We start from the raw sequence: 144,179 nt of genomic DNA on the forward strand, positions 1-144,179 counted from the left end.
AGGAAACCGGTGTAGAGATGCTGGGTACTTCAACAAGAGTGTTGGAAGAATGTTTTGGGTGGCCCCGAGCCACAAGGAGAGAGGAGTTTGTTTCATCTGGGGAAAGGTTCAGCAGTTCAAAGTCAACTGCTTGTAATGTCTTTTTTAAAATATTTATTTTTTGAGACAGGCTCTCACTATGTAGCCCTGGTTAGACTGAAACTTGTTATGGAGAGCAAGCTGTCCTTGAAATCACAGAATTAAACGGAATTAAAGGCCTGCCTGCAATGTATTTCATAAAAGTGGTCACTTCCTGTAAGTTGCCCTAGGGACACACACACACACAGAGAGGAGAGAGAGAGAGAGAGAAAATGAAGGTGGGGACTACAATACGGAGGGCCATCCAGTTGAACACTGGGTCCTCACTATGGGCAATGTTACTTACAGTATAACATGAATACAAGAAAAAAAGGTTTTATTTTTTAAAATTTTGTGTGTGTGCACATGCACGTGAGCATGCACGGATGCACACGTATGTGTGTATGGGTCAGTGCCTGTGGAAATCAGACTAGGGTGCTGCATCTTGTGGAGCTGGAGTTACAGGTCACTGCGAGCTACCTGATGCTGATGTGGGCTCTGGGAACCGAACTCGAGTCCTGAGCAAGCGCAGTAGGTGCTCTTCACCCCCAGCCATCTCCCCAGCCCCAGGAACTGAATCTTTAAACTGTGCTTTATTCGGAGAGTGGGGGAGCTGACAAGGTAGCAAATTTAGCATCTTTAAAAGCCCTCCTTATGTTCATTTCCAGGCAGGAGGAATAAAGACAGCTTCTGCAGCAGCTCCGCCCCACCGGTAAGGTGCCAGCCACATTCCTGAGGTTTCTGTCTGTACCTTTTTGTTATCATCCCTTGTTCTCTTCCCTCACTCTCTGGCTATCTGGGGCTTAGGTGACGCCTTGCAACGCAAGTCGTTAGCACTTTCCGCTACCAGCCTTGCAATTCCCCCACCCCGGGTGGGGCACCTGGACTGGGAGTACGTGGTTGATGCAGAACAAGCAATTAAGAGTTTGTGTTAAGCTATTAATAACACACACGTGTGGACTCCTTTCTACAATATAGAATACAAATGTGCCCTTATATTACAGGACATACAAATGCCACCGTCTGTCCTTCCTGCCTCCTCTCAATAAAACCATGTCTGAAGAGCCTGTTTATGAAAGGTATAATAAAAATATATCCATTCTGTTGGAGTAAGAAACAGCACTAAGCACAAATGCCAGCAGGTTGCCCAGGTGTGGTAAATGACGTGCTGTTGGCACTGACTCTCCCAACATCCTGGACCTGAAATCATTCCCATTTTAATGTTTTTGCTATTCTACATGTATGCGTATTTTGCTTGAAGGTATGTCTGTGTATGCAGTGCACATACTAAGGCTAAGAGGGAGTATCAGATCCCCTGGGACTGGAGTTAAAAATGGTAGCTGCCATGCGAGTGCTGGGCATTGAACTTGGGTCCTGTGGAAGAGCAATCAGTGCTGGGGATCTGAACTCAGGTCCTCACGCCTGTGCGGCAAGCACTTTATCCAGAGCCACGCCTTCATGCCCAGACGCACCCCTTGCATGTAGAAAACCCTCTCTAGACAAAGCACACACACGCTCTCTGCACTTTTTACGCTTTATTTTAAGTAAAGAAATTCCATTGAATCAAAGATAACAAAATTACAGTTTTTGTTTGTAATGATCTTTGTTGTTCACCACCACACGGAATCAAGGTAGAATCAAAAGTAACGCGAGAACATAAAACAATCAAGGACGCCGTCGCTTAGTATAATTTCTTAATAAAGGTAAATATCCTCGTATTTAGAAAAAGTTGCATTGCTAAGTGCAAGTCCGAAACGCCTGGTGCTGGGGGAGTCGAAAGATGCAGCAGCACAGGCAGGGGCTTTCAGAGCACAGACTCCAAAATACGGTATTTCCAGGGCAGCATCTGGAGTTCCGCAAAACCCAGAGAACAAAACGAAATGAGTGAGAATCAGGAATGTGAAAGTGACGGTTCTCAAAAATCAATCTGGAAGCAGTTCTGCCAACGCAAGACTGTGGTTGGTTGGAATTGGGGGAGAGGGGGAATGGAGGGAGGCGAACTGGCCTCCCCCTCCCCCCCCCCGCCCCAGCCCTGGGTCACTAAGGCCACGGCAGTGGGGGGAAAGTAACTCAGGTACAGTGAAGGTCTGCCTGAGGCTGTGGGAGAGACCCAGGTCACCTGGAACGGGCGTGGGGATGGGGAGGTGACAGGATTCTACACCGACTTGTGCTTTAGGGAAACTAAAGAGGCCAAAATGGAGATCAAAGTGAGCCTAGCTCCTATAGCCAGGAACTGGGTTCCCGCATGGGAGCAGCCTGAGAGAGCAGTGATTGGCCTTGAGGACCAAGGAGGTTGGCAATTGTTTTAGGTGACGTTGACTGCTCTGTGGGTGTGCTCTGGGGGCAGAATGCCCACTTAGACTGAGGGTACTTCTGCAGGTGTCAGAAGTAGCCCGTCCCCAGTTTATGGCAAGAGAAGATTACTTGGCTAAAGGGGACCAGAACGGGGAGACGGAAGGTTATGGATTTTGCTGACAGGAGTCTAGTTAAGAGGCTGAGAACTTTCACGAGACTCGGGGTGTCAGACTTAATCTACCAATTAGAAATTAATTTCAACTTCTGTATTAGGCATCGGTGAAAGCTCTACCTACACACAAGCTAGGAACACAGTTGGAAAACATGGAGGACGGACTCTTCCAAAAGGGACAGCGGTCTAGGTTCTGGGTGTCTGGGGACTGTTGGCAAGCCGGACTGCGTGGCCTGCTTCTAAGGACCACGACCAGAGGATGCCGGGCTGTCGCAAAGCACCTGGGGGCAGCAGAGACAGGCCGGCGGGGCAGCCTTTGCTCTGGGTGCCGTTCTGGTTCCTTAGCCAGCAGAGGCCTGCTTCCTGTGTCCTTAGCTGTAGCTACAGTGCAGGACAAACAGTCCTGGTTTATGAGGAGGGGACACTGTCCTTTGCTTAGATACCAGGTGGAAGAATCCTGGCCCCTAACCGCTTGCCATCTCAATGCCGAGCATCCGAGTGATCCAAAGTGGCTTTGAGAAGAGTAAGGCAAAGAAGACAGGTGGAGGGGCGGTTCCAGACCGCTCGTGTTGGTGGGGGTGAGAGGTGGGGGGGGACGTTACAGGAGCCTCCGGGCCACCTGAGGAAATTCTCTGGTTGACTGTGGCTTGGCTTCAAACTTCCAAAGCAAAAGAGTTTGAATTCTTCCGCCACAGTGTTGTCATACCAGGGGATTTTCTAGAGGCAAGTTAAGGCTTTCTGGGTAAGGAAAACAATTCCAGGTGAGACCGTGACAGGACGCCGAAGTGACATGCTCCCTAACAACTTTCCTGTATGTCTACAGAGAAACGCAGGCCCTTCCAACTCCACTTTGTTTGTTTGTTTTTCCAATTTCTTCTTCTGTCCAAACTGTCACTCAAAGTCAAAATCAAGGCCATGGGAAAAGAGAAGCCTCCCCCATCTCCAGCACCTGCTTCCGGGGCAAACACAAACAAGAACACATGTGCTTGTGTCCCCAGAGCTGGCAAACTCTACCTCAAGTCAGCCACTTACAAAGAGAGTTCTCATCCGGATGCCAGCCTTCTTTGCTCAGCTACCCAGAAGGCTCCGCTGAGGGCAGTCTGGGTTCAGAACCAGCCTGCACAGTAAGGACACTTCTGGCAACCGTCCACGCTTTGCCTGGTCACACTGAAGGCCGGAGGTGCTTTCCTTATGACTGGTGGCCCTCGCCTGTCACGGTCACAGGACCACCCTCAGAATGGCGAGGAAAATGCCTTAGTGGTAAAGACAGGAAGAGAGGCTAAGACGGCTTTGGACTCTGTCCAGGGTCCTGACTAGGACAAGCTGAATGGGCACGCCCCTTCTCTCCAAGTCCTCTCAAGAAGAGCCTAGGGGTCGCGAGTCACCTGTTTCTACCCGCAGCTTCAGACAATGGTTAGCAGCGACTGAGCAAATGATCCGGAAGTGGATGAAGCAGTTTTAGAGATGATGCAACATGAGTCAGAGCCACTGGGGACGAGAAGACAGGGCTCCTGACCCTGGTAATGCAATGCCATGCGAACGAAGGAAGACCTCCCTTCGGGAACATCCCAGGAGCTCCTAGGGTCCCCGTAACTGTGAGATGCCACAGAAATGAAAAGAATACGGACGGTATGGCAAACTTCCCGCCGCCCTTCTGCTCAGGGGTGGACGATGCGAAGTCATCGCAGTAAAAACAGGTTCTCAAGCCTGGGAACCTCCCTGTTAACTACACGGTCTTGATCATTTATTTTTTTTCCAAGCTAATTTGACTGAAGACAATGTCTTCCAATTATTTGGGAGGGAGGGATCACAACTAGGGTAATGCGGTACCTTCCGCACTTGGGTTTTAATGCGATTTCTGCCATAGACTTGTCTAGTTCTCTATAACTTACGTTCCTGATTTTTAAGACAGAATATTCAAATGTTCCCCACAACTTCAGTCTTTGGTTCAAGCCAGTCCTTGAGAGCCAGCGGGCAACACATCATCATTAGCAGTGGATGACTCTGGAAAGAAAGCAAGGGAGCGCAGAGGAAGGAGAGGGGCTGACCTACATAAAGGGCTGTCCCCTCATTCATTAGGCAAGCTGCCACCTCCACATTCATGCTTCTGTGCTCTCATTCAGGAGCCAACAAGAACTCTCCTGTCAGACTGCCATGGCCACGGTCTCATTTCCATGCCCGACGAGGGCCCGGAGCTGGAATAAAGAGCTCCAGTTGATTTCACGAGAAGCAAAATGGAATGCCAGTGCCATTCAGAGCCGCACACTGCGGAGGCTGCAGCTGGCACAAGTCCCCTCCCCCAGTCCTAGGGGCTGGACTTCCAGTGGTGTGGCAACAAAGGCTGCGCCCCAGCTCTGTCTCTCTTTGGTGGGCCTCCAGGCCTGCTGCAAAGATCAGGCTCCCAGGACAGTCCCCCACATCCTCCTAGGTGTGACAACAGGGCGACTTTTCTCTGAAGCAGGTGGTACCCAAGCTACTGCTTAGTCAGGACTTGGAAAGAGATGACCTCAGGCAAATGGAGGGAGCCCCTTACTAGGGATGGTGACAACTCTATTCCCTTATGGCTTTCTTTCCAAGTCTTAAGGGATCAAGGCAGCAGCAGGAACTCCGTGAGTCCCCTAACAGCTGCAGTTGGGCGGAGGGAAAACTGACAGAGAAGAGTTAGCTTCCAAATTGAGGGATGAATGATAAAGTGCCAATCTGTGCCAAGGGAACATAAAAAAAAAAAGCAACAGAAAAATGACAACCATTGGTGGGACACGGTGACAGAATTTGTTGAGCGTGAAGAGATTATAGCAAAGGAAACTGGGGACCTCCGACAGCTCAGTGTTCCGGGAGAATGTCCGTTCAGGACGTTACGGGGTGACCTAGTGATTTTCAGGGAGCAGCTCTGCAGTTTACAGACATTCCTGTCACAGTCTCTATTGCACCTGCAGCCCTGAGGACTGGCGTTCGGGGGTACAGGTGGCTCCATAAATATCCACACAGACCCACTACTGTATTTCATTCAGTCCTGGAGCCAAAGAAGATTAAGCAGAGAAAAAAAAATATATGTTTTTTTTTTTTTTTTAAACAGTATCCAGGCAATTCATTCACAGGTCCATTTAATTCCAGAGAGCAGCTGCGGATTTTTCAAAGTGAAGGTTCTCAGGGATTCAAGCGCCCCAAGGATAGGAGAAGAGGACTTAAGCCCCAGAGTGACGCACCCACTCGAGCAGACAGCTTGGGAAGCCTTACCCAACAGACAACACACAGAGGCTATTGAACCACACGCTGACTTCAAAAGAATACCCTGCCCTCTCAGCTGGAAATCCATGTCTCCAAACTCAGATCCGACTTTTGAGTTGTTTGGTATCAAAACTCAGAGTGACATGGACCTGGGGTGAAAACCTAAAATTACAAGTGAGTGATTAAGACTCTAAATCTCTTTATGTGAAGTGGGGAAAGGAGAAAGATTGCAAGCCCTGTCATTTGCTCCCAGGCTCCCCCAGAGGGAGGTTCACTCAAACCTCAGTATACCGAGTTTGTCGCTGGACTTTAGAAAGGGTGGTCATCTCAGCAATCTATCTGGTCCAAGTTCCCCATTTAATAGGGGAAGAGAGTCAAGTCCAAAGGGATTATCCAGGGTCACACATCTGGGAAGAAGCAGAGCTAAGGCTCAACCCAAATGTCCTCTCCCTTTTAGGGACACAGCATTGAGATCACACAAAGGGAGTCATACAACAGACAGTGCTGCTTCGGAGCTCTCTGGGAGCAAAGAGACACTGTGGCTTATTAATGTCAATTAAATGAGCCACCAAGATGTTCCTAATTTAAAGGGGCTGTATTACAGTATGGGGTTTCCCTCAGTTTGCTGGGTGATGAGAATTCCCTGGGACACTTGTCAAAAATTAAAATCCCCAGACCCCTCCCCAAACCCACTGAGTCAGCCTCTCCGAGGGGAGGGATCCGAGAGGCTGAATTTTTAGACAAGTGCCCCACGCAACCCTCAGCAGCAGCAGCAGCAAGGTGGGAGGAAGGTGTCTCAGGAAGACGGTGAGAAGGAACTGGCTTTAGACTCAAGAAATTTCCTTTGTTTCAGTGGCAAAACTCAGGCCCAGGAGGCACCAGGCTCTCAGACTTCCAAAGCTAAGTCCTTTCTTCAGCATTGGTCAGAGATGCTGACTTCTTGTTGGGGACTCTATGAGGGCACATACAACCATCACCAAGTGACTTACATCCTTCACGGTTCTCAGAGAGAGGCCTTTTGATTGGCAAAGCAAAACCACAGCTCAGATGCGGTCCTTAATAGGAAAACTAGATACAACTGGCGTGAAAGCAATCAGATACTGAAGCTGGACAGAAGGGGGAGAATCTTGTAGCTTGCCACCATGGCTAACAACGCAACGGAGAAAACCCGTAACTAAGCACAAAAATAGCCTGGAGCTCCCAGGAAGAGCCGCCTACTTAAGACAGGTTGCATGATGGGGGGGGGCCCCCACTGATGGTATGAGGTCAGATCCAGGTCACTGAGGGAGATGGGAGACCTGAAACAGCCGCGGGTTCCAGAGGAGGGCTGCAGGAGCACGCCAGAGTCCGGAGGCCTCATTCGAACTCGGCCTCCATCTGTTCCGTGTCTGAGCACTGGGACTTATTCCTTTCCCACTGGCAAATGGCGTTGGCATACTCCACCACCAGCTTATCCATCCACGTCAGTGGCTCAGGGAACAGCACGGAGCCCTCGAAGAAGCCCAGGTGGCCCCCGTGCAGAGGCAACACAAACATGACGTTCTCCCGTTTCTCTGTAGGGGGAAAAGGCAGCAGAATTACAGCATCCCATTAACTCCAGAGCGAGAGGGCAAAGGCGAGGAAGCTGGGGGGGCCTCGGCATTCCTCAGAGGGTACCTAAGTGGGTATCTAACCACGCACACCGTGTTGTCTTTCTCAAGGGGACAGGCAAGCCAGCAGGACCTCATGAGTTTGGTGTAAAATGGGCACCAAAAGGGCCGGGCACATAGCTCAATGGTAAACACTACCCTGGCGTAGGGAAATCCCAGAGTTCAATCTCCAGCACTGCCAAAATAAAGAAATAACACCAGTTCATAGAATGGGTACCAGAATTCCTTTGAACCCATACTTAAAGCTCCACAAGCCCAAGCTACACCCTTCCCCTCACATAACTAAGTTATAACCTTAGGGATAAAAGAGAGTGAACGAGGGAGTCCGTGCTTTCTCATACCAGACGTCAATCTTCAGGACTGCGAGGCATGTGAAGAGATGCCCAGGTTCCCAGTGCCATGATCTAAATGGCTATCCTGAGAGCTGAGGGCCTGAAAATGGACTTTGGGTCCATGTTTAAGTTGGTCTCCATGGCTACTGGAGAGGTGCAGAGAAGAGGCAGCCAAGTTCACCAGGAAATATGTTTTCCGGGGGGGAGGGGACAGAGTGGACGAGGCCCTATCTCACTTCCTCCACTATTCCTTTCTGGTTGCTATTCTGTGGGATAGCTAACGCCATCCCGTGAATGTTAGTTTTGGTCCAGGAGATAGGTGCTGTTGCGCGTGGCTGAGTGGGCTGTGGTGTGGTCTGCTGGGGGTCTTGAGGGTGGCTGGGGGTTGACAGGAGACAGTTTTTGTCATGAAATAGGCACCCCCCCCACACACACACATGCGGTCTTTTTCCTGAGCAGGAAGAAGCTCTGCGAGGCAGCTTCTTCTGCTACCTTATCTGCTCTTGTAGCTGTAGTGGGAGGCGGTGGCCGGGGCCACAGGGTTAGCTCTTCCTTTAGGCCACTGTATTTACAAGAGGAAACATAATCACAGAGGTCTGTGGAGATGATACCCCAGGGACCCGACAATGCACCGCGAAGTAAGTGGAGCCCCAGCCTTTCCTCACGTTTCCTCCCTCTGCCTCCCCTGTAGCGCCGACCCTGGGATAGACTGAGCCTGCACAGCGTTTCTATGAGCAACGTTCTCTGTCATTTCAGCTGCTTATAACCTCCAGGCAGATGGAGGGGCAGAATGGGCTTTGTTTTCTGTTGCCTTTTAGGGCAAATTTTAGTTCTAAATCTCTCTTTAAGTCAGGCTCTCCCATTTAACAGAACGATAGCTCTGAGACAACATCCCTACAGAACACTCTTGGTGATGGATATCAAGAATGGTCCTGTCTCCTGCACCAGGATGGAAGTCTAGAAGGTTCTACCCAGGGGCCTTTGCCAGTCAATGGGCTGCCCCTCTCCCCTGAGGCTTGTCTCCATCTGCTGCCAGAACAGCGAAAGGGACAAGATGGACAGCGGTAATCTGCTGTGTGGCTGGGAAAACAGCAGGAAGAGACTCACCTGAGAGAGACTTTGGAATGGTCAGAAGGCTTTCGTGCACCAAGGGGTCATCAGCGGCATTAACCAGCATCAGAGGCACGTATATCTGCAGCAAGAAGGTACACTGATGTTACACGACCCGCTCCCTCCCAGACAGGCCTTTGAAGCAAAGGGGAATGTTCAGGGCTCAGTTTGTCGGGCTGGAGCCTTAAGGATGCCTCACCGTCACTGGCAGCGAGAGGAAGGACAAGTCTGCTGTGATCGCCACCTGGCAGCAGGTATATATGGGAGCAAAGCGGTCAGGGCCTAGATCTGTGTGCTCATGGGAGACGGGGCTTAATGTGTTCTTACTCACAAGTGTTTCTGATTATCTTCAGTGTTTCACATTAGCCTCCGTGCTCAGAAAAATGGCAGCATCAAGATGTCTGTCTGTCTGTCTGTCTGTCTGTCTATCTATCTATCTATCTATCTTTCCTTTGGCTTATAGTATAAAAAAAATAAAGTGATGTGCACCCCACTAGAGGGAAAGGAGACCTTTTAGAAGAATCTGAAAGATGCAAAGAGGAGTGAGAGCCAGGTGTGTACCCTCATAATCCCAGAACTTGGATGGCAGAGGCAAAAGAATTCTGAGTTCAAGGTCAGCCTGGGACATATATATATCTGTATATTTATCTCAATACCCTATTTCAGAAAATCAAGCTTTAGAGATGACTCCAGTGGTAGAGCACTTAAATGGCAATGTAAGGCCCTAGGTTCAATACCTATTTCAACAAAACCGCACAAATAGGAGCGGGTTGGTGGGTGGCAGGGAGCTCTTAGCAGGACCGTGCTCAATATGCATATAAGTAAGACAGATAATAAGAGCCTCCTTTTGGTTTAGAGTAGAGAGGGTGCTGATGGGGGCACTCAGACTATGCTGAACTGCCACCCTGACATACTGAATGGTTGTGCTCTCCTGACACTCTTGGCCATAGCTGAGACAGTCACAGAACTATAACTCACGGCCACCCCTATGGACACAGACACATGGGAAGTTGTGTGCTGGCATAAGAGCAACGGTGCATGGCAGAAGGGAGGAGTCTGGCTCAGTGCTGGTTCAGGAAATACGGGAATTGTGTTGGCCACCAACTTAGTAAACACAAGGTTTGCTGTAGGTGCTAAAAGAACAGATCAAAACCAGACTACCTTTAATTTTTTTATGATATCAATTTGTGCATCTATGTGCGCATGTGTGCTCATGCATGCGAGGTCAGAGGACAACTGGGGAATGACTCCTTTCCTTCCACGGTGTGGGCCCTGGGTTTTGAACTCAAAGCACCAGCCTTGGTGGTAAGCACATTCACCTGCTGAGCTATCTTGCTGGCCTTCTTTTTGCTTTTGAGTTGTGGTCTTTCAATGCAGCTCCTGCTGGCTGGATATATATACACATACACATACATACATCAAGTTGGCATCAAACTTACAGCAATCCTCCTGCCTCAGCTTCTTTTTTTTTTTTTTGATTTTTCGAGACAGGGTTTCTCCGTAGCTTTTGGTTCCTGTCCTGGAACTAGCTCTTGTAGACCACGCTGGCCTCGAACTCACAGAGATCCGCCTGCCTCTGCCTCCCGAGTGCTGGGATTAAAGGCGTGCGCCACCACCGCCCGGCTCTGCCTCAGCTTCTTGAGTACTGGTTATTATAGGTGCATGTTACTATGCCTCGTACATGTTTCTTGTCACTTTGATACAGAACTCCCCCCAATTTATTCTGTGTTTACCAGATATCTGAGAGTTCAGTACTAGACAGCATGTTACTAAGATACAAATGACCACAAGAAGGGGTCAAGGGCTGCAAGAAAGTCGGATGGATCTCCCACGAGACCCCACGGTAGAACACGGGTGTTTTTATTACTATATAGTCAAAGGATGTCTGAGGATAACCTGGCTGCCTCAGGCAATTTCACAGACTTGAGAGAAGCCTGGCCTGAGCACAGCTCTGGGACTTAAGACTATGGCAGTCACAGCGAGGGCGACCGGCTCAATAGAAGGTCTGAGTGACAAACTAGCGTGGCGTGATGGTGTTCAGATTCCGGCTCCGCTTCCCCAGGGAACTTAGGAAGGGTATTTGTTGTACCACGGGCAAAGCTGGCTGCGGTGACACTGATTCTGAGGCGGGGCCGCCACTCACCCTGTGCAGGTATCTCATGCAGCTTTCTTCCTCATAGTATTCCTTCAGGGAATTATAGCCGTGGAACTTTCTGGAAAATGAGCACACACACACACACACAAAGGCAAAATGACATCTGTTATAGAGCTGAGCCGATGACTCTCCACTTTCCACACTAACTCACTGCAATGGCAGAAGCCACACAGGCAGCGGCTTCTCTATGGTTCTAGCTATTGCACCAAAACGAACGTAGGTGGCAGAGTTTGGAGTCAAGAGCACGGGCTTAGGATCTGGATTCAAATCTGGTTGGGCAATCTCAGGCAAATGCTCAAGATTCCTGGGCCTTAGCTATGTCACTGTAAATTGGATCAAAGACAAGACCTTCCGTGATGGTGTTGTGAGAATTACTATATGGAAGGGCTTCCGTGTGCCCTGCCTGGAGAAATCTCAATCTCAGCTGTAATACTCAACATTGTCTACTGCATCTTTTTGAGGCAGCATCAAATCATTTATCATCTTTGACGAGATACTCAGGGTCACAGGCATGTATGAGCTAGAACTCCGTTTTCAGCAGAGTTACCCTGGAGCCGCTGGAATAAAGTGTGCTTGAGACTCCTCCACTCAAGGAGCAGTACCTGTCACTGGCCACCTGAAGTCTCACAACACCGGAGAGGCTTGCAGCTCTGCTCAGCTCTGGGCTGAGAGACCTGGAGAGTTCAGTTGGGGCTCTGATGCCCTGAGACCCCAAATTCTATTGTGGGCCAGAAGACCTCTGAACCCCCCCTTTCTTTCCTACCCAGGGAGGAGCCTCCAGGCTCTTGACATCCTGCCTCCTCCCCCAGAGCTTCCACCTCCAGCCTTCTTAGGTACCCCAGTCTGGAAATGACCCAGAAGGGTCCCCTAGTGGGAGGCGGCTGTGTGCAGAGATCACATCCAGGATGTGTGACTCTGTTCTCTGTGGTCTCCAAAGCATTCTGTTCCTCCAGCATTGCTGGTGACCACTCTGGGAGGAGGCTGCCAGAGCGGTTTGATTACAGAACCGCCACCACCCAACACTACAGATGATGAAGGCCTTCGCAAGGACTGAGGGGCTTTTCCTTTTGAGCTTAAATTAAGATGATGGATAGGAAATTTATATTACATTAAAATTAAATTACTTTTCTATTCTTATGAGGGACCACAGCAAGTTATAGACTGTACCCCAAGAGAGCTAGGCATTGTTTATTTCTGTGGTGGTGTGGATGCAATTGGCCCCCATAATCTCATAGGGAGTGGCACTATTAGGAGGTGTGGTTTTGTTGGAGTGGGTATGACTTTGTTGGAGAAAGTGTGCCACTGTGGGGGAGGGTTTTGAGGTTTCCTACGCTCAGGATACTGTGCAGTGTCTCAGTCGACTTCCTGTTGCCTGGAAGATGTAGGACTCTCAGCTACCTCTCCAGCACCATGTTTGCCTGAACACTACCATGTTCCCACACCATGACGATAATGAACAGAACCTCTGAAACTGTAAGTGAACCACCCCAATGAAATGCTTTCCTTATAAGAGTTGCCATGGTCATGGTGTCTCTTTGCAGCAATGAAAACCCTAAGATAATTTCCATCTTTTAAATAGACTAGCAATTCCATAGTTTTTATTTGCTCTGAGAAAACAGTAACTGGACCCTTTGAATTTACCTGGTGTGAAAGGATAGTAAGAAAAAAAAATAGAGCTCTCACAGCCTCAGGCCAACGGCCCGCTATCTAGGAGGACCTATGTCTAAAGGTATTAAAGGATTGTGAAGTGTGAAAGACAGGGACAAGGTGTGAGGCCAACTCTACAAGTCAAGTTTCTGACTTCAATTAGAAGGTGCTGGTGCCAGCAAAGGTGAGATCATAGAAACGCAAGCCGAATGAGAGAACCGGGTGGGGATTACATCTTCTGCCCAGAAGCATCTTCACTTCCTCCCCATGCCCAGAAAGTGGTTCCATGTGTTGTTGGAAACCTACAGGTCTCTTGGTCTACCTTTGGCCATCTGCTTTTGATAGATTCACTCACCAAAGTCTGGATAAACATCCAGAGGATGTACAAAAACTACCCTGCCCACTGCAAAGGCAGACCTGGGGGGGTGGGGGGTGGGGGGGGTGCTGATCTTGTCCTGTGTTGAGGCAGGACATAACAGTTGCCGAGGTGGACCACTAGGTGGAGACACTTCACCCACCAGTTCAAGCTGCCAGTGCCACATGGTCAGAGGCTTTACCCATTTCCAAGAGATGAGAACTTTCCTACGATCGCTTCTCCTAAGCATTAGACTCTGACTGGAATGAGAAGAAGCCGCTGAAGCAAGGGGAGCAAGGCAGTGGCGTGGCAGAGCAGCCTCTGGCCCGGCCTTGGGGACCCACCTCATCACATTGTCATCAATCTGCATCAGGGATGTTGCTGTGTAGAGCCGGCTCAAGTCCGTGTCCTCCAGGCTCTGGGGTTTCTTAACATGGTCTCCAAAAAGAGCTTGTCTAGAACAAGACACAAAAGTGAACAAAGCGATGCCAAAGAGAAGCCACCACGGTGGAGCTGGCTTTCCTGGCCACAGGCAGACCAAGAGCGCCAGTCACCACGGGACCAGAGTTACAGTAAATTAGACATACAGCCCTCCAGCCTTTTATTTATTTTTGGTTTTTATTTCCCTGTGTTACTGGGGATTGAACCTAGAGTCGTAGGCATGCGAGGCAAACACTCTATTGTAGGCTGCAGCCCCAGTTCTTTTTTTTTTTTACTTGTATTGTTTATTTATTTGCTTTTTTTTCCTTAAACACAGGGTCCCCTGTAGTCCAGGCTAATTTTAAATCCCCCAGGTAACCACTTTTACCTCCCACATTCGGAGATTACAAGAATGTGCTATCATGCCTGGTTTCTTTGAGCCTTTAGAACATAATATCCAAGATGAGCATGCATAGGAAAATAAACATTAAAGCCCTCCTTTCCTTCCAGGGTACCAAGATAAACTGAGGACTGGGTTTCAAGTTGGCCAGATATTACATAGCCTTTAGCACAGGGGAGGAAGCCCACGAAAGCCTTTTGGAGGAGTGATAGGAGGCGAGCCAAACACGGAGATTCAGGTTTCACTGATGTGGATGTTGCCAACTGTTGGCAGGCCCTTGCTCCCTTACAAGCTGCTTGTGTTGCTCAACAAGGAAGCTAACCAGAAACCCCTTTGGCATCTGGCTAAGTCAGCAGCTCTCCACAGTGTCAGCTGAAAAGCTGTCCCTTGGTAGCCACAGGCAATTAGTTTTAGGATATTCCTCAGATGCCGGGCGGTGGTGGCTGCAAGCCTTTAATCCTAGCACTCTGGAGGCAGAGACAGGTGGATGTCTGTGAGTCTGAGGCCAATCTGGTCTATAGAGTGAGTTCCAGGACAGCCAGAGCTACACACAGAGAAACCCGGTCTTGAAAAACAAAGCAAAGCAAAGCAAAACAAACAACAACAACAAGAGGATATTCCTCGGAGATCCAAATCTATAGATGCTCCAGGATTGGAGGGTGGGAGTGCTGGAATGGGGTAGGGCAGGGTCTCTTTGTGTTCCCCAGTCTGTTCCCAAACTCCTAGGCTCAAGCGATCTTTCTGTCTCTTCTTTTTTGAGTAGCTTGGACAACATGTGCCAGCATACCTGGCTTCGGGATGTGCATGTAACCCTGCCATCTCCTGCATGCTTAGTCACCTCTCAATGACATTAGGGATGGAATGAAAACAGTTGCTAGACTTGACTATACAATTTAGGAGATGGGTGAAAAACTTGCGGGCGTGAGGGTGATCAGGCTGGCTAGGCTGGTGACCCCCTCATCCCTCACAGCTCCCTCTGTGTGTCTCTATGGAAGCTGCATGCTTGGTCAAAGAGGATGGCCTTCCCTAAAGAAGAAATGGTCTTTGGTCAAGGACACACAAGTAGCTATGACCCCCTGCTAGGACCTCCAAACAAACTCTCAGGAGGTAAACTTGCACACATTCGGCACAGATAAAGCCAGGGTTAACCGTGATCTCCACCTGCTGTTGTTTGGACCTGTGCATCTGTGGAGATGGAGGAGTGGGATCCATACAGAGGTCGTTTCTATGAAGAGGAATGTCCGTCCGTCCATTTAGGACAAGACAATGAAGGTAGGGATGACAACGGGCAGGGGGGACTTCCCTTCCAAGCTGGTGTTCTCAGTCACACAGCTAAGGGAGGACTGCGTCTGCTTTGAGGGTTGGCGCGACAGTAGGAAACAGTCATGCCAGAAACGCAGGGCTCTGTATCCATTTATAACCTCCAAAAGGAGATCAGCATCCTTTCTTAGGACTTACTTTTTCCCAAATAAGGCGGCAAAGGATTGGATTCAGAGCCTAAATTTTCCCTCGGATTTCAGTCAGTTGGCTTTCTGTGGTAAACACACCAACATGCCTTCCCAATTTGCTAGCAATTGCATAATGAACCTCCAGGACTTTTTAGCAACACTCGCACTTTCTGCAAAACACATCTTCCCTCGGAGGACTCACTCTCCATTCTAGAAGTGCAGACATAAGGTCTTAAACACTCTAACTTCACCCGACGGCTAGAGAGCCTCAGTAAATCCTCAGACCCACCGGAACTTCAGCTGGGCTGCCTCCAACTCAGTGGCCAGCATGTGATCGCTGTTCAAATCACATAGTTGAGTAGGATTGTTGACTTTGCCTCAGCACAGGGGGCAGAATCTCTCCTCAACCAACTTGACACAAGGACCTGAGGACATGCTTTGTAGCTTTGTAGTCTGAGGGTTTTGTGAGCACCCCCCTTGCTCAGGTACCATGTGAGTCCACCCACTGGAAGCTCAGCGTGGCCTGGGGTGTGCGGCTAAGCTGGGCTAGACAATGCTGTGTTAATCACTAGGGTGGAGGGAGGAAATTAAGAGGTGAGCACTGGGGCGCATACCTGGGGACCCCATATGCAGAAGACCGCAGCAGGAAGATTGCTTGAGTTCAAGAGTTTAGGGTCAACTTAGGCAACACAGTGAGACCAGAACTAAAACAAGCAATTCCAACCTCCCCTCACCCCCAAAACACCCATCCAAAACAACCAACCAACCAAAAGGACCAAGAGACAGATCACTTAGAATGCGTTTTGTTTTCCCTCAGAGCATTGCCAAGAGTCCCTGCCAAGTGCATTTCTTGAGCGTTCCTTGGGTGCCAGGCTCTAGGGCAGTGTTGGGACCCTTTAATACAGTTCCTCAGGCTGTGGTGACCCCCACCATGAAATTATTTTTCTTGCTACTTCATAACTGTAATTTTGCTACTGTTATGAACTGTAATATAAAAATATCCATTTTTTTGATGGTCTTTTGATGGCAACCCCTATAAAAGGGTCGTCCCCAAGGGGGTCGAGACCCACAAGTTAAGAACCCAGAGGAAGCCTCAGACTTCCTTGATGTGAGAAGGGTGACCAAGATGGGCCTCAAGGGACAGTGTGGGCCCCGTGGGCAGATGCTGGCAAGGACAGAGGTGTGGAGAGGCCAAGGGAGCAGGGGTCTCCACAGGCTCCAGTCTAGTTAGAGGGAAGGGAAGTGCCATGGAGAAGGGAGAGAAACCAACAACGGGAGTAACCAGAACAAAGCCATCACTTACACCCCCTGGCTAACTCCTGCTCCCTCCCCATGGCTCGAAGGGCCTGAGCCAAAGCAGGCACTGACACGCTGCTCTGAGCCTCCTGCCACGCTGCTGAAGCTGAGGACTGGCCAAGACTCAGGGCTGAAGCCCTTCCCAGCAGCCTCCTGAGGAGGAAAGCACTTAAACAGTGACAGGCCCCATCACGGCTGCTCTCACTGGGTACTGAAGCCCCCTCGTCGCGTCTTAGCAGGAGTTACGGAGGCATCTTCTGAGGCAGAAGGGAAGGGGGCATACCTGTGAGACAGGATGATCTTCTTCATGTTGTCGGCCATGAGGAAGTTGTAGAATCGGCGGCACTGGTCCCATTGCATGAAGGTCTCCTGGGCCCTGGAAGAACCACAGCAGATGAGAGGCGCCATTACTGCGGCGCATGCTGGCTCTTGCCCGTGTTGGGTACCAGCTTTGACGCGCTGCATCCAGACAGTTGGGGAGAGGCCACAAAGCTCTCTAAAGATGACCCTGCAGGAAGCCTCCAGGGCCATAATGGCACAGCTGGCTGCTGGTAGCAGGACCGACACCTCCTGGCCTGCCAAGAATCTGCTGCTACTGCTTAAATAAATAACTGGGGAGCATAAAGGTGCGTGTGATGTGCGCACCAAACAAAGGCTGAAGCTTCACGTGGAGAAGAACAAGCTTTCCGAGAAGCCCCTAGCATGTACGGGACCTCCCTGAACCTCGTGGGTAGAAATGCAAGCCACATCATCACAAGCAAGCCACACCGTCACAGGCGGGACACTATGAACACGTGCCTAACGTTCTTTCGTTCTTTCTCTCAACCACCGAGCCACAGCCCGCTGTGCCTCTACTTGGTTCCTCCTGTCTTGACCTTCAACCCCTGTGGCTGTTTACTCTGAGAGTCCTGTCCTGGTCCCTCAGAGGCCCTGTTTTCTCTTGATCTCATTCATTTCTCCCCCTGCTTAGATCCTGACTGGGGAGCATCCTTGCTGTTGTTAGGACCTACCTAAGAGAAGAGGGGCTGCAGAGGTAAGGAGGGGAGGGTTGTCCTGGCCATACAGTTAGGTGCCAGCAGTGCAGAGGGTTTTAGGTGCAATATCACAGGTGCTCATTGCAGAAAAGTCCCTGAGTTCACAGGGATCCAGAGTCCAAGGAGGGTGAGGACATAGATGCTGGGCCAATGAGCCGCATGCCACTGAAGGGAGGCAGTGTCTGCTTGGGATTTAGGAGATCCAATGAACAGAGGGGTGGAGCGTGCCACAGGAAACTGTGGCGACACAGGGTACCAAGATGGACTGTAAGTATCCCTCACAGAGGGATGAGGAGCGGTGGGGTCATGAGAGCACACAGGAAACTCTGAAGGGGGGCAAGAGAGGATGCTATAGTCTCAGATAGCCTTTTGAGATGAGTGGTGCACACACAAGGAGAACCTAACTCAGGAGAGTAGAGAGAATCCCAGGGGAGGGGCTGCTGAGGTGGCTCAGTGGGCAAAGGCGCTTCCTGCTAAGTGACCAGCTGAGTTCAGTCGGTAGATCCGACATGGTAGGACAGGACTGAGCTTCAAAAACTGTCCCTCGCCCAGGCACCATGGCCCACACCTTTAATTCCAGCACCCAGAGGAGGCAGAGGCAAGCAGAGCTATGTGAGTTTGAGGCTAGCCTGGTCTACATAGCACGTTTTAAGCCAGTCAGGCTATCCACAGAGACCATTTAAACAATAAAATTGTTCTCTTGACCTCCACATGTGTGCTGTGGCATGAATACACACTCATTCCCCACAAACAAACAGAGAGACAGACAAACAAGCAAAGGTAATTACAGAGAAGACCCCAGAGATACTGCTAATATCATGTGAGGCAGGCAGGACCCTGTGATGGAGACTGTGTGGCTACTCAAAACCCTAGAGGAAAAACTTGCAAATTATGTTTGTGGGAGCTGCCTGTCAGGTGTAAAAAATGAGTTTTATATTTGGGATGCCAGTCAGAATGCAATGCACTTTCCTGTCCCACCTGCCCAGCTGCCATGCAGGGACAAAATGCCTCCTGCCTCTAGCATCTGCAGGAAGAGGTTACACTGGTCTCATGTATGGAATGTTCCTTCCTTCCTTCCTTTCTTCCTCCAGCCATGGCTATGAGCCCCAGACAGTGCCAGCACACAGGGGACAACAGTGCTTCTCTGTCCTGCCTCAAGATTCCATGTGGAGGACGGCAGGGTCTCAGCCAAATGTCAATCACAGTCTAGAGACTCAACCGACCTCTTTCTCTCCTATTGCACGAGGCTCATGTGACAATAGGCACTCACGTGTCTGAGCTCTTGGAGGTCTCAGGGAAGGGCGGCTCCTCCTTTACTCACTCAACTGCCTTATTTGAACACCTTACCTTGCTAACTGTGCTGCTCATCTGCCAACAGCAGATGGCGCTATTGCTACAAATCGCAAGGAAACTTGTTTATTGTAAGATTGAGAGGCCAGGAGGGAGGAGAAAGGAGGGAGAAGGGGAAGAAGAAAAGCTTCCTATTTATAAGACCCAGTGCTCTCTAAAGACTAGGTTAGCATTCACGGCAAGTTCCCAGCACCGGGGTTGGGAAGGGAATCTAATGCTTTCTAACACAAAAGATGTCAGGGTGCTGAACCTGACCAGCAGTCATTGGGCTGGCCTTTGTGACCCCTGATCTAAGCCACCCTCTTCATTTCCCAGTGACCAGTAGCGATGCTGCTGACGATTATGTTCTGTAGCCAGCATTGTTCTGAGTCCTTCACACACACGAATTCATCCTGGAGAGTTTGCTGGCAGGAGAGCTAAGGGCTGAGGTACACATTTGCTCCCTAGGCCAGCTTCCCAGGATGCTGAGAGGTAAATCCTTCAGGTGAGGGCACTGCTTAGAAGAGTTCCAAATGTCCCTTCAGACCCATCTGACACACACCCATCCTGCTGGACGGGGGGATCTGGGGTCACAAGACCCAGGGGTCAGATACTGTTGTTTCCCATGTTCTCTTGTTAACACGTAGTTCTGCCATAGTACTGAAATTCAGACATAATCTGAGACTCCCTAGGGAAGCAGCAGCTATTACAGCGGCTTTGGTGATCCAATTACAGATCTGATCCTAAAATACTGTGATGCACCTCAAACTTAACAGGCCTGCTAGGGTAACTCTGGTGTACGACACGGAAGCAGATCCAGCTGAGTGAGTGCTGGGTCTGCGAGGGGCTCCCTGGAACCTGTGCTAGTGTCTCGGGTTAGCTCAACAAATGAGTTCCGTCAACTGGAGGACCCAACAGAATGTGTGCGCGTGTGCGTGTGTGTGTGTGTGCGCGCGCGCGAGTGTGTGTATGTGTGTGTGTGTGTGTGTGTGCGCGCGCGCGAGTGTGTGTGTGTGTGTGTGTGCGCGCGCGCGCGAGTGTGTGTGTGTGTGTGTGCGCGCGCGCGAGTGTGTGTATGTGTGTGTGTGTGGGGGGGGAGACGACTCACCTCAGCGCGCTGTACCCCTGGCACACGCTGACGCAGCACAGGACCTTCTCCTGGTTTGCCTGCGTCTCCCCCAGGTATTTGCACACGATGTTACCGCCCAGGCTGAAGCCCACAACGACCAGCTGGGTCTGGGGATATGTCTTCTTGATGTAGTTCACCATGGCTCCAAACTCCCACGTGCAGCCTGAGGGCAAAGGCGAGGTCACCCAGTCATTTCAAATGTGGCAAATATTGAAGAACATGCAAGCTAGAGACTTTCCTAACTGGGAGCCGCCACACTGAAAGAATGAGACATACATACGTGCATATATGTTAAGAAACATATATGGACATTAGTAGAGTTTGTGAGCAGATGCACACATATCCACAGATTTACGATGCTCCTTTAAAGGTGGACTGTGATTTACCAGTTTAGGTGCCCATGGGCCCCCAAACAGATCTTTAGGGTAAGTATAAGCATAGATATATACACAAGCTAGAGTTAAACCCTGTGGGGGATTGACTGGCTTCTTAGCTACAAATCGGGGAGGCATACCCATGTGTACAATGATTCATGGTGTTAAGAACCCAAAGGACATTATTTACAGGATCTTCTTGCTAACTCCAGGGAGGGGAAGATGATGAACTCCAGTCCAGAGGGACACCTGGGATGCTCTGTAGGGTTCAGCCAAATGTTCTTGGTGACAGGGATAGCGTGCCAAGGGAGGCCGACTCATTCAGAAACACTCAGAGGGGCCGTGTGAATGCAGAGGATGTTTGGGCCTGATCTGCCCAGGAGGAATGATCTCAGTTGGTGTCCTCTGGGAAACTGGCGGAGTCAAGCCACACCTATGAGAAAGAGGCTGGAGGGCAAAGGATTTAGCAAGTCCTGCTGAGGGGCCAAGGCTGGACTCCAGGGAGCCAACTTAAGCTTAAACCTAGCTGAGAAACTTTTGGAGACCAGCGTGGAAGAGTAGATTTGCAATGGTAATGGGAACTGCTGCCCTGCCAGTGGCACAGTGGTTGGAGAGCCCTAATGGCCCAACAGTAGCTTCCAGAACTGGTAAGCTACGGGGAACAACACTTTTAGAGACTATGATAACCGCCTTCTGTCTGTGCTGTTTGAAACAAATCAGAGGCATTTGGGAAGCGGGAAACTTAACTGAGATGGTGCCTCCACCAGACTGGGTTGCAGGCAAGTCTGATGGGCATTTGTGGGGGGAGGATTAACGATTGATGGGGATGGCCCAACCCACTATGGGGGGTGCCAGGCAGCTAACCTTGGGTTGTACGAAAAGCAAGCTGAGCGAGCTAGGAAAAGCACGCAATAAGCGGCAGCCGTCCATGGTCTCTGCTTCAGTTCCTGCGTCGAGGTTCCTATTTGAGTTCCTGCCTTGATTTCCCCCCAGTGATGGACTGTGACCTGGCAGTCAGAAGATGAAATGAACCCTTTCCTTCCCCACGTTGCTTTTGGTCATGGAATTTAATAACAGTAACAGAACCCAAACTAGGTATATCTACTGTCTTCATCTTTTTCCTGGGGGGGGGTCTCATGTACCCTAGCCTAGCCTAGAATATTTGGGGGTGGGACCTAAAGGGCATGGGTACTCTTTGGAGGGTCCCCTAGGTGGTCTACGTGTACCACTAGGCCCAATAACCATTTCTGTAGCGAGGAAGGATTTTGTCTGGGCATTATGGCTCACTCCTGTCATCTTAGCAAGGAGGCTGAGGCATGTTTGTGGTCTAGCTAGGGCAACTTAGCAAGGCCTTGTCTCAAAAGAGAAAAAGATAAAACAAAGCAGGCCTGATGGTACACCTTTGTAACCCAGAACCCTAGGAGCACGCGTGGGTGTGTGTATGTTGAGGCAAGATTGCTTGAAGTAGATTTCCAGGTTAGCCTGGACTAGTGATTTCCAGGCTAGTCCAGACCACATAGCAAGACATTATATCACAAAACATACAACAGAGTGACCAGCCCTGAACTATATGAGAAAGGATTTTTTGTTTGTTTTTCAAGACAGGGTTTCTCTGTGTAGCCCTAGCTGTCCTGGAACTCACTCTGTAGACCAGGCTGGCCTCGAACTCAGAGATCCACCTGCCTCTGTCTCCCAAGTGCTGGGATTAAAGGCATGCATCAAACTGCCCAACAAGAAAGTATTTTTTGAGGTTCTTCCCTGTCTGTTTTTGGGTGATCTCTATCCAGATTTCCTTCCCTTTCTACATGCAGTAAGCAACCTGCACAGATGGGGGCGCTGCGCAGCGTTTTAGAAGCTCTAAAGTCAAGCAACTTTCCACATTTCCCTAGTGCAAGGCCAGTTCCGGGTCACCACAGCCAGGCACTCCCTGAAGATCCTTACCGCCTGACAAAAACAAGCAGTTTCCCCTTTCCTTTTTCAAGCCCACTCTCTTTCTTCCTAGCCCAGGTTGGCCTGGGATTCACTAGGTAGCCCACGCTAAGCTGTCTCCAACTTGTGACAATCCTCCTGCCTCAGTCTCCCAAAGTGCTGCTACTATGGGTATGAGCCACGATACCCAGATTCAGCTTTGCGCAGTCGCTTTGCAGTGATGTTCCTCTGCAAAGAGGGAACTTGAAGACCTGCCTGGAAGTGAATCTCACAGCAAAGGGCTGGGGGTGGGCTCAGGTAGACATGCTTGTTTGGCAATATATGGCTCTAGGTTGATTCTCCGGCACTGAATAAAGAAATAAGTGTCACCGCGAGAATGAGGCGCTGACTCAGTGCATGGCACCGTGTGGCCCACCGTGTGGGAACTTGTTCCAGTAACTTCTTCTTGGGTCCTTGCCCCAAACCTTCTGACCCAGGAGCTCCAGAGGCAGGATTACACAGAGAGCTGTAAGGTTCTAACCGAGTTCCTCCTGCAGAAGGTCTGGGTGGGCTGAGTCTACATTTCAATGTGACGTCATATGATGCCGACATTGTGGGCCCAGGGGTCCAATGGAGAATCACCATCCTAGTGGACAGGGAAGGTGAATGAAGGTGAATGAAGGAAGGTGAATGGTGGCAAACACCTGAAATCCTAGCACTTGGGAGGTGGATGTGGCAGGTGGCAGGGGGTCTGTAGTTTAAAGTTGTCCTTGGCCACACAGCGTGCTCCAGGCCAGCCTGGGCTACATGAGACCATATCTTGAAAACCAGAAAAGGTCTAACTCTTTGAATCACTGACATTATGGGCAGAAGGACTGTTGAGTTCAGGCCCAGCCTGGGTTACATAGTTAGACCCCATCTCAAATAAGAACAACAACAACAACAAAAAACCATGGCATTTTAGTCTAGCAATTCCATTTCTGGAAACCTTATGCTGCAGATACGATTGTATATGTGTGCAAAGATGTATGTACATGGATGTTCTTGGCAACTGCTATTTGCAGCAGTGAAGACCTGGGAACAAGCCCCACTCCCCTCAGTAACAGAGCAGCGGGTGGGGTACACGGAGCACTGTCCCGCTGTGATAGACAAGAATGAAGAAGAATCTGACCTGCTGGGTGAATGACAGACAATTCATCCTCGGAAACAAGGGAGGGAGCAGGAGAGGGTGCCGTTCCACGTGCGTGCTTAGGTTTAAAAGGGAGATGTATGTGTGTACAAATCTAATCGAGTATTCGTGAGAAACTGTGGCAGATACCAACAAAAGAACTGTGGGTCTCTTGCAACCTAGCTAGTTTAAATCTCCAGCCAAATAAAGATTCCCCAAGGCCAGTTTCAACTATGCTAAGGAGACAGGACACATCAGTAAATGCAGACAGCAGTCTAAGCTGGGGACATTATTTGCATAAGGAATGGTTCTAAGGGGATTTTTTTTTACACTGTTAAATGTAAAAATCCTTACTTCTCTACCACTTCCTTGGATTTCTGCCTAATATCAGCCTTGGCTCATCACTCATATCTTTCTTCTGTGTTCTAACATCGAGAGAGCTGCTATTAGATTATAAACTCCATAAAGATGTCCTTGATCTTGCTTCCTGCTGCATCTTGGAGCCAGATGCCTAAAGGATGGATGCTTAGTTGGCATGGCCTAAGCCGAGAGACGGCAGGGGGAGGCACACTCTGTGCAGGCTTTCTGTTTGCACCACACTGATGAAGAAACAGAACTGTCGACTGAGGCCTCTTGTCTTCCCCCACAAGGTGAGTAAGCGGGGATGCTGTCTTGAGCAGGGATGCTGTCCTGAGGGGGCGGGGGGGATGCTGGCCTGAGCAGAGGGGGAGGATGCTGTCCTGAGCAGGGATGCTGTCCTGAGCAGGATGCTGGCCTGAGCAAGGATGCTGTCCTGAGCAGGAATGCTGTCCTGAGCAGGGGGGGAAGATGCTGTCCTGAGCATGGATGCTGTCCTGAGCGGGGATGCTGTCCTGAGCGGGGATGCTGGCCTGAGCGGGGATGCTGTCCTGAGCAGGAATGCTGTCCTGAGCAGGAATGCTAGCCTTTGGTACTCGCGTCTGAACTCCAAGCCCAAGTCTTCCGCCCTGTATCACAAACCTACAGAGGCAGCCGTACTGCAGGAGAGTACTGTTCAATTATTAAAGACTTACTGTCTTCCTACCTGACCCCTCTTTGCAGTGCTTCGATCGGAACCTAATTATTTGAGACCTGGAGCAGTCACAAAACTTGGATTTGCTACACAACCAAGGAGCAATTACAGCTAACGGTGTAGGTTCTTCGGGAACCTTCATCTCATTAAATCGAAACACACCTGATCTGGGTTAAGGGTCAGCTCTGCCCAGCGCTAGATAGGCTGTTGTCTATGTAGAGCAGCCACCTGTCCTAGGCAAGGGGAGGGTAGGCACGATGCCAGCACTGCCCACCTCATGGCACTAGGAACTCCCGATGCTCCTAGGCCTACCCTGGCTTTCTCTGCTAAGCACTACAGTAATCTTTATGTCCACAGTGGGGGTTTAGTGAGGTTCTATGTATTTGATCCTTCTGGGATTAGCACCAATAACAAGATTAGACAGCTAATCTCACTGTAGCTCTCAAAGACAAGATGAAATATGAGCCACTAGGTTGGCTTTAGAGAGACAAGTCCCACAAAACGACAGGACAATATTGGGAAGAAAACGGGCAAAAAGTTGCTGTCTCTTCTTCAAGCCTCCTCCCCTACAGAAAGACAAGGACTTTTTGAAATCTACTATTTCAAAAGCTATTCCTGGGCTGGGGACATAGCTCCATTGGTAGAGCGCTTGTCTAGTATGCAGGAAGCCCCGGGCTCCATCAGCAGTACCACAAACCTGGGTGAGCTGGTACAAGACTAATCCTAACACTTGGGAGGGGGAGGTGCAAGGGTCAGAAGTTCAAGGTTATCCTTGGCAGCACAGTGAGTTGCAGGCCAGCCCAAGCTACATGAGCCCCTCTCTCAAAAAATAAACCAAAGGCCAAAATCAAATCCCCAAAGGGCATGAAGATGACTAAGCAGGCTAAAATACACGGAGCCAGCATCACGGTGTTCCTGGCCATGCAGCAGCTGAGTCATTGTGTATGCTCCGCACCAGGCATGGGCCTGGAATTTGGTGGGTATGTCACAGGATGTGAGGTGACTAAGAAAGTTTGAATCATGCTCCACAAAAGCACACACTGGGCACACACCCTGGCCGGCCCCAGGCCCGTGGGCGGGTAATAAGCACATGAGTACCTGTCCCACTAAGTTTAACAATGTGGCTCACTGACAGCAGGTGGTTGGGGTCCAGCAACTCCTGTCACTTTCGTAGAAAGGGTACATGAATCATTTCTTAAAGCCAAGGGGAAGCTACCCAAGATGAGTCACCCAGGAAGAAAATAGCTATAGAAAAGAAGTTAGCTTGCCTTGTTCTTATCTCAGAAAGAAATTGAGTACTTCCAGCTTCGCCTGGCCTAGAAATGCCTTCTTAATGGCTGCCGGCTTACACACCAGGATCTTACACATTAGGATCTTACACACTGGGATCTCACACACCGGGATCTCACACACCGGGATCTCACACACTGGGATCTTACATACCAGAATCTCACACACTGGGATCTTACATACCGGAATCTTACACACTGAGATCTTACACACCGGGATCTCAGACACCAGGATCTCACACACCAGGATCTCACACACTGGGATCGCACACACTTGGATCTCACACACCGGAATCTTACACACTGAGATCTCACACAACAGGATCTTACACACCTGGGTCTTACCAGGCCTCACGGTCCTGTGCCGCCTGTCCTAAAGCACATGGCCCTACTCCTAGCAACTGTCCTCCCCTAAGATGCTTGAGCTTCGGCCACATCACTGCCTTCACTTCTGCCTTCCTTCTCCTCCTCTCCCTTGTCCCTAGTCAGTCTCCCTTCCCTTGGTGTCCACTGCCATTATAAGAAGGCTTGACACTTCTTTTTGGTTTTGAGACAGGGTTTCCCTGTGTGTAGCCCAGCTGTCCTGAAACTCGCTCAATAGATCAGGCTGGAATCAAAGAGGGTTCCCAGCATCTATATGGTGACTCTAAACAGTCTAGTAACTCCAGTTGCAAGGGACCTGACCCCTTCTGGGCACCAGACATCCATGTGGTGCACTTACATACACGTAGTTAAGACTCATACACATAAAATAAAAAGAAAATAAACCTTTTCTTTAAAAAAAACTAAAGTATTTAAATATAGCATATACTGAAATAAAGCATTATGCCTGCACTAATTTTAAAAATTGATCACAGGCTGGGGCTGGAGAGATGGCTCAGCTGTAAAGAGCACTGACTGCTCTTCCAGAGGTCCTGAGTTCAATTCCCAGCAACCACATGGTGGCTCACAACCACCTGTAATGAGATCTGGTACCATTGTATGGCCTGCAGGGATGCATGCAGGCAGAACACTCTAAATCACCAGGCCCACTCTCTGTGCCTGAGAAGCACCCTTTGGTCTTCAGGCTAAAATGCGTCTGACGAGAAGCCCTTGCTACTTAGTGGTCGCTCATGCACACGAGAGGCAGGAGCCCGCTCTTCAGGGACAGGGACTCCGACAGATGGCTAGATTGCCTTGGTGTGAGACCTAGGTCACCTGCTCGTCAGCTTTGTGATCTTTAGCTTGTTATTCAGCCTTGCTTGGGCCTCCGTACCTGTCACAGAGGACAACTGACCTAACAGGGCATAAAAAGTACTCAGGACAGCCCATGGCATATGCCATCAAGGTTATAGTTCCTAATAAAATGCCCGCCATCACCAAGGTGAGATACTTTTAAACGTTCAAATACCCTTGTTTCTCTATACACTACTATTCTGAGCCACACACACAAACACACGCACACTGTTTTACATACGCGTTCTACTATAACGAATGGTACCCTCCCACACACACACGCACACATGTACGTGCACACACACACACACACACACTATGTTTTACATACACATTCTACTATACCGAATGGTACCCCAAACAGGAAATGAGTCATAGAACACAAGTGGGTTAAGCTGGGGTTAAGAATCAGACACTAAGAATGCTGTTTCTGCCCCTCTGGTCATATGATCCAGGGCAAGGCACTTAAGCTTCTAAGCGGTAAAGTGGGGGCACTAATTAATAGCAATCTCCAGCGCAGGAAGAAGCAAATGAAAAAATACGCAGAGTTCAGTGCAGTCTGCCCCTCGTTAGCATGAGATCAATGGGAGCTGCTAAGCAAGGCTTTCCTTAACAAATTATCTCTCCCAGGCAGCACCAAAGGGCCTAAGAGCGTGTAATCACCCACTTAGGAAATTCTTCGTTAATGATGGCCGCCGACAAGGGGTTAGTACTTCTGTGCTTCGGAACTGATTTCCAGACTGAAAAGTAGGGGAAGGTCGTGAATGATTTTCTGGGGTACTGCAGAATGGGCTCCTGCCAATGCCCTCTTCCGTTTTCTCCTCAGTCTTGAAAAAGACAAAAGGGTTTTCTCAGTGAGGGGAAAGCCAGGCTTCTGTTCTAGAGCGGTGAGCGTTACACCAGGGAGAAGTCGCCTAGCTACCAGGTACACCTGCCCAAGGTTGTTGTCACCTCCAGTGCCACTTCAGGGCCACACACTGTCTTCCATGTCTGCCTGCAGAGCCCTGAGCCAGCATCTGAGAGAGAGTGCTTCCTAAGGCCAAGCAGGACTCTGGGCACTGGGAGTCAGAGCAGGGGGCACAAAACTTGTTCTAGTGGAGTGGATAGAGAGACAAGAGCTAAACATGCTGATAAGTCCATTTTAAAAATCGCGAAAACCAGCCAGGTGTGGTAGGTTCAGACCTTTAATCCCAGCTCTTGGGGGGCAGAGGCAGACAGATCTCTGAGTTCAATGCTAACCCATTGTATAGAGCGAATTCCAGGACAGTCAGATATACACAGAGAAACCCTGTCTCACAAAACCAAACACACACACACACACACACACACACACACACACCAATTAGCAACCTCAAGTCTTAAGTCTCATGGAGAATGCTTCGGAGCACTGGGGAGAAGACTGGGTGGTGTGCACGGGGTCACATTACTTGCAGGGAGAAGAGTCCATGAAGGGTTCTCATAGAAAGTGACATCTTTGTAGAGACTCCAACGACAGGAGAAGCTAAGTGAGGGCCATGGAAGGGATTTCCTATGAACTTGGGCATCCGGAGATGAGCAGACCCAAGTCCCTCTGGGACAGAGACGGCTGGGGTCAGGGCATGGTGCTAACATACACTCAGGGTGGGGACCAAGAAGTCTGCCTCATATCCTGGGGATCCAGAGAGCTCCCCACCCTAGTATCACATCCAATCACTCCTACAACGACAGCTCACTTAGGAATCTGATAAAAGTGAGGGAAGGAGATTCAAAAGGTCTAAGAAACACACCAGCCAATTGCAACATATGGACCTGATGTGGGTTCTAAACTGACCAACCCGCAGTAAAAGGGGAGCGGAGGGAAGACAGTAGGGGAAGTGAACTGCTCTTCTGGGAACTCAAGCGGTGCTGTTTTAGCTGAGATGCTGTATCGTGCTCGTGTTTAGGCTATGAGATCAATGCTGTCTCCCCACATCCGTACACGGAAGCTCTAACCTCTGGTCCCTCAGCATGCCACCGTATTCAGAAGTATTACGTTGAAAAGAGGTGGTTAGGACAGGCTCTGATACATACAGGCAGTATCCTTTAAGACGACGTTAGGACACTGAGAAGCACCCGACAGAAGCACAGAGAGAAGACCACGAAGACACACAGCAGGATGGGAGCATCTCCAGGCCACACAGAGAGCTCGGAGGTCCAGACTCTTGCGTCTGTCATTGTGGGCAAATACATTTCTGCTGGGTGAGCCACCAGACGGTACACCGCTGTAGTCCAAACAAGTTAAAACAGTTCCCAGCGTGTCATAGCACAACACACTGAAGCCGTGACAGACGACAGGCCCAGCTGATTGGGACTTGTTTCCAAATAACCTTTGGGAGAGGATGTGGGAAGGGGTGGCTGACAGAAGGAACAAGGCTGGTTAAGACTGGTTATGTATGAGCTGCGAGAGTCTTGAAGCAGGCGCTGGGATCCTGGGGTTTATCCTGCATTCACTCTACTGTCCTCTCTCCCTGCTCTGGAAATTTCTACAATGAACACAACAAGATCTTTGAAATTTTCCCAGGGGGAAGTCTACTGATGAATAGTTGTATGACCACTGACCTCTCCAAGGGGCTAGAAGTTCTCTATGAAGATTAATAACCACCCAGTTCCTGGAAGAAGAAAGCATGAACTGTTGTCCATACAAAGTTTTCTAAGTTAATCTATAAATCACAATTCTGATGAAAAACTGTGGTAGGGCTAAGAGTTGGGCAGTATCTGCTTTCCATTCCTTCACCCCACTGAAGTTAAGCTTGTGAGTGTTCTTTACTTTGGCCAAGAAATTATGGCCAGGAGTGATCTCTATCGTTTCTAGGTAGAAGCTTCTAGAGCCAGGCTCTCGCTGTCCCCTGTGAGGCTGGTCATGTTCCGGCTGGTGGCTGCTCTTAGAATCTGGGCCTTTGTACAAAGATGGCAGTGATGGAGACCCAGGGCCCCAGGCTGTGCCAGGAACACGTAGGGTGAGCAGAAATATATCTCTGCTTCGGAACTGCTGGACGTTGGGGACATGGATCAGTCTATCTCATCTCCTGTAGAAATTTATTTGACCAAATCCTTCAAAAGCTCAGCTGAAAGGAAAGGCGTGGGTGATAAAAGTACATCCCGAAGGAGCAGTGAGTCAGGGCTGACGACGTCAAACACCAGGCTACGTCAAGCGCAGCAGGGACGTAAAACAAATGATGACTTGCTATAGATATAAAACTCTACAGAGATATTTGTGCTGAGGTATGAGAGTAATACGCGTGATTTACAGTGTGATTAACTGGTTTTTTTTTCACTTCCAGCTTATTAACTGCTAAGCTGTCTCCGTTTCCCTGTCAAAAGGAACAAAACTAGGCTTTGCTGTGATGTATCAGGCCACTTACTAAGAGTACTCCTTGCTCACCAGCCCAAGGATTCACTTATCAAAAATCAATTAAGTTTAGCTAAAAACAGCTGCTGAGAACGTACTGGTTCTCTCTCTCTAGCATCTTGCACGCCACCATAGATATGTGAGATTTCAATAAGCTATCTTCATTCTAGATTTTTACACCTCTTCAAAGTCATCTTTGTTTGACCTCAACCCTATTAAAAGACACCGAGCAAGAGCTAAACAATGTCCTGACACAGAGCAAAGGAGCAAGCACAGCCACAAAGGCCAAATCTCTTCTAGGTCACCTGTCTTTCTGGACGAGAGCCTCAGGAATGATGGTGTTGAAGAATTGGGGACTGAGGCTCTGTGGGGCCACCTTGCCAGCTGTGGTTGGATTGGAGGATCTGACCCAGGACCCCAGTCTCCTACCAGGGGTCTTCACTGAGAACACACCCCACCCAGAACCCGCTCTGCTCCTTCGCAGCTTGTACTCCAGTCTCTAATGCCATCCGTCTCCCGCATCTGCTGCCAAGCACACTCTAGGATTCTCCGGGACTTGGGATGCTTTACCAGCTGCGAGATGACTCTGAAGGATGCAACAGCTGGATCTACACTCCAGTCTCAGCTCTTCTACTTACGGGCTTGACGCACCTAAGTGGCTCTCCTGCGTACTTCAGTTTTTTCACGCAAAGTTGTTTGTCTCTGGGTTTGCTGCGCTTGACATTAAGGGGATTCTATCTACTTGAGACCAGTACATATATTAGGGGTAGGTATCTTCACTGGTGGCAGTGGTAGTGGCTTCTACTCTTCTTTCTTCTTTTTGGCAGGATCTCAACTTCTATATAATCAAGGGTAACCTTGAACCCCTGACCTCCTGCCTCTGTCTTCAGATATTCATGTAAGACTATACATGGGTTGTGCAGTGTTGAGGATTGAACTCGCGTGCACGAGGTAAGCGCTGTCCGACTTAGCTACACACCCAGGCTCCTCACTGGCATTTCTAATTTGTGTTCGTGCCCTTGCTGTTAGATGGTGTTTCTAAGTCTCTGCTGAGCCTTGCAGCTGAGCCGCGTGTCATTATCTTCTACTTATCCAGATGGCTTTCTGCCCAATCCAGGATCTCATTATCACCCCTACAGTTTTCATCTGCGTTCAAAGTTGCCCAGTTCAGCTTTTTAGAGCCAATTCTTCCTCCGGGTGTCACATTCCCCATGCACCTGGGTTAAGTGTAAATCTGGATGTTCATCCCTACTTCAAACCCCTGACCAGGCTGATGAGCAGAAGAGCCTGTAAGAGGGGTGTCTGAGTTACAGGGTGAGGGCAAGGGTGGAGATGGACTCGGAGCCATTCCCAGCGCTGTCCTATGCCTCCCACAAAACACACATGCGTGTTTATACTTTCCTAAAGCCACTTTCTCCTTCCTTTACCCACTTGAGAGTGGACCTTTACCTGTTATCAGTGGCAGTGCACATGACCCCACAGAAGACATGACAATATGCACAAATACCTGGGAAAATACTAGCTGCATAATTCTATCAAAAATCTACTTCTAAGATGTCATTAATGAGACAAAAAAGCCAGGTTGGCTGTTTCAGCTGGCTTAGGAGGCTGAGAAGGGAGGATGACATGTTCAGGGCCCACTTGGCCTCGATCAAGTTTAGAGTCAGCATGGGCAACGTAAGGAGCCCCTGACTCAAAATAAAAATGCAAGAGCTACAGTGACAGCTCAGTGACAGGCGCTTGTCTAACCCGCAGGAGACTATGGGTTCAGGCCCCAAAAGAGAAAAGAAAAAAACCCAAACTATGAACACAATATTCACAGCAACATTATTTAAACTAATGAAAACCTATATACCCTATGACTATAACTAAACAGAAAGGAAGCTCTTAAAAACATTTAATACAATGACTACATAGCTTTAAGTGACTATAAAGTAAGTTACTATTAGTATAAACACTGTCTGCAACTAAATAAAAACTATGTTAACATGGATAAAGACAGAAGCTGAGGGCGAACGATTAGAAACCGTCGGTATGGCAAGATTATGGATAGAATGCTTAGCTGTTTCCCATTACAACATATTAAAGTTTGCTTGCTGATAAACATCTCAAGTGCGAACATATAGATGCACCTTTGCATGTGTTTCTTACTTATGTGTGCATATATAATCTGAAGAGAGAGTCCACGGGAATCAAGAGTGAACAGGGCTGGGCATGATGGGGCACTCCTATAATCCCAGCATTTATGAGACAGAGGCAGGAGGATCACTACAAGTTCAAAGTCAGCCTGGATGATAGTGTAAGTTCTAGAACAGCTTGTGCTATCAAGTAAGACCCTGCTCAAAAAACAGAAAAAGCAAACAAACAAACACAAAAGGAAAAACAATTCAGAAGTGAGAACTTTGGGTAATGAGATTTCTATTAAAGTTAAGAAGTATTTGTGCAGCCCGGTGTGGGGGCACACACCTTTAGTCCCAGTACTCGGGAGGCAGAGGCAAGCAGATCTCTCTGTGAGTTCAAGGCTAGCCTGGTCTACAAAGTATGTTCAGGACAGCCAAAGCTGTTACATAGAGAAACCCTGTCTCAAACACACACGCACACACACACACGCACACACACACACACACACACACACACACACGCACGCATTTGTGTAACGTCAACAGCCTATTCCTGTCCTCAAGAAACTTGAGAATCCAGCAAGCTGCTAGTGGGCACATTCCCTTTGGCAGACACTAATACACCTCACTACATCTTTGCCTGCCTGGTGGAATATGGAGGAACAGGTGTCAGGATGGCAGAATGAACGGTGTTAAGCCCAGCTATAAACATGATCTCCCTGGGTCCCAGCGACACTCTCAGACCAGTCAAGGACCCTGGGCAAGACCTTCCCTTATGAACCTCTAGGAGCTGGGATGGCTGCCCGCCTCCAAAGCTGCCCAAGGCACAGCATCGGAAATGCCAGCGCAAGCTGGCTGCAGCATTAAGTGTGCCCCATCATCTCTTATGGATGCTCACAAGCTCTACCCCTACAACACAAGGCAGGAGGCAGAAGTAGCTTAGCGCTTTAGGAGAGAGGCTCCCCTTGGTCACGCCCCATGCTTACCATAGGTGAACATGCGTGGGGAGGTCAGCTCAATGTTGGGTAGGGCTCCCAGGTGGTTTAGCACTGCGCACCGGTAGCCATTTTTCTGGGCATAGTCAACAAAGGTTCGGATATACTGCTTCTCGCTGTGATTGGCAATTCCAGGACAGATGACCATGGTGACGTCATCTACAAGATGGAGAAAGAGATCCTTATACATCCATTTAATATGAGAACACTGACATTATTAGGTTTGGGGTGGTGGATTATATGGGAGATTATGGGTAATCCTCCCTCCCTCTAGGGAGGTTCAAGTAGAAGGACCCTGAGTGTAAGGCTACCTGTGAGACCCTGTCTCGAAAACCAAAACCAAACAAAAGAAATAACTCTCAATTTAAAAAACAGCAAGGACTGGAAGGATGATTCTTCAGTTAAGAGCACTGGCTGCTCTTCCAGAAGACTTGGGTTCAATTCCCAGCACTCACAACTGTCTGTAACTCCAATTCCAGGGGATCTGACATACATGCAAGCAAAACACTAATGAACATAAAATGAGATTAAATAAATCAAAAAATCGGCTTCAGCATTTGACAAGGGGATCATAATTCTGTACTGACTTCTGCTACGTGTGAACTAGCAAGCACAGGTTAAACTGCAGGCCACTGGGGTGATGACATGCCCCGCTCCCCTGAATGCAAGGGGACAGTGTGTGGCACAGGCATTTACACACTGCTCTCCACTGACAGGTGTCCCCTCTCTCTAGGGCCCAACACCACGACCTGAAACTAGCTCACCTCCAACACAGTGCTCCGCCAAGGGCTCGAAGAGATCGAATGTAGAAGTGGCTCCGTCTGACATGGTGATGAACTTGCGGTGCCCGTAAGGGTGTGGTGACCTCACTCTTCCCATCTTCCCGTACAAGGCTGTCTGGATATGTCCACTTTTCCCCCAGATCAGTGGTGGGATGTATCTGAGAAAGCAGAGGGAGGAAAACAGGAGTGGTCAATTTCCTCCATATTCCTTGAACAAAGCTTTTCCTAACACATTTTGTACACTAACCATAAACACAATGATTTTTTGTTTGCTAGCTTTTCACTGGGAGGTGGTGGTGCACACCTTTAATCCCACACTCGGGAGGCAGAGACAAGTGGATCTCCGTGAGTTGGAGGCCAGCCTGGTCTACAGAGTGAGTTCCAGGACAACCGGGGCTATACAGAGAAAACCCTGTCTCAAAAAAAAAAACAAACCAAACCAAACCAAAATCTGCTTCATCTTTAGCTTTTTTCGTTGCAGGGATGAGGCCCAGGCCTCATGCTGAGTGAGCACTCTGCCACTGAGCTGAGCATTTTCACCACCTCATCTCCAGGCCTCATTAGCTCCTCTTCTACAGCCATTAATACCTCCTGCACCAGATTAGCTTCGGAAACCAATCACGATTTCAAATTTAGAGCATCAAGTAATTCAGCATGGGCTATTTCTGTAATAGAGCGAAAAAGAAAGCACACAACGTCCCTGACTACATCCCGCATGACAGGGTTGGCCTCATGATTACCAAATGAGCCAACGTATACAAAGTGGCTTGTGCGGCACCTGCGCCCGCTAAATGCTCACTTCTGCCATAGCTGCTGTGGTTACTCCATTAGCAAAAACGCTGGCCTCGGCAACACCATGAAGGACGGCAGGCTCTCCTCAGAGCCTCTCAGTGCTTGGGTTATGGCGGAAGCACTACTGTGTGCCCAGGAAGGTGCTAACAGGGCCAGCAGTATTTCTGTTGGATTAATGAAAGACAAAGGCTTCTTCGCCCAAGGCAGGCATGACGCCTCCCTTACAACTGCCCGTCGTGAAGACAATGGTGGCCTGGGAATGAAACACAAGAACTGCAAACCTGGTACTTCCTGGAAAGAGGGTTCTCCACTTAAGAACTGAGCACGGTTCATGGCCACGGTACAAGATGACTGGTCCCGTTTACTGAAAATGCTGTTGGTTTCTCTCACAGTTTTTATCCGAGCTCAGTGGCTGATCATGATGTGTGTGTGTGTGTGTGTGTGTGTGTGTGTGTGTGTGTGTGCGTGTTCTACATAAACTAGAATCTCACAGCATACAGAGTGGCAACACCAATCTCTCACTCTGTATTATGCTCCAGGGGTGTTTTATTAATGATTTATCTTAACCTATTTGCCCATTCATGCAGAGCTATCATTTCCCACAGAACCAGATGGTTCTATAAGCTCCATTTCCACTTATTCTTGCGTGCATACTATTAAATACACACAAAGTTAACTAAGTGCAGTTCTGTTGTTAGCCAGTCCCCAGACAAGCTGCTTCTTGGGGCTGGAGAAGAGAGAGGAGGGTGTTTAAGAGATGCGGGGCCACTTGCCAGCATGTGCAAATGGCCCTGCAGAAAAAGGCTGCGTTTGCAAAGCAGGGGAAGGTATTTACAAGGGCCGAGTGGGTAGGATAGTAACAAAAAGCAGCCTTAGAAAAACAACGTCAATTGGATGACTGAATACAGACTCAGCCACAAAGTTTACAGAAACCCTCAGACAGCTACTAGGCTGTGTAGAGGGGAAAGGGTGGACATGGAAGCCAAACTCCTGAGGAAAACTGGAGGAATGTTTACTTTATGATGTGAATATAAGGGATAAGCAGAGTGAGGTTAAAAATATCGGAACAGGAGACAGCTGGGTCTCTGAGTTTTGGGGCCAGCCTGGTCTACAGACCAAGTTGCAGGACAGCCAGGGTTACACAGAAAAACGCTGTCTTGAAAACAAAACAAACAAACAAATACCAAAGCCAGAAGAGGTATATTTCATATGCTACTTTTACGTTGTGTTTAGAACATGATTTAACTTTAGAAAATATGACAGAAATACAACCAAATCTCCTTTTGGCTACTAGCAGATTTTCATATCCTGATGACATCTCTCACCCCATGACAGACTGCGTCCTCGGAATCTTGGCAAGAGCCTCCCCGTGGCCTCCTAGCTTCCAGCCTTGTTCCCCCACCATCCACTGTCCAGTGGTCCACTTTGCCAATGGAGAGAATCTCAACACACACATCTTACTCAGCCCTCCAATGCTTAGGTCTTTAGCTTGGCCCAGGGCATGGACACACCCTGGCACTCCCTAACTCTCTCCATAAGCTCCAGTACCCCTAAACCAGTGCTCAACTTCACCTCAAAGGAACACTCCTGGGGAATGGCGAGTCTATTCCAGATGCCCGGTTAGTTGGCCTTGTCTTTAGGACTTGCTCTCAATCAGGCTGGTTGCAGGGACAATTGTCTCATCTCCAGAGTTAGGGAGCTCACTGCAGGCACACCTCCTTCTGCATTTACCTTAGGGCCTATGGCCAGGAACCCACATTAATCACCAAGGGAGAACCTGCTAAAATGGCAAAAACAAACAAAAAAACCCACCCACTTAGCAAATCTTAGGCTTCAAAAGTATCTTTAAAAGATAGCATGTATCATGATACTATGAGTCTAGCTCTCATTCGGCTGGCATTTGGTGATGTTCTCACCAAATCACTTGGTAGAATAAAGTCTTGAAAGCGTGGGGGTGGGGGAGGCAACTGCCTTGGAGTCATAGCGTGAGGTCAACTGTGCACAGTGGAAGGCTCACAATTTTTAATTGTGTGACAATACTGCCTACTGATAAAACACTGTTTTTAATTAACTTCCCAATAACACACAGCAGGGCTCACAAAGCTGTGATTGTGGTGGGTTTCTCACTGAACTTAAAAAAAAATATTTATATAACTTATCCAAAAACCACAAGGAAAAAAAAATCAAAACCATATTCAGAATGGTCCAGGTCATAGAAGAAATACAGACCCAAAGATAAAATATTCTGAAGCTTATCTGAACAACACACGCAAACACCGAAGAGATGCTGTTGGCATGGTCTGTGGAGGGAAAGACTGATTTTAACTACCTATGCGACAATCTGTCTGGAAATATAGTGGCCATGAACTTAGTTGCCATTCCCGTGTCTCCAGGTCATTCTCCCCAGAGAGAATCTAGGCCAGTCTGGGACGGGCTGGGTGGACAGAGTGTAGGGGAAGGGGCAGCCCTACCTGTCCCTTAAGAGATTTGGCAAGTTTTGGGTTCACAACCTTTAAGTGTGACTTGCCCAGCAGGTGAGACGTGCCAGGGCAACCCTGGAGGACGTGTGCACTTTCAATTTTATAGATAACACCAAATCTCCTTCCCACCCGCATCAGTAATTGGCATCGTTACCCATTCTGGCCACTTTAATGGACACCTCATATCAACATGTTTAAGGTTCATCTAATGTATGCATTTAAAAGCTGTCTCTGGGGCTGCTGAGTCGGTCTGGAGGGTGAAGGCATTTGTAGCCAAGCCTGATGACCTCAATTCAATCCCCGGGACCCACATGGCTGCTGCCAGCTGTCCTCTGACCACCTCAGGTGTGCATGGCCACATGCATGCTTCCAAATGAGTAAATGCAAAAGTGCTTCTCATTTCAATTTGTATTTTCCTGACTCATCTCTCCTACTATTTAGTTTTCTTTTTCTTCTGTGAATCCTGTTTATATCCTCTATTTTTTATTATATTCTTGTTTCTTCCTGTTAATTTGTATTTTTATTAGCTCTATGTTATTAAACATTATCATTTGTGTGTTATAATTGTTTCCTTATTATATTGTATGCTTTAAGTTCACACTTTTCTTTGTTTTTGAGATGGTCTACATATAGCCTGGTCAGCCTCTTAAGTGCTAGGACTACAGGTAAGCATCAAGAGGCTTAGAAAAGTTTATTTGATTTTACATACTTTTTATATTTTGTGGTTAAATTTGGTAGATTTAAAAAATTAAACCTTCCAGGTTCTGGCTATTACAAATAATACTGCTATGAACATAGTTGAACCTGGAAACAACCTAGATGCCCTTCAATGGAAGAATGGATGAAGAAAGTATGGAATATATACACGCTAGAGTACTACGCTGCGGTAAAAAACAATGACTTCTCAAATTTTGCATGCAAATGGATGGAAATAGAAAACACTATCCTGAGTGAGGTGTCCCAGACCCAAAAAGATGAATATGGGATGTACTCACTCATAATTGGTTTCTAGCCATAAATAAGGACCACGGAGTCTACAATAGGTGAACCTAAAGAAGCTAAGTAAGAAGGTGAACCCAAGGAAAAACATATAGTTGTCCTCTTGGCTAAGGGAAGTAGACCAAATTTCCGGGGAGAAAATGGGATCTTGGGGGTGGGGTGGGATGGGGGTAAGGGGAGATGGGGAGAGAAAAGGTAGAAGGGAAGGAGGGGGGACCTGGGAAACAGGAGAATTGGGATAAAGGAAAGGTGGATAGGGGAGCACGGAACCACAATTCTTAGTTAAGGGAGCCACTTTAGGGTGGGCAAGAGACTTGACCCTAGAGGGGCTCCCTAGTGCCCAAGATGAGGTTCCCAGTTAGTTCCTTGGGCAGCTGAGGATTGGGAACCTGAAATGACCCTATCCTAGAGCAATACTGACGAATATCTTGCATATCATCATAGAATCTTCATCTGGTGATGGATAGAGATAGAGACAGAGACCCACACAGGAGCACTGGACTGAGCTCCCAAGGTCCCAAGGAGGAGCAGAAAGAGGGAGAACATGAGCAAAGAATTCGGGACCACGAGGCGTGCATCCACCCACTGAGACAGTGGAGCTGATCTACGGGGAGCTCACCAAGGTCAGCTGGACTGTGATCGAAAAAGCATGGGATAAAACCGGACTCTCTGAACATGGTGAACAATGAGGGCTGATGAGACACCAAGGACAATGGCAGGGGGTTTTGATCCTACTTAATGTGCTGGCTTTGTGGGAGCCTAGCCAGTTTGGATGTTCACCTTCCTAGATATGGACGGAGGGGGGAGGACCTAGGACTTAACACAGGGCAGGGAACCCGGACTGCTCTGTGGACTGGAGAGGGAGGGGGAGAGGAGTGGGGGGAGGGGAAGAAGGGTGGGAGGAGGGGGAGAAGGGTGGGAGGAGGGGAAGGGAAATGGGAGGCTGGGAGGAGGTGGAAACTTGTTTTTTGTTTATGTTTTTTTTCTTCTTTTCGCAATAAAAAAATCATTAAAAAAATTAAACCTTTAAATTTTGGCTCTTCCTCCTTCTTCTAGTTTGATTTTGTTTTTAAGACAGCGTCCTGTGTAGTACGTACTGGCCTTGAACTTTCTATGTAGTTGAGACTGGCCTTAAACTCTTGGATCCTCGTGCTTCTATCTCCAGAGTGCTGGAATTGTATACAGGCTTGTTCCATTTCTGACATCAAAGTCTTTGTTGTTGTTTTGTTTTTCAAGACAGGGTTTCTCTGTGTAACAGCTCTGGCTGTCCTGGAACTTGCTTTGTTGACGAGGCTGGTCTTGAACTCTCTGCTTCCCGAGTGCTGGGATTAAAGGCCCTTAAAGGCCCTCGTTTTTCTAAGTGATATGAAGATGTAATCCATCTCTTCCTAACAGATGGGTTCACTGTCCTTGCACAATAATAAATGGTCCATTCATCCAGGCTAATTTCAACCATCATCTACAATATACACCAAGTTCACAGTTAGATATACCTCTCTCTTCTCTACTCCGGTTCATCCATCTGTCTATTCGTTTGCCAGTATGGCTGCTTTAATAAATACAGCTTGTGGGACCTTTTGAGAGATGAAAGTTCAGATGGCCTTCACTATTCTTTTGCCAAATTTCCTGGGCAGATTATTTCATTTTCCAGATGAATTATATGATCAGCTTGTTGAATTCCTGAGAAACTTTGAGAAGATTTGATTGAAAACCTATCAAACATATTATCGTGGGGTTAACAGACAATCTTTGCACTGAGTTCTTCCCTCGAAAAATATGGCACATCTCCCCCAGGTCCCATGGGAAAGCTTTAGAGCTTTTTTCATGGTCTAGAGTGTGCAGTTGACTTCATGGTTAGAGTGTGCAGTTGAATATATGGTTTAGTGTGTGCAGTTGGACTTCATGGTTATAGTGTGCAGTTGACTTCATGGTTATAGTGTGCAGTTGACTTCATGGTTAGAGTGTGCAGTTGGACTTCATGGTTAGTGTGTGCAGTTGGACTTCATGGTTAGTGTGTGCAGTTGGACTTCATGGTTAGTGTATGCAGCTGGACTACCCTGCTTTGCATGGGGTTATGCATATTGCTAAAAGCTGTTCTCAAAAGCTGGAGCATATGGTCGTATTTATCTCTAATAGAGCAGGAATAATGTCTCCTTTCCCCTAATCCTCTTGCTGCTGTGTCCACTGTTGTGCTGAGGCCTGTGGTCAATCAAGGTTCGTTACTAAGAAACGAGCTAGACCCCAGCAAATAGAGGCCAGCCTGTCCTAATCAGAACAACATCTGGCTTTCCTAACAAAACTGCCCAATGGGAAAGACCACAGGGGAAAAACCTGGAACCCCCTCCTGCCCACATACCCCAAGGCACACGCACGCACACACCCTTTGGGCAGATGGAGTAGGGCAGATGGTTTCTGATCTTTAAAGAAAGGAAAATAAAGCTGATGATGCTCATGTTCGCCCTAGCTCAGGGTGTGACCAGCTTTCTCTGCATCACCTGGATCCCTTGGTTATAAATTGAACAGCTTCAGTGGTGGCTGTTATTCCCTTTGACTCTTGCTTATCTCTCTACCAATTTAGGGTTTGATGCAGTTTTGGATATATCCCCTGAGGCTGAGTCCCCTAATCCCAGCAAGTCCCTGATAGTGCTTTTATAGGGGTCCAAAGGCCCATTAGCAGCCACGCCTGGGCATTTAGGGTGTCTATCAGATAGGACACTTCAAGTTTTTATTTCAGGACGCTTTAAGATTGTTTATTCATATATGTGTGAGAGAGAAAGAATATATGTCAGTGTGTGTGGGTCCCTATGGAGGCCAGAAGAAGACACTGGAATTCTCCGATAATGAAGCTACAGATGGTTATCAATTGCTGACATGGGTGCTGGGAACTAAACTCAGGGCCTCCTGGAAGAGAACCAAGAACTCTTCTTTCATTTGTCTGGTTTTTGTTTGTTTTGTTTTGTTTTTTTAACAGGGTATCTCTTTGTAACCCTGGCTGTCCTGGAACTTACTCTGTAGGCTAACCACAAACTCAGAGACCGCCTACCTCTGCCTCCCATGTGCTGGGATTAAAGGCACTGGCCGCCATCACCTGGAGGCGAAGCGCCAACTCCGAGCTGCTGCGTCCTTTCTCCAGTCCCTGGGCACTGCAGCCAAAGCAGCGAAACCTGACTCTCAGTAAGCTACATCAGGAAAGAAACACGTATCGGGTCGGTGGGGGGCACCTTGAGACCCTGCCCCAGGAAGTAGGAAGGAGAGAAGATGCTTGGCCATACCACACTTATCTGCACATTTAGCACTTCACAGGTATTGGGTGGCTTCTACCCTTTGACTCCTCTAAATAGCATTGCTATGAGCATTTGTGTACAAGCTTCTGTGTGTTCTCTCTCTCTCTCTCTCTCTCTCTCTCTCTCTCTCTCTCTCTCACACACACACACACACACACACACACACACGCAATAATAATAATAATAGTAAAATAAGTTACAAATACACTGTAAGGAAGGCCTAGTGGTTTATGACAGTAATCCCAGCTGCTGGGGAGGCTAAGGCAGGAAGAGCATAAATTCAAGTCCTGCCTGTGCTACATTCCAAGTTCAAGGTTAGCCTGAACAGTTTTGGTGAGATCCTGTCTCAAAATAAAACATGGGACGAAGGGGCTGGGGCCTATAACTGCATGGAGTTCTTGCCTAGCGTGTGTGGGGTCTTGGGTTCAACTCCTGTACAGCAAACAAGATCTCTAAAGATCCCGTGCCATCCTGGTGGGTGTGAAGCAACATCTCATTCCGATTCTGATGTGGCTTCCTTTGTGACCAATGCTGCCGAATCACCTACCATCCCAACTCCAGCCCTTTCCTACCCCCAGTGCCCAGGTTTGTCTCTACCTGTAACACCAATTTCAACCTTAAAAACCAAATAGTGAATAGATATCAAATCCCCTGTTCATCTCACAGTGGCTATTACCGGGGGAAAAAAAGAACCAGGTCGCAATGAAATCAACCAGAACTGCATGTGGCACAATTCTGTGTTGTTTAAAAACTGGCAGAGAATCGAATACTCTTAAGAACATTTCGACCTCCACAGCTGCGCACAAGGCACTGGGTGTGGGGCCAGCCGCCACAGGAGAACTTACTTCCCCTAAGGTTACGGTTCTGATGTATGTTATGGGCAAAAGCTGGTCACAGGGTGGGACCTGGTGGCGCACATGTCCTGGCACCTGGAAGGCTAGGGCTGCTATAAATTTGAGGCCAGTGTGGAAAACATAGTGAGCACTAGGTCTCAAAAATGACCAGTGATCCCAAGCGCGTGTTTAAAACTACAAAAATACAAATAGAAAATGACCCAGATAAAGACAAAACTTCAATATATATATATATAAATAATATGTCATGGTATTGAATTGGTTTAGCAGAATTTATTCCAGAAAATGTTTTTCCATTTAAATTATTTTATCTTCAAGCTCAACAAGAAAATTCCAAATAGATACATTGGTCATTGTGTGTATGGGTCCACCCATTAACATATAAGAAGGGATAAAATTACTTAATGGAAAAATTCAAATCTACTCACTCTGAAAATATATAGATGATTTGAGCAAGAACAAACAATTCTAATGTTGTTTAACTTTTTTACTTTTTTTATTTTTGAGATTATAATTACATCATTTCTCCCTTCCCTTTCTTCTCTTCAAATCCTTCCATGTACCCCTCCCTTTTCTTCATTTACTGTTGTTACATGTACATATATATATACATATATACATATATTCCTAAATACAAGTCTGTGTAGTGTTGCATGTATGTATGTTTTTGGAGCTGACCTCTGGTGTTGGAGATAACCAGCTAGGGTGCTGTTTCCCTGGGGAAGACTATTTCTCTCACTCCCAGCATTCCTTAGTAGGCTGTACTTCTTTGTGTAAGGCTGGGGCCTCATGGAAGACAATATTTTCTCAAAGAAAACTTTTAGCCAGGGCAAAGCACATGTCTATGGTCTCAGTTATTTGTGCGCTGAGATGGAGGAATCACGTGAGAGCATCCTGAGCAATACTGCAAGACTCCCTATTTGATTTTTTTCCCATTATTTTTATTTTTTGTGTCTGGGTGTTTTGCATTGTATGTATGTTTTTGTATCAAGTGCACACGCACGCCTGGTGCCTGCAGAGGCTGGAAGAGGGCACTGGATCCCCTGGGACTAGAGTTACAGAAGGCGGCGAGCCACCATGTGGGTGCTGGGAATGGAACCTGGTCCCCTGGAAGAGCAGGCAGTTCTCTTAACTACCGAGGTGTCTCTCCATCCCTGTGAAGCTCCGCTGAGGAGTCTTCTTTCTCTTCCATGGCAAGGGAAGACTAAAGAACATTATTTCTCAAAGAAAAATAGAAGAAAACACATGCCATGCTCCAATCACCTGCAAGAATAAGACTCACGCCAAGGAAAAGCCACCAAAATTGTACAACAGCAAAGAAGTGTCATTGGGCCAAACTCTTAGTGACTTAACACACATTAAGGACTTTTCTCAACAAAGCGAGCCCCTGAGCAAAGGAAACGGGAGACACTTCAGATGTTAGTCATGGCTCTGTAATCCTGAATTTATTTACCTATCTCTTTGAACAGAGAACATTCTAAGTAAAGCTGTTTTTCTGCAGCCCTCCACAGGTTTCCAAAGTCCTTTTTGTGCATGATCTCATTTGGCTTTGAAGTCACTTTTGTAAAATGGACTTCCTGCTTTTCCATGGGGACCCTGAGACCAGCGAGTTAAAAGCTTGGGAGGGCCAGACTGAGTGCCAACGGTAGAAGCGAGGGTTCACCTGAGGCTCTGGCACCGTGCGGGGCTTGTGTGGATGCTAAGTGGGTACGAGGAGGCGAAAGGATGTTTTTCTCCTGAGAGTGTACTCACCATCCTGTAAGAACAGTAGTGACACACGCCAGTGTAAACGAGGTTTTCGTACATGGCCAACGGCCTCCAGCTTAGGCTGAGATGTAATTCAGTATAGAGGCTTTCCCTCTCATGTACGAGACTCTGGCTACACTCCCCAGCATTGCAACAACAACAACACCCCACAAAAAAATCAACCACCAACAAAAACACAAACTAACTAGTAGCACGTGCATTTTCTAGTGTTGATACTCTTTTTGTTTTGTTTTTTGAGACAGGGTTTCTCTGTGTAGCTTTAGAGCCTCTCCTGGAACTAGGTCTGTAGACCAGGCTGGCCTTGAACTCATAGAGATCCACCTGCCTCTGCTTCCCGAGTGCTGGGATTAAAGGCACGCGCCACCACCGCCCGGCGCTGGTGTCTCCTCAGGAACACTGATGGAGAGTCCTAGCAGTTAGTCACTCCCAAGAGACATCAGCTTACTGAGGACCCGGAAAAAGAGGGCATCTAAGCCAGAGCTGGCAATGATGTGGAGAAAGGACACACTCAGCTCAAGTTCTGGGCTTCAGCCAGTACAAGACAACAGCCACCAAACAGGGGACTCACTACAGAGCAGGTCCCCCCCAGCCACTTTAACTCTGGCTGTCTTCTGTCCACGCTCACTTCGCACTTAAATGTGGGGCCACACCTCAGTTGCAGCTTGGGGATCAAGTTAAAGGGTGAAGCTATCAACTCTAACCCCGTCACATCCCCGGCATCTCTTGGGAAAGAACACTGTCTTGTCACTGTCTGGATCCTCCTGCCTCAGCCCCCCTGGTGCTGGGGTTACAGGCCCGTGCTGCCAGACCCAGACTCACACTGCCTCTCCAAGTGAAGGCCCAGACAGGTCTCCAGTGCTGGGCAGATGGCTGGATCTGTAGCTAGGCACAGATGGCTTTGTGGCTTCAGGTTGGCATCAGGTTGTGTAACAAACGAAAGAAATGAAAACACAGAGACGCGTCTTTAAACTGGAAGGAGCAGCAAGATGTCTTCCTGGTGGGGGAGACACGGGCCTGGCACTGCCAGAGGGGACCCACATGCATCACAGGCTCATGTTCTTCTAGATGCTGGCTCCAGTAGAAGAGCCACCAGAAGCCAGGCGGTGGTGGCGCACGCCTTTAATCCCAGCACTCGGGAGGCAGAGGCAGGCGGATCTCTGTGAGTTTGAGGCCAGCCTGGTCTACAAGAGCTAGTTCCAGGACAGGAGCCAAAAGCTACGGAGAAACCCTGTCTCAAAAATCAAAACAAACAAACAAACAAAAAAGAGCCACCAGAAATAAAGCTGTCTCTGCCTGTGGGTTATTTTTCTATTTTGGCGGTGCCTGGGATGGAGCACAGGACCTTGGGATACAGCACAGCACTGTATCCCCATCCTTCTTTGTCCATCTGGTTGGATTTGCTCCAGTTAAATGTACATCATGCGCACCCCCACTGTGTACCAGAAAGTGCTCCAAGGAGTAGCTAAATATTGTGACGTTAATCAGAAGTAAGAAATTTATTTTGCAATTACTCCCAGCTGAAACTCAAAGGCCTCACTTGGGTAGCAAGCAGGACGCCCGGCACTGAGTGTCTGCAGGCCTCTGCCAGGCTCCCACAGCTGCCTCTGGGATTCATCTAGAATTCACTCTCGAGGGTGATTTGAAAGGTCAGCAGGCAAAATGGATGGCCATCTTCTTCAGAACAGTGGTGGCACAATGCCAGCCCTGCAGCTCTCTGGCAGGTCCTGAGGGGAAGCGTTTGTGACCACAGCGCCTCCCAGGAAGTCACAGGCCCTGGCTTTGTTCAGTTCCACAAATGCATCTCTGTCACTCTGTGCTCTGGCTCCACAGGCTTCCCTGCCTACAGAACTCCAGTCCTAGAAACACTTAGAGACCCAAAAAGCAGAGGAAATCAAGAGAAATCTCACTATTGCGTCTACTATTTGGTTGTTTCTTTAAGATGTATTTATTTTTATTTTTTGTGTGTGTTTAGCCTACATGTATGTCTGTGTCCCATGCATGCCTAGTTTCTACAGTGGGTATTGGTTCCCCTAGAGCTGGAATTAGGGACGGTTGTGAGCCACCCTATGAACGATGGGACCCTAACCAGGTCCTCTGTAAAAGCAGCAAATATTCTTAACCACTGAGCCATCTCTCCAGCACATGGTTTTAATTTCCTTTCTTCTACTCTTTCCTTCTTTTCTTTCTCTTCCTCCCCTCCCCCCCCCTTTTTTTGAGACAGGGTTCCTCTGTGTAGCCCTGGCTGTCCTGGAACTCACTCTGTAGACCACCAGACTGATCTCAAACTCAGAGATCTGCCTGCTTCTGCCTCCCAAGCGCTGTGATTAAAGGTGTGAGCCACCACACGGGGCGTCCACATCACTTTCTTATTCATCTCCTGCCGTTTCAGTCGGGCTGTTTGGGGCTGTTTGGGGCTGTTAGGGCATACAAACAAACGCTAATGCTCCCTTGGTTTCCAGGGAGAATGTCTAGTGCACAGCTTCCACTCAGCTCTGTGCACACTCAGGGAAAGAAAAACAAGTTTTCCATCTCAGGAAAAAAAAATATTTGCCCCCAGAGAAGGTAAACATTCTGACCAAAGGTCAGTGCCACGTGGACTGAGAATGCCGACCTAGTTCACTGTCGGCAGCTGGGACCGGGCCAAAGGCGCTATCAGGATTACTGTGATTGCCCAATGAAACTCAACAAATGTGAACACTACAAAGCACACAGAGAAAGCGAGGTCGTTTCAGGACCTGAACCGGAGTTCCGCGCATGAGGAGTACCAGGAAGTTGCTGTCACAGAGATGTGGGCAAGAAGGTCCGGGAGGCAAAAAGGAAAGCTGTGATGGCGGACGATGGCCTACAGCCTTGTAAACAAGAAGTTATCAGTTCAAGATGGAGTCTGAGGTTCCCAGGGAGTAGGAACATTTCTGATCATCCTCTAAGGGCCCCGGCAAGACACTTTTAATCTCCCCAACAATTATAGTGATAGCATTTCCCAGTTTATAGATGGGGGTCAGGCGTGTGACTCAGGCCATGGCTTTCCTTGTTACTTTACACTTAAGGCTCACTAAGCCCCCTAACTATAAGTTAAATTAGCAACAACACATTAATCAACTGTCAAAATGCACTCTGAGCCGGGTGGTGGTGACGTATGCCTTTAATCCCAGTACTCGGGAGGGAGAGGCAGGCGGATCTCTGTTAGTTCGAGACCAGCCTGGTCTACAAGAGCTAGTTCCAGGACAGGCTCCAAAACCACAGAGAAACCCTGTCTCGAAAAACCAAAAAAAAAAAAAAAAAAAAAAATGCACTCTGAAATCACGTGCTCCAGACTGAGAACTGAGTTTGCCAGGACCTCTCTACGGGGCTTTCCCCACGCAATCAACAGAAAACCATTTCTCCGGTCTCGCGTCTTCTACCACTCAACCTGTCCTCGGACTGGTGGTGGAGTTTTATTTTGTTTTTCCCTGCAGAAATATAATAGCATGGTAATTGCTTCAATCTTCACCTTTGGCGATTTCTAAGATGAGGCCAGAATGTTAATAAAATCGTACCAGGTCTCTCTCCAGATTTAAGGAGACCCCAGAAAGTCATGAAGAGATGGCACTTCCAGAAAGGTGGCAGGTGTCTAGTTTGGGGAAGCATTTTTCTTGTTTGAATGGGTTAAAATAAACCACCAAGCTAATCCTTGCTGGCTAGGCAGGATACACAGTAGTAATGCTTTGTTGAGGGGGCAAAACTGAACTCTCTCTCTCTCTCTCTCTCTCTCTCTCTCTCTCTCTCTCTGTGTGTGTGTGTGTGTGTGTGTGTGTGTGTGTGTGTGTGTGTGCTCAAGCACACCTGCAAGGGTTCTGACTAGACCAGGCCTCTCCTCCCCAGTTCCCCAGGTCTGAAACCTGAAACCCAGAACTCTGGCTGAACCAGAGCCCAGGTTCCCTCTCTGAGTGCCTCTTCCCTAGTGGCAGAGGCACTGCCCTGGGCCTCACCCTGTTACATTAGAGCAGCCCCACTCTGAGCCCTTCCTTTACAGGAAGCCCTGCAGGGAACATCTCTCCAGTCCTCCTGGGAGGCACGGCTCATATGAGAAAGGACTCATCCATCCTGAGCTCTGGAACAAACACCTTGGCCCTTTATCTCTGAGCAGCACTGGGGATGCCCGTTCCCAGGACCACAGCGTGGACTTCCTCCCTACAGCACAGCCCCACGGGCGGCAGATGCTCCGCTGTGCAGCTGCCCCTCATTAGACCCTCCCAGTCCTTGCTAAATGTTCTGTTCCGGATTGGCTGGATTCAGCACGGGAAAATTACAACCCAGAAACGATTCTGCTTCTGCCTGAAATGAAGAGGAGCCAGAGTCGGCAAGATGGAAACCATCTTCTGTCTCTGCAACTGGCTCCCAAGCCCGGGGTGGGGGTGGGGGTGCCTGGGCTGAGGCACATCTGTAGATCCCTCCTGCACCACGGGCAAACTATTAAACAGGAATGCTGAGGAGAACAGGCCCACGAAAGACAATAAAATAACTTAAAATAAAAACAGCCATACTTTTTTTTCCCTCACTAAATTCAAAGAAAAAGAATTTCAAACCCTTGGGATTGTATTGACATGTTAAATCTATCTGATCCCACAAAATACATTTTCTGACTACAGAGCCCCGCACCTGTTTCTCTTGTATGTGTGCCCCATGCCCCGTTTTGACTCCATGTAACAAAGAGAGGTGCTGCTAACAGTCTCCAGGGTTCTACTGGACAAAAGGCTTCCCCCTAAAGATAGGTCTGTAAGTGAGGGGTCCCAGATGACTGGCCTAACCTTGGGCAGAAGCTTCCAGCTTCAGGAACAAGGCTGCCCAGGCGACAAGCACAAGGGCCCTAGATTCAGTGTGCGCAGACTTCAGGTGGAACACGTTACCTTGGCAATCCTTCTTACTGAGACATTACAGATTAAAAACAAAACAGAAACGAACCTGCTTGGACTGGCCAACAGGGCACATGTTGGCACACAGGACAGAGAACACCTTTATGTCCTCGTATCCTCCAGAGACTTGCCTCCTGTCTGGAGGACACACGCACAGTGCCAAGACCCACTGTCTGCTTAATCCACTAGTGCCTTTGGCTGCTTCCCAGACCAAGGCCACTTCTGTGCCAGGCTTTGGAGGCGGGAGAGATAAGAAGTGGAAAGTCCCTCCCATCCTCTCTACCATTATTCCTAGTGGGGGCAACTGGGACATCTGTCGAACTGCTGCATTACCCACGTGGACTAATCTTTTACCAACAGCTAAATTAAAAGACGGCTTTGAGAAGGGTCTGGAGAGATGGCTTAGCAGCTAAAAGCACTGGCTGTTCTCCCAGATAACCCAGGTTTAATTCCCAGCATCGAATATAGTTCCAGGCCAGGTGATATGGCATCCTCTTCTGGCCTCTTTGGGTACTGCACACACATGGTGCACAGACAGACACACACCCAGGCAAAACATCATATACATAAAGAAAATAAAGACAAAAATTAAAAGATGACCACAAAAATTAAATGCTGGCATTTGACATCAGCACTTGGCACTACATGTTGCCTTCCTTCAAGGTGCAGGGCAAAAACCTTCAAAGGATGACAAGTTATGATGTTAGACAAAAGACAGGTTCTTACAGTATTTAACAAAAATTATGCTTTTTGTCAGTAATTATATAGATCATTATTAGGAAGCCACATTTATAATCTTACTCTATTCTTGTTCCCAGGGAGTTCATATCCTGAGATGGAGATTAGGAAGGTAGTGTTCTGATGCTCTCCAAGGCTCAGGAGACTTGGGCAAATGAGTCTATACAGGAAATATCCACAGAACAAGTGTGTTGTTCCTCCCCTAATCGTCTACACACTTAACAGGTGCACAACTGAACAATGGGGTTTTTGGAATAAAGCATTTAAATACTCCTATGGAAAGATGACCAGTCAAGGAGCCAGTGGAATTGTAGAAAAGAAGCGTAAACAAGGAGCCCCCCACTCCCCACAGCAGAACACACTGCTAAACTATAGCCTGCAGACGGTGCCTGTTCAGGGTCGCTGATTATTCCTAAATACAGGAAACTTAGTGAGAGAGAGACAATCCTGAATAAACGAGACAAAGACGGACTGTTTGATAAACGGCGCAGGGTGAAGGACGGCCATCTAGAAAAAAAAGTAGGCTGACGTTGTACCTCACAGCAACACGAACTCCAGAAGGATCAGGCATGTGCTGGAAGAAATCTCAGAATCTTTTAGGACTCTGAAGCAAAGGGGGAGTTCTTTCTTAGAAAGGATTACCTTCCTGAGGAAAACGGAAGTTTCACAAGGCACAGGAGAAGCTACTGAAAAATTTGACTATGCGTACATGACAAAATTCTGCATGGCAAATACCACACAGAGTCGAAAGGCAAATGACAAGCCAGGAGTAAATATTTGCACTTCCTATCACAGAGACCTAATTCCCCTGGCCTAGCTGGAGCTCTCCCGATGACCAGAACAGCCAGTGGCCATGAGGGCAATGGCCAGAGGCCACGAGCAGGAAAGGACACAAACGGAAGCTCTTAAATGCATTGAGAAAAATGCCCTTTTCAAAAAAATACAAGTGAAAACCACAGAGAGAAAATAATGTTTCACCCTCCAGCTTGGCAAATACCCCTAAGCCCCAGAGCCCTGACTGCTGTGGGTTTGGGGGCACAGCTGGTTCTGTCATATGGGGTTGGAGGAAGAGGCTCGGAGGCAACCACTGGCAGGTTGTTCTACAAAGCCCTCTTCAACCCGACACTGGTGTGCATAAAGGCGCAATAATTCGTGAAGCACTGGGAAAGAAAAAAAAAAAAAGACAGCTGTCGCAAGCAGAAGATGACTGAGCTGTTTAAGGACTGATAAACAACCAATATATCAAAAGAAGAAACCAACTCCTCTAGGAGCCAGGTGTGGTGGTGTGTGTCTGTGATCTCAGCACTTGGGAGGCTGAAGCAGGAGGATTGCAAACTCCAGACCAGTGCAGACTGCACATTGAGGCCGTTTTGGTTTGGTTTTCAGAGCTGAGGACTGAACTCAGGGCTGAGCACTTGCTAGGCAAAATCTACCACCTAGCTAAATCCCCAGCCCCTTGTTCTTTCTGTTTGTAAAGATAAAAAGATAAACACAGAGGACTCTGGAAACAAGACTTACACTTGAGCAGGCTGGGGGACATCACGGCTCCCTGAGCAGGGTGAGCTGCAAGCAGAGACCCAGAAGGGAGGAAATGATGCCCCTGGAGTGAGCTTTCAGAGCAGCTGAAAGAGGCCACTGTTGAGGACGGCTGTGGGTCAGCCCTGTTGAAACACAGCCCTCTCCCAAAGCACAGGAAAACATTTCCTCCAAGAGCCAACAACTCTGCCCTTGTGAGAAGTTCCCCGAGGAGTGGCGAACTGTCCACAGTGTGTGAAAGTACCACAAAACCACACAGATAACACTGTTCTAGAGAATTGTACTAAAGCAGAGTCTCCCTATCTTGACACATTAAACACAAATAAAGGTCAACAGGTCAGGCGCCGAGCATCAGTTCTGGGCCAGCTGTGAGGCGGAGTTTGTCAATCCCTCCCCAGAGCCTCCCGGCTCTTTCTTTAGGAACCGATATTATTTGACTGTTAAATTTCCTGGACCAATGCTCACATTTTCCTTTCCACTCCCCATTCCATCTCTTTGTCTTTTTATTCTTTCTGGAAGAGATCTCCAAATTTACTGAGCCTCTAACAAACTTTCTTTCTGCTCCCAAAGTTCGTTCCTGGGCTTCCAATGCCCTGGTTGTTGTCCTTTCTTCTTGCCACGGGCACATACATGGTGAGCCTCGGCACCGTTCCTTCCTTCCTGCTGCTGGCTGCCTACCTCAGCTCTCACGTTCCAGGCTTTCCTCCTGCTTCCTTGAAATACGGGGTGCTAAAAAGCTGATGTGCTCTACCCATCGAAAGGCAGGCCTCCCAATCTGGGGGCTCCTGCTATCTCATAAGACGATCCCCAAACATCATCATCTCTGGGACTTTTTCTCCTGGGGTGGTCAGTTTCCGACAAGGGGAATCCTCCCACCCCTCTAGAACCCGCTTGTGTCTGGGAACCTTCTGGAGGCTGATACAAGACCTGGTGCCCCATCCCACCCTCAAGCTGCTAGTCTCTTGCAGTTGGCGGGAGTCAATTCTCTCCCACCACATCGCCCTGATCAAACTCAAGTCATCAGGCTGGACCGACAGAGTCATCCTGGCGGCCCTCTCGCCTCCATTCTGGGCGCCAGTAAGCTGCACTTCTAAAGTCAGGCATGGCCAAGAGCATCGCTACAGTCAATGGAAAGGGAATTGCCAGCTTCTGGGAAACGGTCTTAGGGAGCCAGCTGTGTAGGGTGCCAAATTCCTTTTCCCGGCACATGCTACAATAACATCTCCATCAGCTGAGGTCCCAGCGGGACTATAATTGGTAGCACCCTCCTCCCACTGCCGTGAAGTAAACAGCTACCGCAAGGGGCGATGTTAACTCTGAGACCTAGAAAAGGTTACCAAGGCACAGACCAGCCTTGATCAGTGACTGATCCCGTGTCTAATTGATGGTGCGGGATATTTGGTCACACTGTAAACCCTGAGGTTGCATTATTTATTGGAAAACCTGCCTCTAGCTGTGGTGTGGCCCAGCCCTAGAACACATCCTTAGTCCAAGAGCTCTCTGTCTATTGTAAACAGTTAAATAAAATCAACCATAGGTCAGGAGGCGGAGCAAGCAGCCAGTTGACAGGAAGTAGACAGAGAGTAAGAGGGAGTCAGGAAGATGGACAGAGAGACCTATAGAAGTAGTAGGAAGGGACTTTGAGTTTGGCCGTCCTGTTTAGTTCAGGACAGTGGAAGAGAAGCTCTTTCTGGAATGTTGGAGAAGGAGAAAGGTCAGCTGGCTGCTTCCTCGGCCTCTCTGAGCTAGCAGGTTTTCACCCCAGAATCTGGCTCCTGAGTCTTTACTGATAAAATAAGAGGAGAGAGACTTTGGTTAAAACAAAATTTGTCTCCCTCCATGGAGGCACCTGAGGTGGCAGTGGGATGCGAAGGCCCTCCCGGGCTGCGGTTTGGGGGGGAGGGGGCGGCTGCGCAGCGAAGGCAGCGACAGGATTAGGTGTAGCTACTGTGCCGCAGATATAAAAACAACAAATTGATATCATATTGATGGTCCTTTTTCCTCTGAGCATCAAACACCACTTCATCTTCTTTTGATGCTCCACCATTACCAAGGCTAAACATTATTTATTTGCTACTTGTATTTCCTCTTCCAGAAATTCAATAAGCCTCCTCTACCCAGCTACCCACACAGGTCTTGTTGACCGTTCAGATAGACTCACATGGACTTGAGTATGCTATGCCATTTGCCATCTGACTCGATGAACAACATGCCTATGAAGAGCTCACCCTAACGGTGCTGTGGTTATTAACACACGTGCCGGCATGCTGGGACCACTTCATGTTTGTACTCTTTTCTTCCTCTTATCGATCCTATGAAACAACCACAACTGTTCTGCTTCACAAATAAGGAAATCGAGATTCTGCAAGGTAAAGTCACCCTGCCGCTGGGCCCAGAGCTGGCCTCAGGTGAGCCTCATGGGAACCCCAGGGCGAGTTCACCTCTGTCCTCACAACTCCGAGATGTCCTCCTTTGCCAGGTGCCTCTGCACCACTTCTCAGTCTTGGGGAACGCCTTCCCCCAGTTTAGCTTGGTTTTCTATCCCGCCCCACCCCTGCTTTCTTTCCCAGATTCTGAAAGCTCAGTGGCATCTTCCATTTCTCCTCTCTGGCTCTTTGTGGGATTTCGGGGCCACCTCCACAGCTCTCCTTTTTTGACTTTTCCGATCCTCCAAGTTCTCTCCTCTCACCTCTCTTACTGCCTTCCTGTGGCTCATTCCTGCCCCTTCCTGCCTCCTACCCTACCGCAGCCAGCAATCCAAAGCATTTCTTTTGGCCTTTGAAACCTCCCCACCTGAAGCTGATCTGGAATCCTGGATTGTGTGACCCTGAGCTCTACTGTCCTGGTCACACCCGCTTCTGCACAGCGATTCCGCAGACAAGCCTCCAGACAGCTTTCCCTGAGAAAGAAGCTTGCCCGTGTGCCGTCTACTCCTTTTCAGTTGCTCTACGGTGTTGATGTTACAGCCTTTTCTCCAGCGTCCACAGATAGCCCCACTTCTGCTTTGAAGGCCTATGCTTCCCTTTCCCACCAGAGTGTGGAACGAGTCCAGAGTCCAGTCTGGGAAAGTGACAATCGGTGTGATCTGACCTCCTTTTCTTCCCCTACAGACATGGGGCTCGTGGGTATAATCAGGCAGCTGTTGTCACCAGACCTTGCATACGACCTGGCCAGGAAGCAATGGTGGAGACCCGAGGAGTGTGATCAGAAGCTCATTAACAAACAAAACCAAAGGGCACAATGGACAAAGGGCAGAGAAAGTGGCAGGTGCAGATGCCAACTAAACAGGGTGAAGTTATCTTTGGAAATTACTGTCAGCGCCTAGCCATGACACTGGGAACAGGGGCACGAGGGCCCGTGGGGTCAGAGCAAAGCAAAGCAATTGCCTTCTTAGTCTGGATGCTGGTTAGAGGCACAGGACAAGTCTGATTGAGTAAAACGCATTGCTGGAAGACAAAGCCGGCTTCCTGCAAGAGTGCTGTTTCCACGGTCGGTCTCACTGGCTGGTGTCCTCGCTGACCTCATACTGTCCACTTATCTGAAGCCCAGCAGCCCTACAGATCACACATGGCCCTTCATCCAACATACAGTACTAAGGTTCCTCCTGCCCCCCTCAATCCCAGACTGAAATTACTCATTCGGATAGTTTATGTTCCTTCCAGAAATCTATAAACACCAGCATGAACTGATTCTGTGCAGAGAACAGCTGTGTGGAACACAGACCTCTAAGGCGGTCTTTGTTCTCAAGCCTCTGGGGTGGGAGTGGGGCAGTTGGTGGCTCAAGTTCAGGGCTCAGGAGGCTGGGGCAGGAGGACTGCCCCAAGTTCAAGGCCAGTTTGTGCTACAGAGTGAGTTCCAGGGCAGCCTGGGCTCCAGAGTGAAACCTTGTTTCAAAAGGAAGGAAAAGAATACATTTGGAGATGAAAAAGACTCACTCAGGGAGTTACTGTTACATTGCTGCCCTTAGGGAAGAGTCAGACATGAGACAGAAGATGGGAGAGGAGAGAGGAACTGGCTATAGAGAAAGGCCAGGGATACGGGGATCTCTGATGGGCAGAGAAGGTGAAGATAAGGAAAAGGAGCATCTTGAATGTGGGTGGAGTGAACAGATCATAAGAGTAGATTACCATATAGATACTACTGATCTTACTAGGCTTATTTATTATTTATTATCTATTTATTTAGATATTTAGAGAAAAATATCTCCCTTTATTCAAAACCAAGGAAGGAAAAGCCCACAAAAGTATGGCTTGGTAATTTCACACTGAAAAAAATATAAAGATTTGGGGCTAGCAAGATGGCTCAGGAGGTAAAGGTGCTTGCTGCCAAGTCTGACCACCCGAGTTCAACCCCTGGAGCCCACATGGTGGGAGAAGAGAACCAACTCCTGCAACCTGTCTTCTGACCTCTAGAAGGGTGCTATGGCGTGTGTGCTTGTGTGTGTGCATACACACACACAGAAATACACACACACAAACATATAAACAAGAGACTTAAAAGTCTTTCATTTCAAATTGAAATCTTTCATTTCAAACATGAAAGCATGTTCAGGTTTGCATGATTGAACACAGCTGCTCAGGGGCTTGCTGGAAGGACATTTCCGTGCTTCTCAACACGAGAAAAACCAAGACCACTATGGAAACCCTTCCTGGGAAGCCATAGATGGCTCTCCATCAGTCACTGACCTTGAGAAAAGTTCCCCAAATGTTTCAAATTACAGACTTTCAGCATGGGCAGCCCAAGGAGTTAAGCAGCCTAGCCTGATGTCAGGTGCACACTCAACCAGACCCTTCATCTGGGTGGAGACAGGGCATCTCAAGAGCCTGCCTCCCTTCCATCTCCATGACTTCCTGTGACAGGGCAGGTCGCCACCTCAGGTAGCCGAAGATCTCTATAGAGAGGCTCAGTGGCAAAAAGGACTTCCAGCAGTAACTGGTCGCTGGGTCTACCTCATCCAATTACGGGTGAACATGAACTGTCTATGTGAGTAGAACTTACTGGGCTTCTGTGGAGCGACAGATTTCCCTGCAAGCCCAGGAGAATGCATCCCTTAAGGAGTTACACCACCGCCACTGGATTCTGATCTCAAAGCCGTTCCCCCAAAGGCTCTATGTACAGGGAAGCTATTTCCATTGCTGGGGACACGAGGCTCCCAAACCAGGCACTCTGTGTACCTCCCAAGTGCCATGACTCCTACATAGCTTTTGTGTTGCGTTTCTGAAGACACAGCAGAGCCCTGAAGAAATACAGTCAGGCTTGATGAACAGGGCCTCCAAGGGAGGGACAAGTGGGAGAGGGAGAAGTTGGGGAAGTTTCGGACAAAATACAAACGCCAAAAGGGAGCATGCTCAGTCTCGTCACAGATGACTGCTAGCGAGACATTTGGAAATCACACCTATTTACCCCAAGAACACATTATGATTTCTGTCTCAGTTACACACACGGTTTGTGGTACGGTGTACACTACCCGCTGTAGCGAGGAGAGAGGTGCTGAGAGGCAGGCAGCGAAGAACAGATTGCAATAAAAATTGGTAACTACTAAATTCATGGGATCAATAAACATGAGATGCTGTTGAAAGCCCGCTATATTTAGAAATTCCAGGCTTCCTAGAAAGCGGGTCTGTTTCTGCTTCTGCATCCTGAAGCAGTTTTCTGGCAAATACACACCGGAAAGGACCAGAGAAGTGGGCGTGGTCCCAGGCAGGACTGGCAAATGAAGTCTAAGGAAAGTAGTGTGAGTGAGGGAAAGTTAAAGATGAATGGATTCCAAGATGGAGGCCAGCACTTCGTCTGGGAAAGACAGAAAGAGAACTTAGCAACTACTTAGCAACGGGAGCCCCAGCAGTAGCAAGCCCTCTTGCCCATCCATCTGCACTGGGTTTGGCACGGAGTAAAGGCATCACTGTGGCACAGTCCCCCTCTTCTTGTAGCTGTGGCTTGGTCTCAAACTCACTACATAGCTGTGGCTGACCCTGAACTCCTGATCCTTTTGCCTCTACCAGTGGGCCAAGTGCTAGGACTCACTGTGTAGCGCTAGGACTTACTGTGTAGCTTTTCCTTTGCATTTCTAAAGGCACAGCAGAGCCCTGAAGGACGTGGTCAGGCTTGAGGAACAGGGCCTCAAGGGGAGGGGTCAAGTGGGAGAGGGCGGAGTTTGGGAAGCTGGAATTGGTTGTTTTATCTTGAGTGACATAGCCTCTATTTAAATAAAATGGAGGGATCATGAAAATTCTTAGATTCTGAACCTCTTTAGATATTTCAGGCTTCAGCAATTCCCGAAAGAAGGAACAGATTGTCACAAAGAGCTACGATCTGGATCTCAGGTACAGGCGCAGGTGACTTCGGGGCAGGCTCACGTCAGGTACCCAGCTCAAGTCAAGCAAGGCAAGATGCTTCAAAGATGGCAGTGCCTTCCTTCCTGTCCTGGTCAGCCTGCTCCTAGGATGAATATCTACCAGGATACAGACAGAGAAGGGGAACAAACATCTAGTCACTGGCAAAGCAATTACCAACTCCAAATACTCACTCAGTCATTCCCACAAAAACAACAGCCTCACTTTATGACCAGAGAAGACAGCGAGAAACAGTGTGGCCAACCCATCCCGATTTTCTGAGACTTCTTCAGTATTAGCACGGAAAGTCCCATGTCACCGGGCATGCTGGCCCACACCTTTAATCCCAGCACGCAGTAGACAGAGGAGGTGGATCTCTGTGAGTTCAAGGCCAGCCTGGGCTACTCAGTGAGTTCTAGGCCAGCCAGGGCTACGTGACGTGATCCCGTCTCAAAAGGAAGGAAAAAGAAAGTCCCCCATCACCGGACACCTGCCAGCCTTGGGCAAACTGGTTGGCCTTGTAAGGAAGGACAAAATCCCAGGGTCAGCTTTGGCTTTGCTTTGTTTGCCTTGACAGTACGATTGTGATAAGGATTCTTTGAACTGTGTGCACAAGCAACTTTAAGGTGAAGGAGCCTCAGTCAGGGCTGTGCATCAGCGTTTGGTCCTGATACAGACAATCTGAGTGTTCCATCTTCAGGAGTTCCAGGTTATTATGCTCTGAAGGTCTAAGAGCTAAGTGACAAGCGCATCGGGACACTGCAGATCCTCTTACAGCGTCTCAAGAAATATTTGTACAGCTCTCCGAATGGATAAAATCAGGTCAATGAAGTGAAGACTCTCAGCAATTAGTTTAGCCTCTGAAAAGGACACGGGCTTAGTGTTCAGCAGAGGACGGAAGGATTTAAATCTCATCTGGAATGTGGGTGAACAAGAGGGAATTAAGGAGTTTAAACCCAAGATAATGAAATTCTTTTCAGCTCTGAATCACTATAAATAAGCTGTACTTGCTACAGACCTTTACCTAAGAGGGGCTGGCCCAGGGTTTGCAGGTTGGCATACGGGGGTGGCAGGCTAGCCCAGGGTTTGCAGGCTGGCATGGGGTGGCAGGCTAGCCCAGTGTTTGCAGGCTGGCATGAGGGTGGCAGGCTAGCCTAGGGTTTGCAGGCTGGCATGGGGGGTGACAGGCTAGCCCAGAGTTTGCAGGCTGGCATGGGGAGGCAGGCTAGCCCAGGGTTTGCAGGCTGGCATGGGGAGGCAGGCTAGCCCAGGGTTTGTAGGTTGGCATAGGGGGTGGCAGGCTAGCCCAGTGTTTGCAAGCTGGCATGAGGGTGACAGGCTAGCCCAGAGTTTGCAGGCTGGCATGGGGAGGCAGGCTAGCCCAGGGTTTGCAGGCTGGCATGGGGAGGCAGGCTAGCCCAGGGTTTGCAGGCTGGCATGGGGAGGCAGGCTAGCCCAGGGTTTGCAGGCTGGCATAAAGGTGGCAAGCTAGTCCAGGCTTTGGCACTGTTGCTACAAAGGAAGTGTCTTACAAAACAGAGGCAGGAGGAAAACTGCAGGAGAGTGGACGTTTATATATGAAGTCCTCCATTCTTCTGATAGAGAAAAGAACTCCATGCATTCCACTGCTCTGCCAGAGCCACCTGAATCGGTGTTGGGTTTCCTGGCAGGGTATGTCTCATTGTTTAAAAGTTCCTTGGCACACTAGGGCAGAAGTGCCTTTATCCTGCACATTTCTGACAAACACAGTGTGCACAGTATGTAGAACCAGGCTTTTATTTGTGGTGGATAAAAGAACAATAGATCTTTCTGTTAGGAAGAGAGCTCGGGTGACAGGATAGAGAATGAGCTGAGGGGCTGGGGAGGTGGCTCAGTGGCAAACAGCACCTGCTGCCCTTCCAGAGGACCCGAGTTCAGTTCCCAGCACCCACTCGGGGCTTTCAAACACCTGCAACTCCAGCTCTCCTTAGAGCCCTGTGCCCTCTTTTGGCTTCTGCAGGTAACTGTACACAAATGGCATACATTCATAGACAGACAGACAGACACACACAGACAAAAATCTCAGATAAGAAAGTGATCAATATTGTTTGAGAGAACAACTAAAAGCAGCTGTTCCCTGCCTTGCCAGGAATAATTGCGAAGTGAGTAATCCAGGTCTGAGGACAGTGGCGAAGCGGGAGAGCAGCCTCAGTGAAGTTACGACAAAACCCATCTTCAAAAAATGCCTCAGAAAATTCCTACCAATGTAAACATCTCTAAGGACTTACGCTCCACCCCAACGCCTGAGTCTAATGAGGGAGAGCCTCTGTTTCCAGCCGGACAACCAAAGGGCTATGGCAAAGAACTAAAGCTAGGGGCTGGTCAGGATGAGAAGGGTTCAGCAGGAGACCCTTCGGGCCTGAGCTCTGCTGAGAGAAGCAATGGGAAGACCACCATGACCCATCAGGGTCTACCTAAGGGCCACCAGGCTTCTGCCGGCTCTCTCGTGACAGTGTTGAAGCAGCTTCCCTGAAGCAGTGTTCCAAGATGCCATGAGGGCACAGGATGCCAACTGTTGGTTTTGGCAAGGTGTCGGAATGGGCGCGGACCTCACAGTCCAGTTTCAGGAGTTGTCAAACCCACTGTGAGCAAAAACATTCAGTTCTGGGTGACCCAGGTGGCATCTGGTGGCAGGAGAAAATTATGATATTTTTGTCTCTGGGGAAGCCTTAAACACCGCTTGGGTTCTGTCGCATTGCCTTTCCTCACCGGACAGAGAGGGAAGTCTAGATGTCTTTCACATCCCATGAAGATACCAGCTCTATTTCAGGCTTGTCTGTTAGTCCGTCATGCTTTCCCGAAGTCCCTTCCTTCGTCTCTAGCTAGAGCACAAGGCAGCCAGACGCGCCTGCTCATGAGTGGAAAGGCACAGCTTTGGTTTCCCGTAGGGAGGGAGGTGACAGAAAGTGCCACCTGGTGCCTCTGTTCACTTTCTAACCTGCACCTGCCAGCAGCTACTTCAGCCGGGGCCCCAGGGAAAAGCTGGGGATGGCCATTCTGCATCTGGGGGCTGCCCTGACTAATAAGACTAGAAAAACCCTTTAACAAAACACATCTCTCAGAGACAGGACACAGCATTCTTGACAAACAGCATTGTCAGTGCTAAAGGGACACCTGACTCCCTGCGGTGCCACTGAGCAAGCAGGGGCCAGTGTGGTTTCTTGGTTTCTCTTGGTTGGCACAGATGGCATTTGCCAAAATTTGAGCATCTCTCACCTACACTTGCCGATGGAGACTAAGAGACAGAAGGATGCCATCCTCGGGGCTTGGGAGCATCAGTGGCCCTGCTCCGTTCTGCCAAGCATGTGGCTCTTGATCTGGGGTATGTGTACTCCAGTGGTGAAGTGGAAAGTGACAGAAACTCTCACAGAAGCCGATGAGAGGCATCAGATGGAAAGAGAAGTATATGCTGGAGAAGGGAGGAGGGTTCACTGGGTCTAAAAGGGAGGGGTAAATAGGAAAGGTTTTCTCAGTGTCTGATGCGGCCTAAGGTTTTGATGGCAGAGTTATTTCAGTGGCTGGGGGGATGGTCAGTGAGTGAATGGCCTGCCATGCTCGTATAAGGACTTGAGTTTGGATCTCCAAACCCGCATAAAAGCCAAGGCACGGAGGCAGGCGTAACTCAGCACTGGGGGTGTGGGGAGAAAGACAAAAACAAGTGGCCTCAAGGGACCACTGGCCAACCAGCCTTGCTGGATTGGTGAATCCAGGTTCAGCAAGAGGCCCTGTCTCAGATCTCCTGAGTAAATTGGGAGCATGGGGACCTTGAATGGGAGGGGAGATGCAGGGAGGGGGGCAGAGAAAAATGTAGAGCTCAATAAAAATCAATAAAAAAAAAAAGAGGCCCTGTCTCAAAACATAAAGGTAGAGAACGACCAAAGAAGCCACCCAAAAATTGATATCTGGTATTCATATGCACATACACACATGTGTACTTGAACACACACACACACACATCACATGCACACACAACATCACACACACACACGAACATCTCCCTCACACACATACACATGTACACATCTCTCTCTCTCTCTCTCTCACACACACACACACACACACACACACACACACACACACCCCTCAAGACATCCACCCCAAGGGTATTCTGGTGAAAACCAAAGGAGATTTGGAGTACCCAGAGGACAACAGTCCTGTGGGCAGGCCCTTCCTGGGCTATGAGAGAATGTCTGAACGATGGTAACGGACAAACAAGTTTGGGGCCACCCTGAAGGAGGCTTGAGGGCTGACCTGCTTGAGGAAGACAGCTCATGTCCTATTATGACATGTGGGTGGGTCACAGGCAGGGAGGCAGCTTGGGAGTGGTTATACAGCTGAGCACGTAGGCCCTGCACCGTAGACTTAAGGTCTGTGTACTTTACCGTATGCAAATGATTACCCCTAGAGTACTGGAGAGAGACAGTGCCTGCTTGTTCACAGCAAGGGTCAGAGAAGACAGACTGACAGACAGGCAGCAGAAGGCCTCCCTACCCCTGCTTAGCTTCTTTCTTTGTTCTGGTAGTCAAAATCCTAAACTGCGTCAAATTCCATGACACCTTCCCTAACTTACCCACTCCCCTCTAGACACAACGAGCCCTCCTCCCTTTTCCAGTGTATAACTTCTATTTCCATTCCCGGAGGAGGACCGAGAGCAGGGATGCCAGGACCAACCACAGGAGATTAGTGCTGAGGAGCAAACGAGACACACACACACACACACACACACACACACACACACACACAGAAAGCGGGGGGGGGGGAATATCATTAATCATACCATCCTGATTTCATACAGAAGACCCCACAGATGCTCAAACAGCAGTGGTATATTACTTCCGATTAAAGGAATTATAAGTTTTTTAAAATGTGCTTTACTTTCTACATTTTAAAATGGATGAATACGCATTAATTTTTCTATTCTGAAGAAAATGCAGACTCGTATCACCACCCCGAGACTCCTCATTGCTCCTAATTGAGCTTTGGGCTGCTTGTTTCACCAAAAGCAAACACTTCTTGAATCGCTAGGTAAACATTGATGTGTTGCTAAGTGAACAGGAGGTACAGCATCCCACCAAAGTAGCCGTCTCCCAGACATCACAGAACTCATTTGCGATGTGCCTTTGGGTCAATTATTTTAAAATCAGACTTAAAAGCTGACTTTAATGCTAAGAAGAGGAAAAAGCTCTCTTTCCTTTACTTTGAATAGTCACCGTTCATCTTGTTTCCTCTCTGGGCACAGCAAGAGGCTCAGTCTGGTTTTGTAAGGAAGTCATAATAAGCAGCTGCCTGCCTGAGTCGGGCTACTGGGCAACTCACCGTGAATCAGCGACCCGAACCTTCTAGCAGAGGTGAGTGTTTGGGGAGCCTGGAGACAGCTTCCTCCCAGGGAAAAAACTTCAAAGTCCCAGGAGAAGTTTTTACCCACAATAGCCATTTCCTACCCTCAGCTTCAAACACAAGTGAAGCCATTCCGGAAATGTGACTCCGAGAAAGGCATTAGAGGACAGTGGCTTCCACCAGAGAGACGGAAATAGATGTGCAGGAACTGAAGGCCACCTGGTGGGGGAAACCCTGCTAACAGCCCTCCTGTGGGCTAGCCTCTTGCCGTTCTGTGCTTTCCCTTGTACCCTGAGATCACACACTCCTTGTCCACCTCTGCCCAGGGACAAGAAGGGAACCCACGTTAGACACTGTAGTCTGTCTTAGGTACCCTCGCTGCCACGCCCAGCTTCCCAATCCTTAAAATGACAGGAAAAATGAGCCATTAAGAGGATTAGCTGAGCACAGTGGCGCACGCCTTTAATCCCAGCATGTAGGAGGCAGAGGCAGGAGGCAGAGGCAGGCAGATCTCTGTGAGGTCGAGGCCAGCCTGGTCTACAAGAGACTACCAGGACAGCCAGAGCTACATAGTAAGACCTTGTCTAGGAACAAACAAACAGAGGATCTGGTGGCAGAACGTATCCGAGGGCTGTTAAATGTGAAACACAGGGACGGGCACCAAAGGGAGGGTGTGGGGACAGTTTGCTGGCACCACACGAACACGTACCAGACTCTAACCAGAAATAAGATAATGGGTAAAAACAAAAACCTAGCAGGGGACAGAATCCTTTTGTCCCATTCGCGTTAGAGGGGGCTTGTGTGCTTGGAATGCCGCTGCTTAAATAATATCCCAACCTTGCTCGGGGCGAGCTGGCTCTGTGACCAAGGGAAAGCTCTTGGAAGCAGATGCTTCCTGGAGAATTTGTCTTTCACACTCATCTTTTCAAGCTGCCCCTAAGTCCTAAGCAAACATGAGCTCTGCCTTTAGCCTGGGCCTCAGCAGTCTCCGAGTCTAGGCCGCGTTGGAAGAAAGCCTGGAGACTGGTCAGTGACTGGGGGACATTGTGTGGATGCCACTGGCTCAGGTTGATGACCCATAAGGACGGAGGGGGCATTCGACCACCCCGGAAGTGAGATTCGGTCATCTCAGTAGCAGTCCCCAGGTCAACACCACAGACTCATGTAGGAATACAAGCCAGGAAATGAAGAATACAAAGGAAGAACTTAATGTTTCTGGGTTCATCTTCAAAGGAAAGTAAGAAAGAGATTTAAGTCCTGCTGTAAGCAGCTTTTATTCTCACTTTGAACAAGCGGTACAGAATAAAAAATTGATAGTATTTTTCCAGAGCCTGAGCAAAAGCGGTGTTCCCATTGATCCTCCCTTAAAATCCTTAGTACAAATTTTATGCTTGTCTGCATATAAACTTACAGGGTTTTAAGCACTTGGGTGTTATGGTTTTGAAAGGGAGGAGTCCCCCCACGGGCTTTCCACATAGTAGCGCTGTTCTGACAGGCGGTGGAACCTTCTGGACATGAGGTTTAGATGGCAGGCTTAGGGCCATCGGAGTGGCTTGAGCCCACGCTCTTGCTTCCCCTCTGCAGACACCAGCCACCTCACACTACTGCTCCAGCAAGCCTCAAGCTGTTCCCACCCCCATGCCTTCCTCACCAAGATGGACTGCACCCTTTCAAACTGTGGGGTTCAATAAAACCTCGTCTCCCTAAGTTGCTTCCAGTCAGGTGATTGGGGAGAACATGAAAATTCAGCAATGCATTTGGATTTTTTTATTTGTTCGTTTGTTTTTGTTGTTGTTATGTGTGTTTGTTTGTTTCTTTAAGACTGCCCTGGCTGTCCTGGAACTCACTCTGTAGACCAGGCTGGTCTCAGGATTAAAGGCATGTGCCACCACCTGGCATAAATTTGGTTTTCAAAAGCTCTCTGCAAACGAGAAGACTGAGGAACTAGGTTTGGTGGTTCCAGGGAATCTGAAAGCCATTGTAAATGTCACTAGCTAGTGTAGATTAGTGAGGTATCCAAGGGAAATATAGGAGAAACATTGAAAATACAAGGTAAAATGCTGGACAATTTTCAATACACAGGTACTATGCATTCCCTTGACAGAAAAGATTTTAACAGCAAATATCGTGTAATAAGAACACCATATCCTATACGGCTCCAGGGTGTGGGCTACTGTGATGGACAGTTCCTCACACGGGCAGTTTCAAACACAATTAGGAAATTAGTGTTGTATGCACATCCTCCAACGAGCATCAAGCAACATCTCTCGACATTAGCGCCACAGCAGCATAGTCCTGGCTCTCAGACACTGCACTGGAGACCCTCCCGAACACCCAAGGGCCACATGGAAGCTCCCCCGCCATGACTACTAGCCTCTGAAAAATCAACCAAATGACAAGACTGCACAAGGCAAGAACTCTCAGATGCCTGTTGCCCTGTGTCTACTCCTCGGAGTCAAACATACACTCAGTCACCAACTCCCCGGAAGAGGGTGGAGGCTTCTCCCTGTCCATCAAGTTTTAGAAACCTGCCAGGCATGTGCTAAGGACACCTCTCTGCGCGGCCACAGCACAGCCTTGAGACACAGGGACAGAGGGGATGAATGGAGCAAGCTGTGGGGTGTGCAAAGGGAGGGAGGGAGTTGGTCAGACTAAAAAGGGAGACAAAGAACGCTTCTGCTTCTGGCTTGGTTGAGCCCCAAAATAAGACCCCGTTAATCTGAAGACATCAGTGGGAAACTTAACACTGCATCTCTTGGAGACGAGTTGTGAATCCCGATTGATCCCAGCTTCCATTCATCCCACGACCATGGTTTCCTCTCTCGGAGGCATGCCGCCCCAATCCAAAATGCAAGGGATCAGAAGAAGCACTCAAGTGTGTTCTTTTGGCCAGTGCTCCAGACAATTTTTAATGTCCAGGGGTTAAGAGGACCCCACGACAAGGCCTCTGTGGGGATGGCTTCTCTGTCCTTAGAGTGGCAAGAGTTAAAATATTACCCAAGGTTTCATATCTACCTAAAAATGTCTAATGTCTTCTGAAAAGTCCTTGTCATAGATGATGATGACACCATGCTGTGAAGGACAGGATGTTTATAAGCAACAAAGATACGAGCCTTTCTCCCACCATTCGTTACCTAAACACTAGCTGACTACCGAGACTGTTTCTAACACCAACAAGGCCATTTTCCATCCACGCTCTACAGGTACAATACGAGATCCATTGTTTACTTGCTTGCTTTGTGGTGTTGAGCCTAGAACCCAGGATGCAACCCAATAAACAACATCCTTCGGCTGGAAAGATTCTTTGAACATCACACAAAGCCAAACAGAACAACAGGTAGGAACAGGCGGGGCAGCGGACTCACTCTTTGGTCAGAAGAGGACAGGATTTGAGCAGGAAGCGTGAGAGCCCGGAGTCCTGGAAGTAGAGGTCAGGAGGGGCAGTGGGACTCTTCAGGTTCAAACACCGTACGATGACGTAGAGAACAGCAGCTACGGCAGCCAGCTTCACCCCGTCAAACACGGCGGGGAGCTCGGGGGTCTCCAGCATGGCATTCATCTTGCTCTAGAAAGCAAAGGCACAGATCTGGGCTCACAAACACGGCCAGGGCAAGGAGGGTGGAGCCCACTTCACGGCAGAGGTGTGACCCCACTCCGGATGCGCTTCACACATGCCCACAGGGTGTCCACTGACCCCCATCCATCATTATCACCTGACAACCCCGACGCCCAGCCAACACCCCCAACCACAGAAACAGCTGAGTGTTGACTGAGGAGGGCACTATGTTCTTCCTGTAATCTCACAAGCAGTTCCAAGATGAACAAATTGGAAAATGGACAGTCAAGAGTCTTCCCGAGAGCGGGGATGGTAAGGTGCATTGGGGTCGTTCTTTGATGTCTGTGGGGAAGTCACTCTACTCTCTGTGGACTAAATGACACCTAGAGCACCAGGTGTGTCAAGTGATGCTTTCAGCCTTGAACAGCAACCTGGGACTGTGGGTGCCACCAGGTAAAGCCGTACCATGTGCTGGCTCCATTCTCTATTTTCAGGGTGGACTGAAAGCAAGCCGCCCCAGCCTAGCTCAATCATTTTTCTCCACTGAGTTCCTGGCTCCAGAATTCTACTGAGTCTTGGCCCAGGTCACGGTGGTCCTGGCTCCTGAGACTTTCAGACAACGTGAAATGGAGCTAGTCAACTAAAACATCTTTTTCCCCTCCAGGAGGTACCTGAAGGCAGCGATCGGTCCAAAATTGGACCAATGACAGACCAAATTCAACCGCTAGACCAAATTTTAAGGTTGCAATACAGAAAATACACATGCATATCTAATTTCCCACAAGGTGTCTTAATATTTCACCTTCTGAGGTAAGAATTCCCTTACATACAAAGCATGCATACACCGCTTCAAACACATGAAACCGAACATCAACAACAAAATCTAATCTTCCTTGCCGCTCTACAGAATAAGAGAACATCAGCCGTGTGTGGCCCTGAGGTTTAGGGTAACTAGCCAGGCATGGTGATGCACACCTGTAATCCTAGAACTGGACGGGGGGGGGGGGGCAATAGCGGCACAAGGATCATGAGTTCAAGGCCAGCCCAAGCCATATGACACCCTGTCTCACAATGAAATGGGGAGTGATGGAGGAAGGTCATTGGCTAATAAAGGCACTGCCCTGGCCCATTTTATTGGTTAGAGGATAGGTGGGAGGAGTAAACAGAACAAAATGCTGGGAGGAAGAGGAAGTGAGCTCAGAGTCTCCACAGCTCTCCTCTGGGGAGCAGACACCTGAGAGAGACGCCATGCTCCTGGCTCCTGGGCAGACGCACGCTATGAAGCTCCGACCCAGGATGGACTAGGCTAGAATCTTCCCGGTAAGACCGGTTCTCACAGATTATTAGAGATGGGTTGATCGGGATAACAGGATTAGCCAGTAAGGGCTAGGGCTAAAGGGCCAAGCAGTGATTAAAAGAATACAGTGTCTGTGTAATTATTTTGGGCATAAGCTAGCCGGGCAGGCGGCCGGGGGTGCTGAGAACGCAGCCCTGCTGCCCCTATTACTACAGGGGAGGGTTTGGGGGGATGGCTAGCACAAAACTAACAAGAAAAGAAAATGTAATTCTCATAGCCCTGGTAACTATGGTAACTGCTTTCCTTGGAATGATTTCAAGTAGCCACTGTTAAAAACAGTTATGAGAACTCTAGTAGCCAATGACGGAGACTTAATGGGTAGGGTGAAAAAAAAATCTCCAAAATGTGTACAATAGATTGAAGACTCCTGAGACCCAGGGGGGCCTTGGAGACTTCTCTAAAATCAAAGAGATACAAACACAGAGCCAAAAACACTTTGGGAAATCTCTGGCAAGGGCTTCTTCAATTGGTGAGAAACAGATCACAGGTCACAGCCTCTTAAGTAGCCTTCTGTCATCAAGACACAAAAGAAAAAGAGGTTCCAACACATTCCTGGAGGAATGGCAAGATGGTTCAGTGGGCAAACACACTTGCTGCCAAGGTTGATGACCATAGTTTGATCCCCAGAACGCGCGTGGTGGAAGGGAAAAAATGACCGTTGGTTCCTGACATCCACACACACGCTATGGCAAGAGCCCATCCACACTCACACATAAAATAAATGCTTCAAGAAAAAAGCTTAAAAAGCTAGGATTACCCTCTACTACACAGCCACATTCAAGGCCAGCACGGGACGAGACCCCCATCTCAACAATAATACATAATAAAAAGAGAATATCCCAGATACAATTTTAAGATTTGGGGTTTTTTTGTTGCTGTTTTGTTTTGGAATTGTTTTTTTTCAATATTGGGTTTCTCTGTGTAGCCCTCAAACTTGCTTTGTAGACCGGCTCGAAACTCAGAGATCCACCCGCCTCTGTCTCCCGAGTCCTGGGATTAAAAGCATGTGTGACCATGTTCAGTCCTGAAACCCTATCTTACAACAAAAGCAGAAATGAAAAATCTACCAGAAATTCCAAATTTCTTTGATGTGCTGGGGAAATGGAAATAAGGTTTGTTTCTTTGTCCTCCTTGCCCTCCTTTGTCCTGGAGTGAGAACAGAAGCTGGCCATGGCTCCTTGTTCTCCTTGTTGGTCAAGTCTAGAAAGTCATCAAAGGATCCTTGCCTTTCCACAAGCGTGCACTGTTTACTATAATTCACAGGGAGGCGAAACGGAACAGAGACGCGTCTTAGCGGGACATACCTATGTTGTTATTCCTCTCACGGAGAATGTGGATATTCCTTGAAGAGTTGAACACTTAGGCCAGTCAGATCTGATCTTATATTCAAATTAACCTAAAAGCTGGAAGAGAAGCAGATGTAGGTTAGGCTTGCGAGAACAAGACAGCACCCTTCCTTTTGTGCTGTTTGGAGACGGGTGGCCGACGCACCACACCGACTGGCCTTGAATTCATGTCACCCCCCTTGCCTGGACTTCCCAAGGGCTGGTATTACGGGTATGTGCCACCAAGCCTGGCCAATAACCCATTTTAATTGAAACATGAGCAGTCTACTTTTCTTTGCTCTGCACTTAAAGTCTTTAGGGGAAAGGGCAGTTTCTTTAATTAACATGTCTGCAATGCTCTTGAACGTTCTCACAAACTGGCCGTGGGAAGGCTTTGTGACCTCACCAAGAGCCAGAGCTCTCGCTGGCTCTGCAGGCAAGTTTCCTCCATGTTCCTTCTGACTACAGCAAACTCAAGCCTACTTTTCCTCTTCACCCCACAACACGATCCTGAACAGTGCTCATGGACAGGTGCCATCGCTGTGATAGATGACGTAACTCAGGCTTTAGAGCGAGACAGCACAGCAAGTCACGCCCTCTCTCCAGACCTGTAGCAATGGAGGGGAAAATGGGAGCCACGGGAAGTAAAGAGCACAAGGACGGGGTTCCAAAATACAAAGAAAAGCGGTAGCTAAATGCAGTGCTACCTGAAAGCCACCGAGAGAAGTGAACAAGGAAAGGAAGGGTACTAAACACAGAAGATACTGGAGGCTGGTCCCAAGTCACAGGTATGCAGGCAGATCTGGGACCCGAGTTTCAGACTAAAACTGCTGAAGAAAATGAAAGGCAGGTGAAGGAGAGGCTCGCTAGCCATCACAGTGACCCTGTTCTCCTTGACATTTGTAGAGCTCTTCATATTCCAAGACAAATTAGCCACAGGGGCCAGGGTACGGTGAGGCAGGAACTGTGGAGCAAGGTCCCCAGCCACATCACAGGCCACCTGGGCCCAGCAGGCCCAAAGGCTCAGCTGCAGGAGGAAAACAAGACACAGCCCAGGCTCAAGAGCTAAGCTGCCAGGTTCCAAAGCTACAGAGAAATCCTGTCTCAAAAAACCAAAAACAACAACAAAAAAAGATCTAAGCTTCCGGTCCACGGCCTGGTGTTATCTTTGTCTGCCTTTGCAAAGCAGCGGCGGTGAGTGTCTCACTCTATAGTTCAAGCTGGCCTTGAACTCTTGGCAGTCCTCCTGCTTCATTCAACCTTTTATGTACTGGGATTATAGATGTGAGTCACCATGCCTGGCTTTGCCCGGCATTTTAGAGAAAAAAAAAATGTTTATTAATTGTCAAACATCAAATTGCAAGCAAAAATCTATACTTCTGTTTTTTTCTAAAAAACAACAACAAAAACTAAACAAGCAAAAAAAATCAAACCAGAAGATTTGGTAAAACAGAGTCTGCCATGGCAAAAGTGAATGAGGCAGAAGAGCAGCTGTCCCTCCAGACAAGGTGTTCTGTGACATGTCTGGGAAGCCTTTGATGCCAACCCCATCACCCCAGCCAGATTTAATCACTCTGATACTTGAATCATCCCTATAATTATCTTCCAGAACATGTAATCCTTGGGGGAAAAAAATATCTAAAGTCTCTTCTAGCCTTGGGTAGATCTGCACTGGCTGAATATTTAAAAATATCAAGTGTATGCACAAATGATAAAATCATAGCAAAGTTTCAAAAAGTAAACAAAGTCAAAGCTTATAGGATGTGTTTGGTTTACTTTACCATTCATCAATTAAAGCCTAAGTATGCCTAAACTTCCCATAAACACTTGAGGTAACTTTGACAAAGCCCTTTTACCTGGGATTGTGTCTTGTTGAGTAAACTGACATGCTCCCGGCTCCCTTGCAGCTAGGTGAGTCCAACTGACTAAATCCTGGCCAATTTTAAATGATCTGGTTGTAAGAAAACTCCATAAAAGGCAATCAGCCCTTTGCCCTCTTCCCTTCCTGCCTCCCTGAAATGCAGACAATATGGCTGCAATTCCAACAGGCATCTTGGGCCATGAAATAACCTTGGAGTAGCTCTATAAGCCTATTAAAACCAGCAGCCTAGTAGGTGATTTAGTGGAGCCACCACTTCAGACCTCGGTCATCTGACTCAGGATTTCTTCCATGTGAAAGGATAGTTTACACCACTGTTATTTCTAGATGCTTCCACTTTACAATTTCCAATGACACATAAGGAAATAGTATATACCCACATCTCTGGGATGCTAGAAGCATCAATTGCCAGGTGTAAGATGCTTTTATAAGAGTGTTTTCATTTATTTTCAAAATTCACAATGACTTTAACTATTTTATTGCTAGAGAGAAAGCTTGAGGGCTAGGGGCGGAACTCAGTGGCACGACATTTCTAAAAAGTGCAAGGCATTGGGTCCATCACTTCCTTCAGGGAAGGAAGGAATTCATGAATGCATTCGTGCTAGCTGGCTTCAAGACAGCAACTAACAAATGAAAAAAGCTAAAATCCTGTACAGGGAAAATAAACACAGCGACAAACACAACGACTATGTATGTAAGTCCAGCTAGATCAACTCTGGGTTTTCTGCCCACCAGAGGAGAAAGAGAAACCCAGCCAGATCAGTGGGTCGCGAAGTGGAAAGAGCTAGCGGAGCCTTCTGACCCCACAGGTGCATGGCATGCGCGCAGTGGAAGGAGGGCCTTTCTGGCACAGAACTGCTTTACAGATGTGCAGGACTCTATAGAGGGGACTTTCATCGACAGACAGTGCCCTCCCCTACAGCTATTTTTAAAGAGCAAATGCAGCAAAGAATTAATTTCCTCAACCCTTAAAAAAATGAAAAGGTTTTAAAATTCAATTCTGGGCAGACAATTCCATGGATGGTTTACGATTATGAAGACCCGAATTCACAGCCTTGGCCTAAGGCTTGAATCTGAGGGTTCTTGGCAGCAAGCGTGCCTCTAGGGAGTGCACCCTTAAATCCTAGCAGGCTTAAGTAGATGACTACTGCCTGGGTGCTCAGCATGGCACGGAACCACAGTTAAGTACCACCTGCATACAACTGGGGGAAACAAGCCAGGATTCTACGCACTTTAGGAACTTGGAGATAAGAATACTTGAGTAAGGAAAGGCCCGGAACAGCTACATCCAGATCTGGACCTCAGTGTATCAAGTCTAGGACTTTAAAAGTGGGTGTGTGTGTGTACAGTAAATACCTACCTACTTATCAGTCTATGTAGGTATTAAACTAGGAATCATCGGACAATTCCAAAACAAAGCTCTTCGCATGCATTTTGTCTCACCTGTTTTATTTTATGGTGGTAACTCTCTCTGTTTTTCTTTTTTACAAATCTGACCTGGCACTTATCAGTAAACATTCTGAATGTGCCGAATTTCATGATCATGGCAGCCAAAAAAGGTCAGGCCTGGTCATTACCCAGATGGAAGATATACCAAACTCAACACCTTGAGCTATTTTGAGTGCTCCCCCTTCTCCATTTTCTAGGCTGATGAAATCCAGTGGAAATGGGTCCCAAGCAGTCTTAGATGAGGAAAACATGTCACAGGAGGGCTGGGGAGTCTACAGGAAGGGGGCCAGCCTTTCCCTGCCTGTCTCCATTGCATTGGGCTTCCCATGTGCCTATAGCAATCTTTTCTCCGTGAGTTACCCTACACTCCAGTCCTGCTACTTTATGAATAAACATTGGTGCTGTGGCTGATAGTTAGTGTTCTATTGCTCATGCATACAGCATCCAAAAGACAATGTAGGTGCCACCAAATGTCCAGCATCAGGTCGTTAGAGGCGCTCTCAGCGCTACTGCAGGGCTCTAAGACAGGCTTGGCTGGTATTTCCACCTATGCTGCAGGCCTAGGCGGTGCCTCCCACACTTCCATTGCTCTCCCAAGGCCAAGGGTATCACTTAGGACAGAGGCCCCTGCATAGGACCTGAGACCTGGAACCTGTTAGGCCTGGTCACCTTGAAAGAGACACTTAGCTTTTCAGGCCCTAAGGATCTCAGCTGTAAAATGAGAGGCTTGAGTTTGGAGTAGAAAACTCTTTCAGTTTGAAACATCTGAGATTCTGGGGATACAACCGCAGTCGTTGGCTAAAAGGTGGGGGGGGGGGGACGACTCTCTCTGTGATTTGTGACAGAATGCAGCCCCTACTTTCTTGCCTCAGACCACACACAATAAAATCCAAAGACCTCAAGGCCTTTGTTCTTTCTTCAAATAAATTAAAATTCTATATTTTCCGCTGTGTAATTCATACCAATAATTCCATTATATTACTGCAGTAAGTGTCTCAAAATATCGACTATTATCATCATCACTACTAAATTCTCTTCCCTTTTTATCTCAGCACACTTCTTAATCTGACACCCAGAAATCACACAAAAGCCACCTGGCTAATGAACACAGGAGCCTCGTCAAGCAATGAAACGGCTGGAGGAAGAGCTGCTGGGACTGCCTCCAACAAGGTGAAAATGGATCCCAGGACACTCTCTCCCAGAATTCTCCACAGAGGAACCCTACTAGAGTTAATACATCACTGGTTAATGGATGGTGATCTTCAAGTTCCCCCAAAGGGCTCTGAGAAGCTGGGCATGGTGGTACCCACGGGGGGTACCAGGACTCAGTGGGATGGAGGCAGGACTGTGGGCAAGCTCCAGGCCAGCGTGGTCTGGAGCACAGTGAGAAGCTCTTTCTTAAAGAAGTTTCAAGCTACCATTGCTCCTGGTTTTATGCTAACAGCCTTCCAATATTCCCACCATGTCCTGCAGAGGGACCCTCCTGTGGAGGTTAAACCTGCCCCTTATATTTACTTCCCCTTGCCAGGAAGCCCACGCTTCTCCCCGCCCTGACTCACAACTCTAGGCCAGCACACCAAAGGCCTCTGGCAACTGAAGGTGTTAAGGGGTCAAGGAACAACACTCTGCCACAAAAATATGGCCTATGTTCACTCCATGTCATCCTGATTTGGCAAAAAAGAAAAAAAAAAGCCAATCCTAGAGTGGGCAGCACAAGACCTTTGAAGAGAATGAAAAAGAGCCAGTTCCTGCCACTTCACTGAGAAGTCAGAGTTGCCATATGCCACAGGAGCTAAGCCCAGGAGAGGATGGACAGGAGGAAGTTCGATGTCCACTCAAGATGTGTCTTGGCACCTTGGAGTTATTTACCACCAGTATAAGTTACTTATCCATTGCTGTGCCAATACCATGACCAAGGTGTTTGGGCTCACTGTTCCAGAAAGCTAGAGGCGATGGCGGTGGGCAGAAGTGGTGGCAGGAGGCTGAGGGCCACATCTTGAACATCAAGCAGGAAGCCGACATAGAACAGGATTGGCTCCAGGTTTTCACACCTCAGCGCCCATCCCTAGTGACACACATCATCCAGCAAGGCCCCACCTCCTAAACCTCCCTAAACAGTGCCATTAACTGGACCAAGTATTCAAACACCTGAGCCTATAGGGGACATTTCCGTTCAAACCATCACACTCTCATGGATGGGAGACTTTGGGAGGAACTTCTGAGAGGTTTTGAGACTTGGCCTCATCTACTGAGAACTGGGCAATAGCTGAAAACCCGGGTCCCACTCTGGGGCTAATCCTCCTGATTGTTGAACATCTGAGCCAGCAGCTCACAGAACACGTCCACATGATCCAGATCTTTCTCCCTCAGAGTTTGGGGAAGATGCAGTGTTCTACTCACATGCTATGGGCTTTGAAAGACCCTCCTTCTGGACCACGGCTACTTCAGACTCCCAAGTGATGAGATAGCCTGGCAACCGCACCAATTCCCATTTCAAAAGATGCCAAGAGGCATTTATTATTTTTTTTCAGCATCAGCATTGAGTAACTAGCTCTATTCCAACTAGCTCTTTCCCTTGGCCAACTGCTGCTGCTGACTCTTGGGACCACCCAGGGAGATCAGAGCGGGTTTCTCATGCTGAAGTTGCTAGAGCTACAGCTCAGAAGACTCCTCAGGAGTCAGCCACAGAGACACAAGTGCAAGCCCCGAGCTCTGGAAGCAGCGGGATCTTATTTGCAGCCAGCCAGAGCTATAGAGTAAGATGTCTCAAAACCTAAATCAGACCCAAACAAAAACCCAATAAAGACAGACGCGCGCACACACACACACATACACCCTTACTGACTTAGAGTGACATCTCTTATAAATTAGATCCTACAAGATGAAAGGCTGTACAAACAAGGTCACACATAATTTGATTAAGTAGAAGACATGGTAGATAATTAAATATATTTATGTTAATGTTGCCTTCAATTTCATTAAAAATTTAGACCTTGAAATTCTCTCTCTTTTTTTTTGTGCCAACTCATTCAGGTGATAGTTGTTTTATTTAACTGAATTCTTTTACCAAGTCGTAAGACCTGCTGAAGTTTCCAGAGATTGCTTCTGAGTTCCCAGTCAAAAACAAGACCTGGGGCTGCAGAGATGCCCAGCAGTGAAGGCCATTTGTTCAGTTCAGGACCCGGGTTCAGTTCCCATCACCCACTCACACGGAGGTTCACAAGCATCCACGACTCCAGTACCAGGGTATCCGATGCCTTTTCTGACTTCTCTGTGGGTACCAGGCATGCATGGTGTACAAATACATACATGTGAGCAAAACACTCGTACAAAGAAAAGAAAATAAACTTCAAAAGGAATTCTTTTAAGAAAAGCAAGAACCTGAAGACTTCACACCGAAATGTCAGGGATGGCTACTAACCCACCAGTTTTCACAAAAGAAGCTCACTAAAGTAAAAATAACTGAAGGCTGAGTCACCAGTTAAACATGAACATTTAATTGGGCACTTTGCATCTACAGAAATGCTGAAGAGAAGCTGGTCTCTCCCGCTTGCAAAGAGGGCAAAGCAGCTGGGGGGCGGGGGGGGGGGGGGGATATGCCGTGCCCTAGAGAAGGATGGAGAAACGCCTAGAACCTGCCCCTCCCCGACTCAGAAATGTTCTCTACCATAAAGAAACCAACCCATGCTGAACAGGAACAAACAAACAAAACAAAAGCCAGCTGTTCCCTCTAGAGATTCCAGAGTCTTCAAAGAGGACATTTCTAAGAAAATATTTTAATAGGAGATTCCATGGCTTCAAATACTGTGCTTTTAAAAACCTATACTAAAATTAAACTCTAATATCAAAGCAAATTCCTTGTTTATCAGAACCTGACCAACTCCACTGCCTCATCTGCTGCAAGGACAGGCCTACACCTACCACCCACCTCTCATCTTCTTCTTTTTGGGCGCAGGGGGTGGGGTAGGGTGGTGGTTTCCAGACAGGGTTTCTCTGTGCAACAGTCCTGGCTGTCCTGGATTTTCCTTTGTAGACCAGGCTGGCCTCGAACTCACAGAGATTCTCTTGCCTCTGCCTTCCGAGTGCTGGGATTAAAGGCGTGAGCCACCACTGCCCTCCCTTTTGTTTCTCCTTTCTTTCTGGACAGCATCTCATGCATTCTAGACTGACCCAGAACTTGCAAAGCAGCCAAGCATAACTCGAATTCCTGATCGTATGTTTTACATGGTAGCGATCAAACCCCAGGGCTTCATGCACGCTAGACGAGCATTCCACCAACTGAGTTTCATCCCCAGGCCCATCTGCTAGATTTTTTCAGAGAAGAGTACAGGTGAAGAGAACAGCTCCGGATCTACAGCACAAAGAAACTCGGGGCATGTCCCAGGAGCCACACAGACCTGCCGTTCTGCAGACAAGCTCCTAGAAAGGAGGGATGGAGGATGGAGGATGCAGGTGGGAGCCAGTGGGAGCATGGCTATCAAGCTGCCAATCTTGCATCTCACCAAGGTAAGCATCAAACGGTAGATCCGCATGGGGATCTGACCCACGTGCCAAGCCCTTCACCTCCCCACAGGGAAAACTGACTCATCCCGTCTCCCGACCTACTGGAGCTGAGCTCACGCATCCCCCTGCCCCTCTCAGCTCTGTGGCTCTTATGATGAATTCTATCACTTGTGAGAGCAATGGCTCTCCTCAGCGCCGTACCACTGGGCCCTTAATACAAGGCTAGTCAGTGATGACAGCCCCAGCATCTTCATCCTTCTGAGACCGACAGAAGGCTCTGAGGGCAAGAGAATGCAGCATGCGCAGCTTTGGAAGGCACGCTTTCCTTCTTCAAGTTATTGGAAGCTATGAGCAGGAACAAGAACCTCTGCCAGCCCACGGCAGCAGGCGTGGAGGTCACATGGGCTCCACCGAGACCCAGTCTCAGATAACAGGCGTGAGCAGCCAACACAGATAAGTACCCACCACTGATTGATGCTGAGGCCCTGGGCTAAAAAATGAAGGAAGGGAGAGTGTGGGAGAGACGCTCATAGCCTCCGCTCTCAGTACTGTGGATTCTTAGAACTGAACCATCCAGGGCACAACCCAAGTGGTAAGACCCAGAAGGGCTAGACTGGTGTCTGGGGCCGGAGGTGGGAGTGAGGAGTAGGGGTTGGGGAGAAGGTATCATGCATATCCTCTATACTTCTACTAAAGCCATCTGGAGTGGCTCTCCCCCCGAGCATTGCTGTATGTACCGGGCAGCTTTGGGTGGGCCTCTTACTCTCTGCATATTTTGAGACAGCTCAAGAGCCCACACGATCTATCCGAACAACACAGGTTTTTGGAATCAGAGGCCTTGGGGTCTGAATCCTGATTCTGCCAAGGAATCTTATGGGAAATCATATAAACCTCATGTTAATTTTGTCTAAAGATGAGGGAAGGAGCATAGGTTCCTTCACAGGCTAAAGAGGGAAAGAAGCTGAGCTACGGAACTCAAGGAACTATGTGGGTTAAGGGGGTTTAAAATTATAAAATATCTACAGACATACAAAAGGCTCACAGAACATTTTAAGCTCTTTAAAGAAAGCGGCTTCGTACTCCAGGGTTAGAGAAACAGGCATCTGAAAGCAACTCTAAGGGGCTTTTAACACACGTGGCCAGGCCTCTGCTGCAAGGCAGCCCTGAGCTTGGCTTTATCAGATCTTTGCATGGAGGATACTGAACAATCTAGAAAAATAAAAATTCAAAAGGAAGCACACAGGGTTGGTATATTTTGGGGTTGGAGCTAAATGAACCACTTTGCCAAGTAAAGAAATAGAAGTAAGTTCACACCCTCAAATGTTCCTGTCTCCCCATCCATCCAATACAAACACCCTACTGTTGTTCTGGGCCTCGCTCTCTCTTGCCTCCCACTCTAGAAGCAAAACTTCTCAGCCTTTTTGAAGCCCGAGGGCGAGTCCCAGCTGCCACCCTTGGTCTGCCAGCGGCCTTCCTCTTTTGACTTTTGTTCAAATTCCCTTTTGCCTATAATGAACAGGCGCTTGTTCTAAGTCCATTCCCGACCTCTTTCTGTGAAATCCAATGCAAGGAGCAGCAGACAGGCCCCTGCTGGAGCAGCAGACAGGCCCCTGCTGGAGCTCCTTCTCTGCTGGGCCTTCCCAACACATAAACGTTGCCACCTTTTCAGTGTCCTGGGAGGTTAGAAGGCGGCCAGTGAGGGGGACGATTTCAACAGAAGTAGGGCGAATCCTTCCCCACAAGCGGGAAGAAAACACAAGCATTTCCCAAAAATTAATCCACCTGCTTTAAGTGGCCAAGGAAGAGTGTCCTTGGCAAATGAAAAGAACAGAGCCTCCCGGAGAGGTGTTCTTATCAACTGCGAGAAGTGTTCGTGCCAGCTCCGGGAGGGTGCGCTTTATAAACGCCACCCTAATCCTGCTGTATCAAAGGCCTCAGCCTCAGTCTGCCCTTGGTGGCTATAACACAAGAAGTATAATCCACAGATCTGTAGAGTGGTCGGTCAGCAGATCTGTAGAGTGGAAGAGTACGTACCACATCCTGAAGGTCAACAACAAACCCTGGAGGAAGCCAAAGAGGAAGCAGAAGGAGAGAAAAGAGATGGCATCACAGTCGGGGATCCTTGAGGAGAGGTGGAACAGAAGAGAGCGAGAAGCGGAGTGTGTACGGACATTGGGGTCACAAGCAAAGCTGAGGCTCAGAGTGTGAGGCCGACAGAACCAGAGGGACGGCTCTGGAGTGGGGACCGTGAGTCACCACGGAATGACGTAGCAGTACTCTACTTAAAAGGGGAATTCCAGGAGTCAGGCTGGAAGATGGTGCCACAGAAACGTTGTCATGGCAGTGGGTAACGAGCCGTGGATAGCCTACCGTTCATGTGAGGGACTGACGTAAGGCTGGAGGTGTGAAGAACATTTGCTTGGCTGCTGGAACCAGACTCTCAGCTCTGCTGGGACATGTGTTGTCAGTCACCACCGGGGCCACAGCGACAGTCCTCAGGGGCATGTAACCCATTTTGTAGGAATTTCTGTATGGGGACCTATCTCCTGTAGACTCTAAGACCACCATGGCCCTCCTTCACATGTAAATGTCCGCTCATGACCAGAGAATTCGCTAGTCTCATTTCTTCATAAGAATGATGAGTTATCGCATTAATCTCCATGCTGGGGACACCAGCCAATGTCTTCTAAAGAGATTTTCCTATTGACATTCTACACAGATGGACACTCGGGTGTTGAGCACATAGCAGACATCTTGTAAACAGATCAAGCCAGCGGGAAAGACTCCATTAGTCTGAAGGACCTCCACTGTGATCCGTAAGCAGAATTGCCTTGCCAGTGTGCTCCATTAGGTTGAGAGGTGGGCAGCTAGCTGCCTTGCTGCTGTGTGCTGAGAGAGAAAACTCACTGTGACCTGGACTGGCGGCAGCTTTTGGGTATTTTAAAGGCCACCTTGCAGAGCTGGCAAAACATATCTCCATCCAAAATGGAGGTTTTAATTTTCTGTCATTCAGAGAAGCTACTGTTCAAGGCTGTATTTCTCCTACTCTCCTCCCTGTGTGACTGAAGAACATCTCAGTAGGCCAAAAAGGGAGCAATCTACTTCAGACATGGCTGCCTCACAAACCAAGATAACTCACAGCAGAAACAAGCGGTTGTAGGCAGAAGGAAGGAGACAGAGCTGGGAACCTCTCCGTGGACACCCACTGCAGACCTCTAGAAGGCAAACCCTCCGCAGCTCTGGTGACACCGCAGAGGCCACAGCAGTCTCTAGTGTCTTCTAGGGGACATAAGCCCATTTGAACAGCACCAGTCCTAGGTTAATCTAGACCAAGAAACCAGTCAGATTATAAAATGAGCTTCCTTCTTAGCATCTGAGGGAAACAGAGTCCTTTAGAACAACTGGGGTCCAGCAAAGACTTCCACCACCTGAGAGATTTCCTGATTAGTAGTGCTGGCAAGGGAGGGGAGCTACTCCTGGGCTCTCGGGAAAGACAGATTTTGCCTGATGTGCAGCTGTATTACACACTACTTGCATGATCTTGGACCTCTTGGCAGCCCATTAAATGGATCTAATAGGACCTTCCTTGAAGAGTCACTGAGAGGCTTAAAAGAGGTGGGCAGGGTCGAGCACCCTATGCCAGAGTGTCCTGCTATTATGAGTTTAAATATACAAACACTATGCAAACTTGGCAAAGGTGTGCTCCCCAGAGAAGGCAAAGAAGGGGCTTGCTGTACTCAAGACCAGAGGACCTCCTTCCAGAACCAAACAACAGCTCTTTCAGCTTGGTTAGTGGGCTGTCTGATCTGCCTGTGAGCCATCACCACCTTCCCACGCCCAATATTACCAGGTACCAAGGCAATAGTTGGATCACTTATATGAGTGACTATCCCCATGCGCATGCGTGCACACACACACACCACACACATACATATACATACACCACATATACACCACACATACACACCACCCCACACACATAGATACCACGCCCCGACTCTCCCCATACATACCACATATACATGCCATACACACATACATACTATCACACACACACACACACACGAGTGCACAGCCCGTCCATTATTGCAGACCGTTATTATTCCATCACCCACCCAGGCTTGTGCTGGGATCCAACATCACATCTGGCTCTGACATCATTATCTTTAACACACTAGACCTTAAACGAGGAACAGAACTGGATGACGGGAAGTGTTCTACTTGGGTAGCTCCATGGTTTATCAAATGTTGGTGATGCTAACACATGACCTCAATCGCTCCTCAAACAAGGCGCAAAATGCATGTGTGTTGACAGCAGAGGCCAGCTTCATAATTTACTACTTACAAAGTGTACGCTCAGACGCTACCTCATTTGGTACCTGCAGCAGCTTTGAGTATTATGAACGTAGCAAGGAAACTGAGGCCCAAGGACCCCTCCCTGTGCTAGGCTCTAGGAACATGGAAGGGGGTGGCAGTTCCCATGTTAGAGCTGAATGGAGCCCACCACTTCAGCCCCCTTACACGAGTTCTTTCCCATTTGAAGACAGACATGAACACATCTGCATTCCTCATATGAGCTCTACAGTGACAATGTCAGCGCCACACCCACCTTCCTCTGTCCAGGCTGAAGTGACCTGTGATGGATGGTATTAATGACACACCAAAGGAAGGGGCTATTTCCCAATCTGGGAAAAATATCCTTGGCCATCTCTTCTCCTTGGCATTTTCCATTGTCTCACTAATCAGAAGGACACATTTTTTTTCCAGTGACATTGACAAGAACAAGTGGGCACTTTATGTACATTTCAGGCCTGAAGAGGGAATTGCAGCCAGGGTATTTGGAAGCTGAAGTTCACAGTATGAATATAGTTCAGCCCCCCCACCCCCACCCCAGGGAGTGTGGAGCCAGGAACACGCATAGTCAATGGTGCCCACATCCCCTGGAAAGAGGCTGAGAGCAGAATCCCAGTGCCGTCTCCAGCACAGAAAGAACCCCATAAGCATCTGCTGGACACATGAAATCGGTGCACCTTTCGCTGCCTCGAAGGTCCCAGTGCAATCACAAAATCCTAGGAAGGTCGATTTTTCCCTCCACTTCCAGGAACAAACAATTTCATAAATGGCTACGTGAGAAAAGCGATAGGCTGCCAAATGACACACGTGGCGACGCCCTAAAACATATCGTTCCGTGTTACCTGAACATAAGCAAGGAAGAGGAAAACATGGGCAATATGCTAGCAGCTATATAAAACAGGAAGAAAGGGATGTCAATGCGACACACGTCCGCTGCACTTCACATAAAATGCATCTAAAGAACACACGAGGCACCAGTAACGGTCATTACTTCCGGGAACACTCCTCAGCCTTTACTGTGAAGACCCTGCCCAGGTCGCGCTGCCTCAGTGCACTGGCTGCTCAAAAGCAGATAAAACTCTCTACAGTACAAAATAACTAGTTTCTTCAATTAACCACGGTGGGGGGGGGGGGGAAGAAAAGGGGGGCGGACCTAGGAAGCTTAGGAGGAGAGGGCTTGCCTAGTATGTGCGATAAGCCAGGCATGGTGGCGCACACCTGTAATCCCAGCACTCACGCGGTTAAAAAAGAACTATGTGCACTTCAGGCTAACCTGAGCTACACAGTAAACCCTGTCCCAAATAACAACAACCTCATCAAGAGACAAAAATACAAAGAGACACTGTCATAAATGGTCGAACAATGAACTAGAACGACTACAGTCAAGAGATCAGCCCATGTTCAGGGTGGTATGGCTGGAGGACGGTGACATTCAATGAGTCAATGAGTGAGTGCATACTGGCTGTTTAAAGGATTAGGGTTACTTTTTTTTTTTAACTGTTAGATGTGTAAAATAAAAATGGCATTTTGAAGAGATATCATGGAAACATTTATTTATTTTTTTAAGATTTATTTATTATGTATACAACATTCCTTCCATGTATGCTTGCATGCCAGAAGAGGGCATAAGATCTCATTACAAATGGTTGTGAGCCACCATGTGGTTGCTGGGAATTGAACTCAGGACCTCTGGAAGAGCAGTCAGTGCTCTTAACCTCTGAGCCATCTCTCCAGCCCTCATGGAAACATTTAGATGCAACAAAATGTTTGGGGTTGACTTTAAGATAAATAAATGTGAGTTGGGCAAAGAAGCTAAAAGAATATAGGAAACTCCATTACTCATAAGCTGGAGATGGGCCCTGGGGTCATAGGGCTCACTATGTGATTCTGTCTACTGTGTACCTTTAAAATTTCCACACTAGAAAGCTACCAAGTGAATGGTAAATTAGTAACAGAACTAGAGCCTTGGTAGCCAAGGAGATCCAAATTTGCCCCCAGCTACCAGCTCTAGTCAAGCTCAGGGTGATGGCCCCTAGGCTCAAGTGTCACCATGACAAGTTTTGGCTGCCAGCTGCAGCCATTGTGACATTGTGTTTAGGTCATGCAAATGCTTTATTTTATCTATTTATTATTTATCGTACTATTTCTTCATTTGAAAAGTTCCTGCCGGGCTGGAGAGATGGCTCAGTGGTTAAGAGCATTGCCTGCTCTTCCAAAGGTCCTGAGTTCAATTCCCAGCAACCACATGGTGGCTCACAACCATCTGTAATGGGGTCTGGTGCCCTCTTCTGGCCTGCAGTCATACACACAGAGAGAATATTGTATACATAATGAATAAATAAATATTAAAAAAAAAAAGAAAGAAAAGTTCCTGCCTCTTTTCTGTGCTAAGCCCATCTTTGTATTTTTCTCTGTACTGGGGTTTCCTGGCTCCAACTCATTGGGATTTCCCACACATAAATGAGGGATTCCAAGGCTGTTTGTGTGGACCCTGATATCATTAGTACTCCTAACAGTCCCGGATGGGCCTTTCAATTATCATTCACATAAAATAAAGAAGACTGAGTGCTGAGTGTTCATCTCATGAGACCTCACGAAACCTCACAAATAGACCCTGGGCCCTGGATTGGGAAATTTCAGCCCAAGGTCGGAGTCCTGGTGCTATGGAGGCAAGCAAACAGGACCTGGACCTGATGAGAAGTCACCCCCTGACATGCTACAGCATAGGCTTCACAGGCTTGCACACATGCTTCTGAAAAACGCACGTGTAAACACTGCCAAGTTCCTTCCCTAATCCTAACCCTTCCTAGTGTTGCTGAGTTCATGCCTCAGCCTCCTCCCCACCTTTCATTCCTTAAGAAATCCAACATGGCACTTCACATACAAACAAATCCAGACCATGAGGAGGTAAAGAACAATCCCCCCTATCAGTTTTCTATCCTTCTAATATGCTAGAAACTCATGGCCTGTACCACCAAAGATGCTGGACCTATAAGCCCACCAAAAGGTACCACTTCCAGAGCAAGCTGGACCGAATGGATGCCCTGGTTTCCCAGACTGCTGAAGGAGGCTGAAGGAGGTGAAGCTACTTCATAAGTAGACTCTTCAGCAGGAAATGGAACATGACTCAACAGCCATCAGGACAACTTTTTGGCCTGTGTAGAAGAGTCCCTGTATTCTAAGATGCCTATCTTCCTCAGATGCTAACCATCGACGAGTTTATTCATAAATAAAATGAAGGTGATAAGCAACGGTAGGCTTGCTTTCCTTATTTGAGAAAGTTTGAATTTGGGTGAACTTGTGTTGGGACTTCCTGATTTTTCCCCCACTGGCCTCAGTGATATGACTAAGCAAACCGTTCACTAATAAACATGCAGATTGATGGTGCACAAACTGGGGGCATTTGTGGGCGTTTGTCTCTTTCATTGGAGAAAGGATGGAAAAGAAAAACTGACAGCAACACTCCCTGTCCTCATGTGCACGAGAAGACATCTGTGGTGCAAATGGAGGGACACTGTGGGTGCCCAGCAGTGAGCTAGGACCAGGAACTCGAGAGAGGCCTCACTGGCATCATCAACATTCAGTCATTTCCAAGGTGACTTTAGACCAGACTCAGAGGAAAATAAAAGCAAGATAGAGGCACAGGCACATTCAAAGAAAACCCAAAACCCACAGGCAAAATCTAGGAACCACAGAAAACCAAACGATCATGTTTAAATCCACGGTGTGGTTATTTAAAACACAAGTATAGCCACAGGAAACTCCACTGTGAAGAACCAGGAAAACCTCTCCTAAGACCCAAAGGAAGTTTTAGTTAGAAAAAAGCTGGCTTGGATCAGAACTTGGAAGTGGCAAAATGATTTGGAGAACCTGGGAAACACTTCCAATCAGGTCAACAAAAGTCGTGTATAGATATGGGGACAATGGAAGTTGCCAGAGCTGGTTCTTCCTGAGGCAAGAGAAAAAAGGTGTGGCGCGTATTAATGCTCCCCAAACAGGAAGTCCTGAAGGGAAGGGCAGGTTTCTCTCTGCTGTTCAAAGGTGAGAACACAGAGGGCCAGACGGCAGGAGCTGGAAGTGAAACTCTCTGGATGTCAGAGAACACAGCGAGTTGGCTCCGGCTTGGCCAGCATGTTCTGCCCAAAGGACATGGTTGGTTGGGGCCCAAGGATCTACGTGTCCCCCATTCTCCGCTGTCCCAGCGCTCCCTCACAGGCTAACTTCTGCCTCTCCAAGCATTTTTCTCAGGCTCAGAATTCTAGTGAGGGGCCAGAAGCCAGACAGATCCCTGACAGGTAGACAGATAGGAAAAGGGGGGTCACATATAAATAATAAAAATGGCAAATTTCCAGCTTCTTCCTTGCCCTCCTAACCCTAGACAAAGGCCTGGTAGGTTTTCTCTCCCACCACCAGACACCCCTTCTGGCTGACCTACCTGTCCAGACTGTCAGGTATTCAAGGCTGGTCCCAAACGTGTTTATTTGAAGCTGTGAGCCTATCAGCTTCCCTTTCTTTGTTTAAATTGACCAACCCAAAAGAAGAGGAAAGGGACCCATCCCAGACCCAGAAACACAATTCCCTGCCCTGGTGGGGGGTGGGGGTGGAGGTGGGGGTGGGTGGTTGGTGATCTTGGTTTCTGAATACCCTCTCCATGTTGTGGGCAGTCTTTCTCTCTGTATGCTTTGCTATGTGTGTATGCTAATTCACTTTTAATACAATGTGTTGCCTGATGCTGCCTGCTGCGTCTATAGAGATTTTTTTTGCCCCTGCCTTTTATTCTTTAATTGGTGGAGAAAATGAACCAGATCAAGACCCTCAGACAGCAGAGTAGGGCAAAGCGAAGAAAAACATCTGTCTCCGAACTCCCACAGAGTGCTGCTTTAAGACACCCATGCAAAGCTGCCTAACACGAGGGCTTCCCAGCATCCTCTAGAACAGAAAGATCTAAAATAGACGGCCTTCGTGAGGGGTGACGTGGAAGCTCGTTTCATCTTGCCAAGAAAAATTAAGTAAAAAAAGTAAGGTTTCAAAGAGCTTGCGTGGTGGGTGCTACCATTGTGTGAAAAGGGTGGGGTTCATGGGGCACAGCAGACCACAGGCAGGGATCGGGACAGGGATGGGCAGAGATGCATTCACTTCCTCATCTTGGCACTTCTCAAATATTCTCTCATCATATAAACGTGTCGCCATCCCCCCCCCCCCCCAAGAGACAGACTCTCACACTGTAAAGCAGGTGGACCCAGAACTTATGTAGCCCGAGTTGACGCTGGACTCACAGCAATCCCCAACATCCCAAATAACTGATGTAAGCTACCACACTTGGCTTTGTAGTACCCACTTAAAAAAAAAAACTAGTCAGAACTGCATTTTCCAAGTGTGACATCTCTCATATAGAGTCAATATTTTGTTTATTGATTTATTATGTATACAGTGTTCTACCTTCATGTATGCCTGCAAGTCAGAAGAGGGAGATCTGCAAGTCAGATCTCATTATAGATGGTTGTGAGCCACCATGTGGGTGCTGGGAATTGAACTCAGGACCTCTGGAAGAGCAGCTAGTCCTCGTAACCTCTGAGTCTCTCCAACCTGAATATGTTGTACTTTTCAATGTATATTTTCTTCAAGTAAGTTTTAGTGTGGTCAGAAAAGCAGTTCAGCAGATAAAGGTGTCTGTTGCTGAACATGACAATCTGGTTGGATCCTAGGAACCCACAGGATGGAAGGGGGGCACCAAACCCCCAAACTGTCTAATCACAGCATGCATTCCATGGCATGTATACACCCACATACATAAATACAAACACAGTGAATAATAAAAGTAAAGCATTAAAAAAATTAAACTGAACAACAATAACAACAACAATCAAGCTAGGTGTGGGGGCTCACACTTTTAAACCCAACACTCAGGAGTCAGAAGCAGACAGATCTCTGTGTTCGAGACCAGCTGGTCTACCTATTAAGTTTTAGGCTAGCCACAGTAAAGAGAGACCCTTTCTCAAAACAAACAAATGACCATCAATATTTGAATTAGGAATATTACATTTTAAAAATTTAAATAGAGCCAATTTTAAAACAAAATAGCTTTGTGTGATAAAGCAGACTTTACCACTCGCTGGTCTGGTTATCAGTGTTCCCAACATGCACCTGGCGAAGAATGTTGTGAGCTAACGAACCTCCGCTGACTGGGGAAGTGATTCAGTTGGCAGAATGCTGGCTCTGGGTTCCATCTTAGCACTGTATAAGAAACGGGCTTATTAACGCAACGGCCTAGGAGCCCAGCCTCTCCAGATGCCCAAGCAAGGGTCAAGATCATCCTTTCTCTCAGCCAGTTCCTGGCCAACCTGGCCTCCACTTAAAGACACAAGTCAGATACTATGCAAACCGGTGCTACCAACGTTCGGAGTCTTTAATCCACTCTTTACCTGACTGTTGCCTAATGATTCTGAAAGATCAGAGACTGGGTCCGTGTGTAACAAGTGCTTTGTCCAACTGGCCCAGAACACACCCTTCAGGGTCATACTGGGGTTCTTCATCAGTCTACTGCAACCATTTTATAAGCTGAGAAGATTTAATTCCCATGTATGATGCCCCAGAACCAAGATAGGCAAAAATAATCTGTAAATAGAAACCGATCCTTCAAAGAAGATGGTGTAGTGGATGGCAACACCTGTGATCCCAGCACTTGGGGAGGGTCAAGAAATCAAGGTCACCCTTGGGTGTACAGTGAGTTTGAGGCCAGCCTGGGCTACAAGAGGGCCTAGCCTAAAACAACAACAAAACCAGTTCTTATGGAAAATAAGTTCAACACCCATATGTTATCAACACTGAACAGAAGCACGGGGTTTAAAATGGCTATAATCACTGGGCATCAGGGCCGCATGCTTGGAATCCCAGGAACCTGAAGGTTGAGGCAGGAGGACCATGAGAGGCCAAGCCTAGATTGGCTAAGTAGACCTGTTTCAAAAAACACCACCAGAGACAGGGAGACAGAGAGACAGAGAGAAGAATGAAAGGCTGTTGTATAATCCTAATACTCGACCACATCAAGAGGTTTCCCCACCCTTCCAGTGTCTGTTCCTGGGACAGCCACGATGAAATAGAAAGGCTCACAACACCTCATGCCCTGAGTCATCAACTCTTCAACTGGTCAACGAGGGCTCAAACCCCACAGCCAATAAAAATCCAAATACTGTAGGTTATGGTCTTGGCAGAAATTCTGCCAGGTGGGATTCCTTTACACTGGGAATGTCCATCCGCCAGGGGTTTTCACAGAACCAGATTTTAAGAGAAAAGAAAGGATGGATGGATGGATGGAAGGAAGGAAGGAAGGAAGGAAAAGAATAATTTCCCGTCTGCCACAGGGCCAGAGGCTGTGCTATGCTCTAGGGCAGGAGCTGCGCACTAAGCGGTGGAACCCTTGCACATGCTCTGTCAGAGGTGACTCTGGGAAGGAGGGCATGGCAGTGGCGAGGAAGTCATCCTTCTGTTAGAATGTCAGGGGAAACAGGGGGAGCAATGCGGCCAAGGAAGGAACCATTATTCTAAAACAGCCAAGTGGTGAAGAACCAAGGCAAGAGGATCATAATCCTAGGTGCCCATCAGTGGCGAGTAATCAACTTTGGTGACACCTAGAGAAGGGGATGGCATTTCTGCAAAAAACAAAAACAAACAAACAACAATAATAAACGAAGAAACAAAAGTGACAGGCATCTTTTCGTTTACAGGAAACTGGCCCCAGACACAAACGGCATTTTCCTTGGAACCCAACGGACTTCAAAAGGCATCAAAGAGGGAGTGTAAATGAAAGTGGGATTAAAAAGGGATGAATGAGAAAACTTCTCCTGATAAAATGAGAGGAGAAAGACAACTCTATTGCATTGCCATCTGGTTTGCTTCAAGCTCTGTTGGAAAAAAAAAAAAGGCGGGGGGAGGGGGGAGAGCGGAGCAGGGGAAATGCAGACAGAGGAAAGAACAAGTAGATGGCCATGGCCAGCAAGGGTCTGTCCTGCACTTGTGTCTCCGCCAGGCTTCTGCTGCCACTCCCCCTACTCAAATGACGAGGGAACTTGCTTAAAGGCACTCAACACATGATCCCTGAACTTCCGAAAAGCACTTAATTGGGTGGCTCATGAAATCTTCATCTAAAAACATTCATCCATTTATAATCAAGCTGAATCACACTGACAACTGGGGAGGGAGGCCGGGTGGAGAGAATGCGAGTCTGGAAGGACACCGTGCAGACTGGGAACCCCGGGGACTTCTGTCTACCACTTTGAGGGATTCACTTTCACTCCCTTCAAAGATGACAGAAATACCTGTGTCCGGGAGGAGTGCTCACAGGGTGACAACCGACAGAGGAACCACATTGTCTGATTTAATATGAGGAAAATGGGGGGAGGGGGTGATGCAACTAAGGAACTTGTGTTAGGATATAGACTACATTTCGGCGGGGGGGGGGGGATATTGGGTGGTGGATCTGAAGAAAAGCTAGAGAGAAAGGCAACAACACACTAGTTAGCAAATCTGTTATGGTTACCATGAGCCAGGCACTGTTCTAATGTTCCCAATAGTGCCTATTTCTCCGTCTTTAACCAAGGTGCCAACATTGTCCTTTGCCTTACTGGTGAGGAAACAGGCACAGAGAGGTTGGATAACTGGTCCCAAGTTGCACAGCTGAGAAGAAGCAGGACTAAGATTCAAACCCAGACACTGAGACACTGAGGTCTGTGCTTCTAACCTGTCCAGGCTCCTCTAGAACTTGAATAAAGAATGAGAACTAGGCTGTGTGTAAAATTTAAGTCATGCCCAGGCTAGATCTAGGGTCAAAAGTTTAACTCTTAGTCATGACCCTGTGATGACCAGCCAGCCTTGTGACCATCTGGGGCCTTGAGTTTCTTCATCTGTACAATAAGGGGAATGGGTTGGATGAGCATTTTAGGTTGAAAAGATCCTAAGTTCATGCTGGCCATTAACAGCACAGACTGGCCTGCTTTCTGGCTCGCCGAAAGCTTCATTTAATCTTACGTGGGCAAGGTGAGTTACAATTACTTCTGCTTCCTGACCTTCAGAAGATTATGTCCCTTCTATTCAGGCAAACAAGAGAAGGCAGTGAAGAGGGAAAATGCACTCTGCTTAATGTGGTTGTAACCCAATGGCCCTTGAAAAGCTCTGGGCACAGATCATGTTGACTCTGCCAAACCTGCAATCTCTCCCGCGCCTGTTCTCAGAACCTGCCTGTGGGCCAGGTAAAACTGATAAGCCGGGGGTGGAGGCACTGAAATAGAGGAACCGGAAAGAGTAACCCTAACAGCGCACTGAAATAATAAACTCGGTTAACTCATCTTTTGGTATAATCTATTCATCTGCATACAGGCATGCACACACACACATGAGAGCAAACACCTCAAAAATCATTATGGGTGAATTCAACACCCCCTTGGAATCTAGTGGACTCTGGTAAGTATCCCCCTCAACCTAGTCACTAAATGTTGACCAGCGTGCATTGGTGGATGGAGAAAGGCCTTACTGATGGATCATACAATCCTTCCCTTCCTAAGCATCCCAGACAGGTGGCTGTCAACTGGCCTCTGCCTAGGCACTTCCAAGGTCGATGTTCTGGCTGCCTAGCCTGGCAGGCAGCCCAGGGCGCTGCTGGACAGATCTTGCTGTGGGGGAAAGCCCACGAAACACCTAGAACAGTTGCCCCACAAGCTCAATAAAGTGCGCCTCCAAGTAGGTTAAAAATTGCTTCCCTAGAACTTGAACCCATCAGTCGTAGGGAGCACCGGGATCCCAAAACGCAGAGGCCCAGCGAATATCCCGGGCTTGTAGTCAGGCCCTTTCAGGTTTCCAGCATCCTGTAACCCTCTTTCCCGAGTCTGATCCGGTGGATACTTCCCCAGGCCCAAGAGTGAGCATCGATAGGGAACAGGGGATGGCAGCCAGGAGGCCTCTGTCGGCCTTGTCCCCAAGCTCGGTTCTTCGAGCAGGAGAGGACAAAGGACCTTCAGGAAGGCGTATCCCACCCGTGGTTTGGGCTGTCCCGCTACTAGACAAGCTAGCCCTCCGGACCCCCACAGTGCCAGGTGACGGTCCCCCCCAACAGTCCCCACGGATCAGGAGCACACAGGCTAAGGCGCGATGGGCCGAGCCACGGGGGGACCGGGGACTCGGGGTTCTGGCCCGATGCCTCCAGAGAGCGATCGCAGCTTGGTGAAGCTCGTCCAACCGAGGTTTTACCTGCGCTCGTTGACTCCAGCGGTGCAGCTAGCCCGGAGTCCGATTCCCGCAGCTCCGCGGCTGCCGGCTGCGCTCGTAGAAATACAGCCGGAACCCCTGGCCAGCGCAGCTCCCGCCGCTACCGGCCCCGCCCAGGCAACTGCAGCCACGCCCCTGACGACTGCCTCTGCCACGCCCCCAACCAAGAGTACCTCACTGCTTATTGGATAGCGCAGCTGCCACTCTATTTGCTAGGGCGCTCATTGAGCCTGGTTGGCAGCCCATTGGTTGGTGTGGCTGTTGCTCAGGGTGGAGGCGGTGATTCTTAGCAGACAGTTCTTCTACAATTGGTTACTTTTGATGTCTTTGGCCAGTGGGCCAAGACGCTATTGGATAAGGGCCGCCCCAAAAGGCGGGATAAGGGGAGCCGGCTAGAGGGTGGGTTGTGTTTGATGGTTGATAGGGGTGAGGTGATGGGAGAGGTCCTATTGTGACTGCTAGCTGGGTTCTGGGGCTGGAAAGGTCTGGAATCCCATGGGCATGAATGCGGGGGAGGGGGGGGGTGATAGTTCAGCTGCGGGGTTCTCAGCTCTGGTGTGTCCAGGAGGACGGACCTGTAGCTGAGGACACAGGTGACGAAATGAGGAGTCCTAACTTTGAAGAGCAGAGGTGGTGAGTCACCAAGCCAGAAAGGGACAAAGGACTGGAGGCTGCGACCTCTGATCTCTCTTAGCTTAGGGAAGTGGGCGGGGACATGCGGGCGAGTTATTGTCCCTCTGTTCTTTCAGCCTTTCAGCCACCGTTGCAGGTTGGAAGTCTCTTGGAAGAAGGCAACCTCTGAAGTCGTTAGAACGGAGGATGTGCTGGTAGTACGGCCTCGGTTGTGCGGTTCAGTGTTTCGGCATGCCGCTGATTTCGTTTGGTAAAGGCTGGTAGCTGATGAGCAGATGAGTGAGAATAGTGCCTGGCATTCCACGGGCCTTCCTCGAGACTCACGGCTCGCCACTCACCCTCTCCGTCCGTGCCACTAGGCTCGGTTCTAAAATTCCGGGAGCCTGAGGCTGCACAGGCGATGGCACGAGCTTGACTAAGAGAGGAACACTCCTGGCTTGAAAGGCCGCTCCAGGGGGGGCAGCAAGGGACATACTGCCAAGGCTCAGAGGGGCTGCAAGTCCCTGAGGAGGTGGGAGAAATGCAAGAACCACATAGCCAGAGGAAGGAAGTTGTATTTGAAGCAATGCTAAATTTTCCCCAACACATTTTTAGGATTGTGACCAGGAAATTAGGAGCCACCTCAAGGAGTGGAACAAGCTGGGTATGGTGGCTCGTGACTGTTATCCCATCAGAAGACTGAGGCAGGAGGACTGCTTTAAGTCCAAAGCCAGGCTGAGCTACATAATGAGGCCTTATGACAGACAATGTGAGCAAATAGGTTCTTTTGAAGGCTGCTCAGTGCCGAACCAAAAGTCACTCAGTAAAGCATCTCTCAGACTCTGCTGGAGCCCACTTCTCGTTCTGAAGGTACTGGACACCCCAGAGTGTGGACAGAGTAGACTCTTGGAAGTGCACTGAACCTCAGACCTTTGAAAGCACCCATAGCCATGGGACAGCAGAGAGGAGGGGGAGAGAAGCCATTGTTTGTGTGTTTTTTACCCAGCTGTCACGTTGCCTCAATAAAGTTCCATCTCAAGGCTTATTTATTCCTCCCTATTCTGTTCCATCTTGATGAAGAGAAACCCGGGCTTTGGTAGCAAAGGATTTTACTGAGCCACAGCCTCCCCCATGGTCCTGACTCTTGTGCTGAAACGGTTTGGACTTTGAGAGATGAGCCTTGAATCTGTCACTAGATAGGGATGTTAACTGGTTGGATATAGCCATCTCACTAATAACACACAGGTACCAAACATCACATGGTAGGTGTGTCATAAGCATGTACTATTGTCAATAAGAGATCCTGAAAAATGATGAACTTATAAATAGATTTGCTGCCAGTTGAGGGAGTTGTATTCATGAGTGTGGGTGCAGGCGTGTGTGGGGGTGCACACACTTGGTTCTGAGCTACATTTTTCTGGTTCTTCCCTTTAAATAGAGCTGGTTGGTGGTTATGCACACACGGTGGCACACGTGCTGAGGAAGCCAGCTCAGCCTGATTTGGGTCTCCACCTGCCCGTGTCCGCTGGGGCTCAACATCGGTTTTGGTCTTGGAATGGCTGCCAGTAGCTCCTGGGATCTCAGATGAGTTAATAGCTTGACTCCCAGTCACAAAAGCGACTGTTTGTAGTGAACTGCAGACAGCTCACCTTGGTAAACATGGGTTCACCGTGGTAAAAGTGGATTCACCATGGTAAAAGTGGGTTATCCGTCCTGTCTCGGGAACCTAGGTTTTGACCAGGAGTACTAACAAGGGACATCTGCCCGACTTAGGAATATTCAAACACAGTGATTCACCAAGGCCCGAAAAGCAGTGTAGACCAAGTCCAGGCAGAGGAGGGAGCTGAACAGGACATACGTTTCTACTTTGTGACTGGGTGGCCTCAGGAAGGACCCACGGTCATAATGAAGCTCACGGTGCTGCTTTCTTATTTATCTCCGGTTTCTATTTCCTCCCCTCTTCCAGGACTCTTGCCAAATTCTGTTTAATCATATTATTTCATTTTACAAAGCATCAATGTGGGAGGTCACATAGGGGACAAGTATGGCCTCATTTTGGCCTTCAAGTTTAGCATTCTACAGGGATCAAGGATTCGGTGAACCTTGGCCTGAGATACTCGGGTGCCAGATTATGTCTGTAAAGCAGATTGTGAAAGCAGGCGAGCTGGAGGTGTACTTCAGCATATAGGGTGCCTGCCTCGCACGTGCAGGGCCCTGGGCTCCATCCTCAGCACAGCAAAGACCTGATGCAGGGATGCACTCTGTCATCCCAGCACTCAGGAGGTGGACGTAGGAGGATCAGAAGTTCAAGATCACCTAGAGACAGTATGTCCCTGCTCACCTCTGCGTTGGCTGAGGCTCTGGGACTTGACTGATGTGGGACTGGATCCATCTCAATGAGAGCCTCTCTACAGGATTTCACCTGAGAGAGTCTACGGGGTACCCTGGAAGATGGGGGAGCCATATGTGGCTCCCATAAGTAAGACAGACTCTGCTTGTTCTGGCCCTGCCGTTCTCAGTCCTCAGGGAATGACAGAGCCACCAGCTTTGGAATCTCGGTCCTTGCGCTTGAATCCTGCTTCCACCCTCCTTAGCTTTGTGGCCTTGGGCAAGCACAGCGCCTTTCCGTTCTATCCTTTTCTTTATCGAAAGCAACCAACTGTGATGTGCTTGCTCCTGGGGCCCTCCGACTAAGCAATGAGTTTGTAATGGGCTGTGTTTCCGTCAGCACCTGGCAAAGGCCAAGCCCTTAATAAACCTTTGTCATAGTCAACAGAGGAGCCGCTGAAGAACCTTTCTCTAAATCCATCTCATTGTCTGAGTTTTCTCCCTGATGATCGAAAGCTTTTGGCATTCATGCATGTGTGCACACATGTGTCTATGTAACTTTATTTGAGCCTTTCAAAACAGGCCTCATATAACTCAGAATGGCCCCAAACTTGTAGCCCTCCTCCTCCAGCCTTCCAAGTGCCCAGATTGTAGCAGACAGACAGACTGCGACGGAACTCCAGCTCACCCTCCCTCCACCACGCCCGGCCTCCTTTGCTGTGGATTATCTGAAGGATTGTGTTAAGGTTCAGGGGATTAGACCTCATCAGCTTAATCACCGTGAGGGCAAAGGGGGAGGGTGAGGCTGAGAAGTTGATACTGGACGCTGCAGTCCGGATGGACAGACGTGTCATCTGGAGTCCCCTGACAGCCTGACGTGAGTCAGACTGAGGAATGCAGTACCATCGCTTGTTGTTACACCCAGGGCCGGTTATGGGCAGCTTAGGCTCAGAATGCACTGCACCTCCTGGCCAGCTTCTCACTGATGGCGGTGATTGACTTGGTTTAGAAGTTCTAAGGCCTGATGTGTTACTCAGGTCAGTGAAGACGTGCAAGGATGCTGGTTCCTGACATTATTCGAAAAGGCATCCAGCTGGCTGTTTGAGACAGTGATGAGGGGAAAATAGCCTTCTGTTTGGCCTGTGCCGTTTCCTTAATCCACCTGTAAAGTTATCTATAATAAGATTTTTTAAAGGGGGTGGAAGGGGAGGCAGGGACTGGCTCGGTGGATAAAGCACTCATTGTGTGTGAGCCTGAGGGCCTGAATCTGGTCCCACGTCAAGGTGGAAGAGAGAACTGATGTCACAATGTTGTCGTTTGGCTTCCACACATCACTCCCCCATCTTAAACACACGCGCACGTGCACACTCACACAGACACGCACACACAGTGTTCCAGACTTACTATTACACATCAAAAGTTTTAGACAGGTGAAGACTCAGTCATCAAACCTTTCTCTTCTTGACATCATTCTTAATGACAGCAATAAAAATTGACTGCTCCCCACTATTAATTCCAAAGAGGTCAATAAAATGTGTGCATTAAATTACCGTATCACAAATCCTTACCTACCAAAATTCATGGGCTTGAGCTATTTTAAAGCTACTTAAATCCCTTTAGAGACCCATATACTGTTTCTATCATTTTTTTTTAATTAACCAGACAATAAACAGTTTTACTGAGCAACATATTTTCAGCGCTAGAGAGATGGGCTGAACCCTGAGGCCAAGTCCTGTCCCCGTGTGGGCGGGTCTATAGGACAAAGGGGAAATCCTAGAGACAGCTTGGGATGCTCCCCAGTAAGCAGCCGAGTTCAGCCTGTGCCAAAGATTCTCATTCCCAAGAGGGAACAGTTTCTTCGGATTTGGAGAGTTGAGCTGGGGCAGTGGGTAGGCCAGGTGGTGAAGGCAGCAGCTGCAGAAGCCTCTAGGTGGGAGAGCTCAACACAGCTTGTCCAGAATGGGAGCAGGGTGGAAAACTGGCAGGAGAGATGAACAGACGGGCCAGTGTCAGAGGCCAGAGGCCCATGAATGCCTTCACTTGAGTTAATGGCTTTGCCTAGCACCCTGCAGGGTTCGCATCTCCCCCTGCCCCTTCTCCCACTCCCCAGTTGCCAGGCAGCTGCCCGTCTCCTTCATAATTGTGACCCTATCTCTGTATTCCCTCTTCTGTAACTTCTAAGTTCATTAAATTAATTCACTTAAAAAAAATTTTTTTGAGACAGGTCTTTGTGGGTAGTAGAGGCTAGCCTCAAACTCATGAGTTTCCTTCAGTGACCTGAGTCCTGAAATAATAGGTGTGCACCACCATTCCTGGGTTTTGCCTTTGCTCTTCTTCTTCTTTTTTTTTTTTTGCTTTTTCGAGACAGGGTTTCTCTGTGGCTTTGGAGCCTGTCCTGGAACTAGCTCTGTAGACCAGGCTGGTCTCAAACTCACAGAGATCCACCTGCCTCTGCCTCCCGAGTGCTGGGATTAAAGGTGTGCGCCACCACCGCCCAGCGTTCTTCTTTTTTTCTTTGTGTGTTTTTTTGTTTTTTTGTTTTTTTTTGTTTTTTTTTTTTTTTTAAAAAACGGTCTCCTATAATCCTAGGTGATCTCAGACTTGCTATGTAACAGGGGCTGGCTTTGAACTCCTGATCCTCCTGCCTTTACCTGTCAGGTGATTGGATAACAAGAGTGTGCCGCCATGCCCAGATGCACCTTTGCTTTGCAAGTGGAAAGGCTTCTTCACACTCAGCCTAAATCAGTGTTTTGGCTTTGGCTTGGTGATGCTGCGGCTTGAACCTGAAGCCTCTCACACCCTGGGCAAACTCAGGACCACTCAGCCACATCTTCGGTCTAGTCAGTTGTTCTTAACTGTCAACGGTTTTGCTTTCAAAGACGTGTTTGGTTGTCATTGCTAGAAGGGTGTTGTTGACCTTCTGTGGAAAGAGACCAGAGATGTGACTAAACCACCCTCCAGGGCCCAGAACAACACCTGGTCATGTGAGATTGGTTACCTGGCCCCCAATGTAGATAGCGCTGTGTCACTGTGGACAGAAGCACTGTGACACGTCAGACTTGATGTGATGGTTGTAGTTGTTTTGATTCCATTAAAATGATGTCATAACTAAAATTTAAGATATTTAAGATAGCCTTCCGCATTCTACCCTAACCTCATTTGTTGTATCATCCTCAATACAGACATGGCACCTTAAAAGTTAGACTTGAGCCAGGCAGTGGTTGCGCATGTCTTTAATCCCAGAACTCAGGTGACTCTGAGTTCAAGGCCAGCCTGTTCTACAGAGTGAGTTCCAGGACAGCCAGGACTACACAGAGAAACCATGTCACACGCACACACACACACACACACGAAGTCAAGCATGATTCACATAGGTTTTTGTACACCAGTGTTCATCACCGCATTGCTCCCAACTGCCAAAAAGAAGAAACAAGTTGTGGATAGAGAAGAATGCGTAAGAAAAATGAAATTCTGACACACACTACAACATGAGTAATCCTCGAGGATGCTGTGCTAAGGAAAATAAGCCAATAAGAATAAAGCCATAAACCCTGTAACTTTTCCCTTCTAAAAGGTGCCTAGAGGTGTCAGATTTAAAGATAACAAAACAGGCCCGTTTGGAGAGGTATGGAGAGCTGGGTTTAATGGATGCCAGATTTCAGTCTTGGGAGAGGAAGCAGTTGTGTAGCTGAGGTGGTTTGCTCATGAGGTAAATGTTCTCAGGCCCAGTGAATTACACTCTTACAAAAATGCTTAAGAGGGTAATGAAGAAGGACGCTTAGAAGAAACCCCACACTAGCTCAGAATTGAGTATATTAGAGGGTTATTTATTGAGGGGTAGACTCATAGATCACAGTCCTCTGCTGGAACGGGGAACAGCAACCGAATCCTGCAGCCAGAAAAGAGACCCGACGCACGCTTTACATGGGCATATATAGTATAAAAGGCCACGCCCAAGTGGGCAGGTAACTTAAAGGCTACTGGTGGTAGGAATTCCTATAGCAGGGTAAGTTTTCTCATTACCTATATGTGTGTGTGTATGTATGTGTGTGTGTGTGCTTAAGGGAAGGATCTTTCTGAATTCCTCTACCTGATCTTTGTATTAATTTATTGGCCAGTGCAATTCTAGGCTGTTTACCTGCACTGTGACTACTGGTTTTGACCATGCCCTGACAAAGGCATTGCAATTCTAGGCTGTTTACCTGCACTGTGACTACTGGTTTTGACCATGCCCTGACAAAGGCATTGCAATTCTAGGCTGTTTACCTGCACTGTGACTATTGGTTTTGGCCATGCCCTGACAAAGGCATTGCAATTCTAGGCTGTTTACCTGCACTGTGACTATTGGTTTTGACCATGCCCTGACAAAGGCATTGCAATTCTAGGCTGTTTACCTGCACTGTGACTATTGGTTTTGACCATGCCCTGACAAAGGCATTGCAATTCTAGGCTGTTTACCTGCACTGTGACTATTGGTTTTGACCATGCCCTGACAAAGGCATTGCAATTCTAGGCTGTTTACCTGCACTGTGACTATTGGTTTGGCCATGCCCTGACAAAGGCATTGCAATTCTAGGCTGTTTACCTGCACTGTGACTACTGGTTTTGACCATGCCCTGACAAAGGCATTGCAATTCTAGGCTGTTTACCTGCACTGTGACTACTGGTTTTGACCATGCCCTGACAAAGGCATTGCAATTCTAGGCTGTTTACCTGCACTGTGACTATTGGTTTTGACCATGCCCTGACAAAGGCATTGCAATTCTAGGCTGTTTACCTGCACTGTGACTATTGGTTTTGACCATGCCCTGACAAAGGCATTGCAATTCTAGGCTGTTTACCTGCACTGTGACTATTGGTTTTGACCATGCCCTGACAAAGGCATTGCAATTCTAGGCTGTTTACCTGCACTGTGACTATGGTTTTGGCCATGCCCTGACAAAGGCATTGCAATTCTAGGCTGTTTACCTGCACTGTGACTATTGGTTTTGACCATGCCCTGACAAAGGCATTGCAATTCTAGGCTGTTTACCTGCACTGTGACTATTGGTTTTGACCATGCCCTGACAAAGGCATTGCAATTCTAGGCTGTTTACCTGCACTGTGACTATTGGTTTTGACCATGCCCTGACAAAGGCATTGCAATTCTAGGCTGTTTACCTGCACTGTGACTACTGGTTTTGACCATGCCCTGACAAAGGCATTGCAATTCTATGGGCTGTTTACCTGCACTGTGACTATTGGTTTTGACCATGCCCTGACAAAGGCATTGCAATTCTAGGCTGTTTACCTGCACTGTGACTATTGGTTTTGACCATGCCCTGACAAAGGCATTGCAATTCTAGGCTGTTTACCTGCACTGTGACTATTGGTTTTGACCATGCCCTGACAAAGGCATTGCAATTCTAGGCTGTTTACCTGCACTGTGACTACTGGTTTTGACCATGCCCTGACAAAGGCATTGCAATTCTAGGCTGTTTACCTGCACTGTGACTATTGGTTTTGACCATGCCCTGACAAAGGCATTGCAATTCTAGGCTGTTTACCTGCACTGTGACTATTGGTTTTGACCATGCCCTGACAAAGGCATTGCAATTCTAGGCTGTTTACCTGCACTGTGACTATTGGTTTTGACCATGCCCTGACAAAGGCATTGCAATTCTAGGCTGTTTACCTGCACTGTGACTATTGGTTTTGACCATGCCCTGACAAAGGCATTGCAATTCTAGGCTGTTTACCTGCACTGTGACTACTGGTTTTGACCATGCCCTGACAAAGGCATTGCAATTCTAGGCTGTTTACCTGCACTGTGACTATGGTTTTGACCATGCCCTGACAAAGGCATTGCAATTCTAGGCTGTTTACCTGCACTGTGACTATTGGTTTTGACCATGCCCTGACAAAGGCATTGCAATTCTAGGCTGTTTACCTGCACTGTGACTATTGGTTTTGACCATGCCCTGACAAAGGCATTGCAATTCTAGGCTGTTTACCTGCACTGTGACTATTGGTTTTGACCATGCCCTGACAAAGGCATTGCAATTCTAGGCTGTTTACCTGCACTGTGACTACTGGTTTTGACCATGCCCTGACAAAGGCATTGCAATTCTAGGCTGTTTACCTGCACTGTGACTATGGTTTTGACCATGCCCTGACAAAGGCATTGCAATTCTAGGCTGTTTACCTGCACTGTGACTATTGGTTTTGACCATGCCCTGACAAAGGCATTGCAATTCTAGGCTGTTTACCTGCACTGTGACTACTGGTTTTGACCATGCCCTGACAAAGGCATTGCAATTCTAGGCTGTTTACCTGCACTGTGACTATGGTTTTGACCATGCCCTGACAAAGGCATTGCAATTCTAGGCTGTTTACCTGCACTGTGACTATTGGTTTTGGCCATGCCCTGACAAAGGCATTGCAATTCTAGGCTGTTTACCTGCACTGTGACTATTGGTTTTGACCATGCCCTGACAAAGGCATTGCAATTCTAGGCTGTTTACCTGCACTGTGACTATTGGTTTTGACCATGCCCTGACAAAGGCATTGCAATTCTAGGCTGTTTACCTGCACTGTGACTATTGGTTTTGACCATGCCCTGACAAAGGCATTGCAATTCTAGGCTGTTTACCTGCACTGTGACTATTGGTTTTGACCATGCCCTGACAAAGGCATTGCAATTCTAGGCTGTTTACCTGCACTGTGACTATGGTTTTGACCATGCCCTGACAAAGGCATTGCAATTCTAGGCTGTTTACCTGCACTGTGACTATGGTTTTGACCATGCCCTGACAAAGGCATCGCTTCGGTCTTGCCAACTCAACTTTGACCCCTTTTGCAGAAACAGGTTAATTTTGAGGCTCAGCCCAACTCCAGAAGTGGGAGGAGGGGGGTTAACCAATGCATTCCATGATCCTCTCTGATGCATTTGTTAACTGGTCTGCAATTGGAGTCTGTGTATGTGGTACTAGGGACTGAACCCAGGGTCTCACACACACTAGGCAAGTGCTATACCTCTAAGCTCTATCCCCACCCCCTACTGTAGATTGTTCTAATGGAAGAGTGCCTAGCTACTCTTAATTGCTTCCTAACACAATATCATTTCTGGGAGCATCCCTAATTAACGTCCCCAAATTGTCTGTCTTGGTGAAAGTTCCAGGCTGTTTTATGGCTTGCTCCTCCTCAGCAAGGCTGCTCTAGGGCCAGGGGAACTTGGGCAGGGACAGTGGCACTCCCCTTGTCTCAGCGATAATCCCGCTTAGTGGACAGGGCGTTGGACAGGGTAAGTAGTCTTTGGTTTTCTTGGCTTGCCCCTCTCAAAGCAGAGTCTCTGCCCAGTGAGCAAGCTGGGGCCTGGGTAATTAAAGCAGCTCATCTTCAGCCATCCGCAGCCGAACTAGAACTTCCCACCTGTGCTTGAACCTCAGCCCCCTCAGCCCACATTGTCTGCATTGGAGCCTTTGAAACGCGGAGCTGGAAGGCAGCCCGCCTCTGCAGGGTCATACAGATGCCACTGCCGGCCGTGAGCTGGAGAAAAATGCCACTTGTGTTCTTGTTCTCGCCACCCCCCTCCCAGAATTGGAATAGGAAGGAGGAAGTGGTTTGTGGCTCAGTGGCACTGACTCACACTGTTCTTCCCTGGGACTTAGCAGATTTTCTGGCTTCTGAGTTTATACATTTTTTTTTAATGTTCTTAGGACAATTTGCAGGAGCTTTAGATGGTTGCGGTTTTGTGTTTTACACAGTCCCCACCTGCTGTGGGTGTTTCCCTGGGGACAGACTTCGAGAGCACTTAAGAGTAGCCGTTCCGGAAGCCATACATCCGGGTGCCCAGCCTGGAAGCACTGCCTATGTTTTAGCCAGGTCACCCGGGAGGCAGTAAGTACCCTTCCCTGGGTGAATGCACAGCCTGAAGCCAGGCAGAAGAAATGGTGGGCTATGACATTAGTTTAGGTGTGAGGTGACGAGGGATTGAGTAAAGACAATAGGAGTCAAAAGGGACAGGGAATTAAAAAGAAAAAAGTGATGTGCAGTAGGCTGGCGGCGAATTACTAGTCAAGCGTTCTGCTACTGCTTGCAAAAGGCTCTGGGTTCCATCCCCAGAAACACGCCACACACACACACGTATACAAGCAAAAGCACATATACACATGTGATATGCGATATGAGTACAAATATCCATCAGGACTTCCTCACAAATTAAAGCTGGGATACAAGGGGAAAGGAAGGGTTAGAGATGATTCCAGGATGCTTGGAGGTGATTGTAAGGAAGAGAAAGTCCAGGCTGACCCAGGGCTGTTGAGATTATGGTAACATGCATATTCAAAGGAGAGAAAGGCTATTTGTAGGGTTACACACCTATAACTTTGCAGGATGCAGAAAGATCTGGGCAAGTTCAAGACTAGCCTGATCTGAAACATTGTAAGTTTCAGGACCAAAAAAAAAAAGGGGGGGGGGAGTGAAAGAGCAAATAGGATGTCCTGACTAAAAAGGCAGGTTTGGCCAGTAGGAGAGAGACCAAATTTTGTAGATAAAGAGATTAGCAGTTGGGGCTGGAGAAATGGCTCAGAGGTTAAGAGCATTGCCTGCTCTTTCAAAGGTCCTGAGTTCAATTCCCAGCAACCACATGGTGGCTCACAACCATCTGTAATGGGGTCTGGTGCCCTCTTCTGGCCTGCAGGCATACACACAGACAGAATATTGTATACATAACAAATAAATAAATATTAAAAAAAAAGAGATTAGCAGTTATCTTTTTAATATAGTTTGCAAATTTGTCTGTATACAAGAAAGCAGAAGTTGGGGGCTGGAGAGATGGCTCAGTGGTTAAGAGCATTGCCTGCTCTTCCAAAGGTCCTGAGTTCAATTCCCAGCAACCACATGGTGGCTCACAACCATCTGTAATGAGGTCTGGTGCCCTCTTCTGGCCTGCAGACATACACACAGACAGAATATTGTATACGTAATAAATAAATAAATAAATAAATATTTAAAAAAAAAAAAAAAAAAAAAAAAAAAAAAAAAAAAAAAAAAAAAAAAAAAAGAAAGCAGAAGTCAAGGGAATAGACCAGTTTTAGAGAGAAACACCATCGGGTTACCCCGAACCTGGAAGGATGGAGCTTTTAGGAAGCAGGAGGAGAGCAATGAAGATCAGGAAGGCACCACAAGAATGGTGGAACAGACGATGCGGGCAAAACACTTCCTAGAAGCTGGTGTGGCTCTAAGAGCTTTACACAGCCCTCATGGCTCCATGGGGCCGGTGTGATCATCCTCACAGATGAACTCCAGATGGTTGAGATGACATGCTTAAGGTGCACACGTGGTGTGCAGAGACCAAGATTCTAAAAAGCAGGTTAAAATCCAGCAATTAAGTGCGTGTATGATTCTCACTTCTAAGTATGAACCCAAAGAAACACATACACAACCGTGGTCATGGTAGCACCATCTTATAAGAACAGCCTGTGACTGTCAACAGCCCAAAGGTTCATTAGCATGACAATGGATAAGCAAATCATGGTATGGCCATATCCAGTGGATTACTAGGGAGCACTGGAGAAGAACAGGTCAGATCGTTGCTCTAAGCCCAACGTAGATAAAATGTAGAGCCAAAGAACTTGCCACAAAGAAGGACTGTTTGGTTTGATCTCCAGAAGGTTCGAAGGAGACAACAGCAGAGGTTCCAAATGTTTTTAAATGAATTCGGGGGGGCACCCAAGAGTGAGGACTTGAGTTTGGATCCCCAGCTCTCCTGTAAATGGCAGCCGGGTGCAGTGGCCAGGCTGGAAACCTAGCGTGGGGGACAGGCTCCCTGGAGCAAGGCCGATAGCCACACTTCTCCATCTGGAAGACCTCTCAGCCTTCCATGCGCTGCTACAGAACCCCTCCATGCATATGACTCCCTCCCCTCCCCATCCTGTGGAGTTCGCTCCCTCAATACTCCCATTTCCCACTCCTGTGCTTAGCTAAAGCCATTGATTTGCGAGGCTCTATGCTGAGGCAGAGCTTCAAGGGCAAGGCCACCTACGTAATTCAGACCTTACATCATAGCTCCTATCTCGCCAGTAATATTGACTCATTTATGTAACATTTGCTCCCAGGTGCTACCCTTTGGGGTCAGGGATGTTAAATTAGTCATCTTTGTTCCTCACTGATGGGAGGCAATAAACCATGTTTATTTAATTGAATCGGAAGAGAGCAATTGCTGAGAAAATGACTTCGGCCAACACCCTTCATCACTTTTAGGAGTCTCTGTAGTAGTTTAGGGTGAGGGATGGGAGGAACAAGGCTTTCCTGTTTAGGAGAGCTTGGAAATTGGCGCAATTTTTGGGCACCTATTTGGAAATACATCAGTGAGCAGAGGCAGGAAGACTGAGTGATGCGAATCCAGCACCTTTTGTTTGCTTGCTCCTTCTCATGTATTCTGTATTCTATCCTGCCAGGGCCTCATGCGCGCCAGGCAGGTGTTCTGCCATCGAGCTACACCCAAGCATTTCCAAATGCAGAGGGGCGCCAACGGGAAGTAGGTGTACGGAAGATTCCGGTGAGAGTAGACGGTGACCCAGGAGCAAAATGACAGACCATGGAGCTCTTTGGATGATGGCTATAGGTGACTCTTGTAGAGGCCAACAGACAACCCTGGAACAATATTTACCCTGTTAAAGTGGCTATTTGCTGCTGTTGACTGTAATTTTGTTTTTAATGTCCTCGCTTATTTGTGGAAACTAAATAAATAAACAGTTGCTGACATGGAGGTGTGGATATTAGACTGCAGGTCTAATGGCTTGCCTCACGCTGACCTTAGTATTTCTACTTGAAATCCACCGGTCATGTGCAGAGGAGAAGCTCAAAGTGGTTCTGTGGTTCCTGCCTTGGCCACAACATTATAGCTAATATTATGGAAACAACAGCTCTGGGGCCCCCTCCCGGCTTTTCTGATTTAACTGGAACTGCGTCAGAACATAGGCATCCGAATGGCCTAAGTTCCCCGAGTCTAATATGTGGAGGAATAAGGAATTCGTCAGACTCAGCGCTGTGCTGGGATGGAGTTAAACAGACACCTGCTCATCCCCACTGCCTTTCTCAAAGCTGGTTCCCCAGATCGGCAGCATCAAAAACACCTAATTCTTTTAGGGGTCTACTAAATCATAAAACCCGAGGTTCACCTATAAATCTGGGTTAACAGTCCCTCCAGATGGGCCAAATTAGAGGACCACTGCTCAGTCTTACTACCTAGTGTGGTCCACAAATCTTTGCCATCTACTTCAGCACGGTAGATGATGTAGCTCCTGGGGCTCCACCCCAGAACTGCTGAATCAGAAAGGATGTTTGGCAAGATCCTGTGGTGTTTCAGACATGCCTTAAAAGGTGAGACACCCTGCCTTGGACCAGTGGCATCATACCTGTGCTCACATTTCACTGACCACAAATACATACATCACGTGACCAAGTTGACATCAGTGAATGGAACAAGCACTTACAATCAGTCCTGTAGTAGAGTTAAATGCCCATGGAGAGGGACAATATATTTTAAAGAATAATAATAATCTATTATAGAAAGCAAATAGGAAAACTTCACAATCTCGAAAATTCATCTGCCTTTTCTTTTTCTTTTTTTTTTTTTTAGGAAGATTATATATGGACCTTCTGAATGGCAGAACTAAGAGGACATAGCATTTAAGTCCTTTTAGTCAAAGGTTGAGGGACTCACTCTCCACCAGGTGTTCGAGGCCAGCCTGGTCTACAGAGTGAGTTCCAGGGCAGCCAGGGCTACAGAGAAACCCTGCCTCAAAAAACAAAAACAAAACAAACAAACAAAGGAAGCAAATGATTGTGACTGAAGGAAGCATCATGGTAGTTTGAATTATTGCCTCAAACACTCCTTACTGCTCCAGGGCCACCCTCCTTGGAGTATGCCTCTACCCGAAGATTACAATTGTGCTCTACTGGACCTTAGACTTGGTCACATGACTTGCTTGAATGGAGCCGACACCTGTCACTTCTGACCAGGAGTTTGAAATGTCAAACCTGTAATCCACCACCTTTTCCTTCTGTCTGGAGACTAGCCATGTTTCCAGTCAGAGCTGTGCCTGAGCCTGGATTCCAGAGCAGCGTTAGAGCTGACTCACAGCATGGACATTCTGTGAGTGGCAGATAACTGTGGTTGTCAGCCAATGAGATTTCAGGGATGTTTGCTACCTAAGCCTACCCTGCCCTGATATAAGAGTAAATGAATGAGGTCACAAAAGAATATTTTATATGGCTTCCTTTTTTTTTTTTTTTTTTGAGACAGGGTCTTGCTGTGTATCCCAGGTTAGGCTCAAACTCACTACCTTCCTGCTTCAGCCTTTCAAGGACTGGAAATACAGATCTAAGTCATCGTGGCTAGCTTTTTTTGGTGCCATTTTTATGAGTTTATAAACAGTCTATGTTATTTGGGAACAAACGTGGGTGGCACAATTGGAAATAAAGCAAGCACACAAATAACAGGAAAAAGTGGCTGCCTTTGGTTGCGCATCAGGGAGGCACACCTGGCAAGTTTTAACTCTTCTAATGTTATATATCTTCTTATGGTATGAATGATATAAACACTCTTTATTTTAATCTCCTGTGTGAGCGCACCACATGTATCCAGGGGGCACTCACTGGATTCCCTGGAACTGGAGTTACTGGCAGCTGTGAGCTCCTTGATGCAAATGTTGGAAACCGAACTGGGGTCCTCTCCAAGAGCAGCAAGTGCTCTTAACCACTGGGCTATCTCCCCAGGGGGAGGGATGGACACAAATCTGACCACATGTCCTAGACTCTCGCCCACTCCCCCAGGCCCTGAACCTGGCATCCTGTGTGACTGCCTTGAGGCACACCGTGTGCTGCCCTGGGATCTCTCAGGCACGGTCATAACAATTCTCTGTGCTTACACTTAGCTTTGTGGGAAACTTTTCTCTGGGTCCTAGCAACCAGCTGGCTTGAAGAAACTCAAACCCGCCAAGGTGGAGGAGCCACATGCAGAAGCCATGGGTAGGCGTTTGGTCTGGCAGCCCAGCTGAGGCTTCAGCGAAACCATCAGACACGTAGGTGAAGATGCCTGCAGATGGCTGTAGCCCCCACTGCTGAGTCAGCGTTGGCTCGGGGCAGAAATCAGCAACCCCTTCTAGTTCCTATCTGACTTCCTGACCTGAGCCCTTCAGCTCATCAAAGGGTTTTCGTGGGCTTGAAGTTGGAGACAGTCTGTTATCAAGATAGTTTAAGCTGCACATGTATGGAGATATACACAGATGTGTCTGTGTTTCAGTAAACCACAGCCAGTATAGAACACAGTAAATCAAAAGTGCATGTAGTACCCCAGAAGCCACGCATGAAGCTGGACGACCAGGTTCGACTCTCCCGCAGTGTCCTGGTATGTGATCCTGGGCTCTTGGGAGGTGGAGGCCAGAGGACCATAAACTCCAGGACAGTCTGGGATATTTGATGAGACCCTCTCTAAGAAAGAAAACAGTGACCACCTTAACAACTACTTGTGTACACACAAACACACACATGTGTATAGCATGAGGGCCTGCTTGTTGGGGTTTCTGTCCTGCCTGGTTCCTGCACCTAGTAAGCCCCAAAGAAAAATCACACAGAGATCTCCATAAGATTATAAACTGTCGCATTAGCTCAGGCTTCTTGCTAATGCTTATAAGTTATATTAACCCATTATTTTTATCTATGTCAGCCACATGGCTAGGTACCTTTTTCAGTGAGGCAGGTCATATCCTGCTTCTTCTGTGGTCTGGGCAAGACTGGGAGGAATGGGCTTCCTCCTTCCCAGAATTCTCCTGTTCTCATCGCCCTGCCTCTACTTCCCATCTGGTTGACCGCCTATACTTCCTGCCTGGCCAATCAGCGTTTGTTAAAAACATGATTGACAGAATACAGACAATTCTCCCGCCCCACGTGCACATGCACACATGCACACATGTTGGGGGCTGCAGACCCCTGGCCCCTTGACTTTCTTTGCCTGCCTCAGACCCTTTGACTGCTGGAGTGAACTGAGCAAAACAACTTGTTTCCCTGTGCCTGTAGCTGCTCTGAGCAAGAGATCTTGATGGCAGGAGAGTGAATTCTGGGTTCTGCAGCTGAGAGATCCCGAGAGCTGAGGCACGGCTATCAGTTAAGGATCCCTATATAAGCTTTCCTGGAGCACAATAAAGTTGGCATTCTTGTATCAAGGATGACCCGTGTCCCTGGCTGTCTCTGTGCGTGTGTTTTTAAGTCTCCAGCCTAGTTCCCAGCTCATGTATCATCACGGCCCATAGTGCAGGTGCTACACACACACACACACACACACACACACACACATACACACACACACTCGTTTAGGAGTAAAAAATCCCATGGGACTGTTTCATTCACTTCTCCGTTTGTTGAAGAGTGCCTTCATTCATCTCACAATTGCTGACGACCTATAAAGAACCGGCCTGCGAGGTCCCCCTATACTGTGGTCTGTACCCTAATGCTCCACCTCCCAGAGGCCAGAGAGGAAAGAATGGACAGGAAGCAAAGGGGCTTCTAGGGGGAGTGTTAGGCACAGGTGCCATAGGGCCCAATGGAGATACCATCCTTCATTCTGTACCCTCTGGTAGCTGGAGTAGAAAGTCATGAGTCCCCAAACTCTTTGCTGCTTTGTTTATTCTGACCCTAAATGCTGTAAACATGGTGACTTCACAGAATGCAACCATGTTTCCCAAATGGTATGGGCATCCTGAGGAGCAATGACTAATAGAATTGGGCCATTATGTCACCGTGCTCAGGGCTCCGCTGAGGACACCAGAGCAAATCGTCTCAGCACAGGCTGGCTCAGCCACTCTGCTGGCCCGGGGCTCTCTTGGCCCCATCACCACATAGCTCCTTTCCCTGCAAACGTCCCTGTGCTGAGCAATGTGCCCTGGCTCTCTCTTCGGCTAGGGAGAAGCCTCTGGTACCCTCCGTTTGCTTGTGAGCAGGGAGCAATCCTCCTACCTGCCTCCCGAAGGAGATAGGGCAGGAGGATGGCTTGGGAACAAGGATGCCCGCCCATAGTAGTGGGTTAAATTGTATCCCCTAAAAGCATATGTTCCTATCATGATCATTTTGGGGACAGGGTCATTGCAATCGCAATCAAATTGAGATATACTCATGTTGTCTGAGATCAAAGGCCTTCGACCCAGACGCTGGTGCCTTGGAAGGAAGAAAATGAGATTTGAATGTGGAGATTGATACACAGGGAAAAGCCATATGAACTCAGAGAACAGGGTGAGGCTTCTACAGATCACACAATGCCAAGGCTTGCCGACAACCAGAAGGGAAGCGAGAGGTATGTCTCCTCACACGGTAATGATATACCTGAAGCAATAAACTTATAAACAGGTTTATTTTGGGTCACGAGTTTGAAGACTCCAGCCTATGAAACATGGGCCTATGTGGTGAGACAGAAAATCATGGTCGGAGAATAGGGATCAGACTGGGACAAGGCAACTGGGGTTCTGCAGGGTCCTTGGTCTCTCCTGCAGATTCCTTTAGGGATGGAATTTGAGAGGGAGCAGGGCATATTCTCATATGAAAAAATGATAGAGAAAAGTCTGTTAATACAAGTTTAGGACGGTGGTCCTCATGGGAGAAGACAGGACCAGCAGAGGCCTCCATGGCCTGAAAATGCACAAATATGGCTTTTCTATTATTAGCCCTTGAATCTCGTATAGACATTGCTCCTTCTCATGTGTGGCTCACTCCTCAGCATAAATCTGTGAAAACTGCATTAGTGAAAAGTTTATTAAATAATAATGGGTAAATAATCATGTTCATTATAAGTGGTCTAGTTAATTAACATAGACCATACATTTCCTTTTTTCTTCTTTCTGGTTTCTTGAGACAAGAGTTTCTCTGTAGCTTTGGAGCCTGGAACTAGCTCTTGTAGACCAGGCTGGCCTCAAACTTACAGATATTCGCCTGCCTCTCCCTCCCGAGTGCTGGGATTAAAGGCGTGTACATCACACCACCGGGCTTAGACCATACATTTCACAGAGTTCTAGGAGCCTCTGGTGGGCATGGTGGTATAGGCCTGAGATCCCTGCAGGAGGATTTTGAGTCTCAGGCCAGGCTGTGTAGTGAGACTTGGTTTCAAACAACATCAATTAAAAAAAAAACCCTAAATAATAATGTCTCCATTTTATTTTGTGGGGCTACCAGAGTAAGGTCCCCATGCTCTTATAAATAACCTTCAACCCGTGCTCTTGAAGACAACCCTAATAAAACTCATTGGTGAAAGGAAGGAAGGAAGGAAAGAAGGAAGGAAGGAAGGAAGGAAGGAAGGAAAAAAAGACCCATGAAAGCAGAAGAGGAAATAGCTGTGGAAATCAGTGGGAAGGGAAAAGGAAAAGGAAAGGGTGATGGACATGAACACTAGCCAAATTATATTCTACAAATGTCTGAAAATGTCATAATAGAGCCCATTATATATAATTAACATACACTAATAAAAATTTTAAAGATGTACTTTTACTTTAATATGAAGTGATGCCTGCAAAATAGAAAAGGAAAGCAACTTAAAAAGAAGCCTATTTTCACTAAGTGCCCATAAATGGATGAGTGGATAAATAAAATAAAGTATATGCCTATGATGGAGCATTACTGAGCACTTAAAAGGAAGGACATTTTGACTCTGCTAAGTGAATTTTCCTTCTGCCAAGTGAAACAGGCCAACTGCAAGGGGGCACACAGTGTATGAATCCATTTACGTGAGGCGCTTAGAGCCGTCTCTCATGAAGACACCGAGTAGAGCCGTGGCCGTGAGGACTGGGAGCGGATAGGGAGCCAGTGTTTGATGGATGTGGAGTCAGCAGGAGACGGCTGTGGGGATGGATGCTGCACAGGAAATTGGGAAGATGGCCACAGGGATCTATGTGCTTTCCGTAGCGTGCAGGCCTGTGCGGGTGGGAGGAGGAAAGCCCAAGTAAGGCATGGAAGTGAGACTGAGACAGGAGGATGGCCACAAGTGTGAAGCCAGCCTGGGCTATATAGCAAGACATTGTCTCAAAAACACCACCACCACCCAAACGAAGGCCTGGCAGGGTTTCTGTCATTTGGTAAACAGTACAGTGGTTTTTTACAACCCATTGAATATTCTCATTCATCCCTCCTTCCCAGGCTGTCCTTGAAGCCCCTGTCCTCCTAATTCAGTCTCCTGAGAATAAGGATTCTGGGTGTGTTAAGTCCAATATAACCAAAAGGAAACCAGTTCCTTTTTTTTTTTTTTTTTTTGACATGGTTTCTCTGTGTAGCTCTGACTGTCTTGGAACTCACTATACAGACCAGGCTGGCCTGTGAACTCACAGAGATCTGCCTGCCTCTGCCTCCTGAGTGCTGGGATTAAAGGTGTGAGCCACCACTGCCCAGAGGAAACCAGTTTCTATTAGGAACAGCAATGGGGATTGATGAACAACCTTGGCATTGTCAAATGATCCAGGCAAAAAATATTACAAAGAAATGAGTACCCATTAAAAGTAGAGTGTCAGAGCCAGGCGATGGTGGCGCACGCCTTTAATCCCAGCACTCGGGAGGCAGAGGCAGGCGGATCTCTGTGAGTTTGAGACCAACCTGGTCTACAGAGCTAGTTCCAGGACAGGATCCAAAGCCACAGAGAAACCCTGTCTCAAAAAAAACAAAACAAAACAAAAAAAAAAAAAGCAGAGTATCAGTAAGTACCAGAGTCAATGATGGACTAGCTTTGGTAGCCCTTCATTGAAAGTGTGTCTAAATTGACTCCTAAGGGGCTGTCCCTTGCGCTTTGGCTCACAGGAACCCATTCTGTAGCATGAGTTCTGATAGTTCTTAACAATAAAAGTCCAGAGTCAGATATAGGGGAAAATGCTGAGCGATCAGAGAGATGAAGGAACAAACCACAGTTACCTTACCTACTCAGCTTCCCAGCTGAAAAGAGACTGAGCTCCTGTCTCTTCCCGCCTCATCACTTCCTCTCTCAGCCCAGCCATATCACTTCCTGTCTTACTATACAGCCCTCCAGCCCTCTATGGTTAGCTAGTGACTGGTTCCGCCCTCTGATCTTCAGGCAAGTTTTATTTGTACAAATGCGGTTTCACCACACTATTCCTCATGCTGGATTGCCTTGCCCAACCTGAATACAGGTAGAGGCGTTTAGTTTTGCCACAACTCGATTTGCCATGCTTTGTTGATACCTATGGGAAGTCTGCCTTTTTTTTTTTTTTTTTTTTGAGTTTTCGAGACAGGGTTTCTCCGTAGCTTTTGGTTCCTGTCCTGGAACTTGCTCTTGTAGACCAGGCTGGCCTCGAACTCACAGAGATCCGCCTGCCTCTGCCTCCCGAGTGCTGGGATTAAAGGCGTGCACCATCACCGCCCGGCTTAGTCTGTCTCTTTCTGAAGAGAAACAGAGGAGGAGTGGATTGAGGGGGTCATAGAGGGAAAGAGGGGAGGGGGAACCTTCCATTATGATGTAAAATAAATGAATGAATTAAATGAAAAAATAAACAAAAAAGTATGTCTAAGTTAGCATCTAAGTGGTTCTCAACCTGTGGATAGCGACCCCTTCCAGTGTGGGGACCAGGACAACCTAGACACACATAATGGGGACTAGGCCACACAGCTGCATGGTTCCAGGAAAAGCCATAAGCAGACACCACCCAGAGAGGGCCAACATCTAAAGGGAAGGACCTGGCATTCCAACCATTAGATAAGATCACCAGGTGTCCCTGAGCCTAGGACTCACCTATTCTCCTTTTGCCAAGACCCCTAGACAAATGTCAGTCAATCGGTGTCCTGAACCCTGGAAATCCCTTCACCCTAATTTCTACTGTGATAAAAAAAAAAAAAACCCTACCCCACTGGACTTGACACTCTGTGCTCTCAACTGCTGCATCGGACAGATGGAGAGTTCAGTCTTAAGCTGAAGTCAAAGGCTCTTTGCTTTTACATATAGGACTCCGTCTCGTAGTTGCTCTTTGGGGGACTCTGTGATCTGTGCATAACACTGGGTCAAATGACCCTTTCACAAGGGCCACCTAAGATCACGGGAAAACATAACTACTTACATTACGATTCACGACAGTAGCAAAATTACATAGCAATGAAATGATTTTATGGTTGGGGGTTCACCACAACACAAGGAAGTGTATTAAAGGGTCACAGCATTAGGAAGGCTGAGAAGCACTGACCTTGTGATTCTCCTGCCTCCAGCACCTGAGAGTTGGGCTTCTAGGTGTGTACCACCATCCCCAGCTTGAAGGTGTAATTCACAAACAATCCCACACCAGTTTGGAATTATGATTAATAGAATGGTTATTTATTTAAAGGGGAAAAACTTACAGATCACCGTCCCAGACAACAGCCCTCTGCACAATCAGGAAAGGAGCCTAGTCGCTGGAAGCGGAGCTGGAAGCCAGAGAGAGAGAGAGAGAGAGAGAGAGAGAGAGAGAGAGAGAGAGAGAGCATGCTGGGAGGGAAGTGGCTTTTTTAATACCCAATGGGCTGGTATCTCAGTGGCTATTGGCTGAAGGAGTGGAAGGAGCTCCCGCAACACCAGCTTACGTGGTGTTGGGGACCAAGCATGAGGCTTTGCACATGCTAGACAAGTTCTCTGTCAGGAACCACATGTCAGCCTCCCTCCCCGCTGTCGTCTCTTCTGTCTTAGAACCACACCACCCCTTGTCCCTTCCTAAATGTCTTTTTTTTAAAAAAAAATATTATTTCTTGTACACTGGTGTTTTGCCTGTATATACTCTGTGTGAGGGTGTCGGATCCCCTAGAACTAGAATTACAGAGAGTTGTGAGCTGCCATGTGGGTGCTGGGAATTGAACCCAGGTCCTCTGGAAGAGCAGTCCATGTTCTTAAACTGCTGAGGGGTCTCTCCAGCCCCTCCTAAATGTCTTTTAAGAAAACCTCCATTCCAAGACCCCCTCTAGCTTTCTCCCCAGTGCACTTTCCTCCCTAAGGCCCAAACCTTCACATTCCTGAACAGGCAGTGGCCCCGAGGCTTCGCAAACCCACCTCCACCAATGTGCTTCTGCTCGCTCTTCAGGACTCCAGCCATGCTTAGCTCTGATGTTTAGGAGGCTTCTTTCTTCCCATTTGTAATGGTCCTCTGGAACTTACGTTTTAGGAATGTCCCCAGGGGCAGGAGTTGGAGATGTGGAGATCCAACTACCCAGTGTTTGTCTATTATACACAATGCCCTGAGTTCAATGTGTAAAGCAGGGCATGATGGGAAAACCAGCCTTTCTTCCTTTTCTCTTGAGACAGAGTCTCACTATGTAGGCCCGAGGGCCTAAAACTCCCTGTGAGAACAAATTGACCTTGAACTCACAGAGCTCCGTTTGCTTTGGTCTCCCCGCTGCTGGGGTTAAAGGCACACACCACCCACCGGGCCTGTCACGAGAAGCTCATCAATAAGAAGCTGTTATCTGAGCCCAGGTGCTGCAGTGTATGGGAGACTATGAATGCCTAAGAGAGTTGAGAGCTAATTGCCAAGGTAATGGCAGGTGCCAAGCTACTGGAGGATGCTTTTTCTTTGAAGGTACCAGCTGGCCTGGGAGGGGACAGTGGAGGGAGTCTGTTTGCTTGCTACGCCTGTCTTTTGTAATCCAGGTGAACCTTTAAACTCACTACATAGTTGAACTCTTGATCCTCCGGCTTCCACATCCCAAGTGCTGGGATTCCAGAGGTGAACTATGTCACACCTGGCTCTGAGAGAGGTTTGCCTCTGACCAGGGCTACAAGGCAGAGACAGGAGCCTTTGACTTCCTCATCCTTCAGTGAAGACTGTCCCTCCTGGCAGGCCTGACCTCTGCCCCGGCACTTACTGTCCGTGAATGTCTCCGGCCGCTGTGGTACTATTCTGTGTCATGAGCTAGCAGGCTTCTCAAGCCCATTTTATGTGAGGGTTCAACCCTCCAATCTTACTTGTTCCCATGACTTCATCCAAACCTATCTCCCCCACATGATAACACTAAAGTCCGTCTCTTTCCTAACTTGTGAGCTTTGACCAATCCTGTGAATTTTGATCGGATTTTTTGGTTAGGAAATCGGAACAGGCAGTATTCTGTAGGTGTCTTCTGGGGGGACAGACAATAACCAGTTTGGTTTCCTTCCAGGTCTGGGGTGACAGGTGGCCAGGACTGTGCCAGCTTGTCTAGGTACAAAGATTATTTTGTTGAGGATGCTGGGTGGGTGCCATGTGGTTTGTCTGGGTGGGCAGCTCACCCTATTTCCTGAATGCCTTTGTAGCATGGGCATTGATGAGGTTGAAGAGGGATAGCTAGGCGTGGGCATTGAGGAGACTAGAGGGGTGTAGCTAGGGACAGCAGAGAAGGGGTAACGGAGAGCATGATGGCAGATACTGGAGAGGAAAGAAATTTTCCATTTGGCTTTTCCAGTTCCTTGCCATATCCCCCGAGCACAGTAGCTTGGAGGCCGTCCAAAGGCCCCAGCTCCAGTCTTCCTTCATGAATTTTTCATTTCAGCCAAAGAGCCCTTACCGCTCATTGGGGCTGCTTTGGGAACCTGCCTTCCCATCAGCTGGAGACCAGGCAGATGAAGGGTTGCATTAAGGCCAGAATTATCTGTCCCCTGAGAGAGAAATGACACTCTTTGTCCTGAAAGGACACCTCCTCTCTTTGAATTTTACCGTGGGCCTCTGCGAATGCAAAGCTGCTGTTTCTGAGGACAGTTTGTTGAGGACTGAGAGAGAAAGACTTCTGGGGTGGATGTGGTCTTGGCCAACGGGTGGGGTCTTGCCTAGTGCCAATTACTGAACATGAGGGGGCCTCCAAACCAAGAAAGAGGGAGGAGGTGGCGGTGTGGTCTCCCACAACACAGCATTCTAGGAGTTCAGATGTCTAGGGGCAATTCTGAGGGGTGAGTGCCACCTCTCCCTGACCCCACTCCCCATGCTAGAGTAGGAGAAGCCCCTGGAGGAAGGGGGTCTGTGTGCTCACTTGAAATCCAGGTTCCAGAATGTCTGCCTCAGGGGTAGCAAGTCCTTTCTGGACCTACAAGGACATCTTCCCTAGACCTGTCTTCTCTAGGGGGGCCTGGATCCAAGGGGTGGTTATTTGGGGATGTAAGGGATATTGGTGGAGGAAGTTTGGGTGTACAAGTCTGAGTATTCTTGTGTTATCTGGGTTTCTTTATAGTCTGGGACAGAGTTACACAGGGATGGGAAATGAAGGGCCAGGGATATGGATCTCCAAGAAGACTGAAAAAAAAAAACCCACCTAGATCTCCACAGTGTGTGTGTGTGTGTGTGTGTGTGTGCGCGCGCACGCATGTTAGGGATTGAACCCAGGGCTTAGTGTTTACTAGGATACAAATCATACAGGATCTCACTATGTACAATCCAGGCTGACCTGAAACTCATGATTCTCCTGCCTCCGCATCTCAGAAATCAGAGCGGACATCTGTCACCTCACTGAGCTCAGCAGAGTTGATCATGAAGGCAGGCATGTCATAGTAGAAGGATGGGGCTCTCTTCACCTCACGACGATCGTCTTGGTTTGATAACTTAAACCCCTGTAGGTACAAAATCCCTGAGCCTTTGTTTGTGTTTCTGTTCAGGGCTTGACGAATGCCTTAACGCTAGGAAGTGAGGAACTGGGGAACCCATGGTGTGGGATTCCTGTGGTTACGAGAGGGGCTGAGAGCTGCAGGGAACAACTCAGGCTAGATAGACAATGTTTTGAATTTACGGTGCTCTCAGAATACGCTGCTAATTAGTATTGCTGTTTTTTGTTGTTACTATTATTATAATATCACGCGGCTCTTAGGATAGTCTAGTTGAAAGTTCTGTTTTTCCCAGCAGAACAGAGGGAAGTTGAAGAGGGAGCAGCGCCACCTTGAGGCCTGGGAGGCAATGGCGGCAGGAATGGAAGCCTGATGTTTAGGCAGCCCAGCCGACCCTGGCTTCATTTAGAGGTCTATTTCTTAATCTTTATGCAAATATATATACTTTCGTAACAGATGCTCCTAAAGGAAATGTCAGCCGCTTGCTGACGGTGAAGACCAAGCTTCAGACAGAGCCCCTTCTGAGTCCAGCCCCCAACTTCCCAGCAGCCCCTGCGTGACCGGTTAGCCTCCAACACGACCCAGTCTCAGAACCCACCCTTCCCCCCTAAAATTTTAAAGATGGGAGGGAATTAGCTCTGAGCAGCCCAGGAGAGCTGACCTGGGGCAGAACTGACTTTATTGCCATTTTACTCTTAATCAGTGAGCAATTAATTAGAGACAGGATCTCATGTACTCCTGGTTGGCCTGAAACTTGCTGTATGGCTGAGGAGGAACTTGAATTCCTGATCCTCCTGCCTCCACTTCCCAAGTGCTGGCATTACAGGCATATGCTCCTAAGCCTACCTTTCATGTAGTAGTGTTTTAAATTGTACCTCTTAGGTACAGAATTGACAGTGCCGAAGAAAATTCATGCCTACTTTTTTTACTTCCTGCCATTGGCCACATTTTAATTCTGACAGATGGAAAGATTGTTTTCCCACCCGTTTTACAGACAAGGAAACTGAGGACCAGGGTGGGAAATAGCTTACTCAGGACCATTTGGTAGTAAGGCACACTGCTGGCTGGGTTTGATTACTTTCATAGCTCTGCTCAGTCTTCTTGGGATCTGGGGGCATTAACCATTCAAGTTCCTGATATAGTCTTTGTTTGTTTGTTTATTTTTTAAGGCAGGGTTTCTCTGTGTAGCCCTGGCTGTCCTGGAACTCATTCTGAAGACCAGGCTGGCCTCAAACTCAAAGATCTGTCTCTGCCTCCTCCTCCGGAGTGCTGAGATTAAAGGTGTGCACCATCACCACCTGGCTCTTCCTGTCAATTCTTAAAACAGAATTTCACTGTATAGCCCAGGCTGGCCTCAAATTCCTAATCCTCCTGCCTCAGGCTTCCAAGCGCTGTGATTTTATATTTTATGTGTATTTTGCCCATATGCTTGTCTGTGCACCATGTACAGGCATTGTGCCTGAGAAGACCAGAAGAGGGCATCAGATCCTCTGGAACTGGAGTGGCAGAAGCTTGTGAGCTGTCCTGGAAATGCTTGGGTCCTCTGGAAGAACCGGCCAGTGCTCTTAATTGCTGAGTCATGTGTCCAACTTCTTGCTATTATTAATAGTATCCCAATAAACTTTTTTTCTTATAAGTTATAAGAAACCAGTGCTTCACTTGTGTGGGCTAAACACAGGATTGGTAGATTGAAGGAAGTGTGTATCAGCTGTGGGCACACACTGCCAGCGAGAGCAACTGGGCACATCCCACACTGGGGAACTCTCACTACGAATAATGGTGATGTTCAAAAGTAACTTGGAAAAATGTTTATTGGAAACCGTTCAGAAAAAAAACATATTCTAAAACAACAGAGGTGGTTTTGCCTTTTAAATAAAAGTATCTGTATAGAATAAAAGACTGAGCTGGGTGGTGGTGGCGTATGCCTTAATCCCAGTACTCAGGAGGAAGAGCCAGGGGGATCTCTATGAGTTCCAGGCCAGTCTAGTCTACAAAGAGAGTTCAGGGATAGCCAGGGTGACAGAGAGAAACCCTGTCTCAAAAAAACAAAAACTAAAAAACAAAAGATTCCTGTTGCAGACAGCAGTCGAGACCCTACTGCCCAACATTTATCAAGACTGCTTGCTTCAATACGTTCATTGGTCTGCACACAGGGTGACTTCAACAACAGCTCAGCTATCTAAGGGTTTATGATTCTGGAGACCAGAAGTCTAAGGGAGGCCAAGCTATCAAGAGCATTGATCCTTTTGACGGTTGTAAGAGAGAAGCTATTATACCCCCCCCTCCACCCCCCGCTTTGGCTGGTTTGTGGACAATGTGCACCTAGCACCCTTATCCCTGCCCTCTACTTCGTTCACATGGTTTTCTTCCTGTGTATACACATCCTAAGAACGTGAAATTGCGAGTGTGTGTGTCAGCTGATGGCCTCATTATTAACTACAATGAAAACCAGCCTTACAATTTCTCAAATTTCTTTGGAACCCTACTCGGGAAGATGGCCTGGGGTGTCTCAGACCCACAAGGAGTCACACCCCAGCCCTCTTATCTCTCTGGTCCTGGAGGTAGGGAGTGACCGTGAGTAATCTGGCTGAAGAATGTTGGGTAAATCCATTTCCACCCTCTGGCCTGAGAAATCAGCCTCCTTTTATGGCCTTGCTCCCGTGGGAACCGAAATTCCAAATTCCTAAGCAACTGATTTGCACATAACTTTCCCTCCAGACTTCAGCAGCCACTAGAATGTGTTCTCTTCCAGTTCATTCTTCAGATGGTTTCCCACGAGTCTTGATCCTTGCAAGCACCTTGGTCCATGTCCAGCACCTCTGCTGCATCCCCATCGCATCTTTACCTGGTACTTCCACTCTGAGGACGGAGGTTACTTCTTATTGTGAAAAAGCAATTTAAGAAAGGAAGGTGGGGCTTGTTTTGACTCTCAAGTGTGAAGGGATGGTCAGTCATCCCAGCGCGGTTCAGGCATGGCCTCAGGAGTTTGAGGCAGCTGGTCACATTGTGATCTCAGTCAGGAAGCAGAGAGGGGTGGGACAGGTGCTCGGCTCACCTTCTCCACGGGAGGGTGTCCTTTGCATTAAGGTGGGTCTTCCTATCTCACTCAATCCAACCTGCAGACTTCCCCATAGACAGTCCCTGACGTCTGTCTCCTGTTCTTGGCGTTGGGCAGGAGCTCCTCACCTCTGAAGCTGGCTCACAGGGCCTGGCTTACTTTACCTGGGTCTCAGAGAACTGTGCAATGACATCTTCAGCCTCTCACAGGATCCACAGAATCTTAAGGTCCTTATAGGCAAAACCTCATTTTCATTCTCGTTTTAGCATCCTTCCAGGAAGGATGCAAATATATGTAGCACTTACTACTGGCAGCTCTTAGGAGTGGGAAGCGGAAGCATCAGGATCAGGACCTCAAGATCAGCTTGAGTTACATAGCAAGGTCATCACCAGCCCAGGCCGCACAAGACCCTGTCACTTCTGTCCTGGCCGATTGATTGACTGATTGATTGATTGATTTCTCGTGAGTGTTTGTTGGGTTCTCAGGGGTTTGTGCAAAGATGGGGGACAGGCCACCAAAATCTATTAAACCAGAAGCAAACTTTATTCTAAGGAAAAAAATTAAAAAAATAAATCACCATGGGGCACAAAAACCTTATCAGCTAACTGAGACCACAGCCAGAGATGGACTTGCAAGGTTGTGGTGATGGGCTGTTTTTGAACTCTCCTTTCTATAGCAAGAAGCAAGCATTAGGCATGAACAAAAGAATTTTTACAATCTCAAGGTAAAACTCAAATACGAATTGCTTTTTTTTTTTTTTTACAATTTCCATTAACAAAGGTTTTTAGTTAAACTAGTGTTTGTCTGTTTGTCTTTAGCCCATTGTTTTCTTCTGGCAGTTTCTGATGGTGTTTACCAAAGCTCGACACTCCCCTGATACGGCCAGTTTTGTGTAGCAGGGAAATGTACGGAAAATGCACAACCAAAATGTCAGGTACATCCCGTCATTTAAAAGCTAACTCAGCTCACATTAATGGTCATGAAAGGGGGTGACCTAAAAGCTGACCCTCAGTTTGCAGAGGGCCGTTATAGCCTTCAGAGCTACGGGTTGTAAAGCAAGGTAACCCAGTGTTAATAGTTAATCCTTAAGCTGCTGAGAAAGCTGCTGACAGCCTGCTCTCATTCTCCTAGGCTTGCAACTTGATTTCTTTATTTCTACATTCTTATTTCTGGAATCTACGTTTCTCTATTGTCTGGTAAAACAAGCTTTGTGCCAGCTGTGCACAAAGCCAAGGATGACCTTGAACTCTTTGACCCTTCTGCTTCTGCCTCAGGGGAGTGCTAGGATTGTGGGCACTCGCCTCTACACCTGGCTCAGATAATGAAACAAAAGCACAGTGAGATAAGCTTATCTTTTAGAGAGGCAGGAGAAGCACAGTGAATGACTGGTGGTTTTCTGTGGTGGAGGATTATCACCGTGAAGTCACAGAACAGTTACTTGAACAGACTTCTGCAGATCCTAGTGGCATAGGCCTTCCATTCCAGCATTGGGCAGGCAGAAGCAGGTGAACCTCTGTGAGTTTGAAGCTATATAATAAAACTCTGTCTCAAAATTAAAAAAAAAAAGTAAACTTTAATTATTTTGAGACATAGGCTGGCTTTGAACTCAAGATTCTCCTGCCTCAGCCTCCCCACTAATATGATGACCTGCACATGCCAGCCACCCAACAAACCATCAATTGTTTTCTGAAACTGCCCCTAGAGCCTCCGTCCTCTTCTTTGAACTTTAGATGGATCTCTGGTCCAACATCACAACCTGTTCAGCTCATCAAAAGGCAGCCCTTCTTCCCCACCACGTCCCTGGCAATCATCGCTTGCCGTCTCCATTCCCGAGAGGAAAGTGGACCAGCTCTTAAGGGGTGTGGGTGGCAGCCAGGAGGAGATGTGTCATTAGGAACAAGGGCCAGAAAAGAGAGAGTCTGGTGTTGGTCATGGGTATCTTCAACTCATCTACTGTTTCTCTAGGGTCTACTGCCTGCCCCTGCTGCTGGATAGCTGGGCGCAGAGACGGATGCAGCCGCATGCGTTCTGAGACACTGGGAAGCACATTCTTTGACTGAGGACCGCGTGGCATCTGCAGGATGGGCCCAGGCTGAGGTGGCCTGGCAGCTTCTGACTGACTTAAGTGCCAGGCCTCGCTCAAGTGTATTTTTAACATCTGTCTTCTGGGATGAATTTTAAGAGTCTTTAAAAGGAGGTGAGGTTGGACACCAGATGGCTGCCCCCTGCTGGGTGCCCAGAGGAGCTTTTCTACATCATAAATGGTTACAGTTGTTATTTTTCCTTTTTATATTTTATTTTATTTCTTTCTCTGTTTGTCTGTGTTGGCTGAACCCAGGGCAGTGTATGGGCTAGACTACTGCTCCGTTGTTGAACTTCACTGGCACGCCCGTCCTTTTGTTGATGGTCTAAGGCTCTGAGGATGGAATTCTAGGCCTGGTTAAAGATTGCAGCTTTCAATTTTTTAGTTTTTCTTTCTTTCTTTCTTTTTTTTTTTTTTTAGTTTTTTTCAGACAGGTTTCTCTGTGTAACAGTCCAAGCTGTCCTGGAACTTGCATGGTAGACCAGGCTGGCCTCAAGTTCACTGAGATAACACTTGCCTCTGCCTCCTGAGTACTGGGAATAAAGGCATGTGCTGCCCCTGCCCAGCTTCGATTTTGTATTTTTAGGGGATTTCTGTGTATGCAAATGTGTATATCTCTGTGTCTTCATGTGTTCCTTATGCTTTTTTTTTTGGCTTTTTTTTCTTTTGTTAGTTTATCCTATTCTGATTTGTTTCTTTTTATTTGATCTTCTTTTATTTCATTATTATTTTTTATTTATTTTTATTTTATGCTCACTGGTGCATGTATGCCTGGGTGAGGGTGTCAGAAGCCCTGAAGCTAGAGTCACAGTCAGAGGACTGCCCTGCTAGGCTAGTAATCCTGTCAGGAGCCCAGTCCCCTGATCCCTGGGGGAAGACAGAAGCAAGCAGCGGCAACAGTCACAGGTTGAGGAACTTGGTAGAATCCACACGAGTGACCAGGGGCAGAGGGTGTTGAGGGGATGAGAAAATAATCTGAAGACAGCTACTGTGTGCCAGGTCCTGGGTTACGTGCTAGGGGACACATTTTTTAAAAGGTGCATGCTGGTTCACATATAAAAATACACACATGCATATACACAATATACACAAGCATGCGTGCGCGCACACACACACACTTAAATGTGAGTTCCGTGTTTGAGATATAATGTATTTATTTTTCTGAGTTTGTTCTCTCTCTCTCTCTCTCTCTCTCTCCCTCTAACAAGGTTTCTCTGTAGCTTTGGAGCCTGTCCTGGAACTATCTCTTATAAACCAACTGGCCCAAAACTCACGGAGGTCCACCTGTCTCTGCCTCCCGAGTGCTGGGATTAAAGGCCACCACTGCCTGCTGTTTTCATTTCTCTTAATGATTTCCAGTTTCATCTATTTTTCCCGCCAATGTCACGAGTTCATTTTTCGTTATGACTGAATGGAATTCCACTGTGTGTATACGTGTTCCATTTATCCGTTCTGTTCGCCTGTTGATGGACGTCTGGGCAGGTTCCATTTGCTAGCTGTTATGTCGGGTGTAGCAATAAACATGTTTGTTCGTATGTCCATGGTGTGTGACTTAGTGGACACTGTTATATACTGTCGAAGGTTCCTGAAAAGCTCTGTACACAGACGGAATTAAGAACTATTGGTGATCGCAGCACAGTAATGGCTGTATCCTTGAGAGGAGCCCGGCAGCCTTATGTACAAATATATATTGCAATGCTGGGGATTGAATCCAGGGTCTAGCACATGCTAGGCAATCTATCTGTCACTGTGTTATACATTCAGACAATTCCTCATCTTCCTGTCTTAGTCCCCTAAACCCTGGGGATTGCAGGCCTGCCTGTGCCCCCGGGCTGGCTCACCACGGTATTCTTACACATGCTGTAGATGGGGGCGCCAATGAGGCACTGACAGACTCTTCTGACATCAGGAGGATGTCCGTCAAGAAAGCTGAGCTACGCGTGGCTCCTCATGAGCCTTCTCTTAGGGTTTCAGTTGAGTTACGGAGAACGAAACAGCAGATGTGGAACTTTCCCAATGAATGGAGCACTGGGCATTGAGCATGGATACAAGCATATGGTAGGAGGCCTCTTGTTTGTCCCTGGCTGCCCAGACTCCCGAAATAACCACACAGAAACTGCCCAGACTCCCGAAATAACCACACAGAAACTGTATTAATAAATCACTGCTTGGTCCATTAGCTCTAGTTTCTTATTGGCTAACTCTTACATCTTAATTTAACCCATCTCCATTAATCTGTGTGCACAAGGTCATGGCCTACCAGCAAAGTTTCAGCAATGTCTGTCTCCAGCGGAGGCTCCATGGCTTCTCCGTGACTCTGCCTCCTTTCTCCTAGCATTCACTTTAGTTTTCCCTGCCTAGCTCTTCTCTATCCTATCACAGGCCCAAAACAGCTTCTTTATTAACCAATGGTATTCACAGCATACAGAGGAGAATCCCACATTACAAAGTATCTGTTCAACATCAGGGCCAAGGAGGCCTGGCCTGGGTGAAGGAGCTCACACCAAATGCCCTTGGAAGGTCTTAAAGTTAGTTTAAAGAAGTCAGGCATACAGGCAAACACACATTTGCACACTCGTGTGCCCCAAGGGTGTCCGTCAGCATACTGCAAAGATAATATGCTTTATCTATTTATACAAAATTTCAAAGCTATTTTCTCAAGCTTTATGTATTAAAGGCACATCTACTACCAGGAATATTTCAGGAGAAGGGGATTGGCTGAGTGCAGTTGGGATATACGCAGTGCCACATCTTCCCCAAAGGCCCTTCATACCAGAGAGCAGAGTGGAGTCTGGTGGGCTCTGCTATAAAAGACGACAACCCAACGTGGGGCGCTTGGTAGAACACCAAGAAGTCAGCAGCTCCCAATAATAGAACCCCTAACTCCCACAATAAGTCTGGGTCAATTAAATCAGCTTCTTAGGTGGATCTCAGCATCAGCAGTTTGTCAGTCGCGGAATGGTTCCTCTGCCCAACCAAGGCTGGTTGGCACCCATAGTTAAGGGGGGGTGGGAGGGAGGATGAGAGGTCAGAGAGCACGGTTATATCTGACCACCAGAGGGCGCCGCGGAGCAGGAAATCCCACGTTTGGGCGAGAGCCCCACACTGTCTTCCCTTTTACATTGGCAATTGGCCAATGCTGTTTAAATGGGACCCAATGTGCATCATCCAGGGTCACACTCTGGGCATTCTCTGACTTCCGCTTCTAGGAAAGGCCAGGGAAGTTCCGCCTCTGTGGCAGTCCAAGGGACACTCAACTTCATAACTATTCCAAATTGGACGGCTGTCCTGGCTGGTTCTCCAGCCACTGAGACAGATCTGTTTTCTTCTGAACTGATGAAGGGTCTCCTGGCAGTGAGGGGATTAAGAGAAGGCAGAAAAGGAGAAAAAAGGCAGCCATTTCTTTGTTTCTTTAAACAAAGTGTGTGTGTGTGTGTGTGTGTGTGTGTGTGTTGTATTAAATGCACATATAAAGTTTGTGTACAATGCATAGTGGAGTGGCTAAATCAGGCTAATTAATTGATGAGTGGTTTACCTCACATATTTATTTATTTATTTGGTATCTCTGAACATCTATCAGCAATTTTCAAGTGTAAAATGGATTTTCTTTATACTTGCTCCTGGGTTGGCAAAAAAAAAAAAAAAAGAGATTTTAAAGAGACATGACTATGTCTCTACCAAACTCAACGAGCTTCAAAGCAATGGAATTTCCCTGGGAATCTTATGCTGAGAAGGAAAAGGGGCAGCCAGAGGGGGAATTTGTCTCCCATAAAGAGATTTGTAAGTTGCAGAGAATGCTGGATCCACGGTGGAGGCAGGACCACACCTTGACCTGGACTGCTTACCTGTGTGTATCTGTGCTTTCTGTTTAAATTTTAACCTCACTTCAGGACCCTCAAGAAGGACTGGGGGAATGGGGACATGGCTGATTCCTTTGTTCTACCCAGGGTGGCCCATTAAAAAAAAAAAAAAAACACCTTCTTTTCTGCCTTTCATTATTAATCTGGCTGCTTTATTTGGCTCTGTTGAGGACAGTAGCCTAACTGGCTCGTTTGGGGCACAGGTTGTGCCCCCTAAGCTTGGTAACATTCTGTGTCACACCTGCGCGACCTCTCGATTCATTAGCCTAACTGGAATTTTGTGCGTTTGCCCGTCAGTTCGCTAATCTTTCTCCACCCCAACCCCTGACAGGCACTGTTTCACTGTCTACTGCCACGAATTCCACTGTCTGAATCGACACCTAATGAGTGTCTGTGCCGATTGTGATGGCAGCTTGTCCGCTCCGCCCTCAGCAGGAGCTTCTTCGGACAAGAGCAACCCCGCTCAGCGTTTGCTGGGAGTGGGTGTCTAGGAAGTGCCCACGGAGTGGCTTCTGGGAGAACAATGAATCATTTACTGAGAAAATTGACTTGCCAAGACCGTGGAAGTGCTTTACCTGGGAACTGGAAGCATGTCGCTGGCAAAGGGACAAGGGGACAGACTTGAGCAGTCAAGAAAAGGATCCTGCTCCCAAGGTATTTTTGGTCTGCAAATTATGACCCGGGGTGGCAACACACAAAGGGATCCTGGCTTATTGATCCCCACGACCTAGAAAATCGATGGGAACTTCCTTTTTTTTTTTTTTTTTTTTTTTGGTTTTTTGAGACAGGGTTTCTCTGTTTTGGAGCCTGTCCTGGAACCAGTTCTTGTAGACCAGGCTGGTCTCGAACTCACAGAGATCTGCCTGCCTCTGCCTCCCGAGTGCTGGGATTAAAGGTGTGCCCCACCACCGCCCGGCGGGAACTTCCTTTTAATTTATTTTAAAAATGTTACTCTTCTTCACTGGGGGTGAGAAGGCACGGGTAGAGGCCACAGTGCGCATGTGGAGGTCAGAGGATAACCCACAGGAGTCAATTTCCCTTTTTAAACATGTGTAGCCTTGGGCTTGTTGGCAAGCACCCTTACCCCCTGAGCCATTCTGGTAGCCCTTAACTCTCTTCCCCTCAGTTCTATATCCATCTAAATCAGCAAAAATCTTTTACTAAGGCAGCTGTTGGTCTTTGGCTAGGTCAAAAAGCCTTTACCAGTCCTTGTGTAATGGGTTCTGGATCTGGGGAGCAAACAATTGTTTTTGTTTTTTGTTTTTTTTTCTGAGAAAATAAAGGATCCAGCCAATTCTTTAATTTCTTTAATATATTTTCTCGTGCTTTCCTTCGTCCTCTTTTTTCTTTTCACATAACATAGAACCCAACATTTTCAAGTGTGCAGCTCAATATGTGTGTGTGTTGTGTGTGTGTGTGTATAGATCTATGCAACAATTACTACTACAATTCTATACCATTTTCATCACACCCCCTAAAGAGATCCTGGATTCTCAAGTACTCATTTCTTCTTCCCTTCTCCTCACAGTGCTTGAAAACCACTAATCTCTCCCTTCCTTCCTTCCTTCCCTTCCTTCCTCTCTCTCTCCTTTCTTCCCTTTCTTTTTTCCTTCCTCCCTTCCTCCCTCTCTTCCTCCCTCCCTCCCTTCTTTCTTTCTTTCTTTCTTCCTTTCTTTCAAGACTAATCTACTGTCGCTCTCTGGGTTTCTTATGCTGGGCATTTCATGTAATCGTTGGTAACGTGACATGCTGAGACTGGCTTTCATCTCTCAGTATCATGCTTCCAGGACTTTGAGCCGTAGCCTGTGGCACTCTATTCGGTCTTGTGTGACTGGCGTCCCATCCTGTGGATAAGGTCACATTCTTAGTCAGTGCATCAGCCCGAAGCTTGACCACTCCCCTCGTTGCTGTCATGTAACATTTACACAACTTCTTACATAGACATATGCTTTTGTTTCTTTGGGGAATGTGTCAGCTTCCTCATGGCTGTAACAAGCACTGGAAAGAACAAATGACGAGGTGACGGGGCGTTTAGTTTGGTTCATGGTTTCGGAGATTTTATATCACGGTTCTCTTGCTCCATTGCTATGGGCTTATGCTAAGGAAGAACTGCCTGACCTCAAGAGCATATTGTAGGCAGGGTAAAGAGGCTCATGTCACGCTGACAGGAAGGGACCTGGGACCCAAGGATCACCTTCAAGGGCATTTCCTCAGGGACCTAGGTCACCCAGCCACGCCCCCTGCCATAAAGTTAATGCCACCTCCCAACACAATTATCACCAGCCGGGAACCAAGGACTCAGCACATGAACCTGTGGGGGACAGTCTCTATTCCAACAATATACAATATACTCGGTGAAATTATACTCGAGGGAAATTGCTGGTTGTGTGGTAATTCTATGTTTCATCTTTTGAGAAACTGCCGCACTGTTTTCTGACACAGCTGTCCCGTCTGACATTCTGACAGCAGCGTACGAGAGTTCCAGCGCCTCCCCCCCACCATATCTGCATCAGTATGTTTTTTGTTGGGGGAGGCAGTGCTACTAGAGGTTGACCCCCAGGGCTTGGGCGTGCTAGGCAGACACGCTGCCACTGGGCTCTTAGGAGCTGTTGTGCTTCTGGTTTTTATGTCTATTTGACACAGGCTAGAGTCGTTTATAAAGGGGGACCTCAGTTTAGAAAATGGTCCTACCAGGTAGGCCTGTGGTCAAACCTGTGGGGCATTTACTTGATTGATGATCGATGAGGGAGGGCCCAGCTCACTGAGAGCAGTACCACCCCTCCACTCATGGTCCTGGGTGCTATAAGAAAGCAGGCTGAAGCTGGGCAGTGGTGGTGCACGCCTTTAATCCCAACACTTGGGAGGCAGAGACAGGCAGAGACCAGCCTGGACTATAGAGTGAGTTCCAGGACAGGCTCCAAAGCTACAGAGAAACTGTCTTTGAAAATCTAAAAACCTAAAAAAAAAAAAAAAAAAGCAGGTTGAGCAAGTCATGAGGAGCAAGCCAGTAAGCAGTGTTTCTCCACGGCCTCTGTACCTTCAGGTTCCTGCCCTGACTTTGTTCAGTGACAGGCTATGATGTAAAACTGAAAGCTGAAATAAGCCCTTTCCTGCCAAGTTGTTTTTGGTCATGGTGTTTTATCACAACCACAAAACCCTAATAAGAAAGTGTCCTTCTGCTTACAGACGTCCAGAGGGTGTGTTTCTGACTTTCATGTCCCATGATGGATGTGGGACATCTTTATTTTGTGTGTTTATTGGCTGTTTGTGTATTGTTTTGTGAGAGGCTGGGCGGTACTGGCACATATTTTTAATCCCAGCACACCAGAGGCAGAGGTAGGTGTATCTCTAAGTTTGAGGCCAGTCTGATCTACAGAAGTGAGTTGAGTTTGAGGCCAGGGCTACACAGACAAACCCTGTCTTGAAAAGCAAAAAACAAATTGTGAGAATCACCTTTTCAAAAATAATGTCTATTTTAAAATTGAAAACATTCCTTTATTTTGTGTGTTTTGCCTGCATATATGCACGTGTACTTGGTTATCACAGGAACCAGAAGAAAGTATTGGATCCTCTAGGGCTGGAATTGCAGACAGCTATGAGTCACAGTCAAGTGCTGGGACTAAAACCCGTGTTCTCTACAACACCAGCCAGTGCTCGTATCCATTGGGCCATCTCTCTACTCCCACTTCGTCCGTTTCTACACAGACATTTTTTTAAAATTGTTGTTGATGAGTTGAGTTTTTTGGTTCTTCTGGGGTTTTTGTATGTTTGTTTGTTTTTGTGACAGGGTTTCTCTGTGTAGTCCTGGCCATCCTGGAACTTGCTCTGAAGACCAGGCTGGCCTTGAACTCAGAGATCTGCCTGCCTCTGCCACCTGAATGTTGGAATTAAAGGCGTGTGCCACCCTAGTGCAGCAAATGATGAGTTTATACAATCTATATATTAAATTCTTTTCAGACATCATAACATCACCATCATTTATGCCCCAGCAATGCTTAAGCACACATGGGCAGTCTGTTTATGGCGGTTCTCCAGTTGTTCCTATCTGGGCAGTTCTAGATGCTTGTGTTATTGTCATATCCAAGATTCCACAGTCTTCCTTTAAGTTGTCTATCCAGTGTTTTTTGGGCCTTCCTCTTTGCCTTATCCTGTGCAGTAGGATCTTTGGGTATCTGCTATCATTCATTCTCAAAACATGGCCAAAGTATCTCAAGCGCCATTGCCATATCCTGTAGTTTACTTCCTTCTGTAGATGGAGATGTTTCTTAATGTCATCAATGCACAGCCTATCTCTTCATGTGACACCTAGAATCCTCCTGAGACATGCCACCTCAAACACGTTTAGCCGCTGTTCTGAGGAGCGTTTCATTGTCCAGGTTTCGGAGTTGTAAAGAAGGCAGCTCAAGTGTCTCATACACTTGTAATTTTGTTGTTTCGTTATGTCTCTTGCTGACCAAACCTTTCCTAGCGCCTGGAATGCAGCCCTCACTATTCCTATCTGCATCTTGACGCCTGAAATAGCTCCCTCCTTTGAACTGAGGTTTCCTCCCAGATAGACAAAGTTGACCGTTAGCTTGAGATTCTGGTTCTTTATTACAGTGTTAAAATCCTAGTGAGCCCTTCCCGTGTGCTGTATCTCGGTCTTCTCGATGTTTACTTTCAAACCAAGGTTTTCACTGACTTCCGCCACTCTGTTTACCTGCAGCTCATTTGGACTTTGAGCAAGCAGAGCTGTATCATCAGAGAAATGCAAGTTATTGATTCACACAGCACCTAATGCACACCTGTCTCCTCATCCTCCAGGGCTGTTGCTCTTATTAATTCCAGGAATATACGAAAGAGTGGTGGTGAGAGGACGCATCCCTGCAACACTCCTACGATTGTCTTAAACTCATCACTTAGTTCTCCACAGACTTTGACTGATACAAAGGTATCTTTAGAGGCATTTTCTAGTATTCTTATGATTTTTCTCTGGATGTTTGTAGAACCTCCTTGTTTCCCGAAGTCCTTTCCTACAAATGCTATCGAATACCTTCCTGAAGTCGATGTAACAGACATATAAATGCCCAAATTCTTCTCCAAATTCTTCATATTTTTCTGTTAGTTGCCTCAAAGTGAAGATTTGATCAATTGTGCTCTTGATAGCTCTGAATCTGAAGTGGGTCTCTGCTAGGATTTCCTCTGTTCTGCCCTTGATCCTTTGCAGGATAATGGAGGAGAAGATCTTGCTGCTATGGTACAACAAACTAATGCCCCTGTAATCTGAGCAGTCAGCTTGTCTTTCTTCTTGTGTATGGGAATTCTGACTGGGTGCTTCCATTCCGTAGGAATCACTTTGCGTTCCCATATCTCTCGGAAGGGTCTGAGAAGCGCCTCTTGAGCCGATCATAGCCACTTCCAGCTCCTCCGCCATGAAGTCATCCACTCCTGGGGCCTCCCTGTGTTTCGCTCTCTTGCTAGCTCACTCACTCTCTCTTGCTCCTGTCAATATTTAATATTTCCTCATCATCTCTGGTGTTCGAGTGGCTGCCGAAGTGTTTCTCATTGTGACCTACGCTGGCAGCATTAGGGTCGTTGTGTAGGGTGTTAAAGCACTGTCTCCATCTTTACTCTATTTCCCTTGGTTCTGTTAATAAATGGCCTTAATCTTTAATCACCCAAATCTGAGGAGTATATCTGGTAGTTATCCGTCTGATAGCTTCGTAGACAAGATGTGGTTTTTTTGTGGAGTCTAGCCTCTTTGACCTTCTTGCATAGACCTTGCTTATACAGTGCTCTATCCTTCTTCGCTCTTCTTTTGACCTTCCTGCACAGGTAGCTGTGGTGTTTTGCTGCCTGTGGATTGCCTCTTCATTTGCTCTTTAGCTTCCTTCTTCTGCCAGGTTGATCGTCTCTGCAGTAAGCCATTCTATTGGTGCTGCCCTTTCTACATAACCAAGCGTCTCCTTTGAAGCCTCCTGTGTAGCTCTTTTGATTTTTTTCCCCATCCGCTTTCTGTGTTTGTAAAGGGTTGTTTTGATGATTTCCCTCCTCTTTTTTCCAGCAGTTCTCTTGTGCTCTCTCCATACAGCTGGGTTCATGAGTTGTTCACGATCCATCTTCTGGTTCGTCTGGCCTGGCGTGTCCCCCGTGTTTCAGTTGCATGTTGGCCATAGCAAGTTGGTGATCTGACCCCAAGTCAGCACCAGGTTTTCAGATGTACAGTGTTAAAATATTTTTTCTTTTCCTGTGGATTGTCTTTTCAGTTTTTTTTTTATGCACCACTTTAAAAAAGACATCGCATGGCGTGGATGCATGCATTTCACGTGCACGTGTGAGGTCAGAAAACAGTTTCTAGGAGTTGGCTCTCTCCTCCTACCACATGTGTCCCAATGGAACTTAAGCCGTCAATTCTGGAGACAAATGCCTCTACCTCTCGAGCCATCTGGCCAGCCCCTAGATGTGTAATTTATTTTAAAAACAAGAAAATGTGTGTCCTCCCACTTGATTCTTCCTTTCCAAAATTATTTAAGCTATTTTAGTTTATTTGCAAGGGTACACGAATTTTTGGGTCTGTTTGCCAAGTTTTATAAAGCAGACATCTGGAACCCTGATAGGATGTAAGGTTTGACTGTGCTCTTCAAACACTCACGGGCTGGAAGCTTTTCTTCAGTGTGGCAGTGTTCAGTGGGGACCTCTGAGAGGTGCCAGGGTCCAGTGGGCGGTAATCAGACCACAGGGGCTGCACCTCAATGGGGGAACTTGCGTGGTCTTCGGAGCGGACTGGGCTTCAGTCCTCTCAAGCTCAGGGGGCCATAGGCGAGGCCACTCCACAGGTCTGGTGTCTTCTCAAATGGCTAGTTTCCATCCTGCCCCCTTCCCACCTTGTGAAACCCTCAGATCACTTTACCAGGATGCCAGGACACACTCTCTAGACCATTCAGCACCAGAGTTGTGAGACCAATAAACATCTTGACTTCTCAGGTACCCAGACGCAGGTGTTTTGTTATAGCAAGACAAAATAAACTAAGGAACCGTGTACTGAGGTTGAACGTTCATTCGAGTGGTGCCGGCATCTTAATAATGCAAGCCTTTGGGCAGGAGTATAACTCTGGTCGTGTGTACTTGCTCAGCACACTGACATTAATCTGATCACAGCGGCATGTTCCTGTCATTTCAATGCTCAAGACGTGGAGACAGGAGGATGAGGAGTTGAAGGTACTCCTCAGCCATGTAAGGAGTTCAAGGCTCTCCTGCGCCATACAAGACCAAGCTCCAAAATCAAAACAGCAGCAACAACAAAGCCATTGTTACCACCACCATCACCATCATCACCACAGCAAAAACAAACAAAACAAACTCCCCAAAGAAGTCTTCCAATTTATGGACAGAAGGCATCTTCCCATATACTTGGTTTTACAGCATACTTAAAAAAAAAGTATGAGGGCTTGAACTCAGGTCGTTAAGCTTGGCAGCAGACACATTTGCTCACCGATTCATCTCCTGGCCCTAACTCATTTTTACAATTCTTTGTTAAAAGTCATTTCTGGATTGAGACGTGTGGGCAGAGGGCAAGCATACCCTTCTAAAGACCCAGGGTTCCACTTCTCTCTCCATCTCTCTCCCCTCTGAAGGCGTAAGTCACAAACAATCCCACACCAGTTTGGAATTAGATTATTAGAGAGGTTATTTATTTTAAGGGGGAAAAACTTACAGATCACCGTCCCAGACAACAGCCCTCTGCACAATCAGGAATGGAGCCTACTCGCCGGAAGCAGAGCCGGAAGCCAGAGCGAGAGCAGGGGGAAGTGGCCGCTTTTTTAAAGGGAGAGAGACCACGCCCCAGTGGGCTGGCATCTCAGTGGCTATTGGCTGAAGGAGCTCCAGCAATACCCCTCCCCTATTTGTTGTTCAGCAAAAGAGTTAGATTGTTAAACTAGTAGAATTTCAGATTAAACAAAGTGGAGTCATGTGGGTTTGGGAATATGTGTGGGGCCTTGGGTGCCATCCCAGCACTGGGAAGAGAAAGAAAATTCTACAACAAAAGGTACGATCTGGATGGAGCTGTGAATTCATGTGTCCGTACTTCATAAAAACAGGAAATACCAGATAGATTCGTGGCAAGCCCAAGGCCACAGGGAGAGCTACCGCACCTTTGCCCACTTTCTCAGGGTCTGTGGTGCTGGCAACGCACCCTCCTCCTAAGTCCCCAGGTCCTTTTGTTCCTCTGAGAGAAAGGTCTTTAGATTTGGGGTTTGTTTGGGTCCTTAGGGGAGAGGACCTTGAAGTTGCTCTTGATTTGTGTCCCCAGCTCCTCACAGCTCTGCCAACTCCACCTAAAAGTGACCCTCTCGGGTGTCACTTGCAGGATCGCTTACCATCCACATACAGGTCATACAACCCTGGGACCCAAAGGCCTGGCACTGCCGGAGAGGGGAGGTCTCCTGAAATTGTGCCTGCTTGTTCTTTAATCCAGCCATTCCTAAGTGCTGTGAACTTAGTCTGAGCTACACTGAAGACACTTGGTTTCCACCTGGGGGACTCGTCTGGATGAGAAGTAACAAAGTAAAGAAAACCCAACACGTTCTTCTAAAATAAAGTTATACATTGTGTGTGTGTGTGTGTGTGTGTGTGTGTGCGCGTACATGTGTGCTATGTGTGTGTCTGGGTGGTGTGTGTCTGTGTATGTGTGTGGTGTGTATGTGTGTATGCAGTGGTGGTGGTATGTGTGTATATGTGTGTCTGTGTGTGTGTGTGTGGTGTGTATGTGTGTATATGTGTGTCTCTGTGTGTGTGTGTGGTGTGTATGTGTGTATGCAGTGCTGGTGGTATGTGTGTCTATGTGTGTCTATGTGTGTGTGTGTGGTGTGTATGTGTGTATATGTGTGTCTGTGTGTGTGCATGAACATGCATATACATGTGTCAGGTCCACAGGAACCGCCAATACGGAGGTTAGAGGACAACTTTCAGAATTCAGTTCTTCCTTTCCACCATGTGGGACCCTGGAATTGAACTGAAGTCACGAGGCTTGGCAGCAAGCATCTTAACCTGCTGAGGCATCTTGCTAGCCCAACAGATTCGTGAATAGGGACAAAGCCACACTTTATAGGACCCTTACTAACCTGCCAAACTCCCCCTTCACTTGCAGAGAGCCCTGGGTCTAATCCCTACTGCTAAATAAAACAGGAAAGGAAAGAGTAAGGGCAAGAGAAGGGACAGGGAACAGAAAGGAAAGGAAAAGAGAGGACACACTGAAGCCCAGAGAAGCCCAGTAACTTGTCTTGGATCTCGCAACTAGGAAGCTTTAAGGTTGGTGAATCCAGGCAACTCACCCGTGGCTCGCAGCTCAGAGCATCTAGCAAGGATATCACTGTAAGCACTTGTCCTTATTGGGTGTTGTCTGGAGTGTTAGGGCTGCCTTTGTTCATTTGCTTCCCAGGCTTCTTGCATGTGGGGACATGCCCAAAGGACTTGAACCATTTACCCAGCATCCGCCTGCTCTGGACAATGTCACTGGCATTCAATGTCTAGTTGACTCTCAAACCTCTCCTCTCCCACATCCTTGATTTTGTTTGTTTGTTTGTACTATATAGTTCTGGCTGGCTTAGGACTTCTTATGTAAACCCAGCTGGCCTTGAATTCACAGAGATCCATCTGCCTCTGCCTCCCAAATGCTGGGGTTAAAGTTGTGTGCAACAGGCCCCAATGACTCCCATATTCTTTTTTATTTTTTAAGGTTTATTTATTTTATGTATATGAGTACTCTATCTGCATTAGGTCAGTAACAGAAGAGGGCATCAGATCCCATTACAGATGCCTGTAAGCCACCATGTAGTTGCCAGGAATTGAACTCAGGACCTCTGGAAGAGCAGCCCAAGCTCTTAAACCACTGAGCCTTCTCTCCAGCCTCTGCTCCCATACTCTCAAATGTTGATCTTTGCTGAGGTCAAAGAGTTTATTTTGCTAAGCATTTTTATGTCCAACTTAGGAAACTACCTTAAAACCAAAGCAAAACAGAAGTGATGTCCTGTCTCCTGTGTTGTTCCGGCTTTACAGGTTACCAGAAGAGATGCACACAGGGAAGAGAAAAATGGGGAAGTTCAGGCTTCGGTCAGCAGAATCTCCCAGACATTTTTCAAGTGCAGAACACATTAGGTTTTTTTTGAAGCAGTTTTATAAGAGGGGAAATCCGAGGCCTTCCTTGGGAACGCAAATCCTGTTTCCTGAGAGGACTCTCGCTGCTCCGTCTCTGCGCAAGCGGACAGTTTAGCGACCTTCTGATGGTTCTTGTCCTAGGAGTGGGTGCGGCAGGAAGTCAGGAGAGCCTGAAGAGGGGGCTGGGGTCTGAGGGAAAGAACGCAGTGACACGGACATGCCTATACAACCCCAGTCACGGTGCAGACAGGCACTGGGCAAAATCCTCTGAGATTCCGCTGGGAGAAGCAGACTCATTGGGCAAAAGGCGCTGAGTGTATACTGCGTTGCCAGTCCACTGCAGAAGGCAGGTGAGGTGTGCCAAGTCAGGCCGGGACTTGAAATTCCTCAGGCGGAAGAGATCGTCCCTCCTAATTTGTTGCATACTTCTCCATCTCTCAAATACTTCCTCATGCTTCTCTCTCATTTGCTTGGCACCTTGGGCCTTACCAGCACCCACCACTTGACAATGCTGTTTACAGAACTCCACAAGGTCCCAAATCAGGATCACAGGGGGGAGGGCTTGGCGCCAGCGCCACGAAAATAGTGTGGGTGCGGTCTTTACTGTTTGGCGTAGTTTTGAGATAAGGTCTCACTTTGTAGCCCAGACTAGTTTTCCACCCTTCTGCCTCAGCCTCCTAAGAACTAGAATTATGTATGGCAAATTAATTCTCCAAGTGAGATTTTACTCTAAGCACACAGGAAATAATAATAAATAATAAGGAAATAATTCTTTAACAATAGTGCATGACTGGTTCCGGCTAATACCCAGAGAAAAACTGGCCCCTCAACAGAAATCCCTTACAGCTTATATAAACGAGTTGCCTTTGGGCTCACGACCCTATACTTTGGGTAATTAAATACTTTTACACTGTGGGCAATTATACTTTGGGCAATTAAACACGTTTTTATGGAGTCAGGAAATTGCAAGTTTGGACTCTTGGGACATATGAGAGATTTAAGTAAGATACTGTCACAGTTAACTGAAGCAAGCTTTTTCTTAGGGCAGCCGTTAACCAAGGTCATTCCGCTTGCCTGACACACAGTTTTGAATAAGAGACACAGGACTTAATGAGTCGCTAGAAGCCAGCACCATCTCTGAACCACCGGGTTGGAGGCAGAGGTCCTTTGGGTAAGTTTTACTTACTTGTAACTTAGTATAAGTGAGTTTATTGGCGAGTCCTTTACGTATCAATTTGACTTCCATTTCCTCCTTTGGTTACAGGTGTGTGCTACTGAGGAACCGGCCTGACTCCATTTCCAATGAGAGTTGAGTTACTCTCTCTTTCCTAGAATCTTCCCATGACCTTGATTTGTTTTTGAGAATACCCTGACCCCTCCCTAATCACAGTGGAAGACCAGAAGATGTTTTTTAAAGTTTTTTTTTTTTTCGGGGCTGCTCCCTTTACCCCAACTTAGGAGCCAATGGGCGCTGGCTAGCTCTTGGGTGCCCCGATAAAGACCAAGCTTGCTTCAAATCTGGCTCAAATTATGGTAGTGGTCTTGTTCTCTCATTGGGATTAAGACTAGCACACTCCATAAACCTTTATTTTGGAGGGAGAGACGCTGATCGTGAAAATGAAGGTGTGTCTGAGGTCACAGCTATCTTGTGTGTTGGGTGGGGGCAAACCAGTAGGAGAGGTGGGCATAGCTAGGTTTGAGATAGCCCTTTGATGGCAGTCTTCTTTAAGATCTGGGTTAGAAGACTGTGGGCAGCATTCCTGAGCCAAAGGGGAGGCAACCGATAGTTCCCCCAACAGCCAAGAAGATGGCTGGGGCTCCCTGAGCCCACCCTTCTGATCCCACCAGGGCCTGTCACGTCCTTGGTATGAGCTCTGCCTTCACTGGGGCAAGTGCCCCAGCCTCCAGGCTGACTCAGACATCCCTTCTCTGGGTCTCCTCCTCCCACACACCCTCAGCTGTGGTTCCTCTGATTGTTGTTTACCTCTGATTTTATTTACAGTTCTCGAAAGTCCTCATTATTGTCTTGAGTGATTACCAGGATATCACCGTGAATGAAATTTGGCTTCTTTATTTCCTACTCTTTCTTTTCTCCCTACCTTCCCTCATCTCTCCACCTTCCCTCAATGGGATGGCAGAAATGAAGATGTTCTAAAGAGATACTTGTGTCTCCCAATATGACTGTCAAACTTTGAAAACCAGGGACCCCAAAGAAATAGGAAATTCCCCAGGAATCTTACATGTTGCGTGGGAGAAGGAAAAGGCACCAGGCAGAGGGAGAACTTGTCTCCCAGAAAGAGATTCTATGAATTCTAACCTCTTGTCAGATCCCCTTACAGGATGTGACTGAAGCCCAGACAAAGATGGGTCAATGGTGGGCGGGACCGTGTGTGTGTGTGTGTGTGTGTGTGTTGCTTCTTAGACATGTAAATCCTTAGGCCTCTGAACTGTACTCTGACCTCAGGACTCAGAAGACAAACTTGGATCTTTGTCCCTTATCCCAGTGTAGGCACGTTGAACAAGCCTCCTTATTCTGCTTGTCACTATCAATTTAGCTATTTTAATTGATGGAAAACCTGGCCTTGAGCACTGGCTGTGACTCCCAAGCTTGATGACAAAAACGGTGATCATAAAGAGCCAAAGACACATTTTCGGTTTGTTTGCCACTTGCAGTGAGCTAACCCCAGATGGAGAGGAAATGGGGTTTGTAGAGGCTGCTGGAGTCGGTTTACTCCAGGCATGTTTTCCTATCTTTCCATATGGTTAATTCATATCTTACATTGTTTTCCTATCTTTCAATATGGTTAACTCATATCTTCCATTGACCCATCTCTATTAATCTGTATATTGCCACGAGGCTGTGGCTTACCAGCTAAAGTTCCAGTGTCTGTCTCTGGTGGGGCTACCATGGTTTTTCCCTGACTCTGCCTTCTTTTTCCCAGCATTCAGTTTAGTTTTCCCTACCTACTTATATTCTGCCAGAAGGACAGATAGGAAAATTAAAATCATATGTAGCAAACATAGCAATGAATTTATGGGGACATGATTTATTGTAGCAATGCAAAATGCTCAATCTCAGAAACAAACCATAAAATAAAGAATGTTTCTGAGAGAAATATTAAAATGTATTATCAAGAGCAGTCACAGACAGCTGGTTGTTTCAGAGATACCAATAGCCCTACCTTTAAAATGATAAATGAATGGCTGATACACCTGTATGGGTAGGACAATGGCCTCTGACATCAAAAAAAAATTACATGCACAGGAGCAGCTGTGGGCTCAACATATTGAAGAATCGACCAGTCCTTGGAATTCTCTTGTATTTGTTATTAAAAAGAAATCTAGAATATGGAGAATAGTAATGGATTTAGGAGCCATAAATAAGGTGATTCAGTCAATGGGCCCTTTAAAGCCTGGAATTCCTTTGTCTTCTTTATTACCTAAAGGATGGTCTAGTATAGTGATTAAGTTAAAGGACTGATTTTACTTTTTTTTTTTACTATACTTTTACAAGAATAGAATAGAGAAAAATTTGCCTTCACAATGCCTACTTACAATATTTCTCAGACTGTTAAATGGTATCAGTGGAAAATTCTTCCACAAGGGATGTTTTACAGCCACACCTTGTGTCAATATTTTATTCAACAGCCATTAGAAATAATTTATAAAAATCTCCCTCAATTATAATTTACCATTATACAGATGATATCTTACTAGATGATTCAGACATACATACCTTAGAAATTTTTTTTTTGAAGAAATAAAGCAAATTTTGCCTTGTTGGGGATTACAAATTGCTTCTGAAAAAATACAAAGTGGAGATGCTATTAATTATTTAGGACATAAGATAGGTTTACAAAAAAAAATTCAGCCACAGAAAGTACAAATCAGAAAAGACCAATTACAAACTCTTAATGATTTTCAAAAATTACTAGGTGATATTAACTGGCTACAGCCTACAATTAGATTAACAACTCAAGAATTAACTAATCTATTTCAAACCTTACAAGGTGATAAGGACTTAAATTGTCCAAGAAAATTATAAACTAAGACTGAGAGCCGGGCGGTGGTGGCGCACGCCTTTAATCCCAGCACTCGGGAGGCAGAGGCAGGCGGATCTCTGTGAGTTCGAGACCAGCCTGGTCTACAGAGCTAGTTCCAGGACAGGTTCCAAAGCCACAGAGAAACCCTGTCTCGAAAAACCAAAAAAAAAAAAAAAAAAAAAAACTAAGACTGAGAGAGAATTGGCTTTGGTAGAAAAGAAAATATAAGATGTGTATGTGGATTAACTGGATCTAGAGCTTGATTGTATTCTGGTTATTTTACCTCCTGCACATTCTCCCTAAGAATTATTATGCAGAGAGAAGGTAATAATCTAGAATGGATATTTTTACCACACAGAGTAAAAAGTTAAAGACCTATGTAGAAACGTTTTCTGCATTGATTCTAAAAGGAAAAGTGAGACTTTATCAATTAGCAGGAATAAACCCAGGAGAAATTGTATAACTTTTACTAATGCTGAAATTGCTTCATTATGTGCAAAAAGTGAACATTGGCAAAGAGCTATAGTAATTTTTTTGGAAGGGATTAGCAACAAATATCTCCAAAGCAAGAGACTTCAGTTTATATAAAGAACTAATTGGATTCTCCTTTATACCATAGAAGGCAGCAGAGGCAGGCAGATCTCTATGAGTTCGAGTCCAGTCTGGTCTACAAAGAAAGTTCCAGTACACAGAGAAACCCTGTCTCAAAAAGAAAAAAAAAAGATAATTCTTTTTCTGGTGTCAAAAAAGAATTTTGTTTTAACAAGGATATAACCTGCCAAAAAAGGGACTCCCCAAAATTAAGATTGGGGCAGGGTTTTGTTTTTATCTTTCCAGTAGACTAAAAACATCCTACTAAGGAATCTGAAAACCACTGGACAAACAAGGCATCTGAAGAAGAGTGGGAATCTTACAGAGAAAATTACCCAAGTAAAGGAGTCAATTGGCCAATTGGGTATATCACATTTCCAACAGGATAAAATTTCATAAATATTCCCAAATGCTTGTTTCTGCTATTCTGTACAGACACATAAGGCAAATATTCTTTTTATAGTCCAAACTCAGTTAAAAATTAAAACTGGTCTTGGAGTTGAAGGGTGGCCCTTTCCTTCTCTAAACCCAATGCTTGTTAAAGGAACACCCAAAATTTCTGTCTTATGTCAGAAGAGTCACCTGGCATGGGACAGAAGAAAATCAAACTTAAGGGACTATTTCATTGTCACGAATCTCATAATCCCTTGGGTTTATTTTGACTCTTTTAAACTTTCTTTAATGTATGAATAATATTTTGAAATTTACAAGCTATGTATATCTTGTGTTATGATATTAATGGCCATATAGAATACTAACTAATTCTATATCTAGGCTCCATCTAGCTTCCTGTATGTGCTTTCCGTCTTGAGTTTGAAGCAAGTAATTAGGAATTAAGTTTGTTTTTCCTCGTGTATTTAATAGAGTATAGTACTTTTACCTCTTTGAGATCTGCTGCATATGACATTTAAAATGTTTTCCTACAATGAACCGTTCCTAACGTTCCTAACTGTGACTTTGGAAGTTTCCAAAAGGATGATGAGGCCCCGTAATGACAATTCCACCTGGACTGTGGTAAGGCCGCTAAAGCTGACAAACACCACCCAAAGATCAGCTTTGAGCTACAAAATGCTCAGGACAGTTTCAAAACGGTTCACTAACAAGGTCCAGACTCGTGTACTATTCCAACCAGGACTTCAGAAAAGCCCTGTACTTGCCCATCACACTGAGACTGGACAACAGCGAGCTCTGCCAGTGCTTGATCATTTTCTTAATTTTCTCAGGACCCCCTAAAAATGCTGTTTCCCCCAGACAAGAGGAAGTAATTTTAAGAATACAATGCCCACATTCCTAAGAGGTGGAGTGGGTGACTTTTGGTCAGTCAGTGAGTAAAGGATATTTATTATTGTTTAATGGAGTTGGGTAAAAGTTGTTATTGGTCATGGTCAGAGAGGAAAGGAGATTAGATTCCAGGATCTCATTCTGTAAAGCAAAAAAGCAGGATATAGGATTGTCAGGATAAAAGGTTAGACTATTGAATCTACTTTTAAATTAAAAAAGAAAATACTAGTCTCAAATATTTTACACTGGTGTGAATTTTTGTATATTGATACAAATTTAAGATTATTTTTTGTTATATTGCATATGTGCTCCACTCTGGGTATTGGCCCTATGCAGCTCATTTAACACTGTAATGTAAATTTTTAGTCCTTGAAAGTTATTATTTCAAATTACATAGGATAATTAAGACATATAGCTTACTTGTTATCTAACAGTAAAATTTGTGGTCATGTTAGGTATGTTTTCAAAGTCAAATAGAGATATATTTTAGATCTATAGATGGTCTTCAAACACTTTAGAGAGTGATACAATATGGCATTTAAGATGTTTTTATAACACAAGAAGACATTTTTTTCATAGTGAGACACATCTGCTCATGGCAGCACCAATTTACTTCAAAAAAATAATTGGGTGTTGAAGAACCTCCATATGGAAGTTTGCTTTCATTGGTGACAAAAGTTAGACACTGGGCAAAGAAACTGTCCTTGCCTCAACTAATGACAGCAACCATCGGAAGCTAACGTAATACTTGAAGCAGGGTTCTCCCTGAGTATGTGAAGATAGGATCTGGTTTCAGAGGTGACCTCCAGGCAAAATGCTGGGGCTCCAGTATCTCTGGCCTTCCGCTGGGACTCGAGATGGCTCTGGGCACTGTGACTTTTGAGAGGATATGGCCACTTGGGCTTCCACTCTCTGTAGGCCTAGAGACATGCAAGGTATTTCAGGAGACTTACGGACTCAGGCGCCGTCCTCCAGTGTTGCTGTCCAAGCAGAGGCTGGGAACACACGGCTACCACCCCAGGATCCTTTAAGCTCACATGCCCAGGGCCACAGTGTGTATTCTGATGCTCTACTGGTCCCCTATACAATGCCTGGAGGCCGTGGGACTCAGGATCATTCCTTCTATGTAGGGTCCACCAGGCTGTGAGTCAGGGCAAACAGGAAATGCTTCCTCCAGCCTGCTCAGAGATTTTCTTGTTGGGAGAGGATTAGGCAGATATTTGGAGAATTTACAAATGAAATTGTCTCCCTTAAGGGAGGTTCAGGGCTGGTCCTCTAGCTGGGAACTCCAAGTCCTCTCAACTCTCCTGGGAGCAGTCTTTTCCGGCTTCTGGAACTTGGCAGTGGTAGAGGAAGCCCAAGATACACTCACTTCTTCCTCCACAAGAATTGTCCTGTCAGGATCTTAAAGTATTTATAGTCACTCGGCAACTGTTTACATGGCGCAACCTTCTAATGCTGACGAGTTTAGGTCCAACACCAGGAGTTTTGTAAGTTGAGTTTCCTGAAGCGATTGTACACACAGATGA

The 144,179-nt window shown here is 47.5% G+C and overlaps 1 protein-coding gene across 4 annotated transcripts; it reads right to left on the bottom strand.

Moving 5' to 3' along the window:
• Positions 1-1,637: 1,637 nt before the first annotated feature.
• Abhd2 (abhydrolase domain containing 2, acylglycerol lipase) lies at positions 1,638-92,223 on the bottom strand. Of its 4 annotated transcripts, none has more exons than XM_041662230.1 (11): positions 92,097-92,219; positions 69,653-69,751; positions 66,801-67,000; positions 34,368-34,543; positions 33,595-33,762; positions 20,096-20,279; positions 16,908-17,000; positions 13,405-13,515; positions 11,047-11,116; positions 8,901-8,985; positions 1,638-7,365 (listed from the first exon to the last, which is right to left on the bottom strand). In XM_041662230.1, exons 3-11 carry the CDS (start codon positions 66,992-66,994, stop codon positions 7,169-7,171), a joined length of 1,278 nt encoding a protein of 425 aa, XP_041518164.1. In that variant the 5' UTR covers positions 66,995-67,000; positions 69,653-69,751; positions 92,097-92,219; the 3' UTR covers positions 1,638-7,168. The 4 variants fall into 4 exon arrangements, with proteins under 4 accessions (XP_041518164.1, XP_041518278.1, XP_041518203.1 ...); XM_041662344.1 differs by lacking the exon at positions 92,097-92,219 and adding an exon at positions 86,293-86,317; XM_041662269.1 differs by lacking the exon at positions 92,097-92,219 and adding an exon at positions 79,539-79,688.
• Between the last annotated feature and the right edge of the window lie 51,956 nt (positions 92,224-144,179).

This window comes from Microtus oregoni, unplaced genomic scaffold (genome assembly GCF_018167655.1).
Source record: "Microtus oregoni isolate MIOR12 unplaced genomic scaffold, Mior012 000000F_ref0000247, whole genome shotgun sequence".
Lineage (NCBI taxonomy): Eukaryota > Metazoa > Chordata > Mammalia > Rodentia > Cricetidae > Microtus > Microtus oregoni.

Coding starts and splice junctions, on each gene's coding strand:
- Abhd2 (XM_041662430.1), bottom strand. CDS start 66,994: ATGAATGCCATGCTGGAGACCCCCGAGCTCCCCGCCGTGTTTGACGGG. Junction 13,516..16,907: donor AAGATCATCCTGTCTCACAG/GTATGCCCCCTT, acceptor GTCTTGTTCTAG/ACAAGCTCTTTTTGGAGACC. Junction 11,117..13,404: donor ATTGATGACAATGTGATGAG/GTGGGTCCCCAA, acceptor CTCATTTTCCAG/AAAGTTCCACGGCTATAATT.